This window comes from Ptychodera flava, chromosome 22 (genome assembly GCF_041260155.1).
Source record: "Ptychodera flava strain L36383 chromosome 22, AS_Pfla_20210202, whole genome shotgun sequence".
In the NCBI taxonomy this organism is placed as follows: domain Eukaryota; kingdom Metazoa; phylum Hemichordata; class Enteropneusta; family Ptychoderidae; genus Ptychodera; species Ptychodera flava.
The window spans coordinates 20,367,351-20,494,379 of record NC_091949.1 but is presented as its reverse complement, the minus strand read 5'-3'; the positions used below and the strand labels follow the sequence as shown (position 1 = coordinate 20,494,379).

The window sequence follows — 127,029 nt, the reverse complement described above, 5'->3', positions numbered from 1 at the left end:
ATTACTGGACAATTCAATGTGACAGATAGTTTTGCTGTTTCTAGATGATGTTGTCCTGCAGATAATAACAGTTGTGCACGATAACTTCCCTGAAAACCTATAAAATTTCAACGGAACCCAAATGACACATCTCTAAAGGCCTGCTAGTCAAATGTTAAAGGATCTCTATACGGTAGTAAAGGATGAATGATTTTTTTCTAAAATCTCCTAAAGCCCTTTGGATTTGGTAATACATCTAGGAATATTGTCTACAGACATTAGAGAGACACCACTAAAGAGATGTGGTCTCAAAGTCATTTTGAACAGCCAAGGTTAACTAGTCTTATCATCACACATATCACCAATTGTTTAACTAAACTGATAAAATGCTCCAAAAGTCGAAATGGTGTCATAAATATTGCAGCATAATGCAATTGAAGACGAAATTACTATAGAGGTTAGACTCAAATCGCCTGTATGCATGGGTAACCTTCTGTGACGAACTTTGTTTAAAGTCAATAAGCACCCTTCATCAAAACTGGGTTCTTTACACACATTTCTGTCTGATCATATCGCTATCTAGGACTGACTTTCTGACGAAGTATACCTGTTTCGTTTGTCTCCCAGGAAATTTCAAGCCCCCCAGGGGATACAGATACTTTCCATTGTGATCAATTTCTTTGAAGATAAGGGTTATGAAGAAGGAACGACTCTCTAATGCCGGCTTGTTACTGCTACTCTACCTGAACCATACCTGAACTACACCTGAACTATACCTGAACTAGACCTGAAAGAAGTTGCATTCTACCATTCTCGTAAATTAAAACGATCTCTTGTCGTGGGATAACTCTACATGATAAGTTTAGATCAAAATTTGACAGTTTGGTGAAATTGTGAAATTTTGGGGGGCAGCATCTAAAAGTGTTACATCTTTTTCGGAAATGTCAAGTTGCCTTCAAACAAAACATGTATATAATTGCAATTCTCATATCCTAAACGAAATACTTGTAGACTAGTACTAGTTCATGTGAAGTAATAAGTATGAGTGTGGCCTTGAGGAATATCAAAGTACTCCACCTATCGAAATATAATTTGCCATTACAGCAGCACTTGTGCAAGTTGCAAAATCGCATATCAAATCATTTTGCTATTATCTCATATGGCAATTAACTGAATCGTTTGAAGGCTTGAAACCCCATTTGCCGTAAATTTTGGGAGAGTCCACAGCTTTAGAATTTTTGAAAATCAGCCACTGCCATTTCTGTACAAGCATTTATACATTGATTTATTTGTATTTGGAGACAGAGAAGATTGATGACAAATCTGCTTGAACAGCTACAGAAGTTGTGCTTGAAATCACAATTTGTTTATCAACACAATATACAAGGGGTCTGTGGAAAACTGAAAGAATCTAACATTCATGAAAGCAATAGTACCCTCTTTGTCTGATGGTAAATTTACACAAAATTTTGATCAAGTGTATACCGACATAATATGCAATCATAGTGGATGAACATGTGCAAGTTTATTTCGATATCAATTCAGTTATCAGTCCAATATAAAATTGTGATACTTTGACTATATGATGTGACTGAAAATAGCTTGCATAGGATGCCATCGTGCATCAGACCATTCTAGAAATAAGCTTTATAATACGTTTTAAAATAAGTTTAGAAATAAGTTTTAAAAGCACATATTTGTAAGTACCATCCATGTGACACCTTAGCTTTGTAATTCCATAGAACACTATGCAAATGTAACAGAACTCAGATTTGAATTGGATTTCAAGAAACTTATTTTGTTAAGAAATATATATGGCAGTGTTGTGTAATTATTACAAATTACATTATAGCTGTGTCAATACCAGTGAATTTTGTAACGCCATAACCTCAGATTGTTACTGATAATGTACCTGATTATCCAGCAGTGTGGCCCCAGAAGTTTTATAAAACTATTCACTGGCATTGCCAAAACTATAAAATATTAGCAATTATGTACCCTCTTCCAGCCCATAATTGACTCAAGCAAACTGTGCACTCCATAATCTAATGGATTCCCTTCGTGCATCATGTAGTGCAAAGTTTGCTTTCGCCACTTATGGGCTAGGAGGGGTACACTAGCTCTTGTAAGTCAAAACAGCACAATTCACCTGTAATCTAGCTGTCTTCATACTTTTCATAATCGTACAACTGCCTAACCCAGGGGAGGGGAGCACTCACTGCCAGTTGGGTACCAGTGAACATAAACATGTACCTTTGACTGTTCAAAGTACGAACTCTACAATTTTCTGTCAAATCAGGCACAAAAGTCTGTAGTTTTGGCAAAACGCTTAGCTCTTGTGCTAGAATCCAATTAAGTGGTCAAAAGGCTTTATTTTATCAAATTTTATTTGTCAAAAGTCTATGTTAGGAAGAAAGGGGGACTTCCAATGCATGGTGCATATTTGTACAGGCTTCCTATGGGGTAGTGGCCAGTTACAAACAAAGGTGTGCTATTGTAGATTTATAGAATATGTAGGAATTTAATTCAGAAGTAGTCTGCTTAAGTTCATAGAAAAAGCTACATCAGAACAACATACAGTATATACTTGTAAAGGATAAATAATTGAAGGTCTTTTGCAATAATCTGACAAAACCAGGTTTGATGTGAAAACAGTCACTTTTCTTGTCGAAGACCCATTTTCAAAAAAACAAAACATTGGGACTAAATTTTGTGAATATTGCCATTCTATCAGTCACACTGTGACAGGTGAAACTATATGTTTGGCTTGACACTGATCACTGTAACAACAATGGGTATTGTTAAAGGGAAAGAAACTAACTTTTGTGGACTTTTTTGTATTTTTGATTTGTATGTTGATTGCAAACTCTTGGTCTATTCCCAAAAGCATATTGAAACACCAACCGTTTAGCAGCCAATACAGTGTCCATATGTGTCAAATGCTCTGTTATTGTTTACAATTGGACTTTAGTCATGAACTGATGTTGTTAACAATAACAATACAGTTTGCACATGTACTGTACAGACTGAGTTGACAAGCTGAATACTGTGTATTGTGCTTTTGAGAAGAACAAGAAACTCTACTTGAACAGAAATAAAGAAAAAGTCATAAAAATTTACAGCTACTGGTCCTTCACAATCTATAGTGACCTGATTTTGAAAAGAGTTTTTTCAATCATGCGTTGGCAATAAAAGCAAACGATGAAAAGGTTAGAGGTCAGTGAATGCACTCCGACCTTTGACCTTTACATCGTCATTTATTAGAATGACATTATTTACCTGAACCTTTTAAACATGTTTTCCTATTGAAAAATCTTTGATGTTCAAGCTAGTTATTAAGTGATTTGAAGTGTTGAAATAATTACTTTATCTGCAAGAAGAATATACTGGAATCTGAGTAATTTTGTTTTGAATGTGCACCTTTTATCAGCTTTGCTTTCAATAAATAGCACTGGACATCTTTGCAAAAACGTGTATTCTTTCATCTTTTTATATCAGAAAATTAAACTTGTGATATACATTTATAAATATAGATATGAAATCAAAAAGATACAGATATAATACACACGGACACAGACACATATATATGTGTGTGTCTGTGTGTGTATGTATCTCTTTATCTTTTTGATTTTGTACCTATATCTATAAATGTATATCACAAGCTTATTTTTCTGAAATTTTTAGATGTATAGCTCATTAGACAAGGGAATGTACAATATGACATATGCAAGTACAGCGAGAGAGAGAGAGAGAGAGAGAGAGAGAGAGAGAGAGAGTCCAGAGAGTGGGGGAGAGAGACAGACAGAAAGACAGACGGTAAAAGTGAGACATAGGAGACAAATTTAAAGGAGGGAGATAGATGGGATTATAAGCAGGGGGTACTGGACATGAAGTCTTGTCTACCATGCATCTACAAGACAACCTTTCACAATATGTACCAACTCAGGGAGCTTTTTCATTTTTAATATCTTCAATACTATGTTTGTTTTTCATCATTTCCTGAAAAGCAAACCTGCCTGCAAACTGGCAAACAAAGAATCTGATTGAAAGATGCCTAATGATGTTGGTGTGCTTGCTGTCTGCCCAACTGTAATTTTAGTCACACATCATACTACAAGGGGCAGTACAGGATCATGGGAAATGTTATGTCAGTTTGAAAAATTCCATCGTCCCTCATTGACAGACAAAATGAGGCTGAATCCAGTAGATTTCCCCTGAAACATCCTTTCTACTGTGTTGTATGTCTCCCTGTGTTATATGCTAGTGACAGAAAGCTGGGAAGGGTGGCATGGAACAGGGTACTAGGGTTGAGCCCAAGACTAGGGTGAAGACTGTCACTGTGATCCAAATGAACGTTTGACCAGGGCCATGTGTAACACATGTGACCAAAGGAAAGAACGCTTGTCTAAGGAGTTAAAAAATTACACCATGTGTTTATTGTCAGATGACAGAACTAGATATTCATCATTTTAATGATACTTTTATGAAATAGAAAAATCTCATATCAAAAGAAAATATCACCAAAATTTTCTTTCAGATTTCAAAAATATAGTAGATGCCACTTCCCTAAACCTGGGTTCAGATTAAACAGTCAGCTGTAAGGTTGCACAATTATAACGTCAGTTTGGCCTTACAGTACATCACTGTGAACACTTTGGAATATCTCTTCAGAGTTGAAAGTGTGTATATTGTGATTGATTTTGCTTTTTCATGAAAATACCACTGAGTTGTTCAGGAATAATATGGCTGGTGTTGATTGTGAATTTAGTCCTAATCCTGTAAAGTTCATATGTCACCAGAAGGTCAAGTTGGTTAAAACAGTTCAACGAAGACTTGAACATTTGAAGGTCTCTGAAAGCACATACTGCGAAGAAAATAAGTTTTGCCGATGTGACCAGCTAAACCACGCCAAGTGGGTGAAAAAATGTAGCACAGGTTTTGATTCAACACAGCTTTTTACTGACTTGGTACATGGGAAGTATAGGCCTGGCAGAATATGGATAGCAGGATATGCTATCAGTAATCTAACAAACTACACGAAACACATATTAAAAGGTGTATATTTGAATCATGCTTTGTCTTTGTACTGAACAATGGTACTGATATTTAAAAATGAAGAAATTAACATAATTAGTCCCAGATATTTAAAATGACAATGTTTACAAAATTTCTGATAATAAAAACTTTATAATTGCTCTTTGCATGATTTGACTAGACCCTTTACTCATCTCTCAACAGGCCTAGTAGCAATATTTCAAATAAATATGAATACCGCAAGACATGGGTAAATTTCTTTTCCAAATACTCTAGTACTGTGTTTTTGAGAAGAATAGAGAATTTGCCATCCATAAAAAAATACATTTATTTTTTTTTTATAATTCCCTGATTTTTCAGTATAAATGAAGCATAACAGTGATGATACAATCAGACAATTGTACCAAAACTTCATGTAAATTACATCACTGATGACAATAGTATTGTTTTCACTTTATTTTCAAAAGAGATATTATCTCCTATATACCAGTACTTTAAAGAGGCACTCCCACTTGGTAACATTTTTAAAACACATTTTTTAAATGCCAACGGTCGATATTTGACGTGGCGACTCCGCGCGGATCGCGAGATATCGATAAAAACATGTCATTTCCCGAGCGTATTTTTCACATCCCGAAGTTTTACGATCGTTTCTGGTTATGACTCGAAACCTCCCAAAAGTGTGTTGTTGTGCTGATTGACGATATTGTAAGGAGTCCAAAAACGTTCGAATGACGCAATTAATTTACCTCCACTGCGAAGACTTTATATACAGCATTATCAATGCCTTTACCTCTGGTAATTCTTTTTTAAAACTTCTCTGTACTTTTTGTCGTTTTCATTATTCTCAATCAGTTGTATTAAATTCTTAAACAATACCACATAGATGTCAGTTTTTACGTGTAAAATATTAGTTGCCTCTGATGACTACATTTTGTCGTCTGCCACACAGTTACGCGTGGTTCGATACATGGCGACTGCCGCGCGTGGTAAGCGCGCATACCACGCGGCGGCCACTATGCATACTATGTATCAACCGCATCTATCTGTGCTAGTCACCTATGCAAATTCTGGTGGAATCAGCAAACTTTTGGGTTTTTTAGCCGAGTCAGTAGGACTCGGCTTTCTCCCATGGGACATGACCACTCACCGACGCGAGTGGTACTGCTGTGGCGTAAAGCAGCGTCAGCGTAGACTCGTACTCCATAGCTTAGTTGACAATGGCCCCAGTGCCGAACGTTCTATGTTCGGAAGTTGAATTCAGGTGGGCCACCTGAATTCAAACTTTAACTTTTTTGAGGACATGTTTTTATCGATATCTCGCGATCCGCGCGCAGTCGCCACAGTTGGCATTAAAAAAATGTGTTTTAAAAATGTTACCAAGTGGGAGTGCCTCTTTAATATTGAAGTAGCTGGAATTACATAATACCAGTATATTGATGACGCAAATACAGTGATCTGATTGGTCAAGACATGAAAAGAACCATGCTATATTTGCGATATAGCACATTTGGCACTTGTGCACGCTCTCAGCGAGAGCAAAATTCCTCTTTAGACATTCCATGCCAGAATTCCAGTATACTGTTATAGCAATAAACCACATTCAGCCATGGTAATACCACTTGGTTTTGACCAGTTCAATTCATATATGCACTTGCTATTGCTCATGCATATATGTTGTGAAATGGTCAAAATCTCATGGTATACTGTTCGCTGGGTGTGGTTTATTGCTGAAATATCATCCGCTACATTCTCAAAATTTTCATATAAAATTAATTTCAAATCTATCAGAGTTATTTTTTGCATTTTTTCCTCGATATAAGTTTCAATCCTTGAACTCATCATTGAAGGATCTGCCAATGATCAGTCTTCGTACTTCGCTGGTACCGGCACCGATCTTGTAGAGTTTGGCGTCGCGAAGCAGTCGGCCGGTGGCGTAATCATTGATGTAACCATTGCCACCTGTGTTTGACAAAGTAGCAGAAGCACAAAAATGAAAATTTCAGTTCCAACATGTCGTGGATCACCCCCCACCCACCCCATCCCCCTTCATTACACTTTGATACTTTGATGAATGTCTTCCTCAAGTGTTATTCAGATGCAAAAAACAATACACCTACAGATTGCTGACTGAACATACTGACCCAGGTCAAATCCAAGCCCATTGCAATCACAACATCTGTAGCATACCACTTGAGCTAAAAGCACAGAATGCAATGGCACCACATGATATTTCTATCAAATTCTGTAATGACATACCTAAGCACTGTATTGCATCCAAAACAACCTGAGTTCCATTCTCTGCAGCATACAGAAGGCACCCTGCACAGTCTCTCGGCAACACATGTCCCATATCACATGCCTTAGCAACATTGTATACGTAGGATCTGCACGCGCTCAGACGGGTGTACTGATGTCCGCCATCTTTGCTTGCATCAACTGTGGGTGAAATAAGCAGTCTTATCTTGGCAGGAAACTAAAATTTATCATGTCAATGTTTTTTTGCTCATTAACAATTCGACTTCATAACATTGAGAAACTGATAAACAAGTCATACGACACCCACTCTTATTTCAGTCATTCTTCCCATAATGCATTGCCGATGACGACACAATACCTGTATTCAAAGCTATCAATTGTCTGTCATATCATTTCAAAAGGTTAGTCCCTGCCAATTTGTCACGTCAGAATAAATCATATCACTGTATGAAATTAGTACTTGAATAGTCTTTTTTCCCTGTGTCTGAGATGACCAACAGATGCTACTCAGAAATTTAGCTTCCCTTGAAAATCTGTTTTCTCTTTCCTATCAGAATATCTTCATTTACCTGAAAGTGACCGACAGGTTGACCAAACGCTTTTCTAGTATGCATATATGGAATTGCTATATCCACAGCTGCTTGCATGACGCTGAAGAAAAATTTGACAAAAAATTACAAAAACACATCACGTAAAAGGTTAATGATTAAAAAAACTAGCCATATAAAAAATTTGAAATGTTGACTTTGAAACTCAACAGTGTTGGATATATAACAGTTTACAAAATACCCCCAATGATTTATATAGTCATGACCTCACAAATCACAACAAAATATGCTGCCGACAGTATGACTGGATAATGCAGCAGTATTTTAATTCATGTTCCACAGAGGTTTGAAATCCACTCCAAACAATATCTAGTATGAATTCACAGATTGTTTCTTCTGACAAACGCACATAAATATGTAAAATGACAGAGGATTTTATAGAAGGAATTAGCTGTCTGCATTTGGATTGCTACAACTACTATCATAATTACCCAACTGCACATGCGGCCACGATCAGTCTCTCGATGTCAAGTCCACTCATCAATACATACACTCCTTTGTTCACTTCACCAAGAACATTTCCAGCTGTAATACGACAAACAGAGAATAATCAACCAGATTGCAAACATTATACAGAGATTTAAAAATACCCTATAAGAATAACGTGGGCTTATACATACCATGGAGATAAAACTGCCCTATGAGAGCACAGATGGATCTCGCCACACATGTGGCAATAGATGCATATGGGACTACTACAGGATGTCTATGGGACTTCATGCTACATATAGGACTGTTCCAAACTACTGACAAAATGCTGCAATCATCCTAGAGAAGTCCTGTTGGATTCCTGTGGGACTCTGTGACATAGGATTCCTGTAAGGTATTTTAAGGCAAGTATAAAGTGGTGTGGGGGGGGGGGTGTTGTACATTTTAGAATTATTGAACATATACTTTTTGAAATTTCTAAAACAGGGCTAACTGCTTTGAACATTAAACTTATACCCTATTCCAGTCTTACAATTGCAGTTCATGGTTGATGATAGAGATATGTATGTTTCTAAAGTGTTCTTGCAAACTTCTTCTGGTAGATCTTGTCAATTAACTTATCAAATACAAACTGCAGACTATAAACCCCAGACTAAAGATATTTTGAGCTTTGAACATGCATAAAAGCTTATAATGTTTGGGAAATAATGATACATATTTTACTATTTTAACACAGTGGTAAAAGTCAGTTAAAAATTCTTATCATGCAGGATGATGGAAAAGCAAGTTACAAGTAAGTTGGTCCATGTGAGCACTTCTGGACGAATTGAGTTGAGAATACCTTGTAACAGGACATTGGTTAATGTCTTAGGGTAGTATGTGCTTTCAAAATGAAAGACAACCTTTTGATCAAACTGTCCTGGAGGAAACATTCAACCATTCTCTCTAAATATCAAGAACATACATGTAAACCAGGACCCTCCATGCAAATTTTGTATCTGAGCAACTAATTATCATAAATTTACTGGTACATGAAACTCAAAATGGCAGCTAGCCATGTGTTAACTCAATGGGGAAAAAATAAATTTGAGACTGTCATAAAAATAAGATGGAGAAACCTTTCACTCCAAGAGCTTTAAAATGAGCCCCACCAGTTGTACATCAGAAAAGTGTTGTAAAAAATTTGAGAGTCAGAATAGCTGTCGCCGAGGTGCATTCTACCTTAATTTCAAACACAAAAGCTATGTAAATGACAGTACCACAGTGTACCTGGTACTCTGCAATCTTCAAAGACCAGCTCACTCGTGTTGGAACCCCTCATTCCAAGCTTGTCCAGTTTTGGCGAAGCACTGAACCCTGGGAAGGACTAAACAATGGACGTTTCTTATACAGAGGTATATATAAGATCAAGAGCCAACCTTCTGGTGAGATGCAACAGAATGCAAACTGTTGCTACCAATTTTGAATTCAATGGATAGCGGTCATGCAGACAGATCGAAGTATAGGTGTATCACATCTATACATAAATTTCCCTTATTACAAACTAATCCTCCTTACAGTGCATTGTCTTTGAAAAAGATGAATAGGAAAATATGCCCAAACATGTTGACTTTTCTGAATGTCACATCTTCCTCAGTTTCCCTCCACTTGCCTTGCTCTTGAGACAAAACCATAACATGTGACCTCAGCACACACAATTTTGTTTATTATAATTATAATGATCCCGTGTTATTCGTTTATTTACATCTCGCAGAGATGTACATGTATAATATATGTATTATTTTAACATTCTGTGTGAACATATGGCTGCAGATTATTCTCCCAAGTTGAATAGTGTTGCCTGGCTGGAGACAGGAGGGAGATTGAAGGACAATAACACACGCAGCAAGCAGCAGGATACGTACATCTTAAACTACCAGTCTATAGCTTCCTTGCTGTTTTCTAAGGGATATATTGGGAACATTGCAAGGGATCACCTCATCAACTTTCCTACCTCAAACACTTTGTTGTCTGCCATAAGTTTTGAAAATTTGAGAGTCCAAAAGACTCTCCTCTACGGTGCAAGCGACCACGGTAACTTGACATTCAAGAAAAAAAGCATTTATCAGCACTTACTTTTTCAACGATAAATGCAGTGATTCCATGCTGTTTCTTCTTGGCATGCTGGTCAGTCCTGGCATACACAACAAGGACGTCAGCGTCTGGTCCATTGGTGATCCAGAACTTATGACCATTCAGCACATAAGTATCACCTGAATGGTATGTAAACCTTGGGGTCAAAGGTCAGAATGATATTCATGTCTTGATTTATGCAATTATTTTTTTATCCAAGGGTTGGATGTGTCAATGAAGTTTAAAAATTGTTATCAGAACCTGGTTTATGCTGTGATTGGTCAAATCTTCACATTCTTACTTCAATATTGAAAAGTATCCTCTGCTTGCCTACGGTGATGTAAAATCCACATTACCACTCCGTATCATGAAACTGTGAAAATAACATGCTGTCACCGTACAAGTTCAATCTAATACAGTTATTACCATCTTTGTCAGCACGCAAACCCATATTGACGACATCAGAGCCTGCGTTGTGTTCACTCATAGCGAGAGCACCAATGATCTCTCCTCTGATTAACTGAAAAAAAGAAATTAGAAATTTCAGGTGTTGTTTACCACGTATTTTCGTTTATTGCAGCTATATTCAGGCTTGATAAACAATGCGGTATTGTCTTACATATCTTCAGATGAGAACACTGAAAGAATGGATGTTCAGAAAGTCCAGTGGATTGATCACCAACATGAGTTAACCCTTTTACCAAGAACTGTTGATCCAAACCCATTGTTATCAATGGAAGGTGCATGGACACACTTATAGGAAATTGAGGGTGAACAGATTAAGTGTGTTCAATGTAATTGTGCTTGACATCATATATTTCTAAATAGTATATTCAAAAATATCCATGACTGAAACGCATGTGTCCTATTTTTGTGAAATAATTTTTAGCAACTAAAGCATCCTTGAAATTCAATACTTTCTGAGTTATCATTTTGCAAGTCCATAGAAAATTGAGACGAACACATGAAAACGACTTTCACCTTACATGCACAGTTTAAGGATTGAAAATTCAAGATTTTCAATTTCAAATTTTAACCTACCTTTGGAAGATATTTAGCCTTCTGTGCAGTACTGCCATTTCTAACGATCTGGTCGACACAAAGATTGGAGTGGGCGCCATAGCTGAGTGCGACAGATGCCGACGCTCTCGTCATCTCCTCCATGACAATGACATGATCAAGATATCCACCGCCAGTGCCACCATACTCATCTGAATGAAAAGTGATATTAAGGTACTACAGGCCTCAAAACCAAAAAACTTTAACTTTTGCCCAAACTTATTCCAGGGAAACTTTCTACTTTTCTTTTACCAAATCAAGAATAAAAATCAGGGGTCACCATGCAAGGTCTAGTACAAGAGGAACAAAATTACCCAACATTTACCAACACTTGAAATTCAAAAGGAACTGAAATGATACAATCAAATTTCTGTGACAGCAGTACACTTGAGTGGGTTCAAAGTCTCAGAAAAAAGTTCATGGTACAAATGTATAATTACTGTTATACTTTTCATGTGATATTTTTTAAAATCAGGTAAACTTCATTAACAGGTGCCATAATTTACCAAAGAAAACAAAAAATAGCATAAAATTCTGATTGTACCTTTCTGGTTTGGGTCATTGAAAACACAAATGATATTAAATATATTCAAGTGAATGTTAACAATCAAAGATGGCATCGTGTTCTAGACCATTTCTATTAGGACTTGAAATTTTGACTCAGACTATCAGCGATAAATTTTGCAAACTTCAGAAGACATAAGAATTGTCAATGTACATTACAAGATGCTCAGAGCATGATGTACGTGAGCATGTTTGTCAGCATGTGTGTCTATGTATCTATCTGCATGTGTGCCTGTGTGTATGTGTGTGTTAGAGTGTATGTCCCTATGAGTACGAGTAAGCATGTACAAGTGTAAAGGAATGTGTGCAGGCATGAGTAGTATTCACAGCTAGTGTATGTCAGAGGAGAGAATAGTGAATTCCTCTAAGAAGATAGAATTTAATCATTTCTGAGGCTGATGGGAGTTATAAAAATGTTGCACAATGAATTTCAACCTACTGACTTCCTCCTCCACCAACACATTTTTTAAAAACTGGCATGTGTACATGTTGTAAACTCCTGCAGGAGACTGCATGGAGTTTATTTGAAAACTTTTATCTGTCAATTTTAAAAGTTTGCATGAGGCATATCTCAGACAAGCATAAATAAAAACATATACATGTATAATGGTGCAGTATTTGGAGCCGGGGAATTTTATGGTAACTGTTGTGAAAATCTTTTATATTTTACAGTCCAAATATCAGTAAGTGTAAAGCTAAAAATTTGCAAGCACCTTCAATCATAAACCTTAGAAAAAGAGGTCTCTGCAACAATAAGAAAGGTACGTTTCAAACCATGGTAATTATAATGACATCAAATTTTCCATATCTCAAAGCCATAGTACTATTGATTTCTGGTGACAAACTATCTGTTAGTTTGGTTTGCTTGTGAGCTGTTTCAACAACTATATGTTATAATCCTCTACATTGACCATAACTGACTTTACAATGTGTGACAATGGTAAAATCAGAGCTTAGATTTAGACTCTGACCCACTCAATGAACTTTGACCCACTCAATGAATTTTGACCTAGCAACTGAAATTTTTTGAGGAAAATTTTTTCCAAACTGGTGGTTGTAATGGCTAATTTGTTTGTATGTTTAATTTTGTCATTTCTAGTATTACACAGGAAAATGGATATTACATAAATAAAGGAAACTTTATCACTAATAAAGTATTATACAACATTGAACACTGTGCATAACCAGTGTGTGTCTACATACAAATGTACCTGCTGGGGCAGTGATACCAAGAAGGCCAAGCTCTCCCAACTTCAACCAAAATTCCTATGAGAGAGAAAAAGATAACATATGGCACATTTGCTTAATTTCTGAAGTAAAATATCTATCATATTATGTTTTCCTAATCCAATAATTTGAATCTCATCCCTGATTCCCAGTGTTCACTGTACACAACACAGTTTAACTTCTTTCAGGATAAATGGTGAGTAAGCAAACTTAAGTTTTGCTTTCCAAAAAGATTTTAAAAAGTTATAATCAAAACGTGCATGCCAAACAAATATTGATTATTGCATTCTTGGGAGGGCTGTTTAGCTAGATAAGCAATTTAGAATTACTGTGCACAAAGTTGCTTTAACCATATGCAACTGTTAGTTCATGGAAAACGTATATAAAGATGTTGTGAAATTACTGTTCTGACTTTGTTCTGAAATGTTTGAAATGAAATCCTATCAGCCATTTAGACTTTCAACCACCTATTATAGCAATCTACTATATTAAGAACAATTATGAATAATAATATTATCATTGTGTACACACTTATGAACTTTTGTTTTATCTGCCATGCTGAATGGATTTTTGACCTCTTGTTTCTAATGTATACACTTCATTGTAACTTCTTTTATTACCCTAGGCACAAAATTATACATTTGGATAACAAGCGAACTAGCGGCTGATATAGCCCCGCTGTGTTTATGTAGAGAATAACTATTTTTGACACATGTTGATGAAGAAGGTGGAAATCTTTGATAGCTCGATGCAGTGGCCAGAAAAAAGGGGCTAAAATAGCTGCAAAAATACACAATTGAAGATTTCATAATAATTTGAATATATCACATTGGATCATCCCTAAAGAACATGTAAACCAAAGCTATCAGATGAGTAGTTTTTAGAGAATAAAATTTTCTTACCAAAAATGGCAACAATTGCCCCAAAAATAAACATAGGGCCAAAGTCCCTGAAGCTACTATAGACATGGATACAAAATTAAGTATTTCCTGACTGTATGAAATTATCTCACTAAGGTCATCCTCGGGACCTGTAAACCAAATATTAAAGCTGTCTGACCAGCGGTTTTGAAAAAACAAGCGACTCAACAGTTGACAGAGCTCTGCTGTGTTATGTAGAGAATAACCTTTTGTGACACATGTATTGATGAAGAAGGTGGATATCTTTGATAGCTCATTTCAGGATGGCCTGACCAAAAATGGAAAAAAAATTCCGTAAAAATACAGATTTGCATATTTCATCAGACTATATTAGTCTATAACAGCAAATAAAGGAGAGTTAATTACATTCTAATTAAAGTAAACAAGACTTGCTTCAATCAAGATTTACGTCATAAAAACAGCATATCTGTCAGGTTATAAAGAATCTTGAGCTGGATATCTTTAATATCAGTATTTCATCCTATTAACCAAGCTCATTTCAACTTTCAAATTAACATTGTAAGTAAGTTCTGTTGAATAAGTTGAGACTGTAGTTACTCAGAGAAAGCACACTGAAGTGACAAATGTTTGTAACTTAAGAAGTTCAAGGTCATCAAAAGCATTATAAGGAGTCATGTTACACTTTCATGCACTGTTTACACAGATTGCATAATTGCTATAAATAGCACATGAGGAATCGTACAGCCAGCTTTACCATAAAAACCCTATCACTTTGACCACTCTTTTAATTGACCACTCTATTTTTTTCCTCAAAAAGTAATCTTATTTTATCCTTACCAAGTCAACCATAAATGGGACATTAGAACTTTCTCTATCTCTATTTTTTGACCACCCTATCATGACAAACTATTATGAGCAATTTCTTTTAGATAACATAAATGGTGGTTCAGAATATATCAAAGTTGGGATTCAGGAAAGTTGCCTTACATGTTTTAATCCTCAATTCACTATGAACTGTCAAAAAAAAGTTGAACTTTCTGATAATTCCACACTAAAATTATTTGGCTTTGATGATTTCCTAATTAATTCAATTATTTAAAATCATATTAATTATTTTTTTCTGGGTGAATTGATAGGGTTTATACAGTACAAGAATTACATACAATGTAAGTCAAACTTTGACCAAAAATGACAAAAAAATTCCTTAAAAATACACATTTGCATATTTCATCACAATTTGAACAAATCTAAGTTGGGTTATCCCTAGGGACCTGTATACCAAATAACAAAGCTGTCTGACCAGCGGTTATGAAGAAGAAGATTTTTTACCAAAAACACCTTTTTTGGCATTAATTTGCCTATTTTCAACAGTATCAAAAAATTAAAAAAAATAGTTTCTCAAAATCATATTTTTCATCTACACAACAAATATCAAATCAGTATGTACTGCGGTTCTCAAGATATTTGAGTGGACGGACGCCTCACAAACGGACATACATACATACATACATACATACATACATACAGACTGACGACGGACGCCGGACGGATACCCATCCCAATAGCTTCTATAGACTATAGTCTATAGTAGCCCCAAAAATAAAAATTGCAGATTTCATCATAATTTCAAAAAGACCAAATTTAGTTCATCTATAGAAACCTGTATACCTCAAAGCTGTTAGTCCAGTACTTTTTGCGGCTGACTCGCAGCGTGTTTGCAAGGTTATATCTGATTGGTCGATTGTCACTATTCACAGCAACTTAGGGAGTTTATTTGTATTATTTAATTATAAAGGTAAGATTCTGCCAACCAATTGGATAACAGCTTCGAAATCGCTGCAAGTCAGCCCACTTTTTGAGAAACACATTTTTTGACCAAAATGGAAAAAATTGCCCCAAAAATTCAAAATTGCAGATTTCATCATAATTTCAATAAATTTTTTTTAGTTCATCTATAAAAACCTGTATACCAAATTTTCAAGCTATGAGTAGTTTTGGAAAAACACATTTTTTGACCAAAAATGGCAAAAATTGCCCCAAAAATACGAAATTACAGATTTCATCAGAAATTCAATACATATTACTTAGCTCATCTGTAGAAACCTGATACCAAATTTCAAAGCTATCAGACCAGTACTTTTTGAGAAACATTTTTTGACCAAACAAGGCAAAAATTGCCCCGAAATTAAAAAATTGCAGATTTCATCATAATTTCAATAAATATCATTAAAGTGATCTGTAGGAACCTGTATACCAAATTGCAAAGCTATCAGATGAGTAGTTGTGGAAATACACATTTTTTGACCAAAAATGAAAAAAATTGCCCCAAAAATACAAAATTGCAGATTTCATCATAATTTCATTAAATATCATTTAGTTCATCTGTAGGAACCTGTATACCAAATTTCAAAGCTATCAGATGAGTAGTTTTGGAAATACACACTTTTGGACCAAAAATGGCAAAAATTGCCCCAAAAGTACAAAATTACAGATTTCATCAGAAATTCAATATATATTACTAAGTTCATCTATAGAAACCTGTATACCAAATTTCAAAGCTATCTGACCAGTTCTTTTTGCGAAATACATTTTTTACCAAAAATGGCCAAAATTGCCTTTAAAATGCAAATTTGCATATTTCTGCACAATTTGAACAAATCTGAAAAAGATCATATCTAGGGACATATGTACCAAATATCAAAGCTATCTGACTGGTAGTTTTGAAGAAGAAGATTTTTAAAGATTTTTTTACCAAAAATGACAAAAATTGCCTTAAAAATACAAATATGCAAATTTCACCATGATCTGAACAAGTCTGACTGAAGTCACCATAAGTAAACTGCATATCACATTTCAAAGCAATCGTACAAGCGGTTTCAGAGAAGAAGATTTTTTTAACAAAAACACCAAAAAATGCCCCAAAAATACAAATACGCAAATTTCACCATGATTTGAACAAACTTAAGTGAGGTCATCCCAAGTGAACTGCATATAAAATTTCAAAGCAATTGGACTTGCGGTTTCAGAGGAGAAGGCAATTGTTGACGCACGACGGACGACGGATGACGACGACGACGACGGAAAATCAACCTATTTGATAAGCTCCGCGTCGCTGACAGCAAAGCTAAAAAAATTAACTTACTCTCATATCTTTGAAGTCATTGGTGGCATCAATTTCTGCTGCTTTGGGCGCCAATTCAGCTTGGCAGAATTTAAACACCGTGTTGCGCAGCTGTGGTTAGATAAACACAGGACAAATATTTTCATTATAGGCAAACCAGATACAAAAGCTAGAGGTTGGAGTTGACTCATTGCTTTTTAATCAGCTTTAACTTTGAGCAAATTGACTGATTGTACACATCTTCCAAAGGGGACTAAAGGAGTAAAATCACATAAACAGTCAATGTAAACAACAACTAATGCAAGAACCAGGGATTGAGAACTGCCCCTTTAAACAGGACTGTCAGCAAATGACAACATTATTCTGTAATTAATGTGCCAAAATTTACATTACATTTTTGGAAATTACACTGGCAAGAATGAAAATATAACTTAACAGATGACTGTCAATGCTTTGTTGAACGCTAGAAAAGGCACGTTAATGGATCAGAATCCACAAGCTACAACGTACATTACAGTCATGCGTACAATACTGACAAAATTTTTGCAAATTTCTGGCAGCAATGTTGGATGCTGCAAACAGCACCATTGTTTCCTCTCTGGAACATGTCTTGTCATTGATGCCGAGTTGTTTTCCAGGGCCACAATTGAACAAATACAACAGTAGAAGAAGTAGCATAACTGAGAAAACAAATTAGTGGTTGCGGAGACTTTTTTCACACTGTTAAGTGAGTAATGTCAAGGCAAAGATGGCAAAAGCACCCATTTGCCGGCTGACATTACATCGAACAGGATTATTGTAAGGGTATTCTTAGCTTGAGAATGTTGCATTCTGGTAATTTTTTATTCTGATTTCAGACTACAAAACTATGCTTTGGTGTCCAAAAATGGACAGTTACTCTAGATTTTCTAATGGCAAATGCTCAAGGAGTGGCCCCAACTGTGCCAACACTTTAAGCGACAATTTGTAATTTTCGTTGCTGATGGAGGGAAGTTGTGGTACTTATTTTTGAGAGGGCTGATATTGAACTTGTAAAATAGGTTACAAACTGCCACATATGTCTCAATAACATCGTCGTAAACCATGTGCCCCTTTACAGCAACAGCTTGGCGCTACCTTGATTTTTGCGTAGGTCTGCAGAGTGGAAATCATGCTCTGGCTCCCAAGTCTCAATAACAGCTACTATTTCCCTTATAATACAATACTTGATTTCTTACAAGCTGTTGTTCTTCAGTCAAGCCATATATCTTCTCATCAATTTCAACAAAGGTTCCTGATGGTGCTCCAGCAGCAGTCACTTGGGTAGCTGCCACAACCTGAGAAAATAATTTTGCCAAAGAACAATATTGTAGAGAATGTGATATGGAAGCATGAAATGATTACAAAACAGGAAGGAGAAGAGGCTTTCTGATGTCTTAAGTATACCTACAATGGAGTGCAACATTCAGCACAAGCAGAAAAAGGGAAGATATGACACAGCATTGGCTTTCACACCGCAAACCTCACACACTGGCAGTTACTGGGGTTAAGTATCCCTTTTGATTTAATAATGCTTGGATTTGAAAAGTGCAACCAGGATTTAGTCACAATTTGGCTCAGAAATTTTTATAGTCAAAACTGGAACTCAACATATGTCAAACTTCGTCACCTAAAGTCAAAGGTATCAGTAGAGGGTGGTTGCTTGACCATATGCATTGAAATCATGTGGAAACCAGGATAAATAAACAAGCAACCAAAACACAAGCCAAAACAAACAATTAACAAATACACAAACAAAATAAATCAAAACCAACCAATCAAAAAACAAAAACAACAACAAAACAAACAAATAAGTGAGAAATAATAAATAAATAATCAACAAAAACCAGATTAAACGAATAAATATATAGATAGATATATAAAGAAATAAATATATGAGAAAAGGATTGTTTTTTGTTATATCCTGGCTCGACCCCTTGTGCTGAAATATATCAAATCTGATTGGCTTTACTGACCCAAAGGGCAAAACCATGTTATACATCCCCCTTTTTAGGGTACTTTACTTCTGTACAGTTAAAGGCACTGTTCTTGATCCCTGGGATCGCCTTTGTTCTGGTCTGTAAGAGGATTATGGAGGTGTGATAGCCTTTTGTTTTCCATTGAAATTGTAATCTGGTGGGTAAATTAACACATGCCTTTAAACATTCAAAGCACCAGTCCTGTACTCTGAGCTCCATGCAGCTCCAAATCACAGCTTTGGAAGCCAAATTGCGTATAGATACAATATTACTATTCCTTTACCATTTAACACGTGTTTTAATATGAGTGAAACAATTGTTAACAGCGACAAAAGATTGAGTAATTTTTGCATTCTATTATCAAACAACAACAACAGCAACAATAGCAACAACAAAATGAATAAATAAATAAATGATACACCTGAAAATTCTCGCGAGTGCTGCATGACCGAATAATAATGAAACAAAGGAAAGCTATGCTCGCGATAGGGGCGATGATTGACTCCCGTAAACTTTTTTGAATTAAAGTGGTCATGTCAGAGTTCATGCACAGTGTTGGTCATGCACAGTGTTGTACAGATATATTGACATGATTGACATTAGATTTCTGTATGCAATGCAGTCCGAACGGTCATTTGACGTCATATTTACCTCTTTTTCAATCAAAGTCGGATTGTTGGCGGTATAGTTTCTAACTGACGTTAAAGACCTTGAACTGTATGCCCTAGGCAGCGACCGAACAAGGCGGGACAACGCCAGAAGGCGTCTTTCCCCAGCATCGCCATTTTGCATACACATCTGACCCTTGACTTTATTGCTTGACCCCTAAAATGGGTTAGACGATTTAAGGGACCGTTCAGTTTTTACGGCGGGGGGGGGGCGGCAAAATCTTGTCGCCGGTGTTCAAAAAAATTATGACCCCCCCCTGCATTTTCGCGAAAAAATGATGACCCCCCCTTTGTCAGACGAAAAAATTTGATGACCCCCCCCCCCCCCCCCCCCACTGAAAAATAGCCAAAACCCATATGTCAAATTTACCCGCACGGTTTGGATTTGAACTCCGTACGCGGCGCACTTTATTCGTGTAGCAGAGATGCCAGTGTACAAACTTCTCAGCCACATCCATGCAAACGTCTATTAATTAGGACGACTGTAAGGCAATTTTTAACTTCATTTCCATAGACAACTTATGTCCATGGACATTGTATAAAGTAAACTTTATTGGAGTGGTTCGCCAAAGGCAGCCCTCCGGTTAAGAGGGTCATGGGCCATTACGTAAAGTCAACCTTATTCTAGTGGGCAACCAAAGGTGGCCCACTGGTAAAAAGAGGGTCGATCATGGCCATTGCATGAAGTAAACTTTACTGAACAGGGCCGCTGAAGGTGTCCGGCCGTTAAGATGGTCATGGGGTATTACAATAAAGTCAATTTATTGTAGTGGGCCGCCACAGGCGGCCCGCTAGTAAAGAGGATCGATCATGGCCATTGCATGAAGTAAACCTAATTGGAGTGGGCCGCCAAAGGCGTCTGCCCGCTAAGAGGGTCATGGGTAATACATATAGTATATTTATTGTATTGGGCTGCCGAAGGCGGCCCGCCGGTAAAGAGGGTCAATCATGGCCATGGCATAAAGTGGACTTTATTGTAGGTATTATGTTTTTGAAAATGTGGTGACCCCCCCTTTCCTACCAGTGAAAAAGTGATGACCCCCCCTTCTTGGATTCCAAAATTATGATGACCCCCCCCCCCCCTGGATTTTGCCGGCCCCCCCCGGCCGTAAAAACTGAACGGTCCCTAAAATTTGCGGGGCGGATGCATAATAACTTTGCGGAGCAACATAAATATATCCGCACCTTTTAATCAAACCAAGATGTGTTTTTTACATGTAATTCCGTTGTACAGTGATGCTATATGCACGTGAGAAAATTTTGTATGTGTTTTCGGAGTAAACTAAAATTGCACACTTTCCAGAATTTCACCCTGTCTCCAGTTTCGCGCAACCACATTTATTTTCAAGTTTCTAATTCTATAAGCTATTTCATTCTGTCGATTTGTTTTTTCCACTTTTAATATCACCCCTCCCAAGATCTATCATGTCTATTACTCAACATTCACTTTCCAAGGAGAGTAGGCCTATTAAAGCTTACGTTTTTAACATGTCACTAGATCGAGCCTGGCAAAAATTATAGTGGGTGGCTGGGCCTCACTTTATAAATGAAAATAAATATTGACACCAGACATGCCAAAAAAAACACAAAAAGTCATGAGCAGAATTATAAATAAACGAGGCAACCAAAAGAACGTCCAGGAAAGCTCAGATTAAAACATTACGATTAACTACCTGTCTGTATGGCCAAAATAATCTAAATGACAATTGTTACTGTAATTTCACTGTAAATGGAGATCAAGGTGTAGACTTGACCTTCAAATCTCACTGGGCTTGAACATTGCTGCAGCAAAAAAACACATTTTGTTTTTCCATCTGGTACATGATATATTCATGAAACATTTTTTATATAGCCTCAGATAGGAGATATGCTACGCAAAAATACGTAACTTCATATCTTTTGGTGTTTAAATCGGTCAGGGACCCCCTAAATGAAACACTGTGGGAAAGCCGCGATCCACCAGTCCTATCCACATGAACCAAGCAGGTGGATGGGCGGAACGACGCTATGAGCCAGATCTTTTTTAAATTAAATTTATTCCAACACGAATAGCAATTACAGTCAAGTCTATATAGCTGTAAATACATTAAGTAAACAATAACAGCACAAAGGATATTTCTGAAACAGTGGCTATTGAATTTAGAAGATGTGAAAAGAACTGTCAATAAAATTATATCATTATAGGAAAAAGTTTAAAGCGCATGCATCCTTTAGCTTGCCTTGAAGTTTAAAAAGGTTTGAAAACTTGGCCATAAAATTATCGACTTTGTTCATCATCTGTTAAATAAAGTACTACAACGTATTTATCCATGAAGATAAATATTGTTTGTAAGAAAAACATTGTCTTATCACAAAATAAGAAACACATTGTTGCATAAGTTCTTTTATAAATTTACAGTCAAATAAAATATGTTTTATTTGGCCACAAATATTTCCCATCATCGCGATGAGCCGGATGAAAATTACCGAGTAAATAGCGCCCTCAGTGGTGCATTGTGTGAACTTTAACATTATGCACACACAGCCGAAAACCCAGTAATACCTGATGGAGGGACCGTGTCACCGTGGTAATTCCAAGTACGTTTTACTCCAAGCTGATATACTCTCAATTAGTGACAATCTTCATTCGATGAAATCCCCTTGAATATAACAATTTCTGTTTGATCATCATCCATGCTATAATAGCCGCCTGTCGAAATCAATATATAATGCCCATTGAGAATCATCTGAAATGATGTTTTTGCATGGACATATGGTAATCAATTCTACGTGAATATTCGAAATGTGCCAATTTTTATGTGATTAATGTCTACAGCCATACCACGTAGAAAACGTCAGTTCTTGTCCAATTATCGAAATTGGGAGTTGTTAGCACTTGGATGTGAACACACGGGCATATTACATACTGCAGGTTTTATCATGCCTTTTCTCCCCTCCCCTCCCTTCTTGCTTTTGATAAGAAATGGCAAAAATTCACAAAATTTATGTAAACAGGGCAATTCAAAATGCCCTCCACCTTTCATGGGAACCATGATCTGTTTTTGTTTTGTGTTTACAATTTAGTAAAAAAGCTGAAGAACGCTAATTTGTTATTTAATCATATTGTTTTAGTTGCAGAAAGATGCAAAGAACACATCATCTTCCATGGCTATAAAATGATTCTGTCATTAGATTGTCACACTTCCATAATCCATTGCAGCAGAGGGGATCAGAAGCCATATACAAGTCTTCTTGTTTACGCAGGTTTATAGTCCATAGCTCTACATGTGATGAATACTGTACAGCAGTCACTTGCGTGACAAAGACATCAGTTCAACTATGGTCTTAATTATAGGGTACTTCCGAGGCCCTGCAATATGTTAATTGTGTTTGTATTGAAGTGACTGTGTGAAGCGTTGTAGTGTGCGTGTTCAGTTTCTTCAATGCATTTATATGTGCATCATTTTGCAAAGATGTGAGAGCTTTCATTTCTACATGGAGATTATATGAAGGAAAAAAGAAACCCATTTTATGAGCCACTTGTCCAATGAAAGAAAAGACATTGACAAAGATCTAACAGGCACCATAAAAATTTGAAGGGATATATATATATATATATATATATATATATATATATATATATATATATATATATATATTCAAATTTGACCAACTAATACAAAGATGCACTGTCTAGTTGCATATAGAAAGAAAATGAGTGTAAAATGGCTGCAGTGACTCGAGTAGCATGACTAAGACACCGCATGAGAGTTGGAAGTAGTTGGCCGAACTTGGGACAGATTCTTTTGAGACAAATACTTGAAGAGGTATAACACAGTCAGGAAAGTATAACCACTACTTCATACAAATTGCAATACCATCACATGTTTATTGTCTGGTAAGTATAGAGTTCACAGTCATTGAAAATCCATTATCATATCTCATACAAAATACTATTTACTTTTGTCACATCCAATCATTTAATTACCCTTGAAATGATTGAGATTTCCTGGAAGGAAAGGGTGAAATATGTGAGAAATACATAAGTACCAGCAACTATTGAATTTGATGATTTAAGTTTAATATCTTTCAATGATCATTTCTGGGAATGGAATGATCCCGCTTCTCCTGCTCAGATTGTGCGCATTGTAAAATCCACCACTTCATCTTGCTTTCTACCTTCAAGAGATTACATACAACAAGCTACAAAGTCCAAAACATTTAACAAATATTTTTGTCAGTTATTAATTCCTGTCCTACTACTTATTCTACTACTACCACCACAAACATAAACTCAGCTGCTTTGTGGGGAAAAAATTCACTGTGTGCTATTTTGAATAAATATGATGAAATATTTTACTCCATTATTGCGCAAAACAACACTTGCTTACTGCAAGGACACCATCGGAAACATATTATGAGAAATGGACTTGGCTGTTCAAATTTCACCTACTTGTTTGATCATCTTTTTATTTATTTGAGAAGGAAAAAGTCATTTACCAGCAATGCTGTTCAGTTGATCACCATTATCATATTTTCGGGGTGGGGAAGGAGAAACAAACAAAATTGGAGGTTTCCTGTAATCTGGTGACTTGACTCCACTCAAACAGTATTTGCAAACGCTATGATCACTGAATGATGAACAGTGCATATACAGCCACACCATAGTCTTTAGACTCGTCTTGTAACACTTTGGTCATCCCTATTACCGGTATTAAAAAGAAGATAATCAATCCGGGGTACACTGTTGAAAGCATTTATTCTTTTCTCTTTTTGAAAAATCAACACTTTGAGTCATTTCTTAAAATATCCTCTCATTCACAGGTTTCCAAATATTCACTGTCTTTTACCTTTAGAAGGTGGTGTTTATATTTCTTCATCACACCCTTTGATAAAATTCACTACTTTCATGGTGAAAATCTGGATCAGAGGAAGTATCCTCCATTACCATGGATACCTGATAAGATAATGAAACAGCTATGCCACAGACTGTCTACAAAGTGGGCATTCCCCTTTTCAGATGAATTGGATCAGAATTGGACGAACTCCAATTAGAGGAAAAACACACAATAATCTTAGTACACACTTTTTAAGATGTAAATATTTGAAATATGGGTGGTAATATATATACACTAACACTCTGTAGGGTATACACACAAAATATATATTGCTTCAAATCGAGCAAAAAATGGTCATATTTGATGAGGAAGGGAACAATATCAAGATTGTATGAAGAATAATATAAGGTTATTCACAAAATACCGGGATTTATGTCCGAGAACATCGTGCAGAGGAGTATTGTCCGAGACGCGTAGCGTCGAGGACAATACTGTAGCGTACGATGTACGAGGACATAATCTCCCGGTATTTTGTGAATAACCTTATTATTATACACCTTTTTAGTCAACTTTACTTGAAAAAAGTCAAAATTTAGGCGTTTTTGGCTGCTTCTGCACTGAGCGATCGCGAGCAGACTGGAACGCGTTCAGCGCCTCCGCTAAGCGCACAGAATGAAATTTCAACCCGCGCTGCGCAGTGCGCGTGGTAGAAATTTTACGTCAGCAGCATAATTTCACTCAAATTCACCGGTTTTGGACTGACCATGATTTTCTTTGTGAAGTACTGAATGTTAAGAAGTATTAATTGTTGTAAAATGTAAAATATTCTTCTTCTTTTTCCTCGCGCTGATGTAAAGGTGTTTTGAGGTCAAAGGTCAATAGCGTCCAATAACACCTAAAGTTATTGTACTCCGCGTCAAAGTTATTGGACTCCGCGTCCTCTGATACCGAAACTTACTGTACGACGAAACTCCATAGGTTACAGACATAGGTGTATAATAATCATGTTTATTTGCATGTTGTTAAGGCTAAATTTGCATCAACTTTTGAAGTCTTTCCTTTTATTTTTGATCTGATTTTATGATATAGTTTTTATTGGCTCCTCTGAAAATTTAGCCAAAAATGCATTTTCTTTATTTAGTCAACAACACATGTATATATATGTAATATGCAGTGTTATTACTGACAACGGAAGTTTAGTCAAGACTGCAATTTACACGTCCATTGTGCTGCATGTTGCACATAATATAATGGGTGTGCAAGACTCACACTTTGTACTTGAAGGAGAAAAGAGTATATGTGATATTTTTCTTGAAAGTAAGTGACAACATGTAATAGGCTTTGCTCCTTTAAACAACTGTATTAAGACATGAAGTCTAGATAGATGCCTTCATTTCACTTTCAGAACTAAGAAAGCCTGAAAATGTCAGCGTAGTGTTTTGCATTGGTACTGTCCCTTTGAAACATCTCTTATCATGAACTCCTATGAACAAACATATTTCTTTTCACTTGTCACCCTTTTAATAGATAAAATTTTTGTCATGTCACACTTTAAATAGATAGAGGGCATCTATTGAATATCTTTGTGGATGCTTCTGACAAAAGTAAACAATGTGAGTCGCGTGAGTTTTGATGGTTTGTAAATCCCAAAACTAAAATGTTTCGAAATCTCAGCAAAAACTTTACACAAACAATCTGATGTAAATTTTTAGTGCCATGTTTCAAAACATTTTAAAAGTGGAGAAGACATCCCAAGAAAGCTATTTGCATCAATATTAATCCTTATGAATTCATTTCTATCACAGGTAGAATTTTTTAGACTTTTGTCAGTAGCATCCTGGTACAATATTTACATTTACTTGGTCAGTTTGAGTAGATTTTTTTTCTGAGTGAATTTAGTCTTTGAAGTCTTCGTTGAAGGATCTGCCGATGATCAGTCTTCGTACTTCGCTGGTACCAGCACCGATCTCGTAGAGTTTGGCATCGCGAAGCAATCGGCCAGTGGCGTAATCGTTGATATAACCGTTACCACCTGTTTTTTTCAAAGATAGAGAAAATGTTATCTTTTTTTAAATGGGATGAAAGTGCTTTCAAATGAAGTTTACTTGTGCATGTACAACCGTAACTCAGTCAAGTTGCACTGTTTTGCATAATTTACATTTAAAAGGGGCTGACAGTATTAAAGGGAGGTCATCGGACTTTCTAGTTTACAAACAATCTATTCATGATACATTTAAATTTTACGATGTGCATCATGACAGACATGTTTTAACTTTATTCAACTGCCGTCGAACCTTGGATACAGTGTTTACATTTATAGTATGGGTCCCATTATTTGACCTTTGTGAGCGCAATTCCAACAACCCCCTCCCTTTAATGGAACAAACATACTTCCATTGATTTGAAAAAGCATCATTTAAAAAGGTTCAAATGGTATGTTATGTGGAAGCATTAAGTTTATGAAAGTGAGAAATGGCATTGCTAACACACTGTCCTGTCATTTTTCATTGTTGACACATTTCTATTATATAAGAAATATTCAAAAGATAACAATATTAGAACTAGCGCAATATAGGTATGGAAATTTGCACTGTAGACAGTGGGTCATTATCATCAGAATTTCAAGAATTAAAATTGTTATTGAAACACTGTGCAAAGCAACAGGAATAAATACTGTTATGTTTTGCTGTGAGGATTAAATGAACATGCAGGACACTTGCACTTCACGGTGTCTCAATCAAATTCAATATGATTTGATATACTTAACCTGTACAATGTCAATCAATTATCTGTATGAAATTTTACACCTGAGAAAAATTCCCTCTTACCAAGGCACTGTATTGCATCCAGGGCTACTTGTGTTGCATTCTCAGCAGCGTACAGAATGACTCCAGCACAGTCCTTTGGGTTGGCGTGTCCCATGTCGCATGCCCTGGCAACGTTGTACACATAGGATCTGCACGCGCTCAGACGGGTGTACATGTCGGCCATCTTGCCTTGCAAAAGCTGAATGAATAAATAATTATGATAGAAAACTTGTCAACTACAAATAAGATGGAACAATTCATCATACAAGTAGTCTTGATGTACTTTGATTTAAGGTAGTATGTACTTCAATACTGAAAGACATACTTTTGCCTCAAGCTAACTGTCAACCATTCTCTTTCAGTATCAAAAACAAAACATAGGGCCAAAGTCCCTGAAGCTACTATAGACATGGATACAAAATTAAGTACTTCCTGACTGTATGAAATTATCTCACTAAGGTCATCCTAGGGACCTGTAAACCAAATATTAAAGCTGTCTGACTAGCGGTTTTGAAAAACAAGCGACCCAACAGTTGACAGAGCTCTGCTGTGTTATGTAGGGAATAACTTTTTATGACACATGTATTGATGAAGAAGGTGGATATCTTTGATAGCTCATTAAAAGATAGCCTGACCAAAAATGGCAAAATTAGCTGCAAAAATACAAAATTGATTATTTCATCATCATTTCAATATATTACATTAAGATAAAGCCTAGGAACCTGTATACCAAATATCAACGCTATCAGATGAGTAACTTTTGAGAAACAAATATTTTGACCAAAAATGGCAAAAAGTGACCCAAAAATACAAAAATTGAAGATTTCATCAAATTTCAATATATCACACTAAGACAACCCCTAGGAACCTGCATACCAAATATCAAGGGCATCAGACAAGCAGTTTTTGAGAAACACATTTTTTGACCAAAAATGGCAAAAATTGCACCAAAAACACAAAATTGCAAATTTCGTCATATATTCAATATATCATATTAATTCATCTATAGAAAACTGTATACCAAATATCAAAGCTGTCAGACGAACGGTTTTGATGAAATAAAGTTTAGACCAAAAATGACAAAAAAATTCCTTAAAAATACAGATTTGCATATTTCATCACAATTTGAACAAATCTAAGTTGGGTTATCCCTATGGACCAGTATACCAAATAACAAAGCTGTCTGACCAGCGGTTATGAAGAAGAAGATTTTTTACCAAAAACGCCTTTTTGGTACTAATTTGCATATTTTCAACAATATCAAAAAATTAAAAAAAGCATTTTCTCAAAATCATATTTTTCATCTACACAACAAATATCAAATCAGTAAGTACTGCGGTTCTCAAGATATTTGAGTGGACGGACGCCTCACAAACGGACATACATACATACATACACACATACATACATACAGACTGACGCCGGACGGATACCCATCCCAATAGCTTCTATAGTCTATAGTCTATAGTAGCTAAAATTAGATGTCACCATGCAAAGTATGGTACTAGAGAAAACAAATTACCTAAGATTTACCAATATTTGAAATTCAAAATGGCTGCCATTCCCTGTGTTAACTCTATGGACAATACTAAAAGTGGAAAAATATTGGAAAAATTTGTCCGAATCTGTGTCCCTGAGGAGCATTCAACGTCAATATGATAAAATTGTCGCACGCTTCCTCTTTGGACCTGGTAACCCCTATTCCCTGTAAACAGGTCCACACTCACCATTCATAGCAATACCTTTGGGCAAAACAATGGTTGTGAATAGGTTATTGCTGCTACTATACTAAATAGAATGACACAGATGTGCTGTAAACATTTTGGACTTGCAAAATATTCTCCCAGAAGTAGCCTACATAACCCAGTAATTAATCAGTGGCTGGGTCGTTTTGTCACTCACCTGGAAGTGGCCTATTGGTTGGCCAAAGGCTTTCCTTGTGTGCATGTATGGGAATGAAATATCCAGGGCGGCTTGCATGATTCTGAATAACAAAACAACAGTGAATAAATAATTTTAACTTTTGCAATTTAGAGATGTGATGAATGAAACTCAGCTACTGATAGTCTTAAGCAAGTCCTCTGACTGCAATTACTAATGTTGCCGAAAAGAACCAAAAGGTAGCATATTCCGACCTTTTACCTGATTTACACCTTGGGGTTGTATGTCACTGGCAAGGCAAACATCAAATTTCACATATACCTGACTGATGAATAATTGTGAAACTATGAGGACATATAGCTTGCAATCCTCAGAGATGTCACAATGTTGCCGTATGAGCATGGTCGACATGAACTACTCAAGCTCTATTCTGTGAAAATTTCAGCAAAATTGACCGTTGTTCATGGTGTGAGTGGAGAGGTCTAGCTGAGCATGGGCATGGATATGGAGCTAAACAAACAGGATGGCATCAGCAAGAATAGCTGACTGGTCAGACCGAAAATAGGGCTTTTATTGCAAAAGACAGAATGCAGTTTACTACATGTATGTACATGATGTCAGGAGGCTGAACGGAATGGAACAAATGAACAACTAATTTAGTTCCTGATATTTTTTGACTCCATAGCCCAGTGAGTATACATTGGGCAAAGGCATTAGAGTTGTAGGTTTCTCTGCTTCAGATACTCTTCGTGTGCTGTTACGATGTACTTCTCCACTGTTGCAGGGCTATATTCTCACAATTCGGTAGAATATCTATGTAGATGCTCAGAGTATCTGGATTATGATTCTACAAAGTCCTTGTGTATACCAAATTCGATAATAACCGAATTCACTATCATACATCAGTCCGTATTCAAAAGAAAGGCAGAGAAGCAATGGCTTCTGGCCTTGGGATTCAAAATTCTACCTTTTAAGCGAATATCATTACCACAGATTTTACGAAAACTTAAAAAATAAGCTGAAGTTTGAATTACCCGAGAGGTCCAGCAGCCAAGACCAGTCTTTCATAGTCAAGCCCACTCATCAAAACATAGACACCTTGGTTCAGCTCTCCAAGAACATTTTCAGCTGAAAAAGAAAGTATTGTTTTGGTTGGTTTTGATTTATTCATCATGTATTTAGGTTGTCGATTACATAAGACAACTATCAAATACATAAAAGTGTGCAGACTATGATATCAGACTTTGGACAATGTATTTGTTATGTAACATAAATTGAACCATGCATAGACGTTCTATTGGAATAGTTGGTGGCTGAAGTTTAGGAGCATGACAACTCTGAGTTTTTCCAGCAATGTATTCATATGTTTATAACCATAAAAAAGGAATACATTTTCATGACAAAAGGACATGCAAATTATGCATTGCTATGTACATTGGCCACCCCTCAGTTACAATTGATTGCATCTACCCTAAAAACCCTATTTATTCAACCACTCTATTAATTTGACCACCCTATTTTGTCTCAAAACATTATTTTATCCGTATTAATTCAAACACATATGGAAATGGGAACTTTCTCAATCTCTTGTAATTCAACCAACCAATCATGACAAACTATTTTGTTTGGATAAAATACATGGAACAATACAATGTACAGCACAGAATGTCTAAGTCAGGACTTCAGGAAAGCCACCTTTATATGTTTCAATCATCCAAGATGATAAGCATATCACTTATGAATTGTCCAAAAAGTTGAAATCCCTAATAATTCAACCACTAAAATTATTTTGGCTTTGTTTATTTTCTAATATATCCACCATTTAAAATTTAAAATTATTCTGGTCGAATTAATAGGATTTTTACGGTATTATACTGTGCCATTTTGTTCATTTTGTGTATCTTGCCGAGTATGGTATTACTGTATTTATACGGGTAAACACTCTAGGTGCCTAGGTGCTTGGCATTTACTAGAATATAACCTCACGGTGAAAGAACCACACAATGTGAGGCATTTTCTAGAATATAACCTCACGGTGAAAGAACACCACAATGTGAGGCATTTTCTAGAATATAACCTCACGGTGAAAGAACCACACAATGTGAGGCATTTTCTAGAATATAACCTCACGGTGAAAGAACCACACAATGTGAGGCATTTTCTAGAATATAACCTCACGGTGAAAGAACCACACAATGTGAGGGAGGGGAGGGGAGTTTACCCGAGTGGGGGCATTTACTCGAATAAATACAGTATAATGGATGTTCATCAAAAGTGTCTTCATTGTACAAACAACAAGAATGAGAGAATACATAATGTACCTGGTACTCTGCAATCTTCAAAGACCAGCTCACACGTATTAGATCCCCTCATGCCAAGTTTGTCCAGTTTTGGGGAAGTACTAAACCCTGGGAAGGACTGAAAAAAAGGCATAAATAATATTTTGAGAAATTGATGAGCAAAGAATTGAATGGAAATAGTGTCAAGCTTTTCAAGTTCACCTGAGAAAAGTTCTGAGTTCCAAATCTAGAAACATAATACATCAAAGCTTTCATCCTCTGAACTCTGACCTCAAGGTGACCTGTGACAGGCTTTAATGCTCTGAACCCCGACCTCATGGTTATATGTGACAGGCTATAACCTTTTGAACTCTGACCTCTTGTGATCCATGACATCATGGCAAGATTTACCGAACAGGACTCAAAGCAAATCTATCAGTTAATGCACAGCATTCTGTGGTTCACATTGACTTACAAAGACCTGCCACTCACTTTTTCAACAATAAATGCAGAGATTCCGTGCTGTTTCTTCTTGGCATGCTGGTCAGTTCTGGCATACACAACAAGGACGTCAGCGTCCGGTCCATTGGTGATCCAGAACTTATGACCATTCAGCACATATGAGTCACCTGACAGATAAAAATTCACAAGATTATAGTTTGTGTAATTTAAAAAGAAAATGTTACTGGCGACTTAATAGATTCATTTGAATCACAAATCCTTATTATGATATTTGTTGGTTATATCAAAATCTTTTTGTGTTGTTTTTTCAAAAAGAATTGCCATATGGAGAATTAAACTAATCTTATAAGTGGTATTTGTTGTTCCTTTAAGGCCTGAGTTGGCACCAGATTGTCTCATCAGAAACTTTACCCACCAGACTACAATTCCAATGGAAAACAAAATGTTACAGACTAGAACAAAGGCGATCCCAGGGATTGCGAAAAGTGCCTTTAAAGACTGAAACCTTTTCAGTTGTACTCTACGAGTTTGCTTACAAGACAAAATCTCTTCAAGTGAGTTACTGAAACACAAATTGAGACTTGCATACAATAAGTCACTTAATTACCATCTTTGTCGGCTCGTAAACTCATGTTGACGACATCGGAGCCTGCATGGTTTTCACTCATGGCAAGACCCCCGATGTGCTCTCCAGTAATCAGCTACAAAAAAGTAGAAAAAGACTTATAAGGGCCTGTGGTTGAAAATACTTATGTGTTTCAATTTTTTGCCCATCTACTCACTTGCATACGTACTTGCTTACATGTATGTTGTTAAACAGGAACTTCCCCTATATAAGCTGGATTATCGTAAACTATGCAAATGTAAAATAGCCACGCTACTGATTGGACGTGCCATGTTTAGTCCCAGAATTCCATAATTTTGCCATGTTTCAGGCGATCATTGTTATTGAATCTTGCGTATGATGTCTGTGAATACATAGCCACTAAACTTGAGTCAAAAATAAACTGAAAAAATGTTCCCTTTTTTTGTTGGAGAACACTAATTTCAAAATGTGTTCCCTGTACAACCATTTGACCCCTCTTTGCATATGTCACGAAAGTGCCCATCATGATTATTCAAATTTATCATACGGTCAGAGCCATGCTATGAGAATTCATAACTCCCGCCCAGTGTATGCAAATGGCTGCGTCATCAGTAATCCCCCTATTGTGCGCCCACGGTCCTGTAACTTCCCGTTTAACTAGCCTGTAGCCGGATGCACCACATATTTACATCTGGTCTTATCTTAAAGGTTCTGGCTTTTCATGAATGCTGACTCATGACAGTGTGTAGTGGGACATTTACCAAACAGTAGGCATTACATACTAAGCTAATACAGTCAAAAACAGGAAAGCAATAGTTTGAATTACTTTAGTACGGTAAAAGAGTCTCAGTTGGTAGGAAATCTTTTCTTCGGGGAAAAAGATGGCATAAAATGTCATTTTTCTTATTGGACAAAAAAAAAAGTTACATTCCTTGGCTATTTGTCATCTCGAAAAAAGCCACATTAACTTTAAAGCTTTAAAAGCCAAGGACAAAATAGATTATCAGTAGGAAGTATAACATTCTTCTATCATGATTGATTGGTACAACAAGGAAATAAGTTGGTATCTGTCCTTTGGATTGCAGAAATCTGCCATTTCCAATTACAGGGTTTTGTTTTCTCTCTGAGATGACTCAAATTTACATCTTCATCCAAAACAACGCATCGTGGCAACTCTGACTGACCAAAGTATTACCTTGGGTAGGTACTTGGCTTTCTGTGCAGCATTGCCGTTTCTGACAATCTGGTTGACACACAGATTGGAGTGGGCACCGTAGCTGAGTGCAATTGCTGCAGATGCTCTACTCAATTCTTCCATGATGATCACATGGTCGAGGTACCCACCTCCCGTACCACCTAGCTCATCTACATGGACAAATTGTGAAATAAAAATTTGTATAGAAACATCAAAGTGATTAATTTTTCAAATATTGCGTTAACCCTTTGAGCACCAAAGTCAATATTTGCCACAAAAATAAAATAATCTCAAGTCAATTTTTTCAAATTTTTGCCAAAATTTCGAAAAAGAGTTGAAGACAATAAAATGTAATGTCCATTTGGTCCAAAATTATTTACAAATTACCAAAAAAAATCATAAAAATTGGTAAAATGTTGCACTAAACTTTTGGCAGGAAAAAATACAGCACTTAAAGATTTATCATTGTCAGTCATGGTTTCAAAGCACTTCTTCAGTTTGTATGTATGTATGTATGTATGTATGTATGTATGTATGTATGTATGTATGTATGTATGTATATATGTACAGACATGCTGCCTTGAAAGACAGAAGTGTGCTGAAATAACATAACATTAGAGTCAATTTAGGATAAGGAACATTTTTGGTATTGACAGAATAAAAACACCGGTCCAGACCTCACTGCAAGAATTGTCGACAACATCTAAATAATTCTTGAGATCAAATAATTCTTGTGCCCTATAAGAATTGTACAATTACTATACAATAGTCCTTATTTTTTATTTATGTGGCATATGACAATGAACAGAATTCAATGGAAGGGAGGGTGTTTCAACAGTTCTTCTTGTTGATTCAAATTTCACTGTTTTCTCAAATCATTTCAGCTTGCGTACGTGTACATACCGATGTACAGATATCAAATTATTATGAAAGGAAGGCAGGTTTGAATTTGCACTGAAATTGTCAGTCATGGGATCGTAATTATTCATAATATATAAATGTGACATCTTGTGATATCCATTGCTGGTAAAAACTAACATTTTATCACACAGTATGAGAAAACTTTTTAAATTTTCCATATATATTCATAATTTTCCTTCTTAATTTGGCTTTTCAAGGGTAGTTACTGTACATCTTGTGAATATAAACTTTCTTTATTCATGTAACTCAAGAAAACAAGAGTCAACAGATACTGTATTTTCTGAACAGCATCTGTAGATCTACATTTTCCATTTTAAATAGACTAGTATCTATGAGCGTTTGTTCATGTTGTTTTACAAGCTTGACATTTGCAGATACAGATAGGCATTATCCTTATAATATCAACGTCCAACAAGAAATTATCTTAGTTTGGACTCTGATATGGAATTTGAAGTTTGACCATACTACTGTTATCAGGTATGTTGTTAAATTGTCAACTATTCAACAATGTTACTAAAGATAGCTGTCAAATTTTGACGTGCAATGAAAATTGCAAGGTGTAAATCACAGTTAGAAATTTGATATGAATTTGTAATATTGGAAGCACATACACACACACAACAAAAACATGGGGTAAAATGCACCTCGGAAAGACTCGCAAAAATTTTATGATACATTTTTGGTCAACCACTTGTGGGTGTTCATTTCAAAGCTCATGGAGTCAATAAAGTTTTAACCAGTATTTTAGTGAAAATCAGATTTTTTCCCATGGAGATAACTCACGGATAGCAGCAATTTAGATTATCAAGTGTTGTAAATATTGGGTTAAATGTTTGTCTCATAACAGATTTTTTCATAGACCTATATTGTCTATTTTTCATTTCCAAAGGAAACAGGTTGGAATGTCCTTGTATGGAAAGTTTGAGGATAATTTTAGACTTTCAGTTTCAAGGTGTAAACTACACTAAAGTTTTGACGAACCTGCTGGGGCTGTGATTCCAAGGAGTCCAAGAGAGCCCATCTTCTTCCAAAATTGCTGATGATGCAAAAAAGACACAGAACTTCTTCATAACATCGAACTTGTTGAATGAAAAGTACATGTATGTACCATGAGTGTTTCATCCAGGATGGCATCAACGGGGGGATTTTCCCCTTGTAGGGGGATTTCACCAGTTCATGTGTTCTGCTTGTATCTCTAAGGTGTGACTGGCACCATTTCGGGGGAGGGGGGCTGCCCCCTCCCCTGACAAATTACTAGGAGGTACATGTACCAACATGTCAACAGAGTGGGAATCCCCATCCCCCTCTCTAGATGAAACACTATATCATTATCACAAAATATGGGCGACCACTTTGTTTCATTTTGGGGTTTAACCTTATGAAATTGTCACAAATACAGATGATAGTCAAATGCATACTTCTTGCCTTTTGAGCTTTTCACAACCTCAAGCTGTTCAGTATTGTCAAATATTCCTATCAGTATAAATGCACTTCCCTTTGGCAGAGGCATACATTTATACTTAATAATTATCTTTGTAAGTTTCATTACTTGATCAGTTACAGATTTTCATCTTCAGAAGGTAGTTCAAGGGTTTCAATGTGATGTAACTCAAAACTTGATTGGTTAAGAACATCAACCTTTTGCATGGACGGTATAAACAAAACATTTCTATGTACTGCATGGACAAGATGGAGATACTGTACCTGCACTATTACATATGGAGAAGACACTCCCCATATGACCAAATAAAAGAATTCCGTTTCCAGTAAAATGCCTCCGAATATTAGGGGAGGCAGCAGGAGAGGAGGAAATTCTTTTAATTTTCACTTTTGTGGGTTGAGACCCATAAAATACAGTAAAATTTAAAGCATTTACTCAAATGTTTTTGAAAATACAAAACAATTGTCTGCGTTCCGCATAATTTTCAAGGGTAGGCCAGGTTTCCTGAAACACCGATATTTTTGTTATTGGCCTGAGTACCGTCAATACCAAATATGAAAATCCACATTAAAGATGCAAGAACATACAGTCTTTGCTGGTATAACAGAGTCAAAGCCTACTTGAATATACATGTACTATTGAATCAATTTACTACCAGTTTTATCTCTAACCATTTATGTGCATTAGATACTTTGCTTTCAAGACATTCTACACATTGAAGGATTGTGTAGACAGCACAGGCTAATGGTCTGTGGGTGCAGAAGTAGGTCACGCTAGCCACTGTGATACAGATCTGTATGGGTTCATAACACAAAGTAGGTCACAGTCTTCCATGTTGGATATGGAATTTACACAAAGAGTGAATTCCGCCCCTGCCTGGTAAAATGAACATGTATTGTGTATTGTGCATTTTGTTCAGATCCAAAGACATTTAATGACAACAGTGAACATACCCATGGAATAACATTTTGCCAGCTGGATCAAATGTGCAAAAAGTTGCATTTCCTGTATCATTGAATCATACAGGTAGCTAGCAATAGTGTCTAGGTCCATAGCTGTAGTTGTGGTTTTCTAACGGGCATTTTACGTGCTGATTTTGACTTTGAGGACTATTTCACCTCGCCACCACAGCTATGGCATATTCCATAAACAGGCAATCAAATCCCTGTGCAAGCTGCTAGGGCAGCCAATTTTTTCAACGATTTTGTATCTTATTTACATTCTGCCAACACTCATCAATAACTTGGTTATTTGGGACAAGTTACCATGACCAAAAATCCCAACAAAATTAACCTATGTAATGTTTTCCTAATTTTTCCCTACATGACTACCAGGAAGCTATGTTGCTACCGGTGACGGAATGTAAGAGACAGAAAACCTATGAGAAAGCCAGCAGCACAACTACAGACTCACAGCTATAATACAGGCAGACATTGTTGGCATACAGTCAATAGACAGACACTCTTCCTACTAAATTTTTCATGGCATTAAAATCACTCCAATAGTTTATTTAAATGATACACTGTACATATATACTAAGCTATGATATGGTTAGTGAAATTAATGTACCCATCTTGTGTTCTTTTCCCTAATCATATCGAAATGCCTGATGATAAACCTGTTAAAACATGCATTGTGTCCCATATTATTGTTGGCTACTGCACTCTAATCAAGAAAACAATTCATTTGTGAATGATAATTAGCACTGCCCATTGTACACAACACTATGTGTCAACATAATCATTCTAAAACAAAGGTAATGACACTTTGACAATCTCTTACACTCTGTAAATTCATTTTTAACTTACTCTTATGTCCTTGAACTCATTGGTGGCATCGATTTCGGCTGCTTTTGGAGCTAGTTCTGTCTGGCAAAACTTAAATGCCATCTCTCTCAACTGAAATAGAAAGTGGGAAAAGAATGGATCGGTTCAAATTAAAAATGTTACCACACATAGGTTACAGTTCATAATCACCAGGGTGTGCACAATTGCTCATGAACTTGCAGATCAAACTGTCTTCCACAAGTTCAATTTGATTCATTTGATGTGTCACATGATATGGCTTATTATATATGTGGTTTAATAGTGGGAATAGAAAGCATCTCTTTGTAGATTCGACGGTATTGTTTGGTAAGCAAAACGGAAAAAGACATAGCTAGTGCAGCTTTAATAGCAGCATTTCCTTTTACACACGTTGATTTGAGGTCAAGTGTATCCAGAGATATTTTCTGATTCATTTGCCAAACAACTGAGTTACTCAAGTATTTGATCCAACCAACTTCAACACATGGCTTCACTTTGGTTGAAAGCATCTGTCCCAGTCAGGGGGACAGTCTACACATGCATCTTGCCCCTTCTTTGGAAAGATATCCCCTTACAGTTGCAAAACTTAAACTGTCAGATGTTTTCACCAAAAGTAATCTGGAGTAACTTCAATTTTGCTGTCGTTAAAATATTCTGTTGTACTGACTATGGAAGGCCTGTTAGACAAATTATTTGCAATGATCAGAGAAAATTTGCATACTGTAACTGTGACTGATAATGTTTTAACCCTTTGAACGCTGCTATTTTTCCTACCAAAAATTTAGAGCAGCAGTTTACTAATTTTTATGGATTTTTCTGAAATTTTCTTGATAACGTTTGGCCAAATGGACATTACATTTCGTTGGCTACACTTTTTAACAAACTTTTGACAAAAATCTGAAAACAATGACTACGATATACATGTATTTTATAAAGGTAACAAAATTGACTCAGGCCTCAAAGGGTTAATTACTAGTACTGGAGCTCATAACTGTGACAATCCATGAAGATATTACATGTACACTCACCAGCTGTTGTTCTTCAGTCAAGCCATATATTTTGTCATCAATTTCCACAAACGTTCCTGATGGAGCTGCAGAAGATGACACTGGGGCTACCACCTCAACCTGTCAATCAACAAATACAACAATAAAGGTTATCGCAGGTGATAGCAGATGAACTAAGGGCTGACTCAGCATTAGTTGAAAATATAATCACATATTATTTGTATTCTGCCCGACCAAGTAAATTCAGAATAACACCATTCAGAAATCTTGCAGTCTGCAGATGATGTGGATGTATGTACTCTCTCTCTCTCTCTCTCTCTCTCTCTCTCTCTCTCTCTCTCTCTCTCTCTTCTCTCTATATATATATACACACACACACACACACCCACACACAGAGTGTTGCAGCGTGGTTGCGCTGTTGCGACAATGTCCACAAAATCAAGCCCATTGTCCGGGCATTCTCGCATACTGCAGGTCACATAAGGCGCACTTGTGAGCTGACTGTGTTTGGTGTAATCTGCAATAACATTATCTGATACTGACTATAACCTTTGTTTTGCATGATTATTTTGAGCTTATATTTTTAAACTTTCGGAGCTGTGATTAGAAGTAATTAACATGCTGCACTTGATATTATAACTTGCTTGTAGTCTGACTGAGCTCTCTGAAGTGCGGCAGATACCGTATACTATTGCTGCTAGAATTACTTGCCTGAAACAGGCATAGTGATATGGTCCCAGTAGCTTAAATTTTGTTTTGTGAAACCAATTTGTAACAATATAACGACTGACACATGTTGTCCCTACAATGTACAAAATGTCCCCATAAATATACGGTAGAGGGTCAGAGTGTCCCCTGGTTTAACCCTTTCACCACCATGGTTTGTCCTAAATCCATTGTTTTCTATGGTAAAGTTGGACCTGTATACAGGGAACTGGGGGTGAAAGGGTTAAAATCCTGGCTGCAACACTATATATACTATAGGTAACTCACATGAAGAATGAGGACAACAACTCCTTCAGGTATTTTGATATTTATCCTGTGCTTCTCGAGGTTGCCCCCAGGAGTTTATTACAAGCCTCGAGGTGCCTGCAAATCAGTGCATTGATTTGAATAGGAACATCCGGGATGTTAGCGGGCCGGTGAACGATGTACTGACCGGTTTCCATGGTTACCCGGGCCAGTGAAGCCTTTCGATGTTTTCGACGTCAAAGCAGACGCTTAACGCTAGACGTAAAATATCCATGCGCGCACTGCTATTTGGACTTTCGTTAAAATCTGTTTGATGCTGGTCGATAATGGTAAAATTGTTTGAAAATGCCCTGCATGTAACTAAATGTTATATAGCATTAACTGTGAAGAGGCATGTAATAAAAATATTATTGCCTGAATACATGGGTTTAGGTGCCCTCGCAGCAGGAGACAATTTGCCCTCCTGGCGTCGAGCAAATTGTCACCTGCTCTCGGGCACATAAACCCATGTAATCAGGCAATATTATTTAACATTGACTGCTGTGCGCAGTTTCCCAAATGGAAATTACATGTACTTTTTTTCATTTTTAGTGACAGATCCTTTCTGTGTACGTTGACATATTGTGCAAAATTACATGAAATCTGTGGGTTGCTCACCAGAATGCATAGGGAAGGTTTTTTATCACTTTTATCTCTGAGCAAACTGTGCACAACTTTCAAAGGAGAATAAAAGGACTGAAATCACCAAAAAACGGCCAGAATCAGCAGCCACTAGTAATGTGGGAACCAGGGATTAAACAACAATATCAGGCGCTCGAGGTCGACTCGCCGGTCCACGATGTTGCGTCACAGAGTCACACACACACATGTAAATATTTGTGTCAATATTAATATTGACGACGCCTGTGTGAGTATCACCGAATCAAGGGACCATGACCGAATCAACTTTGTGGCCGGTATATAGCCTAGATTGTTGGTCTTTCTGCCTTCACCTGGTATATAGCTCAGAATCGCAAAGCAACTTTCTGATACCCTATTCTTCAGAGTTTAATAGTTACGAAATCATGACCCGTACTAGTATTGATGCACGTCGACAGGTTTACCAACAAGATATGTCGTCTAAAACATGTCAACCTACCTCCTTTTCTACAGCGGAAGGATTAGCACTAGCAGCATAATTTCTGACATTCGTTGAGGAACTAGAACTGTAAGCTCTGGAGAGCGACGGTGTCAGTCGTGTGACGGCTCTCAGATGTCTTCCAAGCATCGCCATTTTGTTTGGTGCTGCACTGAACTTGCACACAAGTGCGCAGTCGTCGCAGAACGGCAAGCTTGTTTGAGCACGTGACCCATATAGCGATCGATGGCGCTCTCTAAGTGGCCGAGGTCGAGAAGTAATCTTAATAATAATAATAATAATCTTTATTACCCTTAATCATAATAACAGTACAATTCAATTAATGAATGTACATCTGAGTTGTGCTGTGATAAAGGGTAAATGGAAACGGAAAATAGCAAATGCTAGTCTAGTCCGTTCCCAAAGCCATTTGATGTTAAAGCAAGAAAACGAAGAAGAAAAAGAAAACTGAAGTATATCGAGGGTAGTGTACATGGGGTAGTGTACATGAGGGTAGGGTCAAAATCATCAAATATAACAACGCAAAACCGAAAATTCATACGAATTCAGTTGTTATTATTATTTACATGGGCCACTACTCTGTTGTAAAGTAAAGTGACGTAAAACAAAGCCTTTATTTACGTAAAACAAAGCCTTTATTTAAATCGCATAACCTTCAGGATCTTGATATATAAACAATATAATAAAGGTTCAACCACTAAGCTTACAACAGAACAAACCATAACTATAACCAATATCCGACCATATAGCATTTCTTATTTTGGGATTGGTATAATGACAGTGTTTTCACGAAGATATCTGACAGGGTAGAATTTGAAAGTACACGGGAGAGAACATGGGGGTGGCTGACGGGGAAAGTATCAGAGGGGTTGTCCCTCTCTTTCGTGGAAAATTTTTGAGAAATTGATGTGTGCAACGGTGCAGTCTGGTGCAATCTGAGAGGTGTTTTCAATTTGTATTGTTACTAAGTAAACTGTTAGAACAACCCAAGGGGGGCACGAGAGGGGGTGTCGCATAGAAATTTTTGAGAAATTGATGCGGAGAGGTATTTCAATTCATTTTGCACAAAAAAAATTGAGTAACCTCCTTCTTACTTTCCACATTTTGAGCAACCCCCTTCTAGCTTTCAATTTTTGAGTGAAACCTCCCCGATTCCTCCGACCCCCAGGCCGTTGATAATGACAGCTCCCTAAAGACAAAAGAGACCCTATACTCGATAATTAGTTTATTATTTTTGTACATCCATGGTTTACTGAAGGAACACTTTTCGCAATCACTACTATTAGCGTCACCTTGTGCCTTTTCTGTCTCTTATTGATGTAGTCTTTTTCGCACATACCGGTAGGGGAATCGCAAACATAACGACGAAGACGCCAGCCGCTAGTGCCGTAAGACACAAGGTGTCCAGCAGCTCGCGGTAGGAAAGAAGGGTAGCACAACGGACTGTCGACCATCTATTATGCAGAGAATGTGTCGGGGGCGGGGGGACTGAAATCAGCTGCACTGATTTTCATAAACCTAAAGAGACCCTGTGATAAGGGAACGAGCACAATTAACGGCAGGGGGCTGGAAGAGAAAATATGCGGTGCATATATTTTTACAGGCACCCCCCCTAACACCAGCAAAAATTTTAGTGCCCCCCCCCCAATCACCGGCAACAAAATTTGTGTGGCCCCCCTTCCCCCAAAAGAAATTTAAGATTACAAAGTTGTACACATATATATAATCCTTATAACTTTTAATATATGCTTTAGTGAAAACAACATTCTTGCATTCTTGAAATAAATAATAAACAAATAAATATATAAATAATAAACAAACAAAAGAACATATGTTCAAGCTTTACTACTTGTAACACCTACAGCTACTTTTCAGTATTGTGCTGTGCTATTTTAATCTCAAATAATGATGAAATTACCAAATACCTTATAAACAATCTACAAGTTCATTCAGTGCTGTTATAGTTGTTATAGTTGAAGCATTGATTTAGACATGAATTATTTTTAATGATGACAGTGTTCACTGCACATCTCCAAGTTAGTCTAACAAGCTCAATATTGTGCATTTCATCATACTCTGAGTAAAATAAGAACTTCAAGTGAAACACCCATGGTATATAGAATAAATGCATTGTCTTTTTAATTTCCAAAGTATGATACAGCAAAGAGTAAGAATTTTTGGACAATTTTGTCACTGAGAAGACTGAACTGAACTGCATAAATTATTTTTTAGTCTGTTTGCTGGTATGCATGTTTAGCATTTCATATACCGGTATGCCTATGCTATACTTCAACTGAGTATCTGTATGATGTTTTCAGATGTTGGGGAAAATGTATAACATGACCATTGTGATTTAAATGCACTTTGCACAACCCAGTGTCTGCCTTTCTATGACTACCCAAGATATTCAATGTTCCTCCACTGTAATGACAGTCTGCTATTGGAATAGTCCTTCATGGGCTAACTATAAAAGACCCATTAATGCCATTTTTCTCCTTTTTTTCAGTATTTTTTTCCTGTGTGTCCACTACGTATTCTAGTTCTTCCTATCTATAGCATGATGAAATAACCAGTTTCAACCTAGCCTCTGTAATATTACCAACCATTATTATTGTTGACAAATGAAGTCAATTTTCAATAATAATATTGCTCATTTTACACATAACAACTGCATTGTGAGGTTTAAGACTTGGTATTTCATCATGCTACAAGAAGTTTAACAAGGAACTCAGCCAAGCTTCAACAAGGAACAAAAATGCTGAAAATTATTCTCTGTCTGTCATGGTGTAAAAAAATTTTGGTGGCCCACCCCTTACCCTTCCTGGAATTTTCATGGCCCATCCCAAGAAAACTCATTTTTTTCGTGGCCACCAATTTCTCTTCCGCCCCCCCCCCCCCCGCCGTTAATAGTGCTCGGTCCCTAAGGAGAAAAATACACACCTTAAAATTCATATTTGATCTACAGTCACAGAGAGAATAGTATGTTAGTTACATTAACACCATTTTTGTCCTTCGGTTATGGTGTAGATAGGACAAATAAGTTGTCTGAACAAGGCTTGTACATGGACCAGTGCATGCATGGTAATGTTAATCTCTGTCTTGAACATCGGGTGTCAATGGACACTCTCAGGTACAACCCTCAGTAAAGCTGATTTGTCTTTGTACAAACAGAATTTCTGACTGCACCAAGTGGGTGGCCCGTAAGTGTTTTGTTTTTCATTCTTTCTTGTCTTAAATCAAAACGTGTATATGAATTTCGGTAATTCACGTATAGTGTTGATCAGTTCTTGCACGCTACAAAATTAGAAACGGCTGCTGATTTTGGAACTGTTGATGTTACTCTGTTGTAGTGCGCTTCGTATTTCCACGGTCCTTGAGGGACTGGAATTCGAGCGGGTGGGGATGTTGAGTATCCTGGGGACAGTAGAGGGGGAGGGCTGAAGGTTTTGCTCTGGGTATAAGGGGAAGTTCTAAAATATTTTGATTCCCTATTTTATTTGGATTTGTTTTAAGATTCCTTAGTTTGGTAGGTAATTCATTGAAAAATGAATAACATTTTATGTCATTCGACAATTATACCATTTGACGGGGAAGCTGGAGGACATGGGTATGGCGACAATTGTTTTCTTTTCCTAAGGTTACCTTGAAACAATTTTTTCTCTAGCAGAATCAAAGCAAAACAAAAAAAACAAAGTCATTAAAACGCATCTTTGAAAAATACAGTATTTACAGTGGGTGTAAACTATTGTTGATTTTTTTAGCATTTAAATGTCAGTGTATCAACTACTATTTCTTGTTCTACTCCTCAGAGTTCATTGAAATGCCCAGTATTCGGTTAATTGTGAACACTGCAGTTATGCACACCAAGTGCATTAATATCGTGTATAATAGAATCTCAGAGTCTGAACAGTGATTTTTGAATTCTGTATATTAGAATATTCAAAAATGAGAGAATGTGTGAGAGAGAGAGAGAGAGAGAGAGAGAGAGAGAGAGAGAGAGAGAGAGAGAGAGAGAGAGAGAGAGAGATTTACCAATGTCCTTCAATGAGGGCGCTATTTTTCATATCAGTACGGGATAGGCCACGGTTTGCCCTTGTTCCGTGTCATTCGCACCGCCAATCTTCAAGTTGAATATATGTTGTCAGTATCCACACTGCTCTAACCTCTGTTATGTGGACAAGCGTCATATATATGACACATTCATCAAAACGGTAATCAAGGAAAAATGTGATATTGATCTCTGTTGATGTATAGTTATATGCAGAATTATTTCGCTCATTATATTTCTCTCAACTGTGTCGACCGAGAGACAGATTATTTACTGCATATAGTAAGTATTTCGATACAATGGTTGACTGTCCTGGCGGGGCATATAAAAATTCGAGTACAAAGCTTTGAATGAATTGTGTGATGCTTCTTTCCTGTTTACTTCTAACATTTTGTTGACTGTTTTGGTGTCCACAATTCGGAAAACTGAAGACCGTGTTTACAGAGTCGCATGTTTCGCCAAAATCACGCGAAAGTCCCGTAAGACTTTCGCCCAGTCTCGCGTAGCTTATTAAACGATCAGCGCTGAAGCGGCCTGAAAGCAACGTTGCCATGATCATGACCATGGTCATGAACACAGACCATTGTCTCAATGGAAAATGGGTCCATTACAAAGCCTACGGACGGCCGCGAATGCCTAAAACTCACAGTCACCTGTTGTCTATTCCGCTCTGCGTCTATATATATATATATATATATATATATATATATATATATATATATATATATATATATATATATATATATATATATATATATATATATATATATATATATATATGAAAGTCCGGAGCTGGATTATTAGATTAAAACATTTATTCGCTACTCAGAGTTTCGTGCATCTTGCGATGCAGTCATCAGGCAACTGCCAAATACAGTTATCCTTAATCTAATAATCCAGCTCCGGACTTTCATCTACCTATAGCTCTAGTTCAACTATTGAGCACTCTGCCAGTCCGATGAAGACATCAATCTACGTCCTGCTCGTATGTGTGTGTATATATATATATATATATATATATATATATATATATATATATATATTATATATATATATATATATATATATATATATATATATATATATATATGCGCCCCATAGACGTATGTACATATGTACACATGGCTATGGGGCGCATATATATATAGACGCAGAGCGGAATAGACCACAGATATCGATGACTATTCTAAAACAACATAGTTTCTCTGGGGCTACACCATTTACCACGTACCATTGTTCCGTACAGAACAGATATGTAGGAACAATTCGATTGCTGGTCCAGTTTCACTGTCACGATGTACATGGGGAGCAAGAAAACATCGTGAAGTTCTGAGATAAATTCACTGGTTTGTAAAAATGTAAATATGTTTGTTCATTTGAATTGGCACGTGAGGTGACGAAAGGGACTTTTTATTGCAGTGTGTTCTGGTAATGGATAACCAGACAAGGTAAAGTTCCGCTACATCGATCTTCGTGGTTTGTCGTTTCATCAAACATGTTATCGAGAGTCAAGGTGCTAGCAACATCAGTTCCTAAAAATCGAGTAGCGGCTACCTGAGTGATGATTGGCAACTTTTATTCAACCAGTAATTGACATTATTTCACTTTAAATTGTCTGCAATGTTCGTTCTCCTGACCTACCGTTTATTTTAGACTGCAATCTCTTGTCCATTTCCTAGATTTGAATGCTATTGTGATAACATATCTACGTATTGAAAACTTTCAAAGGATAAAACCAGGATAGAGCGCACGGTCCAACATCGCAAACGACTCCAATAAACACATTTACGTCGTTCTCTCTACCGTGTATTTAAGGGGTATGTGTCATGTGATGTGTAAAATCCATAAAATAGAACGAGAAAGACACTTACATTCACTGTAGGTCTATATCATATCCAGGCAGGATAAATACGTATTATATAAAACAGAGTCATATTACAAACTTACATGTTCACACATACATACATACATACATACATACATACATACATACATACATACATACATACATACATACATACATACATACATACATACATACATACATACATACATACATACATACATACATACATACATACATACATACATACATGCATGCATGCATGCATGCATGCATGCATGCATGCATGCATGCATGCATCCATGCATGCATCCATCCATCCATCCATCCATCCATCCATCCATCCATCCAAAGCTGGCAGTCTATTTTGGTAAACCGTACTCCCAAACTCAATTGCGAGAAAGCGTACTATCTAAGCTTATAGTCTGAAAATCGTTCCTGTAACACGACATGCGCTGATATCTATATAATTTGCCGCCTGTTTTTGCTTTCTAAGTATTACAGTAAAGTACAAGTGTACCTGAATGTTTGAATTTAATCGGAAATTTCAAGGATGGATCAAACTTTTTGATAAACGATCATGCATACATATTGGGCAACTCTCATTTGAATGGCAAAAAGAATGTGTCTTCTATCGCGCATCACCTGTCGGAGAAATATGACGGCCTTTGCCCCGGGACTGATGTTCTCGCGAGACCTCTGTGAACTCACACTACTCAAACTTGCGACAGCTTGGCTGGGATTAATGTCCCGTCATTCATTTGAAATAATCAGTGCCACTATAAAAATATCGCCATACACTAATCTGAGCCGTTGTCTTGTTTCGTTGGCTGGTGACAGTTGTTCTTGTTTGCGCACAGTTGAACCGAGGTGTTGTCACTGTGGACGTGGCGGACTGTCATCTGAGTGTCAGCATCCAGACTTGATACACCTAGGCTTGACAGAGAAATATCTGTAAGTGTACAACAAATCATCTACATTGATTTCTCAGCTACGGGTATGTGATGTGATCTGGCGGTACGTTGGGATAATTATATTCTACGGCCTCCTTTATTTTAATTCTAAATTTGAATTCACACCAGTCCAGATTTCAATGCACCTGTATGACTTACTTTTGTGTCATTCCCGTTACCAAATTTAGGTAAGATCGAAATTGGTTTCTTGAAACAAATATTTCGAGACAAAGCATGTCCAGGGTGTTTCTCCAGGGAAATATATTCTACTTGGCAAGATCAACGATTTGCCACAGTTTCTGAAATACCGGGCAATTATTATCACCTTTCCTATGCTTGCAGTCTTCCCAAAAGGGTCTTCATCGCTGGGGAACGGCAATGGTTGAAATAATGTATACTTTCATTGTAAAACCTTCCCGTAAATGGGTAATCAGCCTTTGCAGCATGGTTTCATGGGCTGGAAACTGTACAAGGACACGGCGCGGTATGACCAAATGGAGTTACTCCATACAGCTGTTGCACTGCTCCATTAGTTTGATGGACGGCAAATTGTGGCGCTAAAGCCATTACTTTCTCTTTGTAAATCAAGTGGAGTATCAGCCTGTATCCGAATCCTCTCTGGCGCATATTAATAATAATAATAATTTTATTTATTATTATCATTATTATTCTGGCGCATATTTATAGTAAGTAAATGTCAAACAATGGCCATATTGTATAGATACAAAATATATTGTTGTTTTCACTAATCAGGCTTTGATCAATGATGATTGATTCAATGATTGAGTGATTTTCAACAATCTGCTGAACAGAATGAGATCACACAGAGATGAACTAAACATTTTAATCCGTCATCGTCAGGGGAGGCAGGTAGGTTAAAAGTTGGCCGAAGAGGGGACTTTTCTCCTCATCATAGTAATGTCGAACAGTGAGCAACTGATCTGCTTCTTATTTCAGTCCTTTATATATCGAATGTAGAAAAGAAGCGACCCCAGGCTTGTTCGTAGCGAATTTTGGCTGAGCTGCATTTTGTTTCAGTCGTTTTTTTTTCTATATGGTCACGACTGTGGTTAAAATCCGAATAGGTATTATTACACATAATGTATTACATTCACATGCTTGACATTAAAATAGTAAACTGGCCCGGATTCTTCAGAAAGGTAAATTTGAACAGCATTTCAACATAGTCTCATTAGCGAAGCCCGCTATGATACTACATCAAGAAGCTGACGTATTGCAATGGACAATTCATTTATTAGGTTCATGTTCGACATGTGTTTGGTAAAAACTTGGCGTTACGTACGACATGAAGATGATGATATAATTTGTAGGAAAAACGCACTTTTGGAAAACTTCATTTTATATTACAAGAAGACATAAAGCTGCTTTTGTTCTCGGAAAATGACACTTTTCCCATTACACTCACGTATCTCACTATAAGAGCTCGTGTGTTACTTATAGTACCAAAATTTGTCAGACAGTGTTCCATCTTATTTGTATTTTAGTAGATATTACTTAGTTTCATACTTTTCCCGCCATTTACAGTGGTGTAGGATCATCGTGTCAACATAGGTCTAAGCGGAAGGTCACGAGGTCAATCGTTCCATGATCGTGCACGCAGCACTAGAGTGTGAAAAAGTGCCCTTCAGCCTGTTGAATTGCGACTTGTGTACACGAAACATAATGATATACAACTTAAGATTCCTCAAGAATGATGCATTTGACCAAAAAATAATGAAAGCAAAACGAAGCTTTGCCTGAGATTGCAGCGATTTCTCATTCGCGACGGAAGGACACTGGGAGACTATCTTCGTATATTTAAAATAATTTCTTTCCTTGATTATCATATCATTGTCAACAGGGAGACATTTCGACAATGGCACGTAGCAAATATGATAATGTTTGTTGGACATGTTGACTATATAGTCAAGTACTAGCAAGCACTAGTCACGAGCAAATGATTTACTGCAGTAAATATGACTGGTCTAAGGTAGCTAAAAACAACCACTATGTTTATTTAGGACCGTATACCTAATAACAAGCGACTGTGCAACTATAGCGGTTTGATTATTTATATAGATACAGGAAACCATGTCATCGTTGCCTTTCATGCTCTGTAAGAAAGCGGATATCGAAAGCACATTTTATGGATCAGTTCAGCATGATTCAGAGTATTCAAAATATAATCGACTACCGAAACCGAAACATGGAAACTGTTGAAATGTTGTGATTCTGTACAACATTGGCTTTTCCTCAGTTACGGGCAGCAAACCCTTCGCTTGTTGGTGTAGTGTGAACGTAGCTGGGCTTGGCTATTATCGGCGGTGTATTTGTCAGCTGAGGGAGAGAATCTATCAGATACAATGCACTCAAGTATCGTGTCTTGAAATGATAGCATGTTTCTCATAATGCGATAACCATTTACAGAGCCATATTTAATGGTGGTGGTGATGATGGTGATGATGATGATATTATTATTATGATGATGACGGCAAATGAAGCACGCCAGCAGCAGTTAACGTGAAGTCGATCAAAGTTCGATATTGTAAAAACCGTCGAATCATATAAATCAAAAAGAAAACCATACCTTTTTTTATTTTGCTAACTTGATGTAGCCGTGCAAAACAATCTCGAATACTCTGAATTTTGCCCGCGGTAAACATGTTTATATATTAAATCACGCAAATATCACGTGATGCAGTACGCCCGGACAATAGGCCATAAATCATGATCGACCCTAAACCTGCTGAAGATCAAAATCGGACCATAGGAAGTTAACACATTACCTGACAGAACCGTTGAGGTTGAGACCATTTTATCGTGGGTGTGTTACTACGAGTTGTAGAAACACTCGCCAGTATAGTAAATTTCAAATTTTTAATTCTCGTACTTCTACAGCAGTTGCTATAACGCAAATTTCAATACCGCAAAAACAGACTTAAACTTCCTAAATGCAGTCGAGTCAACAAACGAGTGAAGTGTCCCATCACCTCCAACCACCACTCACCCCTACAACCTAGAATGAAAAAAATTACCTTAACCAGTTCAAAATAAGGTCAGGCAGGTTGGGGGATACCTCATACGACAAATATATGATCACAGAGAGACGCTAATTGCCATGAATTAGAATTAGATGGGGCGACGAAACCAGAGTCCGGAAGGCCTATGTTTTTCGACCACCACGCGTTCGGAAGGGATACATCCTACTTCAGAGCCCGGCTCATCATGAACAATTGGGTGAGAATTTTATTCATATATGTTCCAACCAGCGTCGTAAAACGATGTCCTATAGCGACATGGACGCACTGATTTACACGGTGTCCTACATGCCAATACTGTTGAACATGTTACAATGCAGTGATTCTGTCAAAGACTTTGTGCAGGCTATATTTAATATGATATCATATCATGGTTTTTCGAACAAAATTGCTCGTCTCTGGCTTTGTCGCGCGTATACGCGTGCCGATTTGGGGATAGTGAGTAACATGATTTGAGTGCACGCGCTCAGTCTCTTATCTGTTGGACATGTGCTCTAATCTTTAAAGGGTACAGCGACTATCAATGTAATACACATTTTTAGCGACCTTAGTTGCCGGGCTATTTGGATGTTATGAGTTCGCGGCGCTTTGGGCTGTGGCTCCCGTTACGATCTGCACGATCAATTTCTGTCATTATAGGTGCCAAACAGGCTGCGGGACCGTGATAAAACAGATGTGTTTGCCATGTGAATGTGATTTTCTTACGTATTTTGAACGACATTGAAATTTAGAGGAAGGATTAAATATTGTTCGAAACTAACCTGTGAGGCTGGGATTAGAAAAAATTTCCCCCGCCCGACCTCTAGTTTTCTCCTTATCTCACTTCCCATTTGGAAAACGTCCTCTCTCCCAACGAGAAAAGTCTGCTGATGTTAACTACCCACTTCTCTTTCTTCGCGAAACTATTTTGCCCTCCCCGGCAACACTCCGAAATCAACCTTATCACACTCCTTGAAGGGTCCATTTGAATTTTGTCGAGTTGCTTGCTGAGCAAGAGAATGAATCGAAATCTATCTCGAATGAATCGATCTCAAATGAAGCGAACGAAAACATAGGTCCGCTATGAAACCACTCAAGGATACCTTTTTTTCACGACGAGCTTTTTGGCTGCCCCTGTATATGTAAAGCACAGGTCTATCATCAGATGACACGCGGGGAAGTATATAGTCGGCTGAAGCACGAACTGAACATCGGCAGTGCACGTCCTGAGCATCTTCGGGACACGCGTCCTTGGTAACTATTGTTCAACTCACGCATGCGTGCATTGATTGAAGACACATCGAAGGATCAGTTGTTGCGTCGACATGGTTTTTGGCAAAAATGGTGAAGTTGTGCGAAATGGAATTACTTTTACGCCTACTATGATCACTACATTAATTTAAAGGCATGAGGTAATTTTATCAGTTGATGATTACGGGCAATGTGTCACTTCAGAAAAGTATTTTGCGTAAGTTTACTTGTCCCGATGACCCCATGAGGACAGTGACTTACAAGCATAAAGTGCACAGTGTGTATAGCTTTCGCCGAAATGAAACATTGGTGGGGGGGGGGGGGGTGGACAGTTGGGCAGCAACTTGGCAAATTCGTGCTTATAGCGCCTGGTCGGATGTCAAATCTGAATTAATGTCATTTGGCATGGTGATTCGGATCAATTACGATAAGCTTACGAAAAAGACATCATGATCTGCCGAAAAAATATCAAGATTGTCACAATTTGGAGGACGACCGTCGTCATTTCATAGTGGGCGGGCATCACTTGTCAGGAAGTTCAAAGACATTGAAAGAGCTGCATTGTTTGACGAACTTAACCAGTTTAACACGTCACAAACACTTTGGCAAAGAATCGGAAAACATGTTATTCACAAGAACTGAAGCCGATGTTTCAATTAACAACTTGAGTTTGTTTTCTTCAATAGATACCCGGACGACTGGTCTGCTTGATATGCCGTACGTTTCAGAGACACCATGTTTTTGTTTTGTTTTTTTTTTTAAAATCTTAAGATGTTTATGTACTTCTCGTGCAGATAAAATATACAATGCCCGCAAACATGTTTACGTGTGAAGCTGTACTTTTATAGATACCGCAGGCACTAGCATAGTCAATAATCATCTAATGATCAACTATATATGTGGACTCATTGCTGGCAACAATCGGCCAAAGGCCCCCAGCGATATGCTCTGTCATATTATGTTCAATATGCGTATGACCTGCACAGCGACTTGTAACATTCGATAAACGGTGCATAATAATTAATATGGTTGTTTATGATATCAAATCAATTAATCAAAACCTGCAGCTCGTCACCTATAAGTCGACCGTATATATTGAGCGGCGAACAATGTTATATGCAGAGCGTCTGTTTTGCATAGAATGGTCGGAACACAGATAAGGCCGTGACATTTCGCAAGGTCACTTGGCACAAGTCAGATCATTGTGTGCTGTCTTGCGGTAAACAGATTGTGTCCGTTCGCTCTGCTGGTTGACCGAATTATAAGACTAGCTAGAAAATACTGCGAAAGCGCGTGCTGCCGATTGATACTAGCCTCAAACAAATCACCTTGATATGATATGATTAGCTTACTATCTGTAATTGGCTTACGCTCTCAATCTTACGGGTGTCAAGATTTCCACTATAAATCCATATACTACAAAAATGAGTTTCATAACTTTCTAATATGCAAATAACTATGTAAATTTATGGTAACCAGATGTTTACTGTCGCTGTCAGTAGGGCATTTCTTTCGCATTTCTACGGGAATAGAAGACAATTCAGTGCCATCAAATATTGCTGTGCGCTGCGGAACGACGCTCAACTCACGATGTGGACTTTCAGAATACGGTACGGTCTCTCTGTTTATTACTGTAAGCCCATGCATGATTTTACTGAAACTGAAGTTATCTTAACTTTCCATGTTTTCTATTAATGAGGCATTATACTCACTTTTCCCCTGATCAAGAAGGCGGCCTACTAGAGTTCAAGTAAACTCCAAAGGTTGATTTGCTGGCTACAGAAAGTTTGTGAAGCAAAAATGTGATGTTTCTTCAGTATCAGAATGTGAAATTATCAGAAGAGATATGAACTTGTTGAAAGAATAATGTCACTGGGGGTCAGCCAAATTGAGGTCGCGACCTTGCGGCGGGGGAGGGGGCGTCCTATGAGATACCTGTTATGCCATTGAATGAAGAGAGAGTCGAACTCTCTTTAGCTGATGAAGAACAAGTAAATTATATCAACTTCTGTGAAAATGTGTATTTGACTTTTCGTCTCTTTGATTAATGGAAATTACTTTCTCACATATGACATCCTACGCTATGTTACTGTAGATCAATCAGGCCAGGATCTTTTGGAAACTAAGCAAGGGGCTAAGGAGTAATGGGCCCAAGCTAAGCTGTAGTACGATTCAACATTCACTTAGGGGGTATGTTTGTATTTATCATAAACGAAGGTATCTTCAGACAGGCACTGCTAGCGTGAAGAAGATGTAGCCGGGTGTGCTGCGAGTTTGTCGAAAAACAGTTACTGGCATAATGACTGGTTACCATGGCGGTACTCAACATCGATGAGTGTTAACGAGAATGTGCCATTCGAGATATTCTTGAGGAACATGATGAGAGGAAGCCGGAATTCAGGACCTGCAAATTTGGCTGGGACCGTAGTGACATTTTCCTTGTATACAAGGAATAAGCCAACAACGATCAGAGTATCAAAAGTAACCCCCTTAGCTACACAGATATAAGCAACCTACGGGGCAGATCTTCTGACTCTTGGTTTTTTAAATGCTTTTCTGGTCTACCAGGTTCATTTCGAAGATCGAAGATTAAATAAAGTTTCAGCATCTTATTTTTGTGAAAATCAAAATAACGCAAGTTAACACAGGGATGGCAGTCATTTTGAATTTCATATATCGGTAAATCTTAGGTAATTTGTTTTGCCAGTAGCAAAACTTTAATGGCGAACCCTGATTTGTGCTCTTGATTTCGAACGAGAGTGGTTGAAAGTTTCTTGAATTTGAGGAAAGTCAAGCACAAGTTAAACTGAAAGATCCGTCGCTCGAGGGCGCTCTCTACGCCCCCCCCCCCCCCCCCCCCCCCCCCTTCCCCCCCCCCCCCCCTTCAGTGAAAGCAAAAGTTTAATTCTTTCAGTTTCGAGGCGCACACTACCTTAAATCCATTCACAAATTTCCTCACATTGCATTACGCCATTAGGCTTGGTTCAAGTCGATGAATTTTTAAAAAATATAATAATTTGCAACAGTTTCTCTTGTATCGACGCGTTACCGTTGTGTCTGCCCGCATGCGCAGTAGTGAGTTTAATAGTTTCTACAAGGTTGGGTGCAACTCCTTTGTATCGCGTTCACCCCACTCACACGTTCATATGAAAACAGAACACAAATCATCGCGTTTCACTACACTCACACGTTCACAAATTAAATCACAGACTTGAACAAAGTCGCTGACGCAATCTGCCGAAGGCGGAAGACCCGAGTGCTGGCCGACCATTACACTGCAGAGATTTATAGGCGGTTATTACCTCGTGTTTTCATGTGTTGTAGCTAAACAAAGTCTACAAAATATCGATCGATTGAAGAAATAACTCAGGCTGTGTTCAAACATTCGATGGGCCGAATGAGACCTTATTTTTATCACTGAACAGTGAAATTATCTTTTTTATCAGCCGTTTTCCGATCAGCTTTTCACAACGACAGGATTTTCCTGTATAGTTCTATATCGCTGATGCATATCATCTCAAGGTTCATCAGATACCATGGTATCGTATCATTCCAGTATTTATATTTTTACAAGTCGATGAGCCAATGAATTGTTACTGCTGTTTGCAGAAATGAAAACATCAACAACACAAGCATGCAGAGCAAAGCCGCGTGCTTTGTTTTGAGTCTTTTTGACAGTTAGAAAATGGCTGATCATGGCATCCATGGGATGACGCAGATAAACGTCCGTCGCTCACTTGTTCAGGGCAGGTCATTTGTTAACTTCTAAAAGCAAATAAACCAACCTGATAACTATTTCAATTGACAACCAAGGACTAAGACCACGTAAATACACAATGTTTACAAGAACTAATGTGAGAACCAGGGATTAAGGGCTGTCCCTTTGGCAAAAGGGAGACTCATCGTGCCCGGCGGGATCGTGGTGTTTGATAGGAGAAAGCTTATCACTCGTGTGGGTAGTGCACTAATATGCAAATACAGTTTGTGACGACATCATACAGCTGTCGCCCTCTCTACGTGTACCGTCAGGCAATTAACGATTTTTTTCATCGTAAACTATTGTATTTAATATTCCTTATTTCTAGTTTACAGAAATCATACCGTGAAAACTTTTGAGAGCTTCACGCTACATGTGTTAGGGACTGGTCAGTTTCTTCGGCCTGGGGGGCCGGTGGATTATTTTTTGCCGACGTCAAAAAGCGGCTGACCCCCCTATTCCAAATTTTGAAAACAGGGTGACCCCCCCCTATTCCAAATTTCAAAAACAGAGTGACCCCCCGGCGCACGACATAGGTAAAACAAAAGGTGGACATAATACATATATATATATATATATATATATATATATATATATATATATATATATATATATATATATATATATATGACATAATATATATATATATATATTTGGACATAATGTATATATATATATATATATATATATATATATATATATATATTTTACATATATTGATATTTTAAATAGTCATTCTATGTTTTAATGAAATTGTTGACAATGTCAGTTGTAAGATAGGAATTTCAAAGTGTCAATCTTAAAGTTTGAATACAGTACATTTTGAATGAGCTGTATTTTGAATGAGCTCAGGCAAATGTAATTCACACTTTCTATGCTTAACCAGATGTCCTGAACTGTTGTACAGAAATGGATCTCAATCATTAATATCAAAGAGGAAAAATCAGTGAATCAAAAACTTTGATGGGTGTTAAGACTTGTCAACCATCCAATTAAATCTCCTGAGGAGCCATAGAGAGCTTTTTAGCCAAATCTGATGTGTACAGTGTCTGAGAGGACCTTCTCTTGTAACATTGAAACCATAAAAAGCACAGCTAATCATGACAAAAACTGCCTTTTTTAACTGTTATTTTGTTCATAAAAAAGCATCTTTCTACAGAAAACCTGTGACACAAAGGAAAATAATTGCATCAATGAGAAGGAAAGATATCTTTTCATTTTTCTATCTCTAAAATAAGTCACTGTATCAAATATATATTGTGAAATATTTGTGCATGTTGCTTTCTCAAACTGAATTCTCATAGAGAGAACAGAAAAGTATCAGGAATTTGTCATCCTTTTCATATGAAATGCAGATTTCATAACGGTACACCTTCACTTAGCATTATAGCAAACATCAAGATATCTCTGATTTATTAAAGGGGGCGCGCCGAAAAATACGAAACATCCTGAAATCTCTGATATATATGCCTTGTATATTAAAGTCATGCACCTGAAGGGCATGCTGAAAAATGTCTGATATATTAAAGTAATGAGCTTGAAGAGCACGCTGAAAAATATTGAACATACAGATATCTCTGATGTATGTATGCTTGATATGTTAAAGTTGGGCGTGCTGAAAAATATGACTGATTATTAAAGTTACGCGCCCGAAGGGCGCGCCGAAAAATACAACTGAATGATGAAATTTGTGGCTGACACCATCATTTCAGGCAATGATGAGCCTGTTTCAAAATTCAAAAACACACTGACCCCCCTATTGGGCATTTCAAAAACATGGTGACCCCCTATCACCAAAGTCAAAAACAGGGTGACCCCCCCCCATGAATCCACCGCCCCCCAGGCCGAAAAAACTGAACGATCCCTTAGGCCTAATACCTTTGGGTCCTACGCCACGGCCAGTTAGCTCTGCGTGGCAGGGCTGTGTTACCGGCCACGCAGAGCTAACAGCCAGTATACCCCGCGCATTTTACGGGGAGAAATTCGAAGGGTCCTTGTGTAAAAATCTCGCCCAGTACTGTACCATCCTTAGATACGAGTTTCCGAACAGCGTCGGCAACTTGTTATTGTATGCAAATATGGGGTCAACATACTAGGATCACAAGCGGGCGCTGTCAGGTGTCGGCAGCTCAGCTGATCAGGCGCACGGCCGTTACTCATGGCCGTAGTGCCGGTGTCTGCAGACGGCCCGCGGCCGCCACCTTTGGCCATGGCCGAAGAAGAAAATCAACAAGACACGGGCGGGACGATGGCGTTCGCGCCACAGTCCGAAATTCAGGGGTAAGATATGTTGTTTGTTCAAGGTCATTGGGTTCCTGTGGTCTCACATAATTATGGATTCAGAGAGGTTCGTAGTGACGAGGCTGTGTACGTGTAGGTGTAGGCGTACGGTGTGTCATCAGGCCTGGTGTGTCGTGTCAGTTTATTTGAACGCCCCCAACGACATATTTTGATATCACTACAGAAATGTTTTCTTATATTAAGAATGTACTTTTTTAATACACACCGCGTCTTGGCTCTTATAACATTTTTTTCCAGTTGAATCAAGATGACTTTAGCGTTCGCTTCAGTGGTCTTCATTTCCGTTTAGTAGTTTAGGGTACAGCGATAGAGGAGCCGGGGACAGAATACGACCCTTGAAAGTGAGTCTATGCCAGTATGTAACTGGAGCTCAAATTCAATACACAAGTCGCTAACTTGACGTTTACTGGCATGTAACTGGAGCTCAAATTCAATACACAAGTTGCTAACTTGACGTTTTACTTGAATATACAGAGTGATATTGACAAACACCCTATCTACACAGGTTATCATTTGAGTTAGCCTTCTATCTTCACGTTTTAGGCACGTCAGTGTGACTGTGTGAGATATTCACATGATCAGAGACAAATTAGTATCATCAATTACTAGCGTACGTAGGTGTTATAAACAATGCCATGGCGTCTATTGTTTAAGCAATACGAGTTTCTCCGCCATGGGTCACGGAGTCAAACGTCAACCACAGTTGCAGCCGAGAACTTTAATATTTAGATGGTTCCCAACAGTAATTCGTGGACTGCTTTTCTTGTTTTCTGCCTTCGTTACTTGTAGTTATATCACATGCAAGTCCCAACAAATTCACTGTATCATGTAGATTTGCAATGGCCATGGCCGGAAATGAACGCTATGCAAGAAGATGACGTAATCAGGTGATAGACATTATCGGGTGTGACCTTTGACACAGAGTCTGTAGGTACCTAGGTTGTTGCTGACGAAGGTACACTGCAAATCATGTGGATGATGCGTACATATAACAAACTTAAAGTAACTGCCCAAAATCCTTTACAAAATTTGTCTGTCTCATTTTAACTTTGCACACTTTTTCCTACAGAGGTGCACCTAATTGAAGACGATAAGAATGGGTCAAACCATTTTAAACAAATAAATTAACTGACTTGCATAATGAATGTAAATGAATAAATCAATAGTCTTCAGGCAATATTCAAGAAATCGTACAGCAACAAACTTTAGTGTAGAAAGCCGCCAAAGGGCCTCCATGTTTTGTCTATTACAATTTACAGGTATGAGGTTGCCAGTTTGTGGCTGGCCAACATACTGTACCACTTCTTGTATGTTGCTTTAAAGTACCCTTCAATATCACTTTCTGTCCACGTCATATCACGTTTATACAATATCACACACTTTTCTGATTTCTTCAGTATGAGAAGTATTTCAGACATCAATCAACAACAATGTGGTAGTTAAAAAATCAGTTTGAAACAGCCAATAAAAAAACACACTCAACTGTCGGTAAAAATTTGAATGTTAAAATGCATCAATTATGGTTGCCACGTTTTATGTTTACTGTAGTTTTACTCAGACAATTTATAGGTTGCTTGGATACACATAAACAAACTATACATAAATCATGAAATACCTTTTAATTTGTGTGATAGTAAAATAATTTGTTTCCCCTCACAAATTCTAACTGGCACCCTGGTATAAATAACCATCAAAATTTTCGTCACAACATAATTCACCGACACTATGATATCAAAATCAATATGTTCACATTTTTCATGTTAAATTTTTTTTTAATGAAATTCAGTTCAACCATAGACCTTAAAACGGATCCGTTTTTAAGGTCTATGGTTCAACTGAAGTCACGGGTTTCACATTTTCTTATGCAATTGGTTATCTGTTTGCTATGCTAACTTAGTCTTCAAATCAAGTACAGTAGAATAAAATACTGAATTTACATATTTTTTCAGTTATTTAGTCAGTTTAAACATAATCATAGTTAAAGATTAGATCAGACTTTGGGTCATCAATTTTTATAATTCCATAGATAAATACCACTACCTTACACAAAATCTTTGTGAAATTCTATCATCACTCAGCACACTTTTCAAAGATTAATTCACAGTCCATCCTCCAATGATAATTTGGAGCAACACCAGTTGGTGTCGATGCATGTGTATCCATTTGTCACATCAGATTACATGGTACACATCCGTAGCCTTAGAGGGGTTGGCGTAGGGGGAGGAGTAGGGGTTGGGGCCTTCAAACATTCCTAAAATACTTGCATGCATATGCAAGAGCATGAAATAAGATAAAAATAAATGCAAGCAGACTAGTGTACTTCTATTTGATTATTTATAATGTTAAATTTGCTTATTTGTGAAATCCTCAATTCTATTACTAAAGCACCAAAAACGGGGTCAACTGCAGGGTTCTCCAAAAGGGATTTTGAGGGATGGGCCACCCTTTGTATTAGGAGCAACCTCTTCATATGTAAATAACCATACAACCGAATATATTTCCACCACAATAAAATATACAACTTATGCATTTTTATGTAAATTAGCCATCCCTCTTAGATTTTTCAATGCGTTAGAGCACACTGCATTGTACTGTGGTAAATTTTTGTTTAGTTTTTAAATCTGAATGGAAATTTTACTGACTATGCCAGACTGACAAAGTCATGCATTTTTGCTATGATTTTGAATTTATAGTCCCTTCTAAAAACTTCATCAAGTATATCAATGCACCAGATATATATATATCAGAGCATAGTTGATGGATGGACTGTGATTGGAGATGTCGTGCAAAAGAGTGTTGACACACATATCACATCAAATATAATATATGGCTTGTCACTGAGCATATGGCCCAGTAAACTATACCAATATGGGCTAACATGGTTTCCCATATTATGATAACACTGTATTGTAACACATGGTAAGCTTACTAAAAATGATATAAAAATCAGTTTGTCATCTTAATCACAGGAATGTCAGTCAGAGGGCAAAGGTCACCTTGTTCTGCATCTGTGCCTGTTTCACTGTCTTAAGGCTGCATTCACAAATACTGGGTTCGTCAAGATTAGGGAAATCACAATTGAAATCGTAATTATTTGTACATGCCCCTCAGTATCCTCAAAGATATTTCAAATCCCCATTAAATGATCAAAAATATTCAAATCCCCCAATATTATATGGTAAAACATCTATTTAAGCCAACAATAATAAACTAAAATTTTCAGTATTTTTGCTCCACAATCAACTCGACTCTCTTGTTGTGCACCGTAATATGTTGCAATATACAGTATTCAGCTTATCAAGTCGTCCTAGGCTACATATGTGTATGTACACTTGGTTTTGCTGGCAGTTGTACAGTTTTTCAGTCCATGCAGCCCAAGAGTGAAATGTCAATATTACATAAACATACATTTTCATACTCAAGCTGTGTCAATAAGCTGTGAAAACATTTCAACATGTTTTAAGAAAAAATGGTTATACACAGATTAAAAATGTTGACAAAAATATCAAGTTCAATATAGCACCTCATCATTTAGATCTTGGTTACTCTCTATGGGCAATGTATTTGTTGCAAAATGACAAATACACGTCACCGTATAGGAATAGAAGTGAATTTTACCACTGGTATGTGAGAGGGCCCCAGATACTGTAAAACACTCAATGTTAATAGTAGCTGTAGTACATGACTATATACAGTACTTTTGATACATGACATTTGTCTGAAAATTTGGCTTGTTTTGTAGCTGTATGCAGGCATTTCTGTAAAAGTAAAAAAGACAGGGCAAGGCTACAGACACCTGTTGATTTCTTGTGTTGTATATTTAGGCACTCTGATCTTTATTTGACAAAAATTTTCTGACAAAAAACTTGTTTTTCCTTCCCCCATATACTGAAATAATGCAAACATGGCTGTCTGTTGATATTATTGTTGTTGTCGTTATTGTTGTTATTATTATGAACATCCATTTATTTATTGCTGTATTTAGTTATCTATTACTTACTTAGTATCATTATTCCAGTGGCATACACAGACATGACGGTAGCTGTATTAACTTTGATAACTTTTGCAGTATTTTTGTTCAGTTTATCAGCTAGGTGTCTTTGTTCTGTTCCCTATAGCATGTTGAACTGTCCAGTATTCAGCTAACTAACACAGCTTGTATATGTGTACTGTGCATTTGTATTGTAGGCAGATGACTTTCAGTCTGGACTCTAATTCAATCATCAACAACACTATACACAAATAGTGTTGGACAGGCTTTGTTGACAAGTCAGATACTGTGTATTTCAGCATGCTGTAGGGAAATAGCGAGATACTATAGTTGATACATAGAATATAAATATTGAAAAGAAATTTCAACAGTTCCAGCTTCTGTCCCCTGTTACAAGGTCTACTTGTTGTTTTTCATATCAAAATTCGATGGCATTCATAATATTTTAGATTTGTTTTTCAAAATGAAAGTCATGAATTGCTATAAAATGATTCCAGAATTTATTTAATCAATATTAACATTGGAGCCATTGATGACATAACAATGTATTTTATTGAACTGCCTACCAAACTGTGGAATCTGAAAATGTAAAAATTAGGGGATACAATTATTTTCAGATCCCCCCACACCATTTGCAAACAATTTAAATTCTCCCTCTACTATCCCCACACCATTCAAATGCCCCTCTACTACCCCAAACCATTCAAATCTCTCTGTACTACCCAAAAGCATTTAAATCCCCCTCTACTACCCTAAAACATAATTGTCATGACATTTTCCCAAAGTATTCCAATACATCAAGCAGAACAATTGCCGTCTTGTCAAATCCAATCCGTCATTTTGTATTTTTTAACATCGAGGACCATAATGGAAATAAGCATCAATTGCTTTCTTGTGTTATCCTCGGCAGTAATGTGAAATGTACATTTTATATGTTTTATTTTAATTGCCAAATAAATTCAATCAATCAATCAACCCCAAACCATTAAAATCTCCCTGTACTACCCTAAATCATTTAAATCCCCCTCTACTACCCCAAACCATCCAAATCTCCCTCTACTACCCTAACCCATTCAAATGCCCCTCTACTACCCCAAAGACACTCAAATTCCCTTAATTCTTCCGGCTCCCTCCCCCCTGTATTTGTGAATACAACCTAAATGATGAATTCCTACAGCAAATTGGTTTTAGCCAATCAAAATAACCGTTACAGAGTGTACTACATGATAAATGTACATGTACATCGCAAACAACAAGTTGTAACTGTCAGTCCTATCAATGTAAATTCACAGCACCCCACTGATTGATCCATTGGGACCCATATTACTTTTCAGCAAGGCAGCAACAACTTTGGCCTTTATGTTCATGTAGTTGCCTTGATATACATACCATATGCAAAACAAAATCCGCTAAACGACTGACGAACATGGTAAATTACTTATACATGTATTGGCAGTTTTCTCCTGCTGGCAAAAATAAAAAAACACTGCAATTATACGGTGTCGCTTAAATTTGATCAGAATTGGTATATACCAGTATGGGTTACCAATGATCAACAATAAATGTTGTTTCTATCTGTTCAGTGGAGGAAAATTCTACGTTGATGTTATGGCAATGATTTCTGCACAGTACAACCAGAAAAACAACAAGAAATATTTAAACCAGAAAAACAAGAATGACAAAAGTAATTAAGGTCTAACTTTAGGTACTGGAGGTCAACTTTAGCAACATGCATAGCAGAAACAAGCCCTCTTAGTTTAGTATAAACGGTCTTCCCCATCTACTGTCTATGGTTGCAGCTGGTCTGTTAATATGTAACAGTTCATAAACAATGACAGGAAATGAGTCAAGATCAGTGGAGTTTGCCTGTTTCTCACTGGCATGCCTCCTGCACATTTGCAGGATTTCAATTTTTCTTCCCTCATTTGCACATTTTTGACACTGATGTGTTCATTTCAACAAATTCACATCTCAACCCCTGCATCTACCTGTACACCAAATACTGAGATGGTAGCTTTGGCGGTATGGGAGCCTTTGTGTGTGACGGACATACATCCGCACATACCCACAAATATACAGACATACAGACATGCAAATCAGATGCAAATGAACTGATTCAGCTTATACGATAACCTCACATTGGTACACCAAATGTGAGCTAAAAAAAGCAACATTGCTATATTTTCGTAACTAGAGTTGCATGGATTGAAGGTTGATTTCATAAATGTAGATGTCAACTTATGCAAACTGTATTATGGACATGTTGTCATTATGCAAATCACTTTTGATAATGAGTCATAATCGATTGAGAATATTCATTTGGCATAAAAATTGTGCATTATCCAGAAAATCGAGTAAAAAGTACCACTGTTGTGTTCAATAAAATGAAATAAACCTACCAATTCCTAACTATCGTCAACTCCACAGCCGGGTCTGGAAATTAATTTATGCAAATTCAATACAAGTTTGACAAGTCAAACTTAAATACACTGTATTCCACAACATGATTTCATGACATTATAAAGTTGGTTCGATGGAAAAAATAAAAAGAATGAATCTCAATTTTCCTATCCCCGATGAACCATATCTCAGGAAAGAACCTATAAATATGAATAATACTGCATAAACTTTCTTGCACTCTCAAATTTATGAAATTTGTCGAGAAGTTCCAGCTACAAAATGTAAAATGTAATATAAAGTCGTTTCGTTTTGAAAAGAAAATGTTTGTAAATTTAGCCTCTGCATCGCGACGGATATTAGGCAGTTGTCAGTTCAATCTCTGTTTTACGAACGCACCATAAATGTAAATATACATATTTTTTAAAACTGCCGGATGCCCGATGAAGGGTTTGAACTTTGGACCTTGCATGCATGAGTGATCTCTGCATTGTGGGTTTGTGGCTACGTACGTAGAACATGTCCGCAAGTCGCGGGCTGAGCGGCAGAGACGACGACGATAGGCAGTGTAGCGTACGGATTCTACAATCAAACACGCACAACTACCCAAAGAATGACATTACCGCGATGCACCATGCATGGGACACGCAGATTGGCAAAAGGCAAGTGTAGATGCAATAAGTGCAAAATGTAGAAGGGATATTCATAGCATTGAAATGCTATGCTATGCTATGCTATGCTATGCGTATTTGACGTATACAGGAAGAAACGCCGCATGATGTCACTGTACTATCTTATTGCCCATGGACAAGCGGCGACCTTTTTGACCTTCAGAAAGAGCTGGTATCGCCAGTTTTATCTTACTCAGATTGATGTATATGGACACGGATTTACTGTTCTATTTGCCAATGATTGTGAAGAAGTTTCACCTTCAAGCATTGCATTGTCCAAATTGCATGGTCCACTGGAGCCAGTTGTGCACGGCGATACACTGGACCAACTCTATAATTGTGCTATGGAGGTAGCAGAGAGGTCTCTTCTACCTTGACGTAGGCCAACATTTCGTCTCTAAGTTACATATAACAAAAATATCATTGAACATAGAAAATAACACCACGGAAGGGAATCGGGAACCGTCATAAACAATACCTAGCCGTGGAAACCCAGCTATCTGTAGCGGAGCGGGGTAGGTTGCGCCTATGCGGGTCATCAAAGGTCAACCCCTTCGTTCCATTAAAAAATGCCATGATGAAAGTACGTCCATTTTGTTGTGTGTATTCTAGGTTTATATCATCGGCCTATATTAAACCTTTGCCACATGGCCACAAGACACTTCTTCAAAACTATTAGCGATTGCCATATCTTGCTTTGCTAATTAGTTCCTAGATACCTAGAGAATGAGCCCGTCAAAAATTTGACAAAATTTTGTGCAAGTCACTTGGTCATTTGGCCGTTCCATACATACAGCACTGACAAAGCAAGTGTACTGTCGAGGGACAAAGTGACAGCATGCGGAAAGCGACGCGGGGTCAGAAGCGCCCTCAAGCGATAGCACCTTCAAATTACGCGATCACTGCCACCGTGCCGTGTCCTCGTATTTCACCAAACTGTGAAAAATCTCTTTCCATTTTATGATTTCACTGCTTTCAGACTGGCATGACGCGGGCGGTGCAATGTTTCCGGGTCAGTTACTGATTCTCACAACGTTTAACCTATTTACAAAAATCACAGGCGATACCATACATGGCCATAGAAGGCGGGAGTGACACCTTTAAATGTTGTCATTTGTGTTTATAAGAGTTGACTTGCGTTCAAAGTTTATCAAAGGGCCAGTAGCTGTAACTTTTGATGACTTTTTTAGTTTTTTTTTCCAAGCGTACAGAATTCAGCTTGTCAACTCAGCCTGCAAATGTGTGAACAGTTTTTTACTGTTGACAAGTGAAATCTCGTCTTGAAGAGAATTCAAATGTAAATACATTTTACGCGTATAGATACTGTGTCGACAAACTAAATAATGAGTGTTTCAACATCTTTTGGGGAGAAAAGCACTTCCAATTGGCATACAAAACAAAAACGATGAATAAATTAACAATACGTTACAGCTACTGGCTCTTTAAACGTTCAAAGAACAGGAATTCCTCCCTAGGAAAAAATAACCTTGGTTGATCATCGCCTGATTTCAAAACAAAAAAAATGTAAATTGTTGTGCGCAAGGAAAGCCTCGCCATTGTCTTGCGATCGCTTATAGTACAATGTGATTGGAAGTTTTCAAACACGGTCTAATATTGACGCTCACAACACCCTGTGAGTGTTACCACTTCATGGAGGGTTTGTTGACAATACCGCAAAACTTTCAGATTGTTCACACAGCGTGTATATACAAATGGAAAAAAAATCGCCACACAGAAACAACTGAACACTACTGTCACTACGGGTTCATCGGGCCAGAAACACTGAAAATATTGATTTTTCCACAGTCCATTTTGGCGGAGGGACTGCTTTTCCCAACCTATTATACCACTCATCACTTTTCACATTGCTTTTACAGCGCCGAGGCAGGATCTAAAGAGGAAACCCGGAAGAGAAGAGACAAGAGCTGGAGACGGTGTCCGTTGTTTCTTCGGAGGAACCAGAGTTGGGATTGCTCGATTCATCCGAAACAGAGTCCGATTACGATCCGGGAGATAGGCTCATCCAGATGGCATCATTTAAGACCGAAGAGGACATTGAACGGTTTGAGAAGGAGAAGGATGTTTCATCATCTCTGAGGAGAGCATCGAATACCGTACGGAACTTACTCATATGTGCCGCCTTCGTTGCTTTCGAGGTAGCCAAGCAAGTGATAACGTACGGTGTCAAAGAGTACAATGCCGGACAATATCCCATCTCCTTGTCCACCATAGTGGTGTTGATTGAAATGGTCAAGCTCACCACCTGCCTTGTAATTTTTGGATATCAGGGGGGTTTAAAGACCATAAAGTTTTCATGGAGATTTGCTGTGCCTTCTTTTATATACGGCATCAACAACAATCTATTCCTATACGCCCTCCACTTCACCCCTCCGCCGGTGTGGAATGTTCTGATCCAGTCGCGTGTCATCATGACGGCGCTGATTTACCGTTTCGTCTTCAAGAGGGACGTCCCTCCGATGAGATGGCTGGCACTCCTTCTACTCATGTTTGGTATAAGCCTGTCGCAGGTGTCCGGCTCTTCCACGGCCCAAGTAGGGACCGAAACCTCCGCATATATCCTTCTCAAGGCAGTCTTTCTCAGTCTGATAAGCGCAGGATTGTCGACGGCGGCGTCCATTTACACAGAGGTAAGGTTGCTTTGTGCTTCACGACTAGTTAATAACATTTTTTCCACCGAACCGAAGAGGGATTGATCCAGAACACATGCTCAAGTATTTCAGATCTTACTCTTTCAGGTTGTGCTAAGTCATAAAGCTGTAAACTTTGATATAACAAAAAAATCTAACTAAAGATAGCGAGAGGTTTACTGTAGTCCGCGGCCGATATATCCGTGGAGCATAATTTTATGATTTACTCCAAATTATAACATTTTGACCGTGATGACCTAGTGAAAACTATCTGAGCGAAATCTAATTAGATGAGCGGGTATTGTAGTTGTAGTTATTTGAAGTGAAAATGGCCATTGCACTTGATGATTGAATGTTTCATCATAACGACAATATTTTATAGAATGTTGATAAACTGCCACTTGGATACATTGATGTGAAATGTACTATGTGGTCTTGAAAAGCCAACAACATCGATGATGGCAAGGATAAATGCCGAGAGACTGATTGAGAAGCCCGTGCCCGTAGTGTCATAATATGTTGCACATTAACTGTTTATTTGAATGATTTTAAGGTATTAATGCTAAAGCAGAAGTGTGTGTAGATGTAGTCTAAGTAACGCAAAAACCTGATATTAAAAACGTAGACGCCATTGCCCGAGTTTCAGCACCGAACTATGATGATGGTGATGATGACGTGACAAGCAGTGATGTTGATGATGATGATGATGATGATGATGACGATGACGACGTATGATGGTGACGGGGTTGATAATGATCCTAACAATGCTGTACAACATGAGGATATGACAAAGATAATCTTATTGTGTATACTCTCATACTACCGATTCTTAAGCTCCTCCCGTTGCCACCACTGACCAAATTCTTTTGTATTTTCTGTAATTTTTTCAGTATCTTTTCAAAAACGACAGGCGGCCGTTCATGGAGCAACAAATACAGTTGTATTTCTATGGTGTCTTAATGACCAGCGTCTGGGCTCTCTACGTCACTCGTGGCAAACCTTTGGAGATACAGGGAAACTTAAACATGACAATCACCTGGCTCCTGGTTCTCACCATATTGCTAGGGGGCGCTGGAGGCCTTCTTGTCGCTGCAATAATCAAAAACATTGACAACATCGCCAAGATCTACTCGGCAACATTTGCGATCTTTCTCACAGCAATATTGTGTTCCATGCTCTTCCCGGCGAACTTCAAGTTGAACTTCATGTTTGTCTGCGCGTTATTTTTCATTCTCATATCCTCTTGGATGTACGAGAGATTCAAGCCCAAACCGGCGGACAGCGCCACCAACGGCGAGACTCCCAGTACTAATACGATAGTAGCTGTTCCGAGAGAGTTGAACGGGAACGCATCGATGTTGAAAGCCGAACTAAAAAGTTAGACATTACAAGCCCTGAAGAATTATGAACAGAAGCAGGTCGAATGCCTCAGTTTATTTTCTGTACGGTACTAAATATGTAAACCTCGGTAGCGGCATCGTTTTTACTGTGTTATTTATTCTAAAATTCTGTAGTCTTTTTATGCTTTTATTTTGCCAAGCGAATACGTCATGTTCATATTTTCGATGACGCTATATTTTTGGCAACCAAGTTTTTGAGGTGCCCGCGATTCCAAAGAAATCATTCGTTCTCTGAAATCCATTCATACGTTTTCGTGTGCCAGTGTACTAAGGAAAGTTTGGCACCTCATGATAAGCAAGAACTAAAATCACGAAAATAATGATGAACTATCAGATTTAATCCGTCTTTCAATTTTTTATCTTTTGACGATGACAATTTGCAATGATATAGCGTTCTACGATGTGTCATGTAGATAATTTTTCTTTCATTTTAATGGAGCTTTGAATTGTCGACCAGCAGAGTATTGCTCTAAAGGGCGCCTTGATAATCAACATACGCACAGGGTAGACGCGATTCATCGCGTTGGACCTCAAAGCCTTTCCCCGACCTCAAAGCCTTTCCCCTCCCCCGCCCCTCAACCAAGGTTTGGAAGTGCAAAAATACGACAACGAAAACGATTATTGGAGTTTCCCGCAGAAAGAGTAAAGTACTGGTTGTCCGTATCTCAATTCGTAAATTTTCTAACAAGAAATATTTCAAAACAAAACCTGACATGCAGATTCACGATTTCTGTAGCGCATTCGTAGTACATTGGTGCAGATTTGCGCACGACAGTTCAAAAAGAGTTTAATCCTCGCTATGTGCATGTTTTAATCATCTACGTCCCCATATCTGACTTTGCTCATCAGGAAAGCTTTGCTCCCAATTTTGTGCAACGATGAGATCCCCTCTGAAATCGTCTTACCACAGTCTCTTGGTGGGCTATTCAGCTCTGGGACTATTCACCCCATAGACGAGTGTACAGAAGCGAGAAACAACCCAAGTCAGGAAATGAAATGGCTATTTCGTATAGGGATTGTGCCACCATGTCATCTTCGACGTTCGATTTTACCGTGAAAAGTAGCAAGTTCATCTATCATGTAACCGTCGACCGTTCCCTATCATCCTCAAAATTCATACCTGGTACTTGATTTGCTTCACAAACGCTCGTTTCGTGTGATTTTCGGCCGAATTCGACGGACACGTAGCTAAAACATAAGCGTGAGCAACATTCCGGTCACCTCACAGTGGACGTTGGGCACCTCCACTTTACTGACGTTAGCGCCGCGTACCCATGAGGGGTGACTGGAAGGTTGTTCATGCCTTATGTTTTGGCGACGTGTCTTCTGAACTCGGCCGAAAATCACACGAAAATTCATACCTGATACTTCATCTGCTTACAAAATGCTCATTTCCTGTGATTTTCGGTCGAGTTCGAGAGACACCTGGCCAAAACATAAGCGTGAGCAACATTCCAGTCATCCCTCATGGGTAGGCGGCGCCAACGTCAGTAAAGTGGAGGTACCCAAGAGGTGACCGGAATGTTGCTCACCCCCAGGTTTTGGCGAGGTGTCCGTCGAATTCGGCCGAAAATCACACGAAACGAGCGTTTTTGAATCAGATAAAGTATCAGGTATGAAATTTTAGAATGATAGGGAACGATCGACGGTTGCATGATAGATGAACTTGCTAATTTTCACAGTGAAATCGGACACGGAATGTGACATGGCGTGGTTTTTATAGCCATTCTGTTTCCAGACTTGGGTTGTTTCTCGCTTCTGTACACTCGTCTATGGGGTAAATAGTCCCAGAGCTGAATAGCCCACCAAGAGACTGTGGTCTTACTCCTATGGTTTAGTCCAACCTAATGCTTTTTATTGCATCGTGGCCTCTACACAGGAAATGGGGTAGGGCTTTAAATGTTTTGTAATTCATTTAGCTGCATGATAATTTTTTCAACACCAAACATTAAATGTGCCGATTTTGGTCAATGGGTACGGCTGGTGTGACGTACATACGGGAAATTGGAGTGAAAGGCTAGGTTTATGACATGCCTGTGCATGGTAGTTCGTGTTTCAACTGAACACGTTATAGTGTCTTGTTAGGAAAACAACTTTAACTTGAAGACTTTCAACATAGGACAGAGTGCTAAAAATATTACATCGGGTTGTTAGACATCAGAGAACGGACGATGGGGCCAGGGTGTTGGTGATATTTTTGCCGTATTGCTTCAATTTTGTGTGATTGCGGTAAACCCAAAGTCGAATTTGGAAATGCTGTTTTGCAGATTTTCGTTTCCAAAATTTCGCTCTCAGGGTTCAAAGGGGACCTGTCTAGGGTTTTGCAAACCACACGTCAATGGCCCCTTAATGGTATACTGTCACCTGTTCCAATTTTGACACAGTTACCATGGAAAGAGAAAATCTAACCAATCACAGATTTTAAGCGGGTGGCCGCTTTTTAAAAACAGCGCCCTCACATCGGCATTTTTAATACCAAGGAACGCCCCTTTGACCATATATGGGCATATTTAGATTACAGGTGACTGTATACCTTTAATATCGAGCGTGGAGGAAAGCAAAAAAGGCAGAATGTATGGTGACTTTACGTATCGGAACATACGCAGTTTTTGTAGTCTTTTAAAAATCTTCCTTTTAACATTCAAAGTTACACAAACGCCACGAATTTTTTCCTAGAATTATGGTCGTCAGTATAACCGATGTTCGCGGTACCTTTTTTGAAAACTCGTTGAAATTTGTTTTACTAAGTTTTAAATGTATGACGGGCAATGTTGGGACAGGGCTTTTTATGGTAAACATCGTTCTATTTTATGACAATTTTGCTTTGTACGAACAATCTCATAGAATATATTGTATGAAGATCTTTTTAAAGAGGAATAATTGTTTGATCTTAATCACAGTTTGGAAATTTGACCTTTACGAGTGTTCAGAATGTTCCCAGAAATAAACCGTGCAATATTGATTATACGTCATCCTATGATAATAAAGTTTATGATTCAAATCCGTCAGATTGGATCGAGATGTGTGTGCAAATATTTTATGTAAAATAGAAATGACTGACTTTGGAAACATTTAGTCGATAAGACATGGGCAAGATGATCCCGTTAAATACAATTTATGAAGTTTGTGGGCCACACTTAGTAGTGTATTTATTGGGCTCTTGCAGATATGCCATGACAATTTGAAATTTTCGAAAGGCAACAACATTCAACGTTCTCCACGTATCTGAAAAAGACGTGTGTTTGGCATGACATGTATTTTTATAAAAGACACAAGTAAACAAAGATACAAACAAAAAACTCGTACATGATAATTAATTTTCTTCAAAATATTTGTGAACTTTTATCCATCTTCACTTAGCTCACACCGTTTCGGTAAAAAAAATCGAGGTGTACTTTTCCCTATGTCTGTTTAGCATTCTCTTTCAAATCCTTCCACCAGGGTTTCACTGAGTCAGAACCAGGTGCTATTTCCGAAATGTCACCATAGTAAATATATCGACACATTTCTCCAAATGAGCTGTCCAGACTTTTGATGTATTCCGGATTGAAGTGAATATCCGGGTATTTTGACTTGAAGGCCCTCATCCACACGTGAAAAGTGTAATGACCCTGTTGCCAGGGAAACCGTTCAAAGAACAGTGTCTTCCAATGGAGAGAATTCGGTGTTACCAAACTGTGATTTTCTATGTGTATGTGTTCTTTATGCTTGCTCGCTAGGCTGTGTTGGTTGAAGACGGAATTGCACGAGTAACAGTGCGGGTTGTATTGTTTGTAACTTTCATAGAATATCTTCAAAAATATTGAGTTTGGCGAGGCGAAGATGATACCATTATTCAAAACATAACCGCTCGGACGACCAACGACATAGTCGTAACGTCTGAGTTGCTCTAACGGGGCGACAACGAAAATGTCAGTGTCAAAATACACGCCACCGATGCTCGACAGAATTTGTAGCCTTGCCACGTCCGACCAGTGTTCGGGATATTTCGGATTGAGCTTTCGTCCGAACACCGAGCGTGGCGGATCACGGTGGACAACCTCCAGGATGGGTATGAGCTTTGCTTCTTCCCACCACTGTCCAGTTGGTTCACAATCGGTATGGAAAAGAATTCGCTCGGGTTTCATGATTTTGAACACGCTGATGACACTCAGTACGTTGATGAAATCAAATTCGTGGCAAGAAAACCAGATAAAGTGAGCTATATTTGGAACCACAAAGTCATCATGGGGTCGCAGAGTTCCGTTCTGCCAGGCATCACTGCTGCCTGGTAACAGAAATCCAAGCGACGTTTCGGAAATCGCCCGCCGAAGATACAGCAGGGAACCGAACTTGTTCAGCAAGTACAGGGCGACAGACACGGAAAGACATAAAATTATGGCCAGCGTCCTGCTCCATGACAACAATACCGACTTGACGCACCTTCTAGCCATCTGTCTCTTATCTTGTCAAACAGTATCTTTCCTTAGATAGAATTCCGTCCTTTGATGCACCATGTCGAAGATCACGACTCGAATCCATATTTCAATATGGCCGACTTACCAATAATTCCATAGACCGCACTTTTAATAATTAACTTACCTGGTCGTTTATTGACAGGTGATAAAGAGGTCACGCGGTTATATTAGAGTGACGAGGTCACGGCGTCAGCTGCAAACCTTCATTTCACTGGGGAATGGTGGCGCTGTTGGTAAATGGTCAGGATGGCGTGAGGCTGAAGTACGTGCAAAGATGCCTTTCATCTATAGCGTGAGCGGGATTGATGTTTTACCTGCTTTTTATTATTATAGCAAATTTGGTAAAGGACTTCACACAGAGGACTTTATTCTCACGCGATCGGTAACAGTTCGGCACACAGGCAAAGCACATATTTGTAATATGATGGCCATTCAGGTGAGATGTTATCAGAAAATACAGCGTCACCGTACCAGTGTGTACCACACAAGCCCGGGCGTAAGTCTCTCTCTGAGAGTCCTATATGACATTGTTTCTTATATCTAATTTTCGGTCGTTGATGGTAAGCTATACGCCGTATTTGCTGCATTTCTAGGTGTGACCCTGCGGGCTGTATAGAGTTGATAAGTAGTACAGTATTCAAAAGAAATATTTCTATGAAACCGTTGAGAGGATACATTCAATGTAATTTTAGTACTTCTATGGATATTCTGATCAGTTTTGAGTTGTATGTCTTGCCATGTCGCTATTTTTAGCACTTGTCCAACCTCTCATAACTCTAAAAGACGAAAGTACAACAGTCAATTGTGTTTCAGGACCCTTCAATAAATTATGAAAGGATAGGACCCTTTATATAGCCACGAGAGACAATCGTAACGATTGTCTCTCGTGGCTTAATCTCCTGCAGTATAATACTGCAGGTATTATGTATCCATTTGTAACCCACAATCTTGTGTGTCTGTGGTAACATGACGTGCCACAAACGAATCAGGCCACACACAGTAAATTCTTTGTACTGCGTCGACATGCGAGTAGGTTTTCGAAGCTTCCGAGAAAGACCACAAACTTAATGAGAATTTTTCCATTGTTGACGATATTCTGTCGCAAAACAAAGCCATGACCTTCACATTATGACAAAACATTCATCACAGCAGTCATATTACAACCTTCAAGGTTCAAATGAAATTCGATTTTCTAGTAGCATAGTAAAGGTCATGCTGATTTTATGTTATAAATTTGTAGGGGGTATGTTTTTACAAGCGCTAACCCGCCTACCTTTCGCAATTTTCAGTCAACGTCGTAGAACGCTATATCATTGCAAATTTTCATTGTCAAAAGATAAAAAAAAATGAAAGCCGAATTAAAGATCTGATAGTTTCAAATATTTGTAGCAATTATGGCAATATTCATGATATTGTTTTTAATACAGAGAAAACTGTATGTATGTGTACGATTTCCAAGCGATGTATGATTGAACATATTCCGGCTGTTTATCTCAAGGGAGTTAAACTGCGATTTGTTCAAGTTGAAAAGAAAAGATCACCTCGGCTATCTATTGTCAAATACCTTCAGTGACAATTCTGATATCGGGCGTCAGAGGAGATCTTTTTATATCTCTGCTGACATGCTTTCGAGAAATTTTTTCTCGTAAACTATTTAAAGCATATTCTTATCAATTGTATGGTTGTAATTTGTGGGTCAGCTATCATAAAAGCGCCCTGAAACAATTGAAAGTTGCTTACAATAACGCTGGTTGCATGTTTCTGCGATATGACAGACGCAGCAACGCCAGTACCATGTATGTATATAATAGGATTGACACTTTTGACGCTTTGCTTAGAAAGCAAATCAACAGTTTGATGAAAAGGATTTCTATGTGTGAAAACTTAATTATACGTAAGGTGTATGATGTACTTCACTTCTGACTTGAGGAGAAGATGGATAAATTCATTCTTCTAATCTGAGTTTCTTTGTACAGAAATATATCTTCATGGTCAAAGCCATAAATGAATTTTTCTTGATTTCACCTTTTTTGTATCTTTTATCCCCAATTCTGTAATCATTTATATATATGGACACGCTCATTGTCCGAAATAAAGATATAATAATAGGAACAACAACAACAACAACAACAACAACAACAATAATAATAATAATAATGAAAAAACTATATAATACCACGTAATGGATAGAATACAAAACATAACAAAGAGACTACATAACATAATGACAGGACTACACCTCATAATGGAAAGACTACATAACATAATGACAAAACCACACTACATATATAATTGAAAGACTGCATAACATGAAGACAAGTACATATGACATAATGGAACAAGTCATCGTTGATGACACATTTTCATCAGAATGGCATGATGCGTGATTTGGCCGAGTATTTCTGTCTTTTACTTCTCCACTAGGTGACTGGATGCTGTATGTTGTCGGTTCGAACCCGATTGAAAACACCGTATATTCATAGTGACTTATTTACCGGTCATATGTGTGATACAGCACGGGGCTTGGTTGGATTTTCGCACTTCCAAACTTTCGTTTGGGGGGGGGGGGGGGGGGAGGTTGAGGCCAAACGCACTAAGTTTCGTTTACCGCGCCGCGTATACTTTAATTATCCACGGCCCCCTTAGCTCACACCGTTTCGGTAAAAAAAATCGAGGTCTACCATTTCTGTTTTCCTATGCGCTTTAATGTCTGTTTAGCGTTCTCTTTCAAATCCTTCCACCAGGGTTTCTCTAAGCCAGAACCAGGTGCTATTTCCGAAATGTCACCATAATAAATATATCGACACATTTCTCCAAATGAGCTGTCCAGACTTTTGATGTACTCCGGATTGAAGTTGACATCCGGGTGTTTCGACTTGAAGGCCCTCATCCACACGTGAAAAGTGTAATGGCCCTGCCGCCAGGGAAACCGCTCAAAAAACAATGTCTTCCAATGGCGAAAATTCGGTGTGACCAAACTGTGATTTTCTATATGTATGTGTTCTCTATGCTTGCTCGCTAGGCTGTGTTGGTTGAAGACGGAATTGCACGAGTAACAGTGCGGGTTATAGTCTTTGTAACTTTCATAGAATATCTTCAAAAATATAGAGTTTGGCGAGGCGAAGATGATACCGTTAGTCACAGCATAACCGCTTGAACGACCAACAACATAGTCGTAACGTCTGAGCTGCTCTAATGGGGCGACAACGAAAATGTCAGTGTCAAAATACACGCCACCGATGCTCGACAGAATTTGTAGCCTTGCCACGTCCGACCAGTGTTCGGGATATTTCGGATTGAGCTTTCGTCCGAACACCGAGCGTGGCGGATCACGATGGACAACCTCCAGGATGGGTATGAGCTTTGTTTCTTCCCACCACTGTCCAGTTGGTTCACAATCGGTATGGAAAAGAATTCTCTCGGGTTTCATGATTCTGAACACGCTGACGACACTCAGTACGTTGATGAAATCAAATTCGTGGCAAGAAAACCAGATAAAGTGAGCTATATTCGGAACTACAAAGTCATCATGGGGTCGCAGAGTTCCGTTCTGCCGGGCATCACTGCTGCCTGGTAACAGAAATCCAAGCGACGTTTCGGAAATCGCCCGCCGAAGATACAGCAAGGAACCGAACTTGTTCAGCAGGTACAGGGTGACAAACACGGACAGACAAAAAATTACGGTTAGCGTCCTGCTCCATGACAACAATACCGACTTGACGCACCGTCTATTCATGGGTCTCTTATAAGTTGTCCAACAGCATCTTTCCTCAGAGGGAATTCTGTCTCTTGATGCACCATGTCGAAGATGACTGGGTTCCATGTTACAATATGGCCGACTTACTTACCTGCACATGGTCGTTTATTGACAGGTGGTAAAAACGTCAAGCGGTAAATGACGAGGTCACGGAGTCAGGTCAAACCTTTTTCATAGACAGTAGAGGGGGAGACCCCTTTACTGTCTATGCTTTATTTCACGGGTGCATAGCGGTGTTGGTAACTGATCACCTCAGGACTGCGTTAAGCCACCGTACGTGAAAAGATGTCTTTCGTCTATGGCTAGAGCAGGAGTCATGTTTTCCTGCAAACTTGGTAAAAGACTCACACAAATAACTTTATTGTCACGCAATCGATAGGGCCTAATTGTTCGGCACACACTTAGTATGGTTATTCAGGTGAGATGTTATCAGAAAATACACCGTTACCGTACCGATGTGTGCCACACAAGTCTCCGAGAGTCCTATATGACATTGTTTCTTGTATCTTTTTCGGTCGTTGATAGTAAACTAAACGCCGTATTTGCTGCAGTACCCTCGGTGTGACCCTGCGGGGCCGGGTGTAAAGAGTTGATAAGTAGTACAGCATTCAAACGAACTATTTCCATGAAACCGTTGAGAGGTTACATTCAATGTGATTTTAGTACTTCTATGGATATTCTGATCAGTTTTGAGTTGTATGTCTTGCCATGTCGCTATTTTTAGCACTTGTCCAAGCTCTCATAACTCTACAAGACGAAAGTACAACAGTCAATTGTGTTTCAGGACCCTTCAATAAATTATGAAAGGATAGGACTCCTTATGCTATATGTTGATTTGTGGAATTGTTCAGTCAGGGCCCAGTATATTTCATTCTTGCCAAGCAATCACGTGAAAGTATCGCTTTGCTATCGTGTACATGTACTGTCATTACAATTGTCTCTCGTGGCTTATTCTCCCGCAGTATAATACTGCAGGTATACGTATCCATTTGCAACCCACACAATCTTGTGTTTTTGTGGTGTATCATGACGTGCAACAAACGAATCAGGCCAGACACAGTAAATTGTTTGAACTGTGTCGGCATGCGAGTAGGTTTTCGAAGCTTTTTTCGTGAAAGACCACAAACTTTCCATGTAGGATATTTCCATTGTTGACGATATTCTGTCGCAAAACAAAGCCGCCTTCACATTATGACAAAACATTCCTCACAACAGTCATATTACAACCTTCAAGGTTAAAATAAAAATTCAAATTCAAATTCGATTTTCTTGAAGCATTGTATAGGGCATGCTGACTTTATGTTATAAATTTGGAGGGGGTATGTTTTTACAAGCGCTAACCCGCCTACCATTCAACCAACGTCTTAGAACGCTATATCATTGCAAATTTTCATTGTCAAAAGATAAAAAATTGAAAGACGAATTAAAGATCTGATAGTTTATCATTATTTTCGTGATTTTAGTTCTGTATTTCGATTACCGCTAGGATACCTTACCTGGCAGAATTTGTAAATACTGGGGGAGAACACGCAAGACACTGAGAGGGGAAGTGCCAGAGGGGGTGTTCCCTCTCTTGGTTGGAAAAGTTTGAGAAATTGATATGTGTAATGTTGCAGTCTGGTGCGATCTGAGAGGTGTTTTAATTTTTTTTGTTTTTTTTACTGCGTAAAACTGTTAGAAAATCCCAAAGGGGAGAGCACGAGAGGGGGTCCCCTCTGTCACATCGAAAATGTTGAGAAATTGATGTGTGTTTATTGTGTAATCTTAGAGGTGTTGCTATTTATTTTGCATTTGGTAAAACTGTCTAAAATGATACTGAGCACTGATATTTTTATTAATTTCTTTGCATGATCAGTTTTGAGTCAAAATATTCAACAGTCGAACAATGACAATGATTACATTTTGTAGAAGAACAGTTCTCAGTTTGCCAGAGATTGAAGAGCAAAGAATAGTGCAGGAATTATAAACTGCGACCTCCTTGTGTCATTTGCAAAATATTACATTTCTGTAAACGATACCAGAGGACTGTCAGTCAAAGTCACATTTGTTTTTGGTCCAATCATTATTTGTTTTCAAACTCGCCAGCCGTGCAATTTCTCTCGCTGCCAGTTTCTAATGTTAGGCCTGATTACGGTATGGTTAAATGTCAATATGGCTATGGCTGAAGTCAATTAAAATATATGTCTTAAAATATGTTCGGTGATGATAAAATGATGACTTTACAACAGTTCAGTTTTGTCCTACGCCTTGTGAAAACATTGAGATAAATAAATGTGTGCAATTGTGCAGTCTGGTGCAATCTAGGCTATTTTCAGGGTTTTTTTTTTACTTCTCAAACTGCTAGAATATGGGGAAGAGCGCGAAAAGGAGTGTCATCCCTGTCGCATTAAAATTTTGAGAAATTAATGTGTGCAATAGTGGAATCAGAGAAGTGTTTCAATTTATTTTGCACGAAAATTGAGTGACCCCTTTCTTTCTCTCTACATTTTGAGCAACATCCTTGTCGCTTTTAATTTTTTTAGTGAACCAACCGATTCCTCCGACCCCAAGGCCGTAAATAATGATTGCTCCCTTATCGCGTTATATGGTGTTATTAGGTTATATATAGTTTGTCCATTATGTTTAATAACCTTGACATTATGTGTTGTAGTCTTGCCAATGCATGATATTGTCTTCCCATTACGTAATACACTCTTGTCAGCATGTTATGAGGTCTCTTCATTATGTTAGGTCGTCTCTTCGTTATGTTTATATGGGAGGGCGCTGTTCTCGGCGACCAGCGGCAGTGACACGTGTGCTCGTGTTTCTTGTCGTATTTCTCGTTATTTTCGAAACATCCTTCTACGATTAGCTGGATTTGATTGACTAAAAAATGACTGTGTTACAAGCATGATGCTCTGGTTACTCGGAGACTGCATTTAGTCGAACTAAGGGACTGTTCAGTTTTTACGGCCTGGGGGGGGGGCAAAATCTTGTCGCCGGTGTTCAAAAAATAGAGACCTCCCCCTGCATTTTTCGTGAAAAAAGATGACCCCCTTTGTCAGACGAAAAATATTGATGACCCAACCCCCACCCCCCCGCCCCCCCCCCCCACCCTGCTGAAAAATAACCAAAACCCATATGTCAAATTTACCCGCACGGTTTGGATTTGAACTCCCATACGCGGCCGCACTTTATTCGTGTAGCAGAGATGCCAGTGCACAAACTTCTCAGCCACATCCATGCAAACGTCTGTTAGGCCTAATTAGGACGACTGTTAGGCAATTTTTAACTTCATTTCCATAGACAAATTATGTCCATGGACATTGTATGAAGTAAACTTTATTGGAGTGGTTCGCCAAACGCAGCCATCCGTTAAGAGGGTCATGGGCCATTACGTAAAGTCAACTTTATTCTAGTGGACAACCAAAGGTGGCCCGCTGGTAAAGAGGGTCGATCATGGCCATTGCATAACTTTACTGGACAGGGCCGCTGAAGGCATCCGGCCGTTAAGATAGTCATGGGCTAATACATAAAGTCAATTTATTGTAGTGGGCCGCCGAAGGCGGGCCGCCGGTAAAGAGGGTCGATCATGGCCGTTGCACGAAGTAAAGCTAATTGGAGTGGGCTGCCAAGGCCTCTGCCCGTTAAGAGGGTCATGGGTAATACATAAAGTCAATTTATTGTTGTGGGCCGCCCAAGGCGGCCCGCGGGAAAAGAGGGTCGATCATGGCATAAAGTGAACTTTATTGTAGGTATTATGTTTTTGAAAATGTGGTGACCCCCCCTTTCCTACCAGTGAAAAAGCGATGACCCCCCCCCCCTTCACGGATTCCAAAATTAGGATGAACCCCCCTGGATTTTGCCCCCCCCCCCTCGGCCGTAAAAAGTGAACGGTCCCTAACGCACAGGCGCTCGTTAGCTTGGTAGTCTGCTAAGTCGATCGATTTTCGGCTTGATCTGTCTATCCCGTAGTCGATATGCCCGCCACTGCAATTTAGGTTTGTTGGAGTCTGTGTGCGATGAAGTGTCGTCAAAAAGACATAGGCCATTGAAGCTGTCGATATGACCGCCACTACAATTTAGGTTGCAGTGGCGGGCATACCGACCACGGGACCGACAGATCGAGCCGAAAATCGATCTATTTATCAGACTACCCAGCGAACGACAGCTGAAACGAGCACCTGTGAACTAACGACCCGTCTCGACTCACTGGCCAAAAAAAACATAAGTTTTCATTTTATCGTGACATGAGAGTTTTTTTGGCCAGTAGAGAGCCTTCCGCATGGAGCGAGGTAACTGACTGTAGGATTTGTGTTTATTTTTCGACTAGAACGGACAGTTTTATTTGCAGGTCAGACAAGTCTGTTTCAAACCTTACCTTGATGGTAAGGCTACGTATCATATCATAATGTTTGAACGTAGCAAAAACTCACAGCATACCATATACTTTTACAAACTACCCGGTTCACATAATGCCGGTGGTTCAGAACGACTTTCCATAGCCCTGCCATGCAAAGGTAATTTAATTACTGACGTTCAACAATCAACTATCTTTATTATACTCAAGTTCCACTCACACTACAAGAGAGAGTGGTAGGGTACTTTCCAAAATTGGACAAAGTACAAAACTGACTGCAGTTCAGACTCCAGCATCGCTTTCAGCAGTGTTTGGCCGTTTGTCACAGCCACGGCTGTCCAAAACATTCTAGCCCATTTCACGGAGATGGTGCATCGTCTTCTCGCACGGGTCGTATAGTTCGACTACAGTGCAGTCTCCCACTAACGGGAGCATCATACTGCGCGGAAAAGAGACCTTGGCACCGAGCTTTAGCAAGCGAGGATGGGAGATGGTGTCAACTCCCCAGCTGCCGCTGCGCACGGCCGCACGGCCCCCGGGCTACAAATACAATAACTGCCGCTATCGGTTCCCTTTCGTCGCTATCTCGCCTTTTATCAACTGAACTCTAGACAACGATGATACCATCGACAATTTCATCTTCACGTCTAAACAAAGCATTGGGTTAGATTGACCATGGCGATAGGTACAGACCTTTGGGAATTCGAAATCGAGGCAAAGTAGTCGACATAATGAAGTTGAGACCACATATACATAATGAAGAGACAACACATACATAACGACAGGAATACATCACATTATGGAAAGACTACATAACATAACGACAGGACTGCATCACTTGATAGAAAAACTATACATAACACAATGGCGGGACTACATCACATAATGGAACAACTATACGTCACATAATGACAAGTTCAGACCACGTAATGAACAACTACATCATAATGACAAGTTTATTTCACATAATGGAACAACTACATCAAATAATGACAAGTTTAGACCGCATGATTAAATAACTACATAACACCACGTAATGGAAAGACTCCATAACATAATGGAGGTACTACACCACATAATGGATAGAATACATAACATAACAAAGAGACTACATGTACATAACATAATGACAGGGCTACACCACATAATGGAAAAACTACATAACATGATGACGGGAATATATGACATAATGGAAAGACTACATAACATGACAGGAGTACACCACATAATGATAAGACTACATAGCATAATGACGGGATAACACCACATAATGGAAGGACTACATAACATAATAGAGGGACTACACATCATAATGGAAAGACTAAATAAAATGACAGGACTATAGCACATGATGGAAAAACTACATTACATAATGACAGGAACACACCATATAATGGAAAGACTACATAACATAAAGACTAGTATATCTGACATAATGGAACAAGTCATCGTTGATGACACGTTTTCATCAGATTGGCGTGATGGGTAATTTGACGAAGTATTTCTGTCTTTTACTTCTCTACTAGGTGACTAGATGCTGTATGTTGTCGGTTCGAACCCGATTGAAAACAGCGTATATTCATAGTGACGTAATTACCAATCATATGTATGATACCGAACGAGGCTTGGTTGGATTTTCGCACTTCCAAACTTTCGTTTAGGAGGGGGGAGTTGAGGCCGAACGCACTAAGTTTCGTTTACCGTGCGCATACTTCAATTATCCACGTCCCCCTTAGCTCACACCGTTTCGGTAAAAAAAGATCGAGGTCTACTATTTCTGTCTTCCTGTGCGCTTTAATGTCTGTTTAGCGTTCTCTTTCAAATCCTTCCACCAGGGTTTCTCTAAGCCAGAACCAGGTGCTATTTCCGAAATGTCACCATAGTAAATATATCGACACATTTCTCCAAATGAGCTGTCCAGACTTTTGATGGCCCTGCTGCCAGGGAAACCGCTCAAAAAACAATGTCTTCCAATGGCGAAAATTCGGTGTGATCAAACTGTGATTTCTATGTGTATGTGCTCTCTATGCTTGCTCGCTAGGCTGTGCTGGTTGAAGACGGAATTGCACGCGTAACACTGTGGGTTGTATTGTTTGTAACTTTCATAGAATATCTTCAAAAATATTGAGTTTGGCGAGGCGAAGATGATACCGTTAGTCAAAGCATAACCGCTCGGACGACCAACGACATAGTCATAACGTCTGAGTTTCTCTAACGGGGCGACAACGAAAACGTCAGTGTCAAAATACACGCCACCGATGCTCGACAGAATTTGTAGCCTTGCCACGTCCGACCAGTGTTCGGGATATTTCGGATTGAGCTTTCGTCCGAACACCGAGCGTGGCGGATCACGGTGGACAACATCCAGGATGGGTATGAGTTTTGCTTCTTCCCACCACTGTCCAGTTGGTTCACAATCGGTATGGAAAAGAATTCGCTCGGGTTTCATGATTTTGAACACGCTGATGACACTCAGCACGTTGATGAAATCAAATTCGTGGCAAGAAAACCAGGTAAAGTGAGCTATATTCGGAACCACAAAGTCATCATGGGGTCGCAGAGTTCCGTTCTGCCAGGCATCACTGCTGCCTGGTAACAGAAATCCAAGCGACGTTTCGGAAATCGCCCGCCGAAGATACAGCAAGGAACCGAACTTGTTCAGTAGGTACAGGGCAACAAACACGGACAGACACAAAATGACGGTTAACGTCCTGCTCCATGACAACAATACCGACTTGACGCACCGTCTATTCATGGGTCTCTTATTAGTTGTCCCACAGCATCTTTCCTTAGAGGGAATTCTGTCTCTTGATGCACCATGTCCAAGATTACTGGGATCCATATTACAGTATGGCCGACTAACTTACATGGCCTTGTAAAAGGTCACGCGGTAACTGTCGAGTTCAAGGCGTCAGTATCAAACCTTTATTCATAGACAGTATAGGGGGGAAGACCCTCTACTGTCACTGCTATATTTCATTGATGCATAATGGCGCTGTTGGTAAATGATCACCTCAGGACTGCGTGTGTAAAGATGTCTTTCGTCTATGGCGTGAGCAGGATTGATGTTTTCCCCTTTTTATAATCATAGCAAACTTGGTAAAAGACTTAACACAAAGGAGCTTATTCTCACGCGATCGGTAACTGTTCGGCACACAGGCAAAGCACACATTTATATGGTCGTTCAGGTGAGAATGTTATCAGAAAATACACCGTCACCGTCTCGATGTGTGCCTCACAGGTCTCTGAGAGTCATATATGATCTTGTTTCTTGTATCTATTTGTTGTTGACAGTAAGCTAAACGCAGTATTTGCTGCATTTCTCGGTGTAACCCTGCGGGCAGTATAGAGTTGATAAGCTAGGTACAGTATTCAAACGAAATATTTCCATGACACCGTTGAGAGGTTACATTCAATGTAATTTTAGTACTTCTATGGATATTCTGATCAGTTTTGAGTTGTATATCTTGACATGTCGCTATTTTTAGCTCTTGTTGAAACTCTCAAAACTCTAAAAGACGAAAGCACAGCAGTTAATTGAGTTTCGAACCCTCCAATAAATTATGAGAGAATAGGACCCCTTATGCTTATGTTGATTCGTGGAATTATTCAGTCAGGGCCAAGTATATTCTATTCTTGCCAAGCAATCACGTTAGAGTGGAGCTTTGCTATCGTGTACATGTGCTATCATTACAATTGTACCTCGTGTCTTATTCTCCCGCAGTATAATACTGCAGGTATGGCGCGTAATCAAGGCCAATATTCGAACTCCAATTTTCAAACTATACAACTCAACATTCAACATTCGAATTTCACATTTTCAACTATACAACTCAACATTCGAACTCCACATTTTCAACAATACAACTCAACATTCAACATTCGAACTCCCCATTTTCAACTATACAACTCAACATTCAACATTCGAACTCCACATTTTCAACTATACAACTCAACATTCAACATTCGAACTCCACATTTTCAACTATACAACTCAACATTCAACATTCAAACTCCACATTTTCAACTATACAACTCCACATTTTCAACTTTCGAACTCCACATTTTCAACTATACAACACATTTTCAACTTTCGAACTCCACATTTTCAACTATACAACTCCACATTTTCAACTTTCGAACTCCACATTTTCAACTATACAACTCCACATTTTCAACTTTCGAACTCCCAATTTTCAACTTTCGAACTCCACACATTCAACTTTCGAACTCCAAGTTTTCACCAATGGAACTCTACATTTTGGATTCGTATTCCCCATTTTCAACTATCGAAGTCATAGGTCCCCCTAGACCACTAGCCAGCGAACACAAGCCAAAATGAGCATACATATAGTCAAATACGACTTCAAAAAATCGTCGGTGTCATTTTACATGAAATACTTATCACTTTGTTAGGGAGTCCCAAACACATGGTGACCTCGCAGTTAATTTTGAACATGGACGACACCGAGTTCGTTCGTGACCACGTCAGTGGTAGTTTGTCTAGGCTGCTACTTGACCTTGACCAGCCCGACAGACGGGGAGATGTGTCACGTAGGTGCGAGAGTCTTGTTAGACTTTTGTCACAGTTAAGTAGCATTGGAATGTGTAGTGAGCGTATTGTCCAGCTAGTTGTTGTTGTTGTTGTTGTTTCTTTATTCCTCCTCAAGAAAGAGAAGAGTTACAACACACAAATAAACTCATACAGATGCAAATTAAATGAAAAAAAAAAGAAGAGGTAATTACATTTGAGATCGTTCTTTCAGCTGAATAAGCTAAAATGTTCAAACATCCAGAGCTCGTTTACATCAAAAAGATGTAAGTTATCATGTGCGATGTATTTTGTTTACTACATCGGACGCTTACCAAGCATTCAAGCACGCACTTATAAAATCAAAGGCAAGTTCTTGGAATATTTCGTATTCGTGTGGTTGTTGAAAGTTGTGGTTGTTATCTTGTAAAATACAAGAAACAAACCCGATATCGTCTAAGTTAAATAAAGTTACAGCAAAATGTACATTAACCTTATCAAATACTGTTGTCCAAAAAGCATCTCTCAATTCAGTAGTATCAATACAGGAAGTGAGCAAGTGGGTTAAATAATTTTCAACAGCACACTGACATTTCGTACATAGAAGGTCTGCTGGTAATGCAAGAGCTGCTACAATTCTATAAATAGTAAACCTGCGATGCGGGAGGTTACGTAATACAGTATATAAATAAAGAGGTTTGATTTTTTTGTGTAGTTGAGAAAAAAGAGATAAATCCTCTCTTCCTTCAAGCCTTTGTCTCCAAGCAGTATACTCTTTTTCATTAATAGCTTCCTTTACAATAGTTTTCCATATTGCTTTTGGAGGAAAATACCCTGTTGCACAAAATTCATCAAAAAAACACAGAAGGTTGTATTTTGACAAAATTCTCGTAATATCAGGAATAAATCCCCGAGAGTTTTGAACAGAAGCAAGCTTAAATTCAAAAAGACGTTGTAAAAATATACATTTTCTAATGGCTGAATTATCACAGTTACAAAGCATTCCAAAAAAACGCAGTTTGCAATTATCCATGTAAGCTTCAACTGATATCAATCCTAAAGCACTTAAAGCTAAGTCAGTGGGTGTTCTGGGAGGTAAACCTTGGATAACTTTGGCAGCATAACGCTGACACTTTTCAAGCATTTGCAGTTCAATATTTGTAATAGTCCATAGCTCACAAGTATGTAAGGCTGCTGGAAGACACATGCGTTTCCACACTTCCGTGCTCACAATAGGATTTAGACCGTGTGGTCCAATGCCAACACTACGTAAAGAATTAATTAAACATCTAGCTTTTTTACTAGCTGAAAGTGTACGTTCCATTGTTGATAATGTGTTTGTGATTCGCATGCCAATAACAGTGATGTCATTAACTTCTTCAAGACAACAGTTATACAGAGAAATATTTCTATGCTTACACAGTCTTTTGCGTTCTCTGTTACTTTCTCCAAAGACAATGATTTTGCTTTTTGACAACGAGAGTTTTAATCTCCAATTGGAGCAATATTTGCAACTATGTCCAGTAATCTCTGACAAGTAGTGCGTGTAGTCGATAAAATCGAAATGTCGTCAGCTAAGGCGGGTGACCCTACAAATGACGTACCAATATAACATCCTAAACTAGTATTTTCCAGTTCAACAAACAACTTATTTACATAAATTAAGAATAAGGTAATTGAAAGAACGCTACCTTGTCTTACACCTTGGAAAATAGGGTAATTATTTGATACATAAGTACCAAGAGCGATTTGACAGTTTTGTCCATGAAACATGGTACGCAGAATTCGCCAAAGTTTTGCATTGAGGTTCATGGTGTATAGCTTGTAAAATAAACCATTCCACCATATAGAATCAAAAGCTTTATGAAAATCTAGGCTACACATGAATGTTTTACTGCGTCTTTCAATATGGTGATAAATTGTCTCAAGAATGCAAAAGCTGCAGTAATGTTGCTTTGGCCGGATTGATAACCAGCTTGTAGGGAGTGCGGTATTTTATTTTCAATTAGCCAAGGCTGTAAGCGTTGAGAAATACATAATTCAAATAATTTGTGCAACGATGGAAGTAATGAGATTCCTCTATAATTGGAGACGTCAAAACGGCTTTTGTTACCACCTTTAAAAATGGGTACCAAATACGCAGACTTAAAGGAGGAGGGAATATATTCGACAGTAACCATTGCATTGAATAGGCGCATCAAGCAGTTAACTAGAGATGGTCCCCCAAAAATAATGTGTTCATATGTTAGGGAGTCCGGTCCTCCGGCTTTTCCACGTTTGAGCTTTCTAATTGCACATAAGATTTCTTCAACTGAGAAAGGTGTTGAAAGTATAATCTCGGTATTGTTGTGGCTTTCTTCTACAAGGTTGTCAAGTACGTCATCAATGTGAGCTTCAAAATCATTTGAAAAATTGTCATCTTCTGTTGGCTCGTACAACTTTTTAAAGTGTTCCGCAAAAGCATTAACAACAGAAGCAGGCTCGGAAATTGTAGTATCGTTCACTTTCAAGATCGGAAAACTATCGCAGTTGTTTTTCCTACACAAATTGACATTGCGCCAGAAGAGTGCTTGATCGAGCTCGATAGAATTTTCAATAAATTCGTACTTTTCACGTTTGTCGTTTCGCTGTAGACGTCTCAATTCACGCCTAAACTCTCGTTTTGATTCTTTATAATTGCGGAAAGTAGCATGTTGCAGTCCTCTCGGTCTTCCAGCTTGAATCCATTTATTACGCAACTCCCACGCTTTTTTGTGAAAGGGTTGCACATCTTTCCAATAAGGCTTTAAGTATGGTTTGAAACGAGAGGAGGGAATATTGTTGTCGGCAGTTTCACGTAGAGCGTTAATTAATTTTGATGAGTAGCGATCAATGTCAACTGGACAAGACAGTATTTGTTCAGTGAAGTCGGAAGTGTCTAATTTTTCACATAGTGAATTAGTGTACGATTCTGTGATTGTGATGCGGTCTAGTTTTGACCAAACTAAGCGTTTTCTGGAAGGAACAAAATTCCGATTTTTTTTCGTAATGAATAAGCTAAGAGAACAGAGAATTGGGTAATGATCCGAAAGATTTAAAGTGTCGTCATCAAGTACTTTACACATTGTCAATAAATCGATAAGGTGAAGTGGAAAGAGGACAAAGTCAATGGTCGACTTGCTCCGTCCACTAAAAGAGCAAAACGTTTCGACTGGACCAGTGCATAAGTTCAAGAGATTTGCTGGTTGCAGATCGCACGAGTCTATAAATTGATTAAGCGTCTTTTCACGTGTTGAGGTTGGGAAACCTGGCATACGAGGCCCAAACAAATTAGCATTGAAATCACCAAGGAATATGACGTCACCAACAGGCGAGTATGTCGAGTAAAGATCTTCCAAAAAGTGGACATAGTCGATATAAGAGTCTACCGTGTAATTAACAGGCGGTAGATACACAGCAAAGATAAAAATACATTTTTTCAGACGTTCACAGTTACTACAGTTAATTCGCAGACCAATGACACGGTCATCTTCTAAGTTTAAATAATCAACAGAAGGTAACATGGACTTTCTAATGAGGAAAGCTACCCCACCTTGTCCACGTAAAGAGAAGTCGGTAGTGCTAGCATCTAGAGCTCTGTCAGTTACTCCAAATGAAGTAAAATTACAATCAACAGTGTTCAGAAATTTCAATGAATGTGGAAAAAGCCAGTGTTCAGTAATAGCCAGAATATCGATATTTTGCAGAAGTTTGGTAAGGTAAGGAACTGTAGATATAACACCACAGACATTCCAGCAACCCAATCGCAATGCATATTGTTGTGTTACAGGACAAGTCATTAACAGTAGGAGAGAAAAAAGCAAAATTAATGGAATCAAGCTTTTAGTAGCCTTCATCAGTGTTTCTACGATAATCATTACTTGTTTTATCTATCTGTCATTATTTGATTTCATTTGTTCGGAGAACTTTTGCTCTCCCAGCCATGGCCTACAGAACACATTTGGTGGCCAGAAGTTGTCGGCAAGGAGAAGTTTAACTTGATTAAAGGATACATTTATTTTGGCAGCGACAGCTCCTTTGCGTCTGCTAGTGATAACTCTATCATAGTAAATTGAATGTTGTTTTTGATCAAATGTCTCTCAATCTGTTCACGATTAGTGCCCTCCTTAATGCCTCCAACGTACATTCTGCGGGTCTTTGAGCGAACACTGGTAACACCTTCAAATTCAAAATCAGTAAGGCTGTCGTCGGTAGAGTTCTTGTCACGTATGCCACGTGGACGAACAGAAGTGGTCTGTTCATAGTGGTCACGGTGTAATAAAGGGAAAGTGGCTTCACACATCAGCCATCTCGTCTTGTATTAGCCCTACGAGTATGGCGAGAATGTCCGGCTTTGGCTACGCGGAGGTGGGAGGCGGCGTAGCCAAAGCCGGACACTCTCGCCATACTCGTAGGGCTAGTCTTGTATGTGCTTTGGTGTGTTTAGTGTCTGAGTTGTGTTTTGGCTGTAATAATATGGAAATTAACAAGAGAGTTGTTATTTTAAAATAAGCCATGGCGAGCCACGCACGCAAGCTCTTAGCTGTGGAAACGCAGCTATCTGTTGGCGGAGTAGCGTGAGTTGCCATACTGCAGGTATTATGTATCCATTTGCAACCCCCACAATCGTGTGTTTTTGCGGTGTATCATGACGTGCAACAAACGAATCAGGCCAGACACAGTAGATTACTTGTATTGCGTCGGCATGCGAGTAGGTTTTCGAAGCTTTTCTCGTGAACGACCACAAACTTTCCATGTAGGATTTTTCCATTGTTGACGATATTCTGTCTCAAAACAAAGCCCCACAGCAATCATATTACAACCTTGAAGGTTCAAATAAAATTCTATTTTCTAGAAGCATTTTATAGGGCACGCTGATTTTATGTTATTAAGTTTGAGGGGTATGTTTTTACAAGCGCTAACCCACCTACCTTCCGGAATTTTCAGCAAACGCATATCAAGGAATTTAGTCGAATGATTATTACAAAAATATGATATGTCTGTATACTTGTTCGCAACCACTTAAGTATGCACTGCTGGAGAACCAAAACATAGCCGTCTGTATTACCGCTCTATAGAAGATTGACAGACAATCTTGTTTCGACCACAGAGTAACATACACAGAGTGGCAACACTTGCATGCCTTTTGTTCCATGGTCGTCTCGGTAGGCTATTGGCTTTTCATATTAAAATGAGCTTCAAAGGTGTTAAACTTTTTGGAAGTTTTAATTGTGGTTGATAATTACACGAGATTATGCGAAACATACGACGAGATGGCATCGTACTGCCAGTCGCGTAGCAACCATAGTTACTTTGTGAGCTCTCAGGCCAGAAACACTGCTTCACGCCAATCAAAACATAACACGCCAGCAGTTTCATAAACATGTCCTTTCTTGACGCACGTGTAAAAGACTGTATGACTGACCGTAAACCATTGAGTAAAACCAGACAGTATCGATAAAAGACTTTCAAATTTGGTTCAAACACACTCATTATATATTCATAAAAATATGAGATGAATTTTTAAAACGGTAAAACTCATTTTCCTGAAGCTCAAAACACTCCCGTTTTGGCCAGCACGTCAATTCTGCTCAGCACCACACGACAACAACAACACAAACTTTGCCGAACATACTTTCGCTTAACAATTGGCGAAAATCCGAAAATTACCGAAGGATTAATGGTCGGCACTCTTCGGAAAAGAGAGGCGAGAGCAACCTGAGGCGAGGCGAACATGGATAGGTTACGCAACCGCTTCACGCCTTAAACAATACCCGTTGCTACTCTATCTATGTTTCTCTATGTTTCAACTGATCATTTTCAAAGATCGCGCGCCCTCAAACTAAAGATCGAGCGATAAGACATATCCCGTTACTGTAACCACAACGTTAACGAATCGTAGCGTGATAGCCATATTCAAAATTTATCACCCGGAAACTCGACTCCCGTAAACACATGACAAAACGTACCTACATTGACCCCGTTTAAACAAAAGCAGCGAAGTGTATGACGTATGAAGGGAGTACGTGCATCGAGAGTGAAAGACTTGAACTTTTGCTGAAACTTTCCTTGATGAAACTTTCAACCATTCTCTTGCAAAATCAACAATAAAAATCGGGGGTCACCGTGTAAAGTTTGAATTTAGCGAAACAAATTACCAAATATTTTGCGATATTCGAAATTGAAAATGGCCGCGATTACTGTGTTGACTCTATTGGGGATTTAATTTTGGATTTTCGAAAAACTAAGCCGGTGAAAGGTTTTCTTTCTCCATGAGCTACAAAATGAGCCCCCCCCCCCCCCACAAGTGGTAGATCAGAAAAGAATTGTAGAAATTTGAGAGTCCGACTATCTGTCCCCGACGCGCGCTCTACCTTAAGCCCCATCTTTGCCACGTACACTACCTGCTTCAGTGCATGCTTCACTGACCTTTGATAAAAGTTTGGTGTTCAGAGAGGTTCAACGGCTATTGTTCGGACTGGAATGCCGTTTCCAGTGTGTTTCAATCATCAATACGCTCTAAACAATCACTCTCCGTTAAACGTAGTCAATGAATATACAACATTCGCAAGCCTTTCCATTTGTCATTTCTGTCTTTGACCCTGTTGACAATACAAATGTGACATTCACAGGTGAAAGACCTACATATGATTCACGAGGTGCAAGTTGCAAAAGCCCTCGATGATGGTTTCCAAGCCAAGTGAGCGTCGCACTGGAAGAATGCTATAGGACAAGCTTGAACTTGTATATCTGCTAGTCGAGAAAAGCAATCTATGGAATGCAGATGAATCGATTTGTGAAGGTTCCTTTGTGCAAATCCCTATCATCAGCTTTTGTATTAAATTTCAAAAAATACATAGGAACGAGTGTTACCTAAACCATGAAGTTGAATTCCACGGTTTACACGAAACCATACAGCCTTGATCTCAGTGTTCCGTGATTAAACAAGTTGATGAAATCAGCATTCTGCTCCCCGTTGAGAGTGTAGCACGTTGGCGGAGAAATTTAATCGTTTTTGGTGTACTTCCCATGCTAATTTTCTAAAGTTTACAACACACAAAGCCATAGTTACCCACTTGAACTTTGAGTCAAGGTGAAAGCTGATATAAAACTGTATAACATGACGCTTTCTTATTTTAATATTTTTTCTGATGTTGTCTGTTCGGAGTTGATCTGAGAGCTTACGTCATGCCTGTCAAGTTAGGATGGCGTCAAGCTTGATAACATTCAGCATGAAATTAACAAGGGCGGGAAAATTGTTTCCCAGATCCTGATTTGACAGTGCCGATCAATGCAGGGCGGAAATTAAAAGGCCTATTGAACATGATACTTCGGAAGGCATTGACGAACAGATTAGGACATGAGACGTTCTGGATATTATTTTAGGAACCCAAGAGTGACGTGGATGGTTGCTTTGAACATTCTTGGTTTGAATACTGACACAAAAATTGCTGTTACCATCATGTCTCTCCCACATTCCAAATTGAAATTGAAATTTCAGATGTAAGGTACAATTTTGGTACTTCCGCAGAAGAAAGAATGATTGAGTTTCTTTAATCAAGTATTCAAAGTGACACGCCACTGTTCTGTGCTACATGATTAACCTTTCAAACTTTTTCTGCCATTTGGCGCCATTTAGTCATGGCATCTGGTCAAACGTGTGTGATCATTAATCGAACAAGTCTCGAAAACCTATGCATTTCACAAACTTGAATATGTGTTTAAGTTTTCTTACTTGAGTAGAGAATGATAAGCATGATGGGTAATAGAAAACACTCTGATCTTCGATAATTAAATCTATATTGTAATCGATATCTTCTGTGGAAATGTGTGTCTTCATGTACTCAATACTCAATCCTTGGTTTAAAAAAACGCCAACCATATGATGAAAAAGCCATTTTGAAAAGACAGGTTCTTGCTGTGTGTGTTGTCATTGTCAGGGATTTGAATTTATTTGCAGGGAAAAATTAACAGATTATTTTGTATTTAGTGGAAGGAAGTTGAAATGGTCTCCAAATAATAGAAAATTTGAATCCGGTTACTTTGACGTACATTGACTTTTTCTGAAGTCCAGACTTTGCCCCGTGTTCGCACAGTTTTGAGGCAAATGTGTGTGGCGTTTCGGAAGCTGTCAGGCAATTTGTTGCCTTAAATTCATCGGGTTTTTTTACTGATTTACTTCCGAACAGCCAATCAGGTACGCAATAGCCCTAGTTTCAGACTCCATAAGTTGCTGTAAATAACGAAAATCTTCAGTCAGATATACCCTTCCGCCGGCTACACATTGCAAGGAGTTTTGCGCATGCGCGTGTTCACTTATTTTCAGTAGGCCTTGTGCGATTTATATATTTATTTATTTATTTATTTATTTATTCATTCTGACATCCAACAGGCATAGCCCAATAACTGGATGCAAACAGAGAAAAATTAAAACATGAAAAAGACAAATTACAACATGCAGAAACTAATTTTAAAAAAAAGGCACTAAACAAGTAACAACAGAGACTGACAAACATCAAAAACTCTCGGTAGTAAAATGACTATCAGCAAGAGATAATAAAACAGATGACACTTGTGTTTTAAAAGCACTAAGACTGGTAAACAAATCAATATCAAAACGATAGACACTATTTAAAAGTGACATTGCCCTAGACGAAAAACAATATTTAGACAGGTTAACGCGGTGATTTGGAATCCGGAAAAGGTCAGAAGACCTGAGACGCCTTGGGGCACAAAGAAAGTGAAGGAGCTATTAATATCTGGACAATCGGTAATGAAATTGACACACTTGTGAATAAAACAAAGATCTAAAACTTGACGACGAATAAAAAGAGGCGAAAGTTTAAAATAAGAACATAATGTAAAATAATTATCAACATTGTACTCCATACCCTCCTTAAAACAAAGAAATTTAATAAATTTCTTCTGAACTCGTTCAATTTTGTCAATGTACGACTTCTGGTGTGGAGACCACACTACTGAACAATACTCAAGGATACTCCTAACAAGTGCAATGTAAATACTTTTGATGGCAGTGGTATTAGTGAAGTCGCAGCAAGTCCGTTTAATAAAACCGACCAATTGATGTGCTCTTTTGATTGTGCAATTGATGTGGAGAAATAAACACCAAGATCCTTGATGACATCAACACGTGTGATTGATTGCTTATAAAGCTTATAATTGGAATGAACTGGAATACGCTTGTTGGAGAATGAAATAACAAAACATTTTTTAAGATTTAGTTTAACTTTCCATGCTTTGCACCAATTACCAACAAGAGAGATATCTGATTGCAATAGTCTGCAATCCGATTCAGTTTTGATGATCCGAGAAAATTTCGAATCATCGGCATACAGAAACATGGTCGAATGATGGATAGACATGGGCAGGTCATTGATATATAAAATAAATAAAAGCGGACCCAGTAGTGAGCCTTGAGGAAACACCAGAGGGAACACACATCTCCGCAGACTCGTGCCCACCGATGACAACCCTTTGTCTCCTACCCTCTAGGTACGAATAAAACCAAGAGAGTAGGTTTCCATGTATGCCGTAATAATTTAATTTGTGAACCAAAAGCTGATGATTAACTGAATCGAAAGCTTTTGAAAAATCGGTGTAAATGGTATCTACTTGAAGACCAGTGGAAACAGCCTCAGTAATAAACTTGTTGTATGACAGAAGATTAGTGGCTGTTGATCTGCGCGGAAGAAACCCATGCTGAGAATCGTGAATTGTACTTTTAACGTGATTGTAAATATACTTATGAACTAAACCCTCAAAAATCTTGCTAAAAAGTGGCAAAAGAGATATAGGTCTATAGTTTGTGACATCGTTTCTAGCACCAGACTTAAAAATCGGAACAACATTCGCGATTTTAAAGGCAGACGGAAAATAGCCAGCACTGAGAGACTTATTAAAAATAATGCAGATTTAAGGTACAATTTTGGTACTTCCGCAGAAGAAAGAATGATTGAGTTTCTTTAATCAAGTATTCAAAGTGACACGCCACTGTTAATTTCCCAATTAAGATGTCAATTTATTGGTTCCATGTTTGAAAAACCGCTTGTATATCCCGGGAAGAAATCTCAAACTTTCAGACAGTTAAAAATTGTGATTATTCATTTGAAGTCACGTAGTCAATTGTTGATGCGTTCTAATAGCACGCCATCCCGAAATCACGCTGATAGAATATTTGTAAGTAATTCTATTCCACAGCCTACCTTGTAAGCCTCTTAGATCTCTGAAAAATCCGTAAAGACTAGCGGACACCGACTTCATAAAGTGTCACAGTTGAAAATGAAAACTCGGATAACATTTGCTAGTTGCAAAACCTTTAGTAGTGGTCTATTTTGAATATGTATGCGTTATAGGGGTGTGGGATTTTTTGTTACCATTGCTCAACAGGCTAGACTTCCACCATAAAAGTAAAGACTTAGCAACTTTGTAACTTTCTGTAAGTAAAATGAAATGAAAGAATGAGTAATGAATAGATAAACGGACTAATTCACTGACTGGCTGACTTAAGTACTTGTAAACTCGCTTACTTACTTACTTACTTACTTACTTACTTACTTACTTACTTACTTACTTACTTACTTACTTACTTACTTACTTACTTACTTACTTACTTACTTACTTACTAACTTACTTACTTACTTCCTTACTTACTTACTTACTTACTTACTTACTTACTTACTTACTTACTTACTTACTTACTTACTTACTTACTACGTACTTACTTACTTACTTACTTACTTACTTACTTACTTACTTACTTACTTACTTCTAACTTACTTACTTACTTACTAACTTACTTACTTACTTTCCTTACTTACTTACTTACTTACTTACTTACTTACTTACTTACTTACCTACTTACTTACTTACTTACTTACTTACTTACTTACTTACTTACTTACTTACTTACTTACTTACTTACTTACTTACTTACTTACTTACTTACTTACTTACTTACTTACTTACTTACTTACTTACTTACTTACTTACTTACTTACTTACTTACTTACTTACTTACTTACTTACTTACTTACTTACTTACTTACTTACTTACTTACTTACTTACTTACTTACTTACTTACTTACTTACTTACTTACTTACTTACTTACTTACTTACTTACTTACTTACTTACTTACTTACTTACTTACTTACTTCCTTACTTACTTACTTACTTACTTACTTACTTACTTACCTACTTACTTACTTACTTACTTACTTACTTACTTACTTACTTACTTACTTACTTACTTACTTACTTACTTACTTACTTACTTACTTACTTACTTACTTACTTACTTACTTACTTACTTACTTACTTACTTACTTACTTACTTAGTAAACTTACTGAATAAACTGCTCCTTGCGATTCGTTTTAAAATAGAACCATCTTTCATCTTTCACCATCCGGATTTTTAACTGAATCATAGTGTTTGATATTCGCACCACAGGAGCGCATGAAAAGTGCCAATCAGATTATTTGAATTACGATCTGAAAAATAAATAATCCATCATAATAGGTATGAAATTAACCTTGAGGCTAGAGGACTTAACATTTCTAAATAACGACCTTTTAAATTCGATGCCTTTTCAAGACGTAATGTCATGATAGATTGGCGGGGTCGGACATTACCACCTCAATAATTTTCATGCACGTCGCGAGTAAAATGACGTCATTGCTAGTAGTCATGCACCTGAAGCTATGAACCTTGGTGGCGCTAATCAGGTACGTATACTGAAAGTAATCAAGCGAGCAGTATGGGGTAACACTTACTCAATCTACCGTCTAATGGGGCCATTAAGTCGGGGTTAGTATAGTCCAATATTTAATAAAGTGGCTTTTTTCCGTGCACCGCTTCTACCTTATTTAATCAGAAATGTAATGCTTGTAATCATAAAGGTGCCGGCTCTCATTTTTTGCAGGATTTAATGCTAAACTATCACCACAACAATTTTTTTTTCAACGGTCTTGAAGGGGGGTACGAGAGAGTTCAGTGGGTTACCGGGTTTTAACCGGGGTAAGGGACACTGACGTCACTGTATTCGAATTTCTGCATTTCAAAGAAGCAAACATTGTACGCAATGGGAAAACATGAATTATGATTTGTTTCTCTAAATTATTTTTAATGCAGTTTGAAAAAGAAATCTGAACAGATTGATTTGAAATCAGTTGGGACGCTGATAATCACCCCCATGGAGTGCATCTTGTGTATAAAATTTGCTGTTTGTACATCCCTTTCGATCGCACTTTTCGTGTTTTATTTTCTTTTTTGATAGACAGATAATCTAACAGACAGTGCGAACAGCTGTTTGACGAAATTGCCAATCTTTTAACGTCACTGTAATTGACTTTTTTACGCAGTGCTTTTTCATCCATTCCAAGTCGGTTTAGATCGGTGTAGACTTGAAAATACTAACACTAATGCCACTGACACATCCTCGCCAGTCGAATTTTAACTTAGACCAGCCAGAATGACTCTGTTAGGCCAGCTGATCTTAGGATTTTCAATTCTTCACCGACTAGAGTGATCCGGTCGGCGTAATATCTGATATGAGTTAGACAAGAAAAAAACAACAACAAATATAAACACATGCGACATTCAAGCGTTATATAACGGCCGGTAATTCTTAATATTAATGAAACCAACAAGTTCAAGTTTTAATATTTTTTCTTTCTCTTTGCTTATTTTTTGTTCTTGAATCACCCACAATTTTCTTTCTCATGAAAAATGTGGCAACACAGATAGTATTGCAATTGTATCAGGCTTGTCACACTGTCCAATATATATCTCAAGGCGACCTGTCATTATCGACCATTGCATTTCTGTACACTCCCAAGATCCTAGCACGTCTAACTTGGGATCTTTCAATAGATTAATGTCTGTATGGGCATAGATAAATGAAGATTTAATCGGAAAACAAATATATGCCCACAGAATACACGTATGACAGGCGATAGCTGTGCAGTACGCGGTACTGAGTGCATTCCCTCGGGACGGGCAGCGAAGCAGAGAAACACTGTGGCGTAGCTAATATGCAATGTCGAGTAAAGTCACGGTGCAGACATCTATTTCCAAGAATATCGAGTAAACTTGGGGCACCTATTTCCAAGAAATGCTCGGTATGTTTTTTCTGCTAAATCTGTCAGATGTTTTATCGCGCGGGTGGGGATGGGGTTGTTACAGGTAGCAAAACTAGTGACATATTTTGTGTGTTCAATACATGTAACACTTCACTTGCTTTATTCTCACCATCACATGAAATAATTGCTGTCGATGTTCCATAACAACCTAATTCTCCATTCAATAAATTTATTGCGTTGTTTGCTATTACGACTTGGATCAATGAAAATCACTGACAAAACAATCGATTCTTGGAGCGTAAATGGAGAGGATTTAAGTGTGAGACTGGATCGGTAATTAATTCGGAACAACCCTGACATATCAAGCGGACTAAAGGTTTGCTACCAACAGTGTGCCACAAACAAGAAAAACGACAAAATCTCAGAGAGCTCTCCAAAATCATGTAAGTTCAATTACATTTTTTAAACATTCTTAGCTCGTCATTCTAGTTACTGTACTAGATACGTGATCGGAAGGTCGTTAACCGTTAGATATTGGCGAATGTCATATCGATGTGGCTATCTTCATGTTTATAATTGAGAGATTGGGACTGACAATAAAAGTCATGTGATTGACTGACTGGCTGGCTACTTACAGCATCTTTCTCTTCGATTACACGGGCGACGAGCGTCGCGCGTCTTCTTTCGTGGTCGCGACAATGCATTCGCGAGGGACTGACTGTTAGGTAAAATGCGCCTCCAGGACAGATATTTTTACAACACTTTGCTAATTTGCTGCTCGTGGGTACTCATTTTGAAGCTTATGAACTCACTAAAGGTTTCACCGTCTTGTCTTTGTGAAAATCGAAAATTCATTTTTCCTCATACAGGAAGCGTAGGGCTGGGGGCCACTTTGCTCGGTAAATATCGACCGATTTCGGTAATTCGTTTCGTTATCAGGAAAATTTGCGTAGTGAAGCTGGAGTTTTACTCTTGATTTTTGAAATGCAAAGATTTAAAATTTCCTTGAATGCACAGCCTTAAGAATACATTTCCAATTTCCGATGGGACTGTAAAAGTCTACAGGGGTATTCAAAGTGCTCAGACAATTTGAAACTGAACACGGCTGAACAGGCAGGCATATATTTGACTGTGCTTCTGTAATAACTTATAGTTTTGTCTTTCAAAATATTTGACCCACTATGAAGTAGTCTTTTACGCAGTTTTCAAATCACAAGTACATGTATGTCACAATCGTCGTTATGAATGATCAACTGCATTTATTCCCTAAAAATAAGAAAAAATATCAGTGATATATATTTCTTAGTTAATCAATTGCGTAACTGTTATCATAGGTATAGACTCAACATCTGTAAGGGATTCATTACCATCGACTCCTGGGAGAGGTTGATTATCAAATGCGGGTTTTTTTTCGTGTTCGAAAAATTTACAATTCGTTGGGGTTTTGCAGTGCAGTCATATGTACCTTTGTGACGTGACCGAGATATGATGATTGTGTTGTCGATCACTTGGTATACGTGGCAGGGCCGGCAAGGCCGGTATTCCGAAGGGTGTGAGGAAGACTTGAGACAGCGAGTACTGTACTACAAATCTGAAATGCTACTATTGCCGGTAGAGACTACACAAGAACACGAGAATGAGCTCAAAGACAAGCTGTAGTCTGGTTCCCTGACCCATTTCCCCGGTAGAGGGGTGGGGAAATATAGGGTCAGGTACCGGGTAGCCATCTTGAACAGAATTTTGTTCAAGATGGCGGAGGTTAGTCACCTGACAGAACATGCTACGACAAATATGGCTGCTACCATGAAAACGCCGGTCAAAATTCGACTGGATCAGAATTATGTTCGAACACTGGTACCCGAACCAAAACATTGGCACACGAGACGGGAAGCATAAACTGAAAGGATTAATCCAGAAGTACGGGGAAATAGAGGTGATTGAAGGCTGGCTGTGATATTGCAGCAGTACTTGTGGCGTGTATCGAACGCGCTAAGGTCATTGAGGTCATCGCCGACTGTGGCGTGACCCCAATGACCAGAGCACGTTCGATACATGCCACAAGTACTGCTGCGATATCACTGCTAATTGAAAGCAAACTTTGTTGGAACTGTGAACGACGATTGATTTCGATGGATAGAATGGTGTCCGAATTTCGTGAAAAATGCCAGGCATCATGTCGACGTTCGTGTGCTAAATCATAGTGGCTAAATCATGGAGGTAAAAAGTCTTTCTTTCTACCTCCACGGCTTTGTGGTACAAACAAGAAGTTGGTGTCAAGTGAGCCTGAAAGTGCGAAACCCAAGAAACATGAGAAAAAGTTACAAGTGTTACTTTCATCCAATCACAGCTTGTTTTATTTTAACCCAATAGCGTCCATGTTTACATTAGCCGGTACCTGACCCTATATTTCCCCACGCCCTCTACCGGGGAAATGGGTCAGGGAACCAGACTAAGACAAGCTGCAGACTCTGTCGGTGCAAAGACTGTTAGATATGGCCTCATGAATAATAATGACAGCTCATGAATAATAATGACATAGCATTATATCACATTAACCTTTTATACAAGAATTCTTCTTTTTTATCCGTCCATAGTCGAGTGAATACTTATTTGGAAAAGCGCAAAGCCGTTAAAAGTGTTTTAGCAATTTATTTCATTATCACTCATTCCGAATTCTGATCACGCCCTCCCAAGACATGGTTGTCGAGTCCTAACGTCACTGTTACGTTTTAATATGTTTAAAATTTCAATGTTCTGTATAAAAGCTTTAGGAGTTAGCAACGCCAAAATTGATATTAGCCAAATTCAAATATAAGACATTTTTACATTAAAAGCGTAGCATATCGAGGTAGGATAATACTATCGCTATACTCTTTACAAACCGTTCAATGAAAGTAAATAAAGACAGACTATTTGGGTACGGCTTCGGCTTTTTATTATGGACTTGTAAAATGGAGCAATGTAATAACAGCCAATGAACTATACAAGTCAGGGAGGAAACTGGAGTAAAGAAGGCGTACTCAAAACAACATTTAATCTTATTACAGGTTTTTTTTACCCGCTTTTGAATGACATTAATTCGATATAATAACTGTCAAACATATCGAATACACATTTCATATCACCGTACCAGGAACCGAACAATGCGACTTTCTCTCCTACTTTGGGTCATTGACTGATAGGCGTCGCGTGACTCAACGTGGAATTGGCAGGTTATGATTCAATAACAAGCGGGGTTTTTTTTACACCTGTCGGCGAAATAACACTGAGATGACCCAGAAAAAAGACTCGGTGGATGTGAACGTCTTACTTTCGTCGCTACGTACGATCACAGCAGACATGCCGCGGACATCAACAGTAGACGTGCCGGGAGTCACTTAAATGCTACTATGTACGTCCCATGCATCCCTCAACAGTGCTACATTAAAGGGAGGCAGTGGTCGGAACTCTGCTCAAAGGTTGCCAGTGACCCCTACCACCAATGTAAACACTGTATCTAGGGTACGTTGGCGATTGATGAAAGTTAAGACATGTTTGTTAACAATAAATATCGTAAAATTTAAATGTTGCTGCTATGTTGACATGATGCATCTAGATATCATGCATGAAATACATTGTTTGTAAACAAGAAAGTCGCACACGCGCAGTTCCAACCAATAGCTCCCTTTTAAACAGAAAACGTTTTCTGGCAGTTGCGTGCCAAACGTTAAAGAAAAAAATAATGAAATTTTGGATAGCATTCCCTGAATTGACCCAGTTTCCTTTTATGCTTCGCCATACAAGGGACACGGATATAACTAATTTTATTTACTTATATGATGATTTTCAATTTTCAACGCAAACGCATGTCTGTCAAAGTATTTGCATAACATAGTATTCCTTGATATAATTTAGTAACGGATATGCCCTCGAGTAATACCTGTAACTTATCTCAGATCAGAGTAGTTGAAATTAATTAAAGCGACTGTACAGGCAAAATACGCACGAACACCCTCGCTTAGCTGCTGTGCTACCTGAATGCACTGCCCTCCCACCCCTCAAAATAGTTGCCAGACGCCGCGTCTTTAAAACTGGCCGGCCGTAGCGCCACGGGCAGAAATTAGCCAATGTCGTGAGTTCTTGCAGTAAACGTATACACACCGTGTACGCGTGTTTAAACGCTTACTCTGATTGGCCCGTGCATATTTTCACAGCGCCTCAGGCACGGTATTGTAACTCATATGAAGATTTTCGAGTATGACACATTATCGGCACAAAAGCTAGTGAGATAGGGCTTCTCAAACGTAGACTAGTAAGATCATCTATGAAGTTGTATGGAAGATACCGAGACGTGATATGAAAATTTGACACGTACTGTACCTTCCTCAAACGGTGAGAGACAACAATCCTGGTTTTAACTGACAATAAGTTTGCCTTAGGGCAAACTTGACAGGTGTGGCATGCTTGTATAGGGTACGCTTACCTATTCCGTGGTATCACCACTAAACAGTGGTTCAAGATAACCCTATTGTTATTGTCATTTTGTTTCTTGGACCTGGCAAATAATTATTTACCTGAGTGATACTGTTTATCGGACCTATCTTCGCAGTCGCACAAGTGTATTTACATATTTGCAGTGGTGATAGTCTGTTGACGGTTAGTCAGTGCAATTTGGGGCAGCGACCCTCGAATGACGTCAACCAATCGATACCCGGGTTGACTACGAAATGAAACCCGAAAGCATATTGGGAAAGTATACCCCTTTATTCACTTAAAGATGACGCAATATGTAAATTGCACATATAATTAAAGATAAAAAGGAACACGGTGTACTGTACCGACTATACTTTGCAACTGACACATAGAAAACTCGTACTGCAGCCCTAAAATTTAATGAACCGTACAATAGTAGCGCCTATTCATTTTCTTGAATACACAATGATCAGAATCGTTCAATTTAGAGCAATTGACCGTCTAGTAAAAATAACATTTTCTACATCCTGGCGATATTGAAAAGACGCGAACGTTTTCACGAGCTCAAAAGGGGTCAAAGTAATAGATGTTGACTTGTTTGAGAAAATATATTTCTATCACGACTCGAAAGTGCAGTGATATTACTTTCATTGATTAAGAATACCTATTCGAGCAGATGGTTTCGATATTTTATTATGTTTTGGGTTTCTTTCTGATTTGTTCCCTATATATTACTAAATATATCGTCTTTACATCGGTAATTCAGTTAGATTTTTAAAGTGTAAAATAAGTCTGCAAAAGGCTACCCACCTCAATATACACTAAAATCTTTTTCTAAATAAAGCAAATGATTTATGGTTAAGTGTCTAAAAATTAGAAGATTTACATTGAGACATCGGTAGCCTTTATGTACATTGAAGAATTAAGTCGCAATGCGTATACACTTTAAGGGTGCAAAGTCTAATTGACGGTAGTCAACATGATGTGCTAACCCAATATGTCATGACATTATAATTACATATTGGGTCACCACGACAAGCATAATACAGTTTCTATTCTCCAGATTCATATCTTACTGTTTGTACTCAGATTCCCATACAATCACCTTTACAAGAGTATTCCATCTTGAAATATCACACTTCTAGAAATATCACACAAGCATGCAGTAGTTTATTAAGGCGAGCGCACAAGCTAAATTGAGAAAACAGGACTGTCCTGAGGTGCAAATTCGTGAATGTATTTTTAGAACATGATGATGTCATTATACTGGTACGTGATTGGTTGATGAATGCGCTTAACTATGACGATTAATTAGCTGTGACTCCGCTAGGTTACGAACCAATTTTATCAACAGTCTAAATCGATAGAAAAAAAGATCTGTAGTCAAGGTGACGATACATTTATAAATTGTCAAACAGCAAATTGAAGTAAATTTCAATCGAATAAGTCAATTATTCGCAAGGAGCAATCATACACACATCGATTTGAAAATCGTGTACTTTGCCCCATTTAATGTTCAGTGTATGAATACCAGGCAGAACCGTACAATGTGCATACGTTCGGATTTGATATTAGATCGCGATGCAAAATTACGATAACGGGATATGCAATGGAACGAGTTACACGCTATTCAGACTCAAATCAAAGGAGAAACGAGGGGAAAAGCTTTTGTTAGATATCAATTGGTGTCAGTAGAAAGAGGGAATTTACAACGCTGCAACTCCATAATTTTTTGTATATCGTCGAGCAGGCTGAACAACTATTTTTATTAGCATTTAAATATATTGAATGGTTGAGTGAGTGATTGCTCCAACTTACGGGTAAATTGTAAGTTCGCAAGAGTTCAAAGCCAAACCTAAATCCTGACTTGATGAGATGCTGTCAAACTTTTTATCTGCAGTGTCGTGTGCACATCTCGCGCTGCAACGCCATGACTCGACATACCTAAACGTCTACCAATAAAAGATAATGAAACGCCTCTACTTTGCTTGATCGTGGCCTCCGAAGCTTGCTTGCTCGTATGAGAACGGTTTCGCTTTGGCGAACAAAGAAGAACATGCGATTTTAAAAATGTCATGTTTCATTTCCGTTAAAAAAACGGTTTCAGTAAAAAGCTTGGGTGAACTGATAACATAGCTACTCTGACATTACCATAAATTGAAATAAAAGTATGACGATATAAAACATAGGAACACGCTTTCCATAATTACATGTTCACTGCCTTAGTACCGACTAGCAATGTGGAGGGATAGTAATGACTGCAATGGCATGTTCGTATGGGGGCGTAGAAATTACGCGGGGAAGTAGAAATTGCCTTGTATAAGCCCTGTGTTTGAAATAAACAAAACAGACTTTCAATGAAACAGAAACAGACCCAAATTTATTCAGCACAAATCGTTTTGACAAAATTGTCAGTCTGTTGAAAAAAATGGCGAAGAAATTCACTTCAAGCGATATCGCTACTAACTTGCCGGCTGCAGTTAACCGGTCACGTAGCACAGAACGCTGGGATTCATAAAACGCCAAAATATGACTGAAATTCATGTGACTTGAATCTCAACAACCAACTACACATTTTATGTCTATGTTTACGTCCCGCCGGGCGAAGAAAATAGGTGGGATCTGATACAAAAATAATAGCATACAGTAATGTCTTTCAATAACGCTGTATCAACAGTACATTGATAATTCAAACTAAAACGACACCTTATAGTTAAAGAGGAAGTCAGGATAATTCGACAATCCTGTTATAGTTTAGCCATAGCCTGCGTCACACCACGGATACGTCATTTCCGGTTTGTGGTGTATATTATGCACAGTTCGATCTAACATTAGACGTGCAAATGCACTGTTTTGATATTTTAGCATATGACGTCACAGGTAGTATGCAATTGGTGGGGGAAAAGCACTTCAAAAGTTGCATACTAATAATTGTATATAAAAAATCACAACTTCAACATCAAAACTTGACACAGTCAAGTCAAACTACATCAAGTATTGTCATAATTTGGCAAAATAGCATTTGTAAGGGAAATTGGTAGGCATCTACACTTCGAGGGGGTAAGATGCCAGCGACATACACACCTTCGTTTGATCACAGACTTTGTCTGTGGTTTGATGAAGAAAAATACAAAATCGGTAATTATTCCTACAGACAGTAAAAAACTTCGAGAAAAATAACGAAAACAAAAGTAGACACATTCTAAGGATTAAAAGCTTTATACTTTTCCACGAGGGAAATAGTACACGAAGTTTCCCACGCAAATGTGAATTTGACACTTCAACTCCAATTAAAAGGCGGAGCGAGCAGCATACCAAACGCAAAGAAGATCAGTTAGACACTAAACATTTCGTATCTTAGATCACCATGGGTCAAAATACTTGTTTTTGTGTGCGTGTGCGAGCTGCCAGCTTTTAAAATGTTTGACATCAGCAAGGACAGTGAAAAATATATGCACTCTTGATTAAGAGACCATGGCCCTCAGATATCAGTATGCCCTGTCTGCAGAGGGTGTGTGATTGGAGCCGACATTGTTTTTTTCTGGAGCGCCCCTTTGTCTTGGCCTCTTTGCTAGACTCCGTGTAATCAATATTTTACTAGACACGTGGGTGACAGAAATTTGTCGACGGTTTTGATGAACTCGTCTGATCAATTATTCATCATTTTTTATTTGGCAAAGGGGAGCCAGCATATGCTTAACAAAACACGACTGGCCATGGACAACTTAAAAACAAACATGTCTCTGAGTTAATTGTCTTCCTTGTTTAATTTTTTCGTCGGCGATTAGCTGATTGAAACGTGGAGGAAGTCTGCGCGCTACCTCCATGATAGAAACGTATCTGTGAATTCAGGTTTTTTTCGCATTGAAATAAGTTTTGTTGCTCAGAGGATCAATAAATGTTGTCTTGTCCGGTGAGCGAACTTTCATGACAATCATATGTACAGACTTTTATAAAACTTCCGTTTTGCACAATTGCATATAGGCCAGTTTAGTTGAGATGTTACATGATCTACAAAGTTCTGTCGAACCTATTTCTGAAATTGCAATAAATATTAAAAAGTCGACTGTCCTACTTCTACCTACGAAAAATAAGGCTGCAGCCCCACAGTACATCGGTCCATAAATTCACCTGTCAGATTTTGTGAGAATTTGATATATCGAAAAGGATACGTTTCAAAACTCTCCTGGTTATTATAAAATACACCAAATAGACTTAATTATAGGACGAAATTTGCTTTTAAAATGTGCCGAAATAAGTTTGGGCGTTATTGGACAGAGACGACGTCACGTTATTTACTTCTCTTTCGTGTCCAGAGCTCAGAGAGTGAACAACAATGTGTCTTTCTTTTTTTTGTAACAATATAATACCGTTTCTATCAATATCAATAAAAAGTATATAAACATTAAGTCAATTACTTAATCCCTTCCCCGCTAGAATTAGGGTCTAGGTCCATTGTTGTTGTTTATTTTTTGTGATGTGTTCAGTTCATATTTTTTTGGTAATGGGGACCGTGAAAGGTTATAAATTAGCAATTACGAATACTTTTTAAGTTTGTACATCATCCCGACTGGACGGTTATCCCGTAGCGCTGACAACCAAAGCTATGGTGACAGTGGAGAAGAGAATAGCAAACACAACTAACAACACTCTGTCCACAACGTGTGCGACTTCCTTCCACTCCCTCAGCGTGTGATTTCGTTTGTCCTTCGACGCCATTCTGCGGGAAAACTGTTTTACGTGGGTCAAAATTTCGTTTATGTCCCTTTCTGACTGGGTGGAGAGTACCAGAAGCTTTGGGCTGTTCTTCTCTTTACTTTGTTCCTTCTGCTGGGGTTCATCGCCCCTTGTCCGGACACGCTTGTAGTAGAAGCGATTGTTGTCCATGTAGAAACAGCGTTTTGGCACTCTCTCGTGGTGCGAGTTGCCCATAACGGTCTCGACCCGCCGCTTGGGGCTCTCGCTGTTGCCCAAGTCCTGTGAGATCTCGCGTAGGGTTGCGAGTGAAATGTCACAGTTTTCTTCGTGTTTTGGCGCTTTTTGAATCCGAAGGATTCTGGCTAGGAATCCGAATACAAGTCTCTTGACCCACTTGGGCACCTCATGGTTGTAGCCATCTTGGAAGTGCAAGTTGAGTACCCATATTGTCAGTACACAGGACAGCGACACCAATAGAATCATGGCTGAGAAATACAAAGCTGGATAAAGAGAAAAACCGAAACAACGTTAGCAGTTTGAAATAAAATTCAGTACTATTTCAACCTGCTTACCCCGATCCACGGTAAACAGACCTATAATCACTGTTGATAACAATGGTTTGGGCGAAACCATGGTGGTGAAGGGTGAAGAAAAAAATTGTCAGTGACATCGTTCAGCAAAGTCATCGTAGGAACATATGTGCGCGCAATAATGCGTCTTGCGCGAAATTCAGATCACGTTTGTAATTGAAGATGACAAATTTAAAACCATTTGATTATGTTATAGTGTGAACGTAATAAAGTGGGGACTATTAATTTGCTAAACCTAACATCTACAAAATCAGCGCTACTTTGTACGTGATCTTTCTTGAACTCATGATGGCTGCTAGCCTTCCACGCTTGTAATTCTGGGGACAATTAATTCTCTACTTCGTTAAAAAGTTTTCCGATTAAGGCCGCCATGCTTGAAGTGCGAGGCAATCTATTACAGTGCAAGAAGCACTCACTAAAGATGATTAATAATGTGTTTGGACTTTGCACTTGTTGTACTTGAACGACTTATAGATTACGAATTTGAGTGAGATTCGTTTTGCTTTTTTTCTGTTTGACCCGGAAAGCGAGCACACATTTATTTCAGCGCAAGCGTCATGAATTCTCGCAACGTCTTCAAAAGGATCGACGAACAGCTTGAAGAAATCTATAAAAATATGGTCTTGAAAACCGACAAAAAATTTTTCTCGAAAAAGATAAGGAATAACCATTTTAATGCCTTGTTGTCAAGGATATAGCCAGGAAGCCTTTGGTAGTTCACTGCAGGTTGAATTAATAAAATGCTTGCGTGCTTCTGGAGCGCGATTTTGGAGGCGCACTTTTTTGCTTTGCCTCAAAATCACAGAAGGTGACTGAAATTTCGATAATAAAAAGATAAGAAATTTGCAAACCAATTTTCGTGCCGTTATTTTAGCCCTGGCTCTTGTTACATGTTTTGTATCCCAGAATGATATCAATGCTGATCATATATCACATATATTATTTATGACACGGTCAAATTCCCGGATGTATGGCGACAATTCCTCGGGCTCCACTGGGGCATCTGCCGCCAGCATGGCAACCTACATGGTGAAGTAACGCAGAAAATAAATGTCATATGTGCTCAAATCTGTCTTGCTGTAGCTTGGTAATCTCCACTCTCGCTCACACACAAACAAGCCTGGGTATACCTGTCACCTTGTTGCGGTACACGGAGAGATTTCCTTACCTTTATAGGCAATGGAAAGTGATAAAGTGTAATTAGACACCAACCCTGTCTTCGACGACAAGGAGGAAGATATAACAAGTGATTAATGCATAGTAACCCATTCTCGCCAGGAGGGCGCATTAGAACCAGCAAATGGGCGAGAAGTTGCTCGCACACCTTCGGTCATTTCTTATCCAAACATCGGGAACACAGAAAAAAAAATAAAAACCTCAGATTGATGGGACTCTGTCGATTTCACCCGCATGCTTTTATGCAAAGGTCATCGATGGCTATATAACGGAAACGCAAGGGCAAAAAGCTCGTTCATGATATCCCACATGGCAATCAACACGTACATATACAGAACCTGTGGCATCGTATTATTTGGAGCAGCTCACATCAAACCGAACGAGGTCATTAAGCATCAAATCAAAGCGAATACTTTCATGGTCAAATCGTCTCGCTGCTTACGTCTTATTGAAATCGTTCAAAGGAAAATAGTCTAGGTTGATGCTGGCTACACATGATTTCCTACCCTATGGGGCATCATCAATTTACTTTCGTTTTATTTGTATAAGCGAGAGAATTTGCATCTAGCAAGACTGTTGGCAACACGTCAAAAATGCGTTCGTAAATCAATTTCTCAATTTGCCTTTTAGTGTGCATAGATTCCAAAGGCTTCGATCGAAAAAATCGAATTGTTTAGCAATGGCTTACCTATAAGAGGTACCTTGTCTGACGTAGGCGGGAGCGATTCGGCTAAAAATTGATGAAACACGATTAGGCCCAGCAGATTAGTTATTACCATGGTAACCTTTTCACCGGAATCAGGCGGCAAATAAAATCCGACAAGAGTGAGACACGCGATCAAGCAATTAGGCACCAGGAGATTGAAGACGTAAAAAAGTGGTCGCCGTCTTAAAATAATCGTAAAGGTTAAATCCGGAAAGGGTTCGATGCAACATCCGTAGTATTGGACATTCCGTTTCACCGGTGCCGAGACGAGGTCCCATTCTCCGTTGTTCATGTAGTTCCCGATGTCAGCGTTGTCTCCATCGCGACTGATCAGCTCCATCTGCCATCCGTGGTAGGCCCAGGAACCGAACTTCAGAGTGCAGTACTGTTTATCAAAGGGGAAATGCAACACCTCGACTTTGCAGGAACTTTTGAGAATGGCCGGCGCCATCCAAAACACGCCGCCGTCTGCGGAAACGATCGCCAACGTGTCCATTTTTATGTGGGCAAACTCCTCGTCCACACTGTTGAGAGAAATATGAACAACGAAAGTATACGAGTGATATAAATCGGACAATTGCAAAAGTTATTATCTATAGACAAGTATTTTCAAGACTTATCGGGATACTGAACAACCGTAATTTACAGTGTGAGTCAAACACATCGAAAGAAACAAGAGAACTTGTTTTTTATGAAACCTGATGTAGCCCCTAATTCATATTAGACAACTGATGACTAATATCGCTGACAACCCGCAGGATATCTCATACTTCGACAGGGATTAACAATTTCCCTAGAGCTGTTGGATCAAATGGATAGAGTTTTGATAAAGGCACACTTTGTTGTTGACATTTTTAAAGTGCAAAATATGTCAATATTTAGACCAGACGCATAAGTCGATAGTCCCTCGATTCGTCGCGTCTTCTCCCGTCCAGTTCGATATTTTTGAAATCCCGCCAAATAACCGCAGAGACATTTTATCCCGCCTCTTTCACAGCAATCATAAATTCCACGATATTTTTTTTGTACAACAAGCTGTGACAAGCATGAGTCCAAAGGAGACAAATTCCTACAGTGCAACAACTGTAGCATTTCAAACATGCTGTTTTACTCCAAGACTGTCGCAGTTTCCTTTAAGATATCTGCGTAAATCAATCATATATCTGTACAATGCTGCCCGGCCATATGTGACCAAAACGTGGAGTGAAAGTGCAATGCAAAAGCTAAAACATTGGCTCCCACCTTCAGGAACTTTAAGTGACCTCAAGTGTACGCTTATACCTTTTGTGTCAGTACTTTTCTGCTTTTTTTTTTTACACGTTCCTTTTCTACTCCAAAAAAAACTATATTACAGATCAGCTTTCTATTTGTAAACACGGTCTGCGTATGTAACATGTGCATCACAAAATTGTTGGCAATTTAATTTGAGCCTAAACTCAAAGCCGTTATTGTAGTTGTATGTACAGGAATTGTTAACAAGCTGAATACTGTGTCATTTCCAAACGCTTGACCATTCATCCCATTTTGCCCTGTGATTCGTCCAACTCTACCAAAGAAAGCAATGGATTCGGATTCATATCATGAAGTCGTAGTCCGCATACAGATATAAAGAAAACATATCTCGAAAGTTGCTTTTTCTTTTGTTCCAACCAAACATTTCATCAGAAGCTGTTCTCAGTTTCATTACAAAGAGAATAAATTTATTGAATACACTATGTTCATTATGTCTTTGTTTACTCAGCTTTGATTGCCATGAGATTATGGCGCATGGATCGTTAAAATTCGCTCTCTGCCCGTGTTGCTTAGACAGAATCCAAGGAACAATTCTTGTGTCAGGCTTTGCGACATAGAAAGTGCTTTGGGAGAGAGATATTCCGACTCTCACAATTTTGCAAGACTTTGCTAGCACGTTGCTTGTGTGGGCCTTGTTTAAAGACCGCCGTTAGAAAAAGTGAAGTTTTCAGTCTCGTTCTCTGTGAAAACTCAAATTTAATTCTTCAAATTGAACCAACTTATGAATAGCCGCCATTTTAAATTTCAAATATCGGTAAATATCAGGTGATTTGTTTCTCTAGTATCATAATCTGCTCATTTACTGCTGAATTTTATACTTAATTTTAAAATATGATAACTTTAAGTTTCTTGGACGAATTTAAACTAAAGTGAAAACTTTCAGTTTCGAAGCTCATACGAAATTCAAGGTCAAAATGTGTGCATGCCGATACTTAAGAATATGGAATGTCGTGCATGTTGCCATTCACTAGCTACATCCAAATTCAACATCGTAATAGGGTATTGCAAAACCGAATCGGTGTTTTACTTTACCATTGCATCGTTTCTTCAAATTATAAAAGACTTTGTAAAAGAAAACTGTAAATTTACAGATGTCTTTCACCTTATGTCACTATTGACCATTAATTAAAAGCATTTCGGATACGCAAACATTAAACTAGATAATATCCTTTAACATGTGCCACTTCTCAATGTTCACAAGAAATCAAAGGGCTCGCACTCCATCTATAATAATTGATCACTTACTTATTGTACAGAACGATGTCCGGTCTCCAGACCGACTCGGCTGGCAAGCGAATTTCATTCACTCCGGCAAACTCACTCACGTTCCAAGCGAGGAATTCGTCTTTCCAGTTCTGTATAGGAATACATGTAGCGAATTACTTTGTTGTTCTGACCAAGGCTGGGATTAATAAGTGAAATCCCCGACAAACTGGCAAGTTTCTTGCCTAAGTAATGACTGGAAATCCCTGGGTTAATATTTGCTTTCCTTTGCTTTATCCAGTATAAAAAGAGGAAACCGAGATCAGGTGTTTGCTCACTAAGTGCAAGGAATTGGCGTTTGACTTTGCACCAATGTTCTGTGACCCCATCGATTAGGATTGAGTCGCCCAGGTGACAGCAATGACGTCGTTAATAGTGAAAGCTAAAATTGCGAGAGGAAGCTTACAGTTTAATGCTTTCTTCATGCAGCTGGTGACGAAAATGCTACACAGAGTGAGAAAATCCCTAAAATGTCATGATCCAAGAAATATAGTATTTCAAGTATTTGCGGTAGGTTGCGACTCGAAATTGAAAAAAAGTTTTGCTCAAAATTCCCGTAAGGGATATTAAAACAATTCCCTTCCGAAATTAAGAATAACAATCAAGGCTCATCTTGCAAAATTTGGTACTATAGAAACAAAGTACCTAATATTTCGGACACTTGAAATTCAAAATGGCCTCCACCCCTGTGTCAACTCTATTGAGAAAAAATAAAATTAAGATTTTCACAAAAATAAGCCAGCCTGGTGACTACTTTTTTACTCTATGAGCTTCGAAACAGTATCAACAAGTGGTAGAATATTAACTAAAACGTTGGAAAAGTTTCTAGAGTCCGAATATATGTTCCCGGGGCGCATTCTTCTACCTTAGGTTTCGATTTCTTTATATGAAAGTTGGCACGTGGGTTTGAATACTGGCTACAACTGTTCTGTAACACAACTTTGTTTCATTTCTCCTAGGGATCAAACTTAAAGAATTAACATACATATATCACCTAAATGTTCGATAACGAACATCGGATATTGGCAAAACTTTGCAGTACCAGCTGTAGTGACAGCCCCTTAGTGTCTTGTTTAATTATCATTTTCGTCATGAAACAACTGTTAAACTCTGTGCAAAATAAATTAAAACATAAATGAAGTCGACAAGATAACCATTCTCAGGAGAATAGTGTATCATCTTAACCCTTTCACCCCCAGTTCCCTGTATACAGTTCCAACTTTACCATAGAAAACAATGGATTTGGGACAAACCATGGTTGTGAAAGGGTTAAATATAGGATCTCATCTCGGACGGCACTTGTTGTAGTCGTCTTAGATAGGATAAAGAACGAATATTAAGGCACTACCGCTTCTGTTGAATGTAAATTCTGACTCTGCCATAAAACGTCGAGGCCGCAGGACTCAGCATTCTATAATTGAACGGGATTTCATGTACAAAAAGTGACGACGCAGTCCCAACATTGTCTGTAGACTAGGTATGAATACACATTGTCTGTTGACTAGGTCTGTATATACAAGAAGAGTCAAAGTATAAAGTATTTTATCATACGGAAGAACTATTACCTGCGTTTACTTATTGCGTGTCGGCAATTCTACAGGATCAGGACTTTTTGAAACATGCATTCACTCATTGAATTGTTGATCCGATATAACATAACATTTGTGTGCTCAAAATTTGGACATTGAAAACGTAGTAAACCTCTAGAAAATAGAACGTATCGCAGCACTACGGCTTTTATGTAAAAAGCCCTAGAGCTGTGTGGTTGTGTGATGAACGGCTTCATCGAAAGATAACGCCTCCAAATGAAGTGTCGTGATAGGTCAGTATCCAAATGGTAGTCTTTTAACATGATGTATCAATGAAGTCATTAATTTTATGTCTTCCTTCTCAGTTCGCCCGGAGTTAGCAACACTCAACGATACATTCACACACGTATAATCGTTGCCCCTTTCCATCTTTTCATTTTAAGACTCTCCCATGAGTATAAGCAATTAACTTTGAAAGCATAGGCGAGTTTTAAAAATCGTAAAATCTTGCAGTACGCCCTAAATGCAATTCAGAAAATTAACGTATCAGACGAGAAGTTCTCCACTATGTGTCTATAGTTTCCGGACAATTAAGAGTAATTGTATAATGGATTGAATTAATAACAGGGTGCGTTTTACCACAATGTATGTATTTTACGTATAGGTTAGGTCACCTAAAGCCCCAAGGAGAAAAAGGAAATAAAATATTAAAAGCGATAATGCCAAATCTCGAACACCTTATCTCAAAATCCCTGAAGGAACTGGTGATTCTCTTCCTGACTGACTTAATAAGATCATCGTCATAAACGTGATGATTATCGAATGACACGGTTATCAGGGTATGATTCAAAACGCATCACTTCAAACCAAAAAAGGCAAAAACCTACAGTAATGTTTGTCGGTCAACCGTGAGCTGCGAAAGCTCTCTTTCGCTTCTGAAACGGCATCATGGATTGCAAACTGTCACCCAATGACACTGCTTGGTACGTGGAAATACAGAAAGAGGAGTCACATAAAATTCAGACAATAAAATACAAATCGACAATTCGCTTTTTCTCACTATCATGAAAAGTTCTTGTCAGGTCCAAGTATTATTATATAAAGGAAGCTCCTCAATTAATGATGATCCTAAAATTTGAAAAACAGTTTTCCTCGTGGGGAATTACAGTGTTCGATGCTAATAACAGAGCTTTATAAAAAATAAAACAAATTACTTCAAGTACAAAGTAATGATATCTGTTGCTCAACTTTCATGCATCCTGCAATCCTCAGACAAACTAAAAAGCGACTGTCAAGCCAGAAATGTCATCTACGTGGCCTAAGTTTCAACGGGAGTCAATAATGAGGTTTACATGTGCCTCACTGATAACACCTGCAAGACACGCCTCGCCAATCGCATGCAATCCTTCCGTAACAGAAAGTATGAGAATAGAACTGAACTATCAAAGTTTGTTTGGTCTCTTAAGGACAAGGACCAGGTCTTTTACGTGTCATGGTCAATTATTGACAGAGTATCGAGTTACTCTAACATAAGCACGCGATGTAATCTTTGTATATCAGAAAAGCTACACATTATCAATGCCGATAAATCTAGAGTGTTAAACAAATGCTCTGAGTTGGTTTCAAAATGTCACCACCAAAACAAACTCAAATTTCAACACCATCTAAGACACAGTATAATGGTATGCCTCAAACATGTCAGTGATGGCGAAGAATTGTAAAGGCCCAGAAAAATTTATTTCCGGCTGAGGATGCATGAAACTTAGGTAACAGATATTATTACGTTATACTTGTAGTAATTATATATATATATATATATATATATATATATATATATATATATATATATATATATATATATATATATATATATATATATATATATGATACCTCAGTGTGTATAAATAATATCTCAGTAGTGCATATATGATATACACATATATGATATGATATATCATATATACTTACTAAGATGTCGTATATAACATTATTATACATATAATCATACGTGTATATGTATATATATATATATATATATATATATATATATATATATATATATATTGTATATACATTTTATAGTTGAATTTACTCATTGGCTTGAAATTTATTGAATGTTGAGGTGACCTTTAGCTCGACATTTTATTTCAATGAAACTTAATTTTGAGATTCACTGCTATGTACAAGGGTATTAATCATTTATATTGGTTTCAGGGGACGCAATCTCGGGAAAAGGTAAAAACCAAGCAATCATATCAACAACGCACGCCTAATTAATTCATGACATCATGCCATATTTTGCCGAAATTCGTTCGTTATACCTGTGAACTAATCACTCAGATGCATTCCAGCAATCTTAATTAGCAACACCAATATGTGAAGCTCATTAGAAAGCAATCAAAAGATCTAAAGTTAATGTAGAACGCGCCTCGGGACAGATAGTCGGACTCTCAAATTTCAACAATTCTTTTCTGATCTACCATATGTGGGGGCTCGTTTTAAAGCTATTGGAGAAAGAAAACTTTCACTGGTCTAGTGTTTTGAATAACCAAAATTTAATACAGGAATGGCGGCCGTTTTGAATTTCAAATATCGCAAAATGTGGGTAATTTGTTTCGCTAGTTCCAAACTTTGCACGGTGACCCCCGACTTTTATTGTTGATTTGGTAAGAAAACGGTTGAAAGTTTTCTTAAGTATTTCACTTTTGAGGCGCATACTGCCTTAATCTAAATAAGTCACAATCTCCACAGTCTCAACACCTTTCGAATCTTCATAGAGGAAAAGACATCGTCTACTTTTTGTTCAGAGTGTCGTATACGGTAAGATGGTTTCACATTTCAGTCACGTTTACCTGTTGTGTTCTGTCTGACATATTTTTACATTGTATCGCGAGCCATTACCATTTATTATTTCATAATCGCCTTATTAATGCAAAAGTCGTGTATCTGTTTCCCATTTTCTAATTCCTGTTTTTGCTTTATGTAATCAAAAGGGATTCTCCACGGGAAATGGATTCGACCGCGCCTTCCAATGTTGCAGAGGAAATAAGATGGCTGTGTCTCGAAGAATTAACGACACAAAAATATAAAAAGCTCAGATAGATCTCACAGAAACTTAGAGATGTCAAAATTTATTTTAAAGCACTCTTACACTTTGCAATGAAATTGTGATGAATTTGCTGCTTATATACACGGTTTGCATATCTTTGTGTCATGTTTATTATCATAAGACATTATAATTACCCATGCAAAATCTAATTGTCCACGGAATATAATACGTGATACAGAATAATTTCTGCTTGTTTTCATGTATTCTATACCTTGCGGAATGATCATGGGAAGTTCTCTACTGCACCATCAATAAGAGTATTCAATTTATTAGTACTCAAACTGGAGATAGTTTGCATGGACATCACGACACAAGATGCGAATTGAATACGCCCTCCCTCGTGTTTAAGGAGGAAAACGTGCCATTTACCTATTAGCTTACTTTGTCGTGAATATGTGTATCCTTGTACAATGTACTTGTACCCACCTTGAAAGGAATTAGCTGAGATATATTTGAGTGAGTGAAACATTCAATCACATAGATACATGTGACCAAATTTGATCATTTTTCAAAAGAAATTGACGTAAATAATTATGTGATGGTATATTGCCCTTATAAGAACTTGAGATGAACTTGTTGATATATGTTGCTATATGAGCAAAAATAGCAATATTTGATCATATCATCAGTAATATGGATGTGCAAAATTTAAACTGAAATGTAAGCGAAATCAACCGATACAGTGATCGTGCATCAGGCAAAAATTTTAAAAATTATGGCTGCGTGGTGATCATATTTGACTGCACGAAAAATTAATTTGCTATGCATACATGTACTCGTTCAAACTTGAATCAAATCGACAAAAGCCTGAACGCCTAATTTACTACTCAAATAAAAAACAGCCACCTGGCTGCCAAATTTGGTCATAACTAAAGTTTTAAAAAAAAGTTGAAATGAATGCAAAATAATGACAGGAAGAAGGCCGCAAGGCAGTCATATTCTATCCTTTTCAAACAGAAGTTAAGCTGTATATTATCTAGTATGACGTCCATGCCTGTACTTACTATATGAACGCAATTGTTTACATACAGGTACGCAATTGCCTCACAATTACAAAAACTAACAAATGACCAAACGGTGGCTATTTTAAAGGGCATCATCAACAAATTCAGGAGAACTTTTATCGGATTCGAACCCGAAACAAACATTACCTATTATTTTACAAAGACACTCCGTTATTTTACAAAGACACTAGGTTACATCCATACCATACTGTAAAACAAAGTGGCATGCTCATGTCATTCATGGTACTTCTGACAGCATTGGATGAAATCGGTTTAGAAGTCTTAGGGTCATAGTTTCGGACATAAAGACAAATCTTTAAAAATTGCGAACTGATTGCATACTTGGTAATTTCTTGAGGAGACATGTGGAATTGTAGCCCTCTACAGGTGGCCCTGGACACCAAATTCATTTTCTCAAACAACCCCAATTCTGTACTTGTGAGGTTCATCCCGTTGTCAAGACTACTTTCACCTTTAATAACTACACATTCATCAAAGCCACAGACACTAAACTATGATAACTTCTAGCCATTACAATCTCGGTATCAGATTCATTTTAGCCAAAATCAGCCTTCATTGAGATATTTAACCAACAAACAGACATACACCCACGCACATCATGGCAACTGTACACTGTTAGCACGGTGCTTAAACACGGGAGCTGAAAAAGCGTAAAAAACATTTAAAGTGAACTGAGAATTAGCTTTTGCAGAATACTTCTATAACTCTCCTTAATGTAGCCATCACCATAGCTAATACCCATAAAAATATACATTTTCTTCCTTGTACAGCTGCTTTCTAATTTTCGGGCGATTGTCACGTATGGTTTGACCGATGTCGACGACAGCAATACTATCTGAACACACAAACTCAAGAGAGGCAAGTAGCTCATCTTAAATCGTACAAATTGAATTCTTGACACATTGACTTGTCGAATACAGCAAGATTAAAATCATCAAAAATAGTTGCCATAGATCCAATCATAAATGGCATTGAAAAGTGCTTCAACATGGATGGCAGTACGATTCATGAGAAGAAGACAAACGTGAACAAAAAGATTTTTATGATGTGTTCTGACAAAGTCTCTTGGCTGTCTTCTTAACGTATACCTACAGTGTGCCAGGCATAATTGAATTAGGAATTTCCAACACATTCGAGAGTTATATCGCTTTACAAACGTAACGGCCGATAGCTACGATTCAAAAAATTACATCGCACGATTTTTGTCAAATATGCTTTATATATTTGATTATCAACGAGCAAGACGCTTCCCCTGAGTATTACAGATGATGAAGAGATATGTCATTTCTTAGCAGCGATGGGTTATTCATCAACAAATCAGAAATCAAAACAGATTGCCGCTTTAGAGCGCCAACTATGTAGTAAAGGAAAATGGTGTCAACGTACTAACGTTATATTTCTTTCCTCGCCCTTCCTTAGGGAGAGTTCATTTATCATAGCCAGGGGTGGGCCGCAAAAATAATAGAAACTCCCACTCACTCAAAACATCTTGATGACTTCCTAGTAGATGATAAAAAGTGGATGACCCTCCCCTGAGTCTCACCATCACTAGAGGAAATTTTCATATTTCAAATTTTGATCTTTGTTTAAAAGATACGGCAACTCTAATATTTGAAAGGTTTTCAATGTTTTTCTTCCATGTATAACCTACAGTTTCTTGCTCAATTTCCCATAACATTTTGAAATACCTGATATTGTCAATGAAACTTGTCCGTGCGTCATGTACATTGTTCTTATTGAAGCTAGAATTCAAGTATGGACCTGAATTTGATCATCAACACTAACAACGGACGCAGATATAAAGTCAATGGCGGTAAGCTGAGCACTGGGTATATCAATACGCTGTTAAAAGTACACCTTCAAAGTGTTGTATTATGGGCTCATTTATCAACGAGCCTATATGTTTTTAAATATTTATTATGAGACTGTTGATATTGAAACTTCAAATTTTATATTTTTGTAAATGTATCTGAAATAGGTCATACTTTAAGACACCCACCGTGGAGCAAAAATAATTTGAGTCAAATGTTTTGCACAATATTTTGACCCATATACAGGTGTACGCTAAGCAATGTCCCATATGTAAATATTTCCCACTGTTTAATTCGAAAGCTGTAAATAATGAAACTTGAAATGAAATTAGTGTATTAAATGTAATATCTTAACTAAACCTTACTTTGAATAAGTTCAAACCATGGAGTAAAAATAATTTGTGTGAAATATCACATGTTTTTCTGACATTGGGCCCCATTGTATAAGGTGTAGGCTAAGCCTTGTCTTATTGGTCAACGCTTCCCAAATGTTTTTTTTGAAAGCTATTGAAATTGAAACTTCGTATGAATGTAGTGCATTAATGTGTTATCCTAAATAGATACTTGTTTGATACAGGTCAGTCATGGAGCAAAAATAGCTTGAGTCAATTGAAGCATAGCTCCTGATATATGGGCTCTTATGCATCGGGTATAGGCTTGGCTATGCCTTATAGCTTGCACCTACTTCAGCCACAGCGTGCCGGGATCCTGCCATTCCCATCCTGCTGACAAAACGTGTTTTCTGACAAGCCTGTATAGACTTGCCAAGAAGAAAAGTTAATGAGACTTCAGAGCATTAAAACACATGGAGAATCACTTGTATTTCCTAGAATGTTTTAGACATTGAAAGAATACATATACTACATACAGGGTGGAAAGTTTTGAAAATCAAGTAACCCCCGGCCTTTTTACTGTTTGAAAAGTATGACCTCGCTTCGCATTTTTACAATTTCAGATGGCCACCCTCTGAATTCCCCTGACCATAATTACTGAACACTCCCTTACTTTACCCTCGTTAACATACAAAATAAAAGGGAAAGACAAATATCAAAATGCTGAGAAGACATTAAATTTGACAGCAACCATCAAAAATTGTAAGTCTTCGAAGGTACGACATTTTACCTTACATTATACCGTACTTATCATTTTCCCAGGTTTACGTACAGCGAGGTGTTTGCCACTATTTCCTGATCTGAATTCAGTAATTTTATTTGTAAATGATAGGAGATAATCTGTGAAACTCTATTTTCATAACGCGGTCAATATTCAATATATAATAAAATCCAACATGTCAATTGTTCAGCAAATAAAGTTTTAATAGCTTACTATTCACATTCTCGCTCAAGTCCCGTTTTATTGATTTTACCTACGAGCGGTTTGTACTGTTATCTTTCATATTGCCGGAAATTTTTGTGAGGCTATGATTATTTATTACGTTCAAATTTGATGTGCTTTTATTCGGAGCGATGCTTAATTGGCCTTTATTCTACTTTTCCATACAGTCAGTAAACTTGCTTGGTTTTCATGCTAAAAGCTAAATTTCTCCGAAAGGAATTACAAGTTTCATCGATGCGTGTTGTATAATATTACTTTTATATCCAATGATTGTCGTCCGTATATTTGCCGACATTTTTTTTCTGCTGCACTGTATAAACTCGACTGATTTCAAAATCCCAGGTATGTAAGTGTGAAACGTTATCATAATTGCAGCAAATGTTTGTGTGGTCTCTCGTACTTTGACTCTTCTACGATTGAAATACAAAGTCTTTCAAGGTTTCACCATTTTCTTAAGAACAGCATTGAAGCGCCATATTGCAATAACAAAATCATACACAATTTATCAAGCTTTGTTGATACTGAAAATTTTGTCTGAAAGGATACATTGTGACAAAACTACCTTTTCAAAATATTTGTCGCGTGAATTTTAAATGTTTGAAGTCATCTAAAATATCTTAATGCCATTATTGCTTCTTGTTCACTCAATTATATCCCAATATTCGCACTACGGTAATGAAGTTAGCGATCGCTTCCAGGAACACCTAGTTGTTAGCTCTTGCCCACACAGTCTAGGCAAGATGAATAATTTATGAATATAATAGCAATTATTCATCGTGTGAACGAACGAACCGAAGGATTTCCACCTTAACGAAACAGGATTGACATCTTTCAAGGGTTATTCTTGATAACAGTATAATCAGAATAAGGGAAGGTGTGAAAATCAATAGAACGTTATTTTTCAAATGTATCGCCTTTCACTCTCTTTCAAGAATAGTGACGCGTTTACACATTCCCGATGAAATTAGTATAATAATAGCTATTATTCATATTCGTCCTGCATTTTGTCGATATTTGCTGTGTCTGAATCCGAACACCTTAAGTTAAAGGTACGCAGTCACCTGTAATCTTAATATGCCCATACATAGTCATAGGGGCGTTCCTTGGTATTCAAAATGCCCATGTGAGGGCGCAGTTTTTAAAAAGCAGCCACCCGCTTAAAATCTGTGATTGGATAGATTTTCTCTTTCAATGGTAACCGTGGCAAAATTTTAACAGGTGACAGTATACATTTAATACGCTATAACTCGATAGGTGTGCAGTCATTATATTTGACCATGTTATCTGGAGGCTAATTACCATAATCTGCCAACACTGTTACGATTTAGGGAACCCTGCAAGATCTCTCATAAACGCTCTGAAATTCTGACCAATTTGCAAGGGCCATGAAGTTAACGGGAAGGAAAGACATCGCTTGTGTAAACCAGGTACAAGGCAGTACTTGGTCGAGAAAATTAAACTCTGAAGGCAAAGATGTACCAGCGAAAATGAAAGCTGCTAATAGGGCGAGTCGTTCACCACTTTACCTCTAGTACCGTTGGGAAATTTAAACTCATGATAGTACATTACTTGCTCATGTGGTAATGTGTTCCCTTTACTATGAGCTCCCTCTTCGAACGTATTAAAGTTTAACAATGACGAATCTAATATAGGTACACAAGCTACTCTGAGTTCATCCTATTTAATCAAATTTGTTAAAATAACGGTCTACAGTTTGCAATGAGCCACGAATTAACTCATACTTTTCTGTAAGTCCTTTTTAATCAAGTGCATTGAAGGTATTAGAAAGGGTTCATTTTAATGCAATTATGGAAAGACAACAGTCAATATAAAAATTCAACAGAGTAAACTAAACTTCATTGAATATTTGTGTCCTTTCATTTTAAAGAAATAAGTAACAAACTCATGCCCAAATGCATAAGAATAGGAAAAAGTCGGGATTGGAGGTAAACAGGTATCTTTTACAATTTCAGTAAACATAACCTATCGACATAGGCGTCAGATGCGCTGCACGGTTTTTTGCCAGTATTGTTCAGTCATACGACATGTCTTATTAGTCGATGATATTTCAAAGGCAACAGGATCAATGTGCCGTTTACTGAAATGCTGTACAATATATATCTAACACTTTACAGTTTACTGTTCCCCAGTGCATTAATGTTTACGTTTTGTGTTCGCTAACAATTTGTCTGTTTCTATACATACCGGACAATGCGAAGGAAATTATTTCGACTGTGACGATTGCTCTAATGGCACATGCCCCCCGACATGGTTGACCGCAAGATTCACTTTCACACATGCATAGCTTATTTGAGGTTTCTTTCATGTCATCGAACACGTCAGTCAAACTACACACATTTCCTTGCCGACCTCGTCATTTTGCGTTACTGGGCAGGAATAACAGAGTTGCAACTTTGTCCATCTCCTGCGCGATGCTATACGCTTTCAACAGAAAGGAGTGCAATAACAGCGGGGATAATAAACGTCATTTGGCGTTGATTTGATTGAATGATACACTATCTTGTAAGCTAGGGATATAATTGTAATATCCAGGTAGATATGGCCATATCTCGTAAATTAAAGTAATATCCAAAGCGCGATAACATTACCCTTGCACCTCCAGATCGACAACATCATGTTTTACGAGCAGATATCATTTTTCGCAACTGGCACAAAATCCCCTTGAGACCGAAACCCGCGCTAACCCTGTTGAAATTTAAAACTACCTTTAGAGACATGCGAATATATAAAAGGTACCAAGAAAGAGGTCTCGACCTGATGAATGTATAAATGACTACAATCTTATTGCTAAGGGCTAGCAATCTTGTATCATAGTGCAGTGAGTAATGTCGGCATCCTTTCTTAAAATCACTTTGGCTGTCTCTTTTCAAGTTAGTCTCATCTCCAGTTGCTTTGATGATATCAGAACCAAGAAAATGATCTAAAATTATTCTCTAGAAATGTATAATAATTTCCCCCACCGTCTTAGGGAAATATGACTGACATGCCTGACCGAAGTTTAGAACCTTAGTCGCAATATCTTTACTTGCTCAAAATCCATGAACTCAAACAAAAGATCGACAAAATAAAAATGCATGTAATGGTATGATTATTCTTTGATGACGGAAAGTCCATCACTTAATCAACCTATTCAGGTGAAGTCAAAATCAGGGTGCGAGGAAAATCGCTTGCAAATGCACTGCTTTTACGCAGACTATCACTTTCAGGCCAGCCTAGTACAATAGTCTATATTTATGTATATGTTTGTAGGATAAATCTGTGAAAAACATGGCTATATATGTTTTCAAATGGTAAAGTCTTTCATAACACATTATATCGGAAAATTTGCTTTGTTGGTGATCACCATATTCGCCTGATATCGAAAAATGAACCGAGGGGAACCGAGGGACAAGATCGTATCACTAAGTGCTCGCTTCTTTGCATAGTCGTGCCATTATTGCATTTTGTCATAGACCCTTGAGTTTTCCTCTAGGGTTTTTGATTTCGTCAACCAGCGAATCAGTTACAATGAACAATAAATATAGCTTCCTTCAAACCCAGAGACTCTCGCTTTGAGGAAACATTTATGTAGTAATAGGAATTCAGTCTTTTTGTATTTTGAGTAAGTATAAGGTCAGGAATTTCATTACCACGGTAACAGAGATATACAACGCCTATATGCCGTGGACAGAAAAACTTTGATGGAGTGCCTTATCAGTGGGTGGTTAATCGCTGCTGAATGACACATAAAAGGAATATCAAGTTGAAACAAATCTAATCTAAATTTAAAACACCTGAGCTTGTAGGCAATGCTGACATCACCTCGATGAAAATTATCATTAGACGTTGTTGAGTGTCTTGAAGCCATCAAATGACACTGAGCTGCTGATAACTTACGGAGATTTGAGATGACTGTAATTTCAAGCTATTGAGTTGGTGCTTTAATGTTGATGCTCACATACGTCACTTCACTGATAGTTGGACATCCTGTCCATAAGAACTCGTAATGTGTCGTGTTTGTAGCCAGCTTGAAACATGTTATAGCTTCGGTAATAGCAATACTACTGGTGAATGTAACCACAGATTTATTATTTGATGGTTATAACAATATGTGTAACCGGAAGAACATAGGCTATTCATAATTGTACTCGCAAAGAGAATAGGACAAGATGGCGTCTGCAGTGTAAATGGCGCGCTATGACAAATGAATATTCCCGTTATACTTTGCTCACTTTTGACGTCATTTCCGCTGAACAAAACCTGTCAGCACACGAATGTTTAACCTCTCCTCCGTGAGACTCGAGGGCAATGAA

At 38.2% G+C, this 127,029-nt stretch overlaps 6 protein-coding genes and 1 pseudogene across 10 annotated transcripts in view; 1 reads left to right on the top strand and 6 right to left on the bottom strand.

Annotated features, from left to right (window-relative positions):
* Positions 1-6,700: 6,700 nt before the first annotated feature.
* Positions 6,701-20,067, bottom strand: LOC139122926 (isovaleryl-CoA dehydrogenase, mitochondrial-like; annotated as a pseudogene).
* Positions 20,068-26,554: 6,487 nt separating this feature from the next.
* LOC139122928 (isovaleryl-CoA dehydrogenase, mitochondrial-like) lies at positions 26,555-41,440 on the bottom strand. Its single transcript, XM_070688799.1, has 12 exons — positions 41,250-41,440; positions 39,161-39,259; positions 38,136-38,225; positions 35,868-35,922; positions 33,966-34,135; positions 32,792-32,885; positions 32,215-32,351; positions 31,765-31,861; positions 30,478-30,571; positions 29,465-29,546; positions 27,584-27,761; positions 26,555-26,787 (listed from the first exon to the last, which is right to left on the bottom strand). Exons 1-12 carry the CDS (start codon positions 41,382-41,384, stop codon positions 26,651-26,653), a joined length of 1,368 nt encoding a protein of 455 aa, XP_070544900.1. The 5' UTR covers positions 41,385-41,440; the 3' UTR covers positions 26,555-26,650.
* Positions 41,441-47,949: 6,509 nt separating this feature from the next.
* LOC139122931 (uncharacterized) lies at positions 47,950-72,534 on the top strand. Of its 5 annotated transcripts, none has more exons than XM_070688806.1 (3): positions 47,950-48,094; positions 67,356-68,126; positions 69,017-72,534. In XM_070688806.1, exons 2-3 carry the CDS (start codon positions 67,506-67,508, stop codon positions 69,506-69,508), a joined length of 1,113 nt encoding a protein of 370 aa, XP_070544907.1. In that variant the 5' UTR covers positions 47,950-48,094; positions 67,356-67,505; the 3' UTR covers positions 69,509-72,534. The 5 variants fall into 5 exon arrangements, with proteins under 5 accessions (XP_070544907.1, XP_070544906.1, XP_070544908.1 ...); XM_070688805.1 differs by lacking the exon at positions 47,950-48,094 and adding an exon at positions 51,173-51,330; XM_070688807.1 differs by lacking the exon at positions 47,950-48,094 and adding an exon at positions 52,395-52,522.
* Positions 72,535-72,927: 393 nt separating this feature from the next.
* Positions 72,928-73,959, bottom strand: LOC139123376 (uncharacterized). Its single transcript, XM_070689526.1, has one exon. The coding sequence runs from the start codon at positions 73,957-73,959 to the stop codon at positions 72,928-72,930; it is 1,032 nt and encodes a 343-aa protein (XP_070545627.1).
* A 2,701-nt stretch (positions 73,960-76,660) lies between these two features.
* On the bottom strand, positions 76,661-77,806 carry LOC139123375 (uncharacterized). The gene has a single exon (XM_070689525.1). It carries the CDS (start codon positions 77,804-77,806, stop codon positions 76,661-76,663), a length of 1,146 nt encoding a protein of 381 aa, XP_070545626.1.
* Positions 77,807-84,072: 6,266 nt separating this feature from the next.
* Positions 84,073-84,921, bottom strand: LOC139123374 (uncharacterized). Its single transcript, XM_070689524.1, has one exon. It carries the CDS (start codon positions 84,919-84,921, stop codon positions 84,073-84,075), a length of 849 nt encoding a protein of 282 aa, XP_070545625.1.
* Positions 84,922-106,539: 21,618 nt separating this feature from the next.
* The window catches only part of LOC139122930 (neuronal acetylcholine receptor subunit alpha-7-like), a 24,840-nt gene continuing 4,350 nt past the window's right edge, over positions 106,540-127,029 (bottom strand). Inside the window, exons 3-5 of the mRNA XM_070688802.1 lie at positions 113,890-113,999; positions 111,334-111,875; positions 106,540-109,379 (exon numbers count right to left, since the gene is read on the bottom strand). Of these exons, the coding sequence (XP_070544903.1) occupies positions 108,760-109,379; positions 111,334-111,875; positions 113,890-113,999 (1,272 nt within the window). The 3' untranslated portion in view covers positions 106,540-108,759. The remainder of the gene's footprint in view (positions 109,380-111,333; positions 111,876-113,889; positions 114,000-127,029) is intronic.

Bases quoted from the DNA above. Each gene is read 5' to 3' on its own strand.
- LOC139122928 (XM_070688799.1), bottom strand. From the start codon at position 41,384: ATGGCGATGCTTGGAAGACATCTGAGAGCCGTCACACGACTGACACCG. The intron at 32,352-32,791 runs GTAATTAAGTGA...TTTATCTGTCAG, and splicing joins TTTACGAGCCGACAAAGATG to GTGACTCATATGTGCTGAAT. The intron at 31,862-32,214 runs GTGAGTGGCAGG...CCTTTTTTTCAG, and splicing joins CTGCATTTATTGTTGAAAAA to TCCTTCCCAGGGTTTAGTAC.
- LOC139122931 (XM_070688806.1), top strand. From the start codon at position 67,506: ATGGCATCATTTAAGACCGAAGAGGACATTGAACGGTTTGAGAAGGAG. The intron at 68,127-69,016 runs GTAAGGTTGCTT...TAATTTTTTCAG, and splicing joins CGGCGTCCATTTACACAGAG to TATCTTTTCAAAAACGACAG.
- LOC139123376 (XM_070689526.1), bottom strand. From the start codon at position 73,959: ATGGCTAGAAGGTGCGTCAAGTCGGTATTGTTGTCATGGAGCAGGACG.
- LOC139123375 (XM_070689525.1), bottom strand. From the start codon at position 77,806: ATGGAACCCAGTCATCTTCGACATGGTGCATCAAGAGACAGAATTCCC.
- LOC139123374 (XM_070689524.1), bottom strand. From the start codon at position 84,921: ATGGATCCCAGTAATCTTGGACATGGTGCATCAAGAGACAGAATTCCC.